The following is a 144179-nucleotide window of genomic DNA, read 5'->3' as shown; positions in this document are numbered from 1 at the left end:
CTGCAGACGGCTGGTGAGTGAACACTAAGCACTCTCTCACAAACCCAACCTATTCTTAACTCTCTCCAGCAGGACCTGCAGACGGCTGGCGAGTGAACACTAAGCACTCTCTCACAAACCCAACCTATTCTGAACTCTCTCCAGCAGGACCTGCAGGTGGCTGGCGAGTGAACACTAAGCAATCTCTCACAAACCCAACCTATTCTGAACTCTCTCCAGTAGGACCTGCAGACGGCTGGCGAGTGAACACTAAGCACTCTCTCACAAACCCAACCTATTCTAGACTCTCTCTAGCAGGACCTGCAGACGGCTGGCGAGTGAAAACTAAGCACTCTCTCACAAACCCAACCTATTTTAGACTCTCTCCATCAGGACCTGCAGACGGCTGGCGAGTGAACACTAAGCACTCTCTCACAAACCCAACCTATTCTGAACTCTCTCCAGCAGGACCTGCAGATGGCTGGCGAGTGAACACTAAGCACTCTCTCACAAACCCAACCTATTCTGAACTCTCTCCAGCAGGACCTGTAGACGGCTGGCGGGTGAACACTAAGCACTCTCTCACAAACCTAACCTATTCTAGACTCTCTCCAGCAGGACCTGCAGACGACTGGCGAGTGAACACTAAGCACTCTCACAAATGCAACCTATTCTTAACTCTCTCCAGTGGGACCTGCAGATGGCTCGTGAGTGAGTACTAAGCACTCTCTCACAAACCCAACCTATTTTAGACTCTCTCCATCAGGACCTGCAGACGGCTGGCGAGTGAACACTAAGCACTGTCTCACAAACCCAACCTATTCTGAACTCTCTCCAGCAGGACCTGCAGATGGCTGGCGAGTGAACACTAAGCACTCTCTCACAAACCCAACCTATTCTAGACTCTCTCCAGCAGGCCCTGCAGACGGCTGGCGAGTGAACACTAAGCACTCTCACAAACCCAACCTATTCTAGACTCTCTCCAGCAGGACCTGCAGACGGCTGGCGAGTGAACACTAAGCACTCTCCCAAACCCAACCTATTCTAGACTCTCTCCAGCAGGCGTCAGGTGTTTTTGCTGTATAAAATAAAAATACATCCTTGTTAAAGGAATTGGGCTCGGCATTGGTTTCTGCACAAGGAAACTAAGGAGATGATATTGGAGGTCCGCTACCTCGCTGTGAGCCCGACGCTGTCAGAGGCAGGAGAACTCGCAATATTGCTATGACACATTTTAATAAAGTATCCTGCCCGCCACTACGACGTTTGAAATAACACCAGGATTATAAAGGAACCGTGAAGCGCTAACAGCTGTGAGGCGAGTGGCGGAGTTTTCAGGACATCCGTCGATCAGCTGATTCACCGGAGCAGTGAGAGGAGTCCCAAATCCGAACGCAGAGAGGCTGGCGAAATCGGTATGGCTGAACGAGTTCAGCTACAGCCGAATAAAGCGTGTAACATGCTTGTGAATACCAGGAGAGGGTTGTGTTTGGGATAACAAACCCCGAGTTGGAAAATCATTATGGCAGCGAATAGAGATGCAAAGAGCCGATATGCGGCTGAGATGCGGTTTGCGGATACGACCAAGGGTGAGAAGCTAAGTGAGTTCCAAACAAAACAAGCATTTGCAATGCAATAGGTCTCGCATTTACAATAGTTTGAGCTATTGGTATTGTAAATGACAATGTATTTTATTTACTTGTTGATTTTTAAAACATAAATATTGTGCATTGTTATTTACAATGCCAATAGCTTAAACTCTCACAAATGCAAAACCTATTGCATTGCAAATGCTTGTTTTTTGCTGGTATCAAAAAATAGGGCAGTACCATTTTCAGCATTGTTGAGGCCTCTGCATTACAGAATGGAACACACAGTTTTTTTCCTCCACAGGGGAATTTATGTACCAGGCAACAGTGAAACAAGTAAACTGAACAAGCAGAGACTTTAAAACCAAGAAAAGAGTTCCACAATACACATGAATAAAATAAGCAAACTTTATGTACAACTGAACAACCCTAATAAAAACAGAATTAACACAAACAAAAAAATTGTTCTAGTTTTCTGTCCATGCAATGCTGGGAACTTTTCTCTGCCTGTTCTAATGATAATTTCGTATCGTATTTTTGTTATGGGGGAGGAGGGTATAAAAAATGGGAGGGAGGAGGCTGGGAAATAGTATCTCAATTACAATAGGAGTAGTGGAGTGAGCTTATGAAGAAATCTGTGGGGCACTGGTGTTTATTTGTTTACAACTCCGAAGCAGAGGCCTCAATGTACACAAACTTGGAGCCGGCCGTATTTCTGATTTACGCAGCTTAAAATGGAAGTTGATATAATGCGGAAGGGCACAAAACAATGCAGGGCCACATTAAAGCACTCCCCCACGTGGGGCAGCAAGGGCGGCCTATAAAGAACAAGGCACCGCAGCAAAGAGTAACTAACACGGCCTGTCAGACACTCATGCATGTAAAAGCATTTCTAAATCCCAAACAACTCTAATAGTAAACACAACCAACGCATGCGTGCATTCCGTAGCACACAATACGTGCAGGCAGGGGGCAGCTGCTGGTGGATTAAAGAGGCCGGAGGTAGAAGCAAGACCAGACACTTGTTATACGGCGTTCCAACCTTTGATAGCGCGGTCCCTGAGCTTATGAGGAAATTTGTGGGGCACTGGCGTTTATTCTTTTACAAATATAGCAATGTACATGCAACCCCACAAAGAACTCGCACTGCATACAAATACGCATTGTATGCAAACACACCGTACAAAACAGCTGACCTGTGTCACCCAAGCTCAAACCGCCAGTTAACCGGGCCAATATGGAGCATGAAAAAAATGAGGGTCCCGTTAGACACCGGTTTAAATTAAGCCTCTAAATGCTTATATGGGTCCTGCCAGGAATGCTTTTTTTTTCTTTTAACCATTGTAAGGTGACATTTTTTGGTTGTAATATGCTTCTACTTGCATAACAAAAGAGAACGAAAGCAGGCTCCCTGCGACAGTCGTATGTTGCCACCTGAGTTGACCTGTGCCACACAAGTGCAAATCTCCAGCTGGCAGCATCCGTGCACATCTATCAGCTTGAAAGGTGCCAAGCCATATATGATGCCAGCTATGCTTTACCACGCTGGCCTGCGGGCCAGAGCACTGGATGGGGGCTGGAGATATTTCTTCGCAGCAAATGGGAAATAGCGAGGTCCTGAACGGACACAGTGGGAGTTGGGAGTGAACTTTGTGGGCTACTGAGGGAGATGGGGTGGGGGCTCTTGCTACAGAATGGGGCTTGATCCACATTGTGTGCACGTGTAAGGAGATGCGTGGCGGCCCCGCAGCACAACATGATGGGCCCTCTGTCCTCCAACAAAATGTGATGCGGGGAAACTGCGAATGACTCTTGTATCTCACAGATGTTCTAAGGCGTTAGGTTGAATAAGGAGCCTGAAAGGGGGAGGGGGCCTGAGCCAGCCGTCCCTCCCACAATAACATAGCAGCCCCCACAGCTTGCACCATATGGGTGTGTATTAATTTACACAACATTTTTAATATTTCAGTAAGTGGCACTGGAATTATTTCTGGGCATGAATAATTAATCACGCACACACTCTTGCAGAGAAAGCCAAAGATGTCACAAAAAATCGGATTAACAAAGGCACTTAATATTTGGAAGACATTTAGGTGAACGGGTCGCAAGTTACACCTTGACGGAAGCCTCTATTTGTTTAAAAGATTAAACACAGTGCTTAAGCAGAGGCTGTCTCTTTTGGAATATATGATACATTTGGAAATATATCAATATATATATCAATATATATCAATATATATATATATATATATATATATATATATGTTTTTTGATCAAGTATCAAGTTTCATGTGAGGGGCAAGTCAGTACAGCCTCAGATTTTAAAAAGAAGACACACGGGATCCATTAGCATCGTGACACGCTGGGAGAAAAAAAACTTAAAATGTTTCAAAAATAAAGTTGGACGAGACACGCACGACAAAAGAAAAGTCCAAGCTGGGCATGTTGCATAGCAAAAAAAAAGTTCTTTCGTTGCGAGTGAGCGTGTCGTGTCTGCAATAGAAGGTTGGAGAAAGTCTTATAAGAAAATAGTGCTCCAGAATGTAAATAAAACATACAGAGAAGCAACACATGTAAGGGGGCAGTCCCAGTGGGAGGTTACAACATGAGAAAAGGTGAGTCTAAGGAAGTACTAAGCCTATTCATTTATAAATTTTATATAGCGTAAGCTAGACGCAAAGGTATCAGAGCGCTTTACATAAAAAGAAATAGCATAATGTAGCTTTAATAGTAAGCATAAAATGAGAAATAGAATAACATAGTTCTGCGTAGGATGCTATACTACAGATTAACGAGCCAGCATTAACAGAGATAAAGAGAATCAGGCAAAAAAGGTGTGTTTGCAGTGACTAATTAGAAAAGCATAAATTATAGAAGTGAATGACATACTAGACAGCTGAAACAATCAAATAACTAACTACCCCAAACGATTGAGTCATGGAGAGAGTGAGCTATTGGAGCCTAGTTCAGTTGGTGTGTGTGGTAAGGTATTTGTTGAGGAGGAGTTTAAGGTTCCCTTTGAAGCAGGAAAAGGAGTGGTGGCATCGGAGGTCTCTAAGGAGTGCATTCCATATACCATGTGTATTCTATTGACCAATGAAAAGCCACCATTTACAAATTACAGTAACAGGAGACAATTAAAAAGATGGGCAGAAAGTGGGTGGAGCTTCACTCCCATATCCTGAGTACAGCATGTCTCAAAGAGACAGCGCAAGAGCTACCTAATCGAGACCTAAAAAGGCCCCTGAATGGGAATAAAAGCCCTTGTTAGCCTAATGTTATTTAAATAAGGAGGCTAGTTAAATGCAGAAAGCATGTTAAGACTCACTTCCCTGCCGGGATGAGATAAAAACTGTAGATCAATGTTTTGTCCATGGGGCAAGGTAACCTAATTAGGAAAATTAATTAAATTAGGATCGCAATATAAGATCCAGTGCTAAAGTTCATAATGCCATCTTTGATGCAATCTTTCAAGTGCAGGGCAGTAGAAAAACGAATTTGCAAGAAGTTGCGGCACTTCTTTATGATCCCAAAGGGATTCTATAAGGACAGTATCCACTTGTCCTAGCTACAATTTACATTTTGTTACAATCAGTCAGGGAACTTAGAGTCAAAGAACTTAGGGGTCGATTAGGATGGCGGATGGACAAAGTCGGTACCTGTCTGGGGCAGGTACCGCCCGTCACAAGGGCGGAGGAACCGTGCCCCCAATTAGGATGCACCCGCCACAGTGGCGGGTGCATCCCGCATTTTTAACATTGCGGCAGACGGTGCTTAAAGCACCGGCCGCCGCAATGTGAAAAATGCATGTTGTGCGTTTCACAGCACAACATGACAGGCACCACGCGGTGCCTGCCATGTTGTGCTGTGAAACACAGGGGGGTACCAAAGGTACCTCCCATGTGCACCCCCACCCCCTTCACCCTGGAGGCCCGCAACGGGCTCCCAAAGCAGGAACCGTATGCCTTTTTGTGAAAGGCATTCCCTCAGGCCATCCTATTATGGCTGGCGGTGTCTGATAGACACCGCCACCATATCAGGCCTTTTCCGACCGCTGTGGAAAAGCGGCAGGCGGTCTTCCGTCCACCACGATCCCCCGCCATTGTAGTATGGCGGGGGAAAAAAGGTGGCGGACGGGCAAGGATGGCGGACGGATCGCCACCGCCTGCACGGTGCTGGCGATCCGTCTGCCATCCAAATGGACCCTTTAAAGTATAAGTAAAAGAGAGGGATTCACATATTCACTAGAAGTTTCAAAACTCCACATTTGATTTCTGAAGAACTAATAAATCATTGAGGCTTCTCTCTGCGCTTCTGGGTAACAACAAATGGCAGAGAAGACCTACAACATAAGCGGGATGCAGCTGGCAGCCGCAGAGTGTACATGCACGTTTGTGCAGTGTTCAAAGGCCTTGTGTAAGAATGTCAATCAGTCGGGTGGCGGTTTAGCTGCCGCTTGCTATATGGTACAAGTGGGATGATACGAAGTATGCATCTAAGACTAGACAAGGTTACAGTCCTGTTTTTCTATCACAAACTTACCTCAAATGTTTAGTTTGATTTAAGTGATTCCTGTAACTATTACAAACGAAGAGGTAGATCTTGAGAACACAATTTCTCACAAGGGTAGGCTGAGAATTAAGAAAAACAAATCTCCTGGTTTTATAGATTCCATCTTATTTGTTACACAACGTGGATGTCACTGTCTGTGATGGTGGGACCGGGACTTATCAAGGAAATGCCACTGAGTGCGAGCTACCCAGACCTTTAATAGAGAGTTCTCAACCACAATATTTTGGCAAAGAGGTCAAGCCAGGAATAAATGAGCGAGGTTTGTGGCTGCCCAACTCAGTAAACTAAACACCTTGCTGGGGGTTCACAAGGATTTTTTAAAGCACTCTGTACTTTAACAGAGCCCGTTACCAAGCACTCAAAGTGTTTACAGATAAGAGACTTAGCTCTTACGGACGTCCAGATCTCCCGAGGCTCTGCCGGGAGCAACAACGCTATCTGGTGTGGCGCAACCCTGTGTGTTTTACCTTCAAGACTGTTTTTAAAAAACTTACTTCCTCTTGCCTTGGGGCCGCGCTACAGACCTCGCGCACCCCTTGCCGCCACTTCTTTACCTTGGCTCCCGCCGTCGGAGCACCTACGCTGATCGTTCCCTCCCCCCTCTGACGGGCAGGTCACTGGGGCGGGGACGGGCGTGGTCACCATCTTGGGCTGCTCGGTGGTTGGCGGGCCAGCTCCTCTGTCCCTCCCCCCCTGGCAATTTCCTTCGGACTCGGTGAGTCCCGCCCCAGCTCTTACGGACGTCCAGATCTCCCGCGGCTCTGCCGGGAGCAACAACGCTACCTGGTGTGGCGCAACTCTGTGTGTTTTACCTTCAAGACTGTTTTTAAAAAACTTACTTCCTCTTGCCTAGGGGCCTCGCTACAGAGCTCGCGCACCCCTTGCCGCCACCTCTTTACCTTGGCTCCCGCCGTTGGAGCACCTATGCTGATCGTTCCCTCCCCCCTCTGACGGGCAGGTCACTGGGGCGGGGACGGGCGTGGTCACCATCTTGGGCTGCTCGGTGGTTGGCGGGCCAGCTCCTCTGTCCCGCCCCCCCTGGCAATTTCCTTCGGACTCGGTGAGTCCCGCCCCAGCTCTTACGGACGTCCAGATCTCCCGAGGCTCTGCCGGGAGCAACAACGCTACCTGGTGTGGCACAACTCTGTGTGTTTTACCTTCAAGACTGTTTTTAAAAAACTTACTTCCTCTTGCCTTGGGGCCGCGCTACAGACCTCGCGCACCCCTTGCCGCCACTTCTTTACCTTGGCTCCCGCCGTCGGAGCACCTACGCTGATCGTTCCCTCCCCCCTCTGACGGGCAGGTCACTGGGGCGGGGACGGGCGTGGTCACCATCTTGGGCTGCTCGGTGGTTGGCGGGCCAGCTCCTCTGTCCCTCCCCCCCTGGCAATTTCCTTCGGACTCGGTGAGTCCCGCCCCAGCTCTTACGGACGTCCAGATCTCCCGAGGCTCTGCCGGGAGCAACAACGCTACCTGGTGTGGCGCAACTCTGTGTGTTTTACCTTCAAGACTGTTTTTAAAAAACTTGCTTCGTCTTGCCTTGGGGCCGCGCTACAGACCTCGCGCACCCCTTGCCGCCACTTCTTTACCTTGGCTCCCGCCGTCGGAGCACCTACACTGATCGTTCCCTCCCCCCTCTAACGGGCAGGTCACTGGGGCGGGGACGGGCGTGGTCACCATCTTGGGCTGCTCGGTGGTTGGCGGGCCAGCTCCTCTGTCCCTCCCCCCCTGGCAATTTCCTTCGGACTCGGTGAGTCCCGCCCCAGCTCTTACGGACGTCCAGATCTCCTGAGGCTCTGCCGGGAGCAACAACGCTACCTGGTGTGGCGCAACTCTGTGTGTTTTACCTTCAAGACTGTTTTTAAAAAACGTACTTCCTCTTGCCTTGGAGCCGCGCTACAGACCTCGCGCACCCCTTGCCGCCACTTCTTTACCTTGGCTCCCGCCGTCGGAGCACCTACGCTGATCGTTCCCTCACCCCTCTGACGGGCAGGTCACTGGGGCGGGGACGGGCGTGGTCACCATCTTGGGCTGCTCGGTGGTTGGCGGGCCAGCTCCTCTGTCACTCCCCCCCTGCCACGCCCCTACAACATCCGGTGGGCTACTTTATGGCACTTCTATCCCGGCCGCGCAGCGGACGAGCGCAGCGGGCGCGACGAAGGTGCGCCGAAGTTGCGCCTAAGTTAAGCCCGTCTGCGCCCGTCCGCGACGGGCCGGGACCAGGGGCCACAGACCCTGCCCCCTCACAGGTATACACATCTGCGCAATTACTCTCTTGCTCTGCTGATGTGCCCATAGATCACTCCCTCACGCAGCACCTCACTTCCTTAGGTATTTACTCTTCCCATCCTAGCCGGCCCACTTCTTTGAGGCCTACCCTTTCCCTGTCCTCCATGGATCCTATGCACCCTACCACTACACTGTCACCTTCTCACATTGCCGCTGCCTGCCTCCTCAATACTCGCTCTGCAGGCAAGCACCAACTGCAATTATTCAATCTCCTTACCTCAGATTCCCCTGATTTTCTGTTTTTAACAGAAACCTGGTTCTCAGAGGCTTCACTCCCTGATATCCTGGCCATCCTCCCCGATTCCTACTATGCCCTCCGGGCTGATCGCCCTGACGGCAGGATCGGAGGGGGTGTAGCCATGATTGCTCGGGCTAGTCTCCAATTCCAGCTTCTCTCTCAACCTTCTATAGCTGGAGTGGATTTTTTGGTTGCCCGTTCCACTAACCTTCCCGCCCCTCTGACAGTGGTCCTTGTGTACCGCCCCCTCCTGAACATGCCTTTGTTTGTGGCCTCCCTGCAGGAACTCCTCGCTACTTTGGTAGTTAACAACTCCTCGGTTCTCCTGCTGGGAGATTTCAATTATTGGCCCGGTGATCCCAGGGAGGATTTGGCGTCCAAGGACTTCACGGCCACCCTCCTGTGCCTTAATCTCCAATCCCATGTTTCTGCTCCCACCCATACTCTTGGCCATACTCTGGACCAAGTCTGGTCATCTCAAGATATTGTTTCTCCCCCTAGCATCCTTCCCTGTACCTGGTCCGATCACTCTTTTATCAATTTCACTATTAATCTCGGTTCCCTGCACAAGCCCTCCCGCCCCAAGAACGTTTCCGCCCGCAGCTGGAACCGCGTGGACCTCCCATCTCTCTCTCTTGCCCTTGCATCTTCCCCCCCTGATCTTAATGGTCTCCCTCTTGATCTCCAGGCCACCGCAGTCAGCAATTGGCTAGCTTCTGGATGCGATCAAGTTGCCCCTCTGAAAATAGTCAAGTCTATTCGTCCACACGAGGCCCATAGATGGTTCAACTCTGAACTTAGGGCCTTTAAATTGGAACTTAGACGCTCTGAGCATCTTTGGCGCCGCAATTACTGTCCCGATCTTAAGGCCAAATACAAACGTCTCCTCAATGACTGTAAAAAAGCCATTCTTGCGTCCAAGACGAAGTATTTTTCGGAGCAGGTAGCATTATCTGCCAATAAATCCAAAGAGATCTTTTCCTTGGTCTCTAACCTGGCTACCTCTGATCGTGCCTGCCCCAAGCTTATACCCTCCCAGGCCCTCTGTTCTTCCCTAAACGACTTCTTTATTGAGAAGATCCGTAAAATCAAATCCAATAATCCAATCACCCCCTTCTCTCCTCCTCACCCTGCCCCTTCTGTGTCCAATTCCTCCTTCTCTTCTTTCCCACCTATATCTTTGGATTCCTTCTTGTCTCTGCTTATTAAAGTCAAGTCTGGCTCCCCCTCTGATTGTGCCCCTGCTCGCGTTCTGAGAACCCTCTTTACCTCTTGCCCTACCACTCCTCTCTCCCTTCTTAATGCTTCTCTTTCTACTGGCTTGGTCCCTTCTTCATTTAAATCTGCGATCGTCTTTCCCATCCTTAAAAAACCTGGTCTTGACTCTTCCCTCCCTTCCAATTTCCGACCTATTTCTCTTCTTCCCTATCTTGCTAAAATTCTTGAAAGTTATGTCACCTCCTGCCTTTCCTCCTACATTGAGCAGAACCACCTCCTTGCTTCCCATCAGGCAGGCTTCTGCTCGGGCCACTCGACTGAGTCAGTGGTGCTTGCGGTTCTCGATGAGTTGAGGGCCAAGGCTGACACTAACTCTCCTCAGGCTTTGGTCCTCCTCGACCTGTCCGCTGCGTTTGACACGGTCGATCATACCATCCTTCTTGACCGTGTCAGCGCAGCGGGCATTCGGGGGCCCGCTCTCTCCTGGATCACGTCCTTTCTCACAGGACGCTCACAAGCTGTTCACCTCCCTGGTTTTTCTGCCCCCCCCCCCTTCCGGTGTCCTGTGGGGTTCCCCAAGGCTCCTCCCTTTCCCCTCTTCTTTTTAATCTTTACATTCGTCCTCTTATTGTCTCTCTTCTCGATCTGGGGGTCTCTGTGTACAACTACGCAGATGACCTCCAGCTCGTCTTCGATCTTTCCTCCTCTTCTCATTCTCTATCTTTTTTTCGCTCTACTCTGGTTTTCATCTCGGGGTGGATGGGCGCCAATCACCTCAAGCTCAATCCAGACAAGACTGAGCTTGTCTTGACCGGCGGCTCATCCAGCCCTTGGTCCTCTGCTTTTTGGCCCCCTATCTTTGGTCCCCCTCCCACCCCTGTCCCCTCTGTCAAAACGCTGGGCATTAAGGTCAGCCATGACCTGTCTATGCACGGCCAGGTCAGTTCTGTAGTGTCTTCTTGTTTTCTTTCCCTCCGTCTTATTCGAAAAATCTCCCGTTTCTTTTCCCTTGATTCTCTTAAAATTATTATTTCGGCCCTCATCACTTCCCGCCTTGATTATGGAAACAGCTTGTTCGTGGGTATCCCTGCCTACGAAACCCGTCGCCTTCAAGCAATCCAAAATCAGGCTGCCCGACTTATTTTTCACCTTCCCAAAACTCACCATATCACCCCTGTTCTCAAATCCCTCCACTGGCTTCCTGTTTTGCAACGTTCCTTGTTTAAACTAGGCTGCCTAGTCTTCCGGGCTGTTGATCGCTCTGCTCCGGCGTTCATCACTTCCCTGATTTCCTCTCACACCCCTGTCCGTACCCTCCGCTCATCTTCTTCGGCCCTCCTCACTGTTCCCCGTTTCCGCAAATCCCGCACTGGTGGAACCAGATTCTCTGTCCTTGCCCCCCGCTTCTGGAATTCCCTCCCTCTCTCCATGCGTTCCATCCCCATCTTTTCACACTTCCGTAAAGCGCTCAAAACATTCTTGTTTGCCCAGGCCTACCCCGCTTAACTTCCTTGGCCCTGTTTGTTCTGTTCAGTAGAGCTCAGCGCCAGGAAGCCGTTTGGCCACCGTGCGCTCTATAAATACTTTATTCATTCATTCATTCATTCATTCATTCATTCATTCTTTCATTCATTCATTCATTCATTCAGGAATAAGGAGATAGTGATGCCTAAGATTGTATTTCATACAAATCAAGGTCCAGTACTGTCTAATCTGTTTTTCTTCTAAACATTAGGGGATTCAACAAACTTTATCCGTTTTATAAAAGAAAAAAACATAAAAGTCATACATAGGAAGCTTTTTTTGCAGCAGGCTGCTGGGGTTCTGGACAAGGAGATTAAATTGGCTATTAGACGATTATCTCGCTCACCCTCCCACCCTTCCCTAGTGGTTCATTCTGTTGCTCCATATTCCGGTTCCTATACTCATCCACAGTCCCCTCAAGAAGGCTTGGTGGACATGCCTCAAGACCAGGCTGGGGGTATCGCCCCCCGTACACCAGTTGTTGTCACATGGGTCGGTGCCCAGTCGCCAATTTTTAGGTCAGCCCCTGACATGACCCGAGGCAATGGGTTGGGCCCAGGAGGCACTAAAAGGAAGCGCCCCTCGGTTGGGGGCCCTAGTAAATGCAGAAAGAACATTGCATCACAGTCATCTTCAGCAGTCCACCCAGTAGTACCTAACCTGGATGATATTTCATTAAAATTGCTCAAAGTGGCCTTGCTGTCAGAACTTGAACTAAATTGGACCCCATCCTACTACAACTTTCTACACTGGAAAGAAACCTGTCTGCACTGATCGCCTCCTTGCAAGGGGACCACGCCCTTCTCTCCACAAGTATCCCTGTACTAAAGAGGTAGGAAATCCAAGAAATTCCAAGTAAAATCCAAGGTTTATTGAACTGCAGCACAGTACTTCCACTCTCCAGGTCACCAGTCCTTTTCTTAACTCCAATACATTTCAGACCATAACAATTCTAAATGGAATCCATCACACAATGTGCATGAGAAGCTATGAAGAGACATTCTATTTAAAAGGGAAATATTTACAGAGATGGAATTTGTATTAAAAGGGAAATATCTACAAACAAGAATACAACACATCTTTCCCCTAAAGAAAACTAAATAACTTCTCAAGCATTTAAAAAAAAATGAATAAATAAATAAATACATTCTTACACATTAAAGAAAACATTTGAGTATAATAGAAAAATTAAGACACACATTTGGATACCCTTCTAACATTCCATCTCTTGCCATCTTGTGTGACAGAGCAATTGTGATAAACTTTCACAACCTTCATAGGTTTGCCAAACTTTGTCTCACCTTCAGTAACATAACCAGGTTTACGAATCCTAACCACATCACCTACCATAAAAGCAGGTTGTTTGACTTTCATCCTAGTATCATAATCACATTTGTATTTGCACTGTTTGAGTTCCACTTTCTCAGCCACATCCTTGACATTCACATCAACCATGCAATAGCCAACACTTTTCTTAAACCACCAAGGACATAAGTTAGATACAGGATCTCTACCCTTTAGTAGACGGAAAGGTGAAACTTCTGTCGTAGCATGAGGCGTTATACGGTACAACCATAACTTTTCCCTCAATTTCTCTTTCCACATTCCCCCAAACTTCCGAGCCCATAAGATATCTTGTTTGAGAACCCTGTTATATCTCTCCACTAGCCCATTTCCTTGTGGTTCATACAGAGCAGTGGTGCAATGTTTTATGCCATAAATACTCAAAAACTCCAACATCTCTGAAGATTTGAACTGTACCCCGTTATCAGATACAATGCTTTCCGGGAATCCTTCTCTTGAAAAAATCTCTCTCAAAAATAAAATAACACTTTCAGTGTTAGGATGAGGTACCAGTTTGACCTCGGGCCACTTGGAGTGATAATCCACAGCAACTATAGCAAATCTGCAATCCTGTGGTAAAAAATTAAATGGACCAGCAATATCGATCCCTAATTTCTGCCACGGATGGTCTGGCCACTTCACAGAAGTCAAAGGTGCCGGATCACATTTGCACGTCTTATCACTTTCAATGCACTCAGGACACTCTCTAACAAACTTATCTACAAACTTATCAACTCCTGGCCACCAGAAATTTGAACTAATTAATCTTTTCATAGACGACATGCCCATGTGACATTCATGACTCATTTGCAAAATAACATTTCTTACTGCAAAAGGTGGAATACACTTTCCAGCTCTGAATAGTAAATTTCCCTCTAAGGCCAACTCATCAGCAACATTGTAAAAAGGTATCACTTCAGCAGGGATCAAATCCTTAGAAGGCCAACCTAAATTCACATAATCTCTCACTTTGCACAAGACATCATCCTCACTCATGCTTCTCATCCATAAATCTTCTGAAATGATACTGAATTTCTCAGACAACAATTCTGAAATGCTAACTACTACTTCTGTATCTTCATCATCTCCGACACTGGGATGTGGTAATCTTGACAAGTAATCTGCAGTCACTGAGATTCCCAGGCACATATTCTATGTCAAAACTGTATTCTTGCAATCGTGACATCAATCTAGCAATGCGAGCAGTTGCATTTAAACCTCCACCGGGTGAAAGAATACCCACCAAAGGCTTATGATCAGTACGTATCAAAAATCTTGCACCCCAAATATAATTCCGGAAATGCTCAACAGCCCAGACACATCCCAACAATTCCTTTTCGATTACAGCATACCGTCTTTCAGTGTGATTTAGAGACCTAGACGCGAATGCAACATTCCAGTTGCGAAAGCACACATCCCAGACCATAAAGGCTAGCATCTACTGTCAAAACGCAAAGCTTGTTCAAACAAAACGGCCTAAGTGTAGGAGCTGACACCATGTCAAGTTTAATACTGTCAAAAGCGTTTTGTTGTTTAGTACCCCACAAAAATTCAACATCTTTCCTGGTTAGTTCTCTTAACGGCTCCATTTTAGTTGCAAAACCAACTATAAACTTACTATAATATTCACAGAGTCCTAAAAATGATAATAATTTATCTTTGCAATCGGGTGCGGGAGCTTTCAGAATAGCATCAACCAACGATTTCTTTGGAGCAACACCATTCCCAGAAATAGTATGCCCTAAATATTCTATCGTCTTTTGAAATAACTTGCACTTTTTACTCTTAATAGTAAGACCAAACTTACTTAACATTTTACACACATTTCCCAAGTGTTCCATATGTACTTCATCACTCTTAGAAAATACCAGGATGTCATCCTGAAAACACTTTACGTAGTCACTCATGTTCTTAAAAATATGATACATCGATCTCTGAAAAACTGAGGCTGCCGATGCCAAACCAAACGGCATCCGTTTGAATTGATACAACCCCTGAGGTGTAATAAATGCTGTGAGATGACGTGATTCCTCTGCTAACACCACCTGATGATACGCAGATCTTAAATCTAAGGTGGAAAAAACCACAGCCTCACCAAGCATGCTCACCACTTCATTGATATTCGGCAGAGGATTACAATCTACCACTATATTTGCATTAAGTGCTCTCAAATCTATGCAAAGTCTCAAAGATTTATCAGGTTTGCATGCCAAAACTACTGGCGAAACCCATTCTGACGATTCTATCTCCTCTATGACATCATTTTCTAACATATCATTTAGTGTATCACTTAACTCCTCTCTAACATTGAGTGGTACAGGTCTAAGTTTTTGCACAACTGGTTCAGCTCGTTGTTTGAGCTTGATGACATGAGTGAAACCACTTAGCTTACCTAACTTGTCTGAAAAAACTCCAGGAAACTCACATGAAAGCAACTTCCAAGCATTACTCTCTTCTACAAACATAACTCTTTCACCTAAAACATCTCTATCCTGTAACACCATGACTGGATCTTTGCTGCGTGGATTCAACGTAATGTTAAGTTTGAATTGATCGCGCCAACCCAGAACATTCACTCCCTTTACCACAACATAAAGTTTGATGTACGCAGATTGATCTTTAAAATAAATGGTGGAAGCAATGTAACCAATGAAATCAATGTTTGAACCATTGAACCCCTTTGCCATTACATCAGGAGGGCACAAATCACTCTTAGTAATTTTAGATTCATACATTTCATCAAAATATTCTTCCGTTATGATGGTCCAAGGAGACCCAGAATCAGCCATTAGCTCTAGTTCAACATCCATAAATCTAACTACACACTTAGGAGAGTCTAACACATCCTCCTCAAGCGACCCTAAACTCACTAATGACACAATCATTCCTCTTTCTTTAAGGGATTCATCAGACACAACATACTCACATCTAGATAAATTTGATCAAAAATCCGTGTCATCTCTTACACAAGAGACTTCCCCTTTTTTAAAATAATTACTTTTGTCCCCCATTTTCTTTTTGTCTTCCCTACAGGACTTGGAAAAATGACCAACTCTACCACATTTGTTGCACTCTTTTCCCAAGGCAGGACAAAACTTGAAGGAAGCTACATGATTGTAACTCCCACATCTAAAACACACAATACGGTTACGCAATACATTCCTATAGTTTTGAAAACCTTTTGTCACATTGTTCATCGCACATACTTCTTCACTTATTTTATCATTCTTGCTACCTCTAGTGCTCGTCTCTTCGATAGTTTTCATCCATTTGTTAGACTGTTCAAAAGCTTTAGCAGTGGAAATGCTTTCTAATAAAGTAGGATTACCTAAAATCCACAACTGTTCTTGTGTTTTCTTGCATTTAACATTAATAATTATCTGATCTCTAATCATTTCATCTGTCATTGCACCAAAATTACATGAAACAACCAAAGCTCTCAAACCCGTTAAAAAATCATCAAAAGATTCATTTTCTTTCTGTGCCCTCGTATAAAACTTGTAGCGATTCAGAGCAATACTAGTTGTGGGTTTGAAACGAGTTTCTACACGAAGCATTGCTTCATCAAACACACCAGAGTCACCAGGAACAGGTGGTAAATTTCTAAAAATAGCTTGCCCTTCAGATCCTAAACAATGAAGAAAAATATTCTTTTTCCTTTCATTTCCCATCCTTTCCCCGTCAATAGCCTTTAAATAAGTTAAAAACTCCTCTTTGCATCTGTTCCAGGGAATAGGAGGATCACCCTTACACTGTAAAAATTTTGAAGGAGGGTCAAATTACATGGTGTGAAATGAGGAATTGCACAAATTAAATAGTGAACAAAATGAAGCAATTTGATATTATCACAGCTGAAAGAAACTAAAATTCAAAGTAAATAAACACAACTTCGAAATCAAATCCTTGAGTACATCCAGCAGTGTATATCAGCGATGTTATCTTTGAGTTTATGTCTAGAAGTGCCACTTCCCCACTAGACACATAGATGCCGCAAACATCATCACGCAGCATTCAATCTCACGAGTTCGCACATACCAAACTCGGGCCTGCACTCCCCACACATCAGGAACTAACATGGACTCACACATTCCCCATGCATTCCTACGGGAGGGCAGGCCAGCCTCACTACACGCACGCACTTTTACTCTGGGACAGAGGGAAAAGTGTGCAGAGACCCAAAAATCACTACCACGAATTCACAAGTTCAAGCAAAAAGTTTAGGGGTGAACCCGCCAGAAGGGCCAAGTCCAACACTACCCCTGAGCACATATGTAAGAGGGACCTTTCTCTGGTCAAAGAGTGTTTTTTAAGAATGAGCTGCTGTGATAGAGAGGGAAATGAGCTGTGGAAGCCTAGTGTGAGTAAGTACATTGTGTTAAACACTGTACCAACCACGGAACCTTATCTTCTAGGGCTTAAAAACATCCATGATTGTTTTCTATTGACCCAGTTTCGGCTCAACCTCTTCCATTACCTCCTGGCACACCCTGTGGCTCCCACAGAGGTCTTGTGCCTCATGCCTTGTGGCTGCAAAGGTGGTTCTCCTCAGGACATGATGCACTTTTTTTTAATGTTTTGTAGTTTTTATGCTATCCCTAGAAAGTTATTTATTATTCCCATTCTCAAAAAAGCTGGTTTTAGGAGGGTGAGACCAGCTCTTATCTTTTAACAACTGCTCTCTAATGACACTGTTTTGCATATGCTTAACATTTTACGAGTCGCTGTTAGACTCAGGTCAAGCTGCTATTAACTTCTGTACTGTAATTCATGAATTTTTACCTTGTGTTCTGATTAACTTGGACATATTATATTTGTCAATCTGTACCTTGGAAGATGTTTTTCTTTTATAAAACCAAATAAAGTTTGTTGACAATAATCACTAGGGGATTCATTTACAGGGTAGCATGGTATCCCTCACAATAACTCCAGGAGTCAGTCCACACAATGTACATGCTTTGTTCCCCCTCCTTCCAACCTTACCTGTACCCTAATCACCTGCCCAAACCTCTCTCTGCAGATGCCAATGTGGTCCTCCGTCATCCCACAGACCATATTTTTGGCTCCTTTGAAACTGCCCATACAATAAAAATGCTGCAGTTGTAAATACATATCAACTACCATTTGTTGTGTTTGAAACATTTTATTGAATAATAAAACCTTATAAACATAAGCTGATTATTAAAGCAAAACCAAACATCAGTTGCCATACACTTAAGAGACAAAAGTAGTACATAAAAATCAACGTACTGTAACACAGCAAAGTTATGTAGAGCACAATTCCTAATTTTGGGCAATCTTTAAAGTTCAACAATCGAAACGATCATAAAGAACAGGAATGGAAATAAAGAAGGTGGGTTACAGTGATTTCATTAATGTAATGCTTCCTACATATAGAAAAACAAATACTAATTATTTTCCTTAAGCAATACATTCCTCACATTAAAATATTAAGAGACATATATTGAACAATTAACATTTCATATGTATTTAGAATTCAATTTGAATATTTTAACCTCCTCAGCATTATTTGACTCATGATTACAACCTGAATGCTTTCTGGAAAGGAACCACCTCATGGGGTTCAAAATCATATCTTTTCCAATAATTGGATTCAAATGATAAACTTGAATTTCAATTCAATTTATTGATTTAGGCCATTTTGGAGATCAATAATTTAAAATATATACAAAATCCATACACTTTTGTAAAATTGTCGCCTAAACTTGAATTCAATCCACTTTTTGATTAAACAATTCCCATTCCAGCAAGCATCACAGGACCACTTGTTGTTATCTTCCTAATTAGTGATAATGTTTCAGTTTGCAACAATAATACATTTTAGCTCCGAAAGCAAAAAACATGCCATTTCTGAAACATGGTGCACAATAAAATGTAGGAACAGAAGGGCATCTTTTGGTGTAGCATTCATTAAGGTTTGACCAGGCTTGGAACTAGAATTCCTGAACTTTTGGACATTTAAATGCCATATTTTAAAAGAGTCAAACAGACCCAGCACGTGCTCCGTGAAAAATAGAAGATGAGTGAATTGTACTTAGAGAAAATGTGCTGATAAGTTATCTATTGATGTAAAATACAGTGGTCAGGAAATGCTTGTGGATCTAATCTATTCAGATTTTAACTCCATAGTTTGTTCAATAAATTGGCTGAGCATAATACTTGAAGGTCCATCTCTCAGATCAGTTCTATTACAGTTTTAGTTGCGATAACACTAATAGAGATCATTGATAAATAGATTTTAAAAGCCATAGGTGGAATTGATCCTTGGTCTAAATCAAGATTATTGTCCGCAATAGAAACCAGTACAAACAGATCAAATCTAAAAGTATTGAATATGTTTATAATAGTGGTTTAGAGTAAACCCAGGAGACACACATTGTTCCTGAAACTTAGAAAATGTATCTAAATATTATGATTATATCCTATTTCATGTCCAGAGACCGCTATAGATGCTTTCCTGTTTAAGTGACAACATTTGCAAATATATTTACCAACACATTAAAGATGGATGTTAGACATTCTGTCTTTAAGTATTGTGTAAGAGTTGTGTGATGGTTTTTATTTGATCTGAAGCACCACTAACACTAAATAGGTATGTGCACAGGTTATCATTCAACTAACATTATTAGCAAAGTTAATATGGAGGGAATTGAGAATCATGGCCTCGTACACCAAAGGTTTTATTGTTCAAAAATCCACTGGTTCAGTATTTCACAGAGTTTGCAAATGCTAAACCCCTTTTTGAAATGTACTAAGACCATTTAACAATTCAGATTTCGAAAGTGGAATGTTAATAGTGTCCCTTCTCAATATTTAATGCATCGTTACAGTATGTATTGAGCTTTGAAACCATATGTCGGCTGAAAAACCGTAACAGGAGGTAGTAACTCAAGGGGACATTTGTGAATCTAAAAGTAAAATGGGGTGCATTAAAAAAGGCCTTTACTTAAAAGCAATCACAGATAAAGTAGTGTGCTGACTCTACAAGCAACCACTTTTTACCAAATGGATTATTAGTACATGAACCTCAGTATTTCCTATATTGCTAAAATGTAGTCTCTAATATTTTTGTAATGTCATGTAAATATTTGTTCCTGTTATTTCCCATTACAATATTGTCTTGAAATGCACCTATTCTTTTTGTCAAACATATTGAAATATCTTTATCATTGGGGCATTCTAAAAAGTGTTTTCACTCTTTAACTTGAAGCTTCCTAAGAAAAATACTGACGCCAGTTCCTGGTTTCTCCTAGATCATTTAGCTTTCTCACTAAAACAAGCACAATATTGATTTGAGAGAGGTGGTTATTGTAGTCATACGCACTGGGGTTAGTTTAGAAAGGATCAATATAAAACTTCCTTAATCTCTAGAAATAATACTTCCAAAGTTTATGCTCAATAATTTCAGATAATTTACTGATAAAGATATCAGATAAAGATCCCCTAATTTCTTATACCTTGTGGTATCAAAAATCTACTAGAATTAACAGACTTCTCTTCTAGATAAATCCAGGTTTGAGAAGGTATTAACTGCGATTATCAACTTTCCGTTATTTTAATATATTTTCTCAGTGCACCGAGTAGTTTTCCTACATTGAACACAACATTTCAAGCAATGGTCTGTGCTTGAACGTACAAAGAAGGGGTACAAATTTATTTCTGCCACAATCAAGAAACCCTTGGGTCTCTGAGGATAACTGTTGCAAATGGAGACCTAGCTAAGATGAAATATCCCATTAAAAGGACGATTTCCCTCACCCACCATAGTTGGCATGCTTCCTTATTGGGAATCTCCTTGCACCGTGATACAACCCCCTCACTGAGAGGGAGGAGTTCAGGCATGTTTTGTTATGGAGAAAGGTATACTAAATACCACAATAATGAGCTCAGGGTATTGGGGCAGCAGAGTGAAAGTTCAAACGTGCTAAAGGGTATGTGGTTTCCATTATTTGTATGCCCCTGGGCCAGGATTAAAATTTAAAAACAGGGCACCGTGGGAGAAATATATATGCACCGTTAGAGTAAATAAGAGGTCAATGTGAGAAGTTGGCCTGATATATAATGCTCACTAATTCTAGTGATCACTTTGTATCAGTCCAAACAACCCTTATGGTGATTGGTTGTAAGTCAACCTTATAGACCAGCTATCCTAGTAGCGTGGACAAGAGCAGTCTTTAGGCTAAACTCGGAATGGCATGTGAAGCCAGCTGTTTTACCATATATAACCTTTGAATACCAAATGAAAAGACACCACACAAGTTGTTATGAAAATAAACTATTTATTTATAACAAATACCTCTGAACTCTTTATGAGGTCAGGGGCCTAAGCACATGACAATTGCTAAAAAGAAATAAGAGTATCCACAATATTTACACAAGTGCCCTAGGGGCACGACAAACCATATACTCAATAAATGGAGTGCGGGAAGAAAGAAGAACAGTGAGAGGATCCAGAGGCTAGAGGATCGCTGGGACTACGCTACCAACTGAAGAAGTAAGGAGCAGGAGGCCCACGGGACCCACTTGCAGAGTGGAAACTCAGACGCGGGATGCGTACCAATGTCTATGGATCGTACTGTTTGTTAAGTTACGGATTCCGGACGAACCCAACTAGTTAAGGGAAAAACAACAGTGGATCTGGACACTAGGATAGTGGACATAGACTTCAGCACCGAGATGCCTTAGTTACCTAACCCATGGGCTGCGGGTGCATAGGGCTGAAAGTGTGTCGGGTTTCTGTGTTGATCCCAATGGAGCCTGAAGTAAGAGTTGCTGGCCGGTGACCAGATGGAGGTGTCCGGAGTGATCCAAGGATGGATCGAGGAAGAAGAAGTCCTGAAAAAGAAGGGCACAGAGTCTCAGTCACTAGCCAGTGACCGGGCCGGAACCAGGAGGGAACCAAATGCTGTCGTCGCGATCAGGATGAAGAGTGGACGCTTGACTCTGCAGCTGCGCGGACCAGGAGGTGTTCTCGACGACCAGGCTGGAGGCACGAGCTGTCCCACGAAGACTTCTGCTGTTAGCTGTGTTGGATCGTCGATCTGGACAACAGGCCTTGGCAAAGGCAAGCCCACGCGGTGGAGCAAAGATGGCGTCTGGTGCGGACCAGGAGGGTCCGGGGTTCTTCTCCTTTGCAGCGAAGTAAGGGCCAGTCTGGGGGACCAGACCAGCGGTGTTGATTTCTTCGGGTCGTCGTCTTAGAGGTCACTAGCCAGCCGGCAAGTGACCAGACAACCGGGTCAGCAGCAACCAGGCATAAGGGCCCCACGCAGATCTCGTGGATGCTGGGGGGCTGGTCTTTGGTGCAGGTGCTGCTTAGGTGTAGGGCTTCTCAAACCCCGATGCACTCACTCGAGGATCCCTCGGCGGTCGTGCTGGAAGCGCAATGTAGGCTTGTGAAGATGGCCGGCTTCAAGTGTCTTGTCGCATCCACGGGTCCCAGCTGTGCTGTGGAGGCAGGTTGAGGTCAGAGAGGTCTGAAGATCCAGGTCTCGTCGAGCTGGGCAGTCTTCTTCCTGGAAGAAGGACGTTACAGCAACCCGCAAAGATGCTTGATGGTGCCTGCGGAGCAGGATGGTCACTCCCTGACCATAGGGGAGATTCTTCCGTCTTCTGAGGAGCAGAACGTCAAAGGGTCAAGAGTTTCTTCTTCTGAAGTTGTCAAGAGTAATCTAATTTCTAAGAGACCAGCTCCTACCTTTATCCGTCTAAAGGGGGCTGCAATATGACTAGGTCCCTCCCCTGGGTGGGACCAGGAAGGGGGTGGTTACACCCCCTTTCCTTTGTCAGGTTTCGCGCCAGAGCTGGGGCTGGAGTGCCCCAGCCGCTGGTTTGAACCGGTGTATGCAAGGGACACCTTGTGTGCCCCAGGCATGTCTCATTCTATTCAGCCTGGTCCTCCCTAATACACAAAGTCCTGTCTGGGGTGGTGCTGGCACCCCCCCAGGCAGGAAACCCTTTGTCCAAGCCTCCCTCGCTGGAAGGACTTCCAGCAGCAGGAGGTCAGACATGTGTCTGTGGTGGCAGCATCCATTTTGTGATGCTGAGGCTCTGGTTAAGTTTAACGGGGGTTCTGGTTCTGTACATGTCGTGACCCTCTAGAAGGGTGGAATGCTACCCCCGTCGCCAAAACTGGCAAGGGGGTAGTATTCCAATTCGTATGACACCTTACTCGACATGTTTTGATAATGCTATACCTAAGTTGGCAAATAACCGCAAGGATTATAATGCACTTAAGAGTATATGGTATAGCGTTATCATGGAAACAGCCTAAGGACATGGTTCCGAAAGCTGCAGACAGGCTCAGCTCATGCTAGAGCACCATCTCACATATTTCCAAGCACTCTGCCTCCAGGATTGATGAGGCCTACCATAGGAGTGACTTATAGGAATCTATGTGTCCATTTTAGGTTAGATATAGGTATACTATATCTATAGCAAAGGGTGATTACACCACCTTGCCCCAGCTGTACTACCAGCCAGTTGTGTCAGTTTTGGATGGCCAGCCAGGGGTGGCATAATACATGCTGCAGCCCCTGGTAGGCCCTGGGTACACCTATGCCCTGGGTACCTAAGTTACACTGTACAGGGGCTGATAAGGTGACCCAGCATCCAATCAAATATGTACCTAGGGTACATGGAGTCCATTTTAACAGAGAGAGCAGGAAGCCTGGGGCCCTGAATAGCAGGATCCGAGGCCAACTATGTCGAAAACCAGCTAAACACTAGGCAAAAAGTTGGGGGCAACCATAGTCAGGTATCCACCTTCCTACAGTCAACATGTTTCAGCCTATTAACCCTCCAAAGAGGTGTGTGCGGCATTCTTCAGGACTTAATCAAATGTTCTGCTGCTCAATGTACTCCATCAATAACAAGCATTGGCATAGCCAATAGGTCTCGCCTTTGGGACCTTATAGGTGTTTAGTCATGCAGATCCAGTAACAACGTGAAATAATTTATAAAAAAGAAGACTATAAACTAACTAAGCTAGCCGTGACTTTATAACTGGTTAATCAAACGTTTCTGGAGGTTTAATATATACAAAGAACTCCTTTTTTCTATGGTGTGTCACATAAAATTGGTGCTCTAAATTTTGGTAAGAGTACACAATGTCAAAAAATTCAATACTGCCTTTATAACAATTTACTTTTGAAAGCTTGAAGTGAAAGACAAATGGCATTTGCTTATGAGTAGGCGCTAATGACTATTGCCAGATGACAATGCAATTAGCATTTTTTTGTATAAGATGAGTTAAAAGTATGGGTAGGGAAAATGGCTATTTTGGCCAAAGGCTCCCCTTTCTATATGCATGCTAATTTTAATTTGTAAACAGAAACACAATTTTGTATGTGGTACACTGTAATGTTAGATGAATTTTACCCTTCTGATAAGCAAGGGATGACAATGAACCATTTTTTCGTCCCTGGTTTTAAATGGATTCAGGTTGGACCAGACAAGGTGTTGGTTGACTTTGCCTCAGAAAATGGTTGTTTCCCGCTTGCTGCTTTCATGCGACTTAAATCCCTTCACTGGAAGAGGCGGCTGCATGCCTGCATATATGGCCAGATCAGTACTTGGCTGTTTCGGTTCTCCAGTGAGCTAGAATAGAAGCTGTTAATGGCAGGGGCTTAGCTTCACATTGGTGCGGCAGGTGGAGTGGCACCAGGTCCCAGATGCCTTAAAGGCCCACTGAACCCTGATAACTGCTGTTTGTCACAGTTCAAACAGAGGCCTGAAGGGCCCACAGAACAATGATTATTGCTGTTTTCCACAGTCCAAACAGAGGGCAGGGGTCACATTTCCTTTCTTGCCTTGGGGCCCAGGGCACACTGGCGAGGCCACCGGTTAAGGATGCAGTGGGGAAGAGGTGGGGAGACAGGTGGATTATATAAACAGCTGGACGATGACTTCATGCCTGGGTATTAAAGTATTCATTGTAATTAAGGACTGAAGCAGGAATAGATCTCATAATATAGGAAGGCCTATGTACTAATGCAGCTCGATTAGCGGCTGCCTTTTACCTTTTCACTTATCACCTCTCCTAATTTACAGTTTTATTTTAGATACAGACTTAAATCGTGACCTATGAATATGTTTATCTATCTTTAGGTTCCAAATAACCCATCTTTTCCATATGTAAGTATCAGACAGGTCGGGAACACCTAATGGCTTTGAACTTGATAAAGCCACATTAATCACTGTCTTGAAATGCAAATGGAAGCATTAGGCACACAGGGGTGTAATCTACGTAATCTCATTATGTTCAGGGTACAGGAGGGTGTTGAGGGCATAAAGCACTTTGACAAAAACATTTCCGCCACCTTAGAAATTCAATCTTCCTTGTCCTCCCCTAGTATACAAGTAGTACCCCATTCTTTGTATACCTGAATTAAATAGGCACCCAGAATAGTAACGTATTTAAAGGCCCAGTTCAGAATTACAGGGAAGGTGCACTGTCCCAGACTACACAACGGTTGTGCAAGTGAAGTGAATTGCTACAATGGCAATGTCTTCAGTGGGTGCTGTCATCCCACACAGGGATCGAGGGAAAGAGTCTTCAGAAATGGTAAAATGAATGCATCTGGGAAAAATCAGGACTTGAGCACCATTGTAATAACAAAGTGAGATGAGTAGAAATGGTAGCTGAAACTGAATGGAGGGCTCCAAATTTCATAGTGTTGATAAGATAAGAGTTACCGTTACCAGGAAATGGTAAGTTAGTTTATTCACCGTACGTTACTCCACTGTATCTGTCCCTAAAGATTATCTGGTGTTATCTTAAATTCCAGGAATATTTTATTTACTTTGGAAAAAAGAATTTGGCTAGTTCATTACAGCTTTTCGGCTGGGAGTTGCTACATTTTTATAATCAAAGGATGAAAGTGATTTAACTTTGTTGAACAATAGGCTGTAAGTTTTCGTCCCAAATTGTTATTGGTGCCTACATTTTCTTTTACATTTCTTGGGATCATAGGAGTCCCATGGCGCGGGAGGCCCAGACAGATCATTAGACTTCAATCTAAAAGGCCCTACTTGACAAACTGACTGGAAACAATGTGCGAGATGATTAGCCTTAAGTGGCTCAAGATATTCACTGATCAGAAGTGGCTCTCACTACAGAAAAGGTTGAAGACCCCTGTTGTAAACACTTAATATCCCCCAAATCAAATAATTTGAAAAATGCACACAAAAAAACACCCTACCCCACAGCACTGCCACCAACCCCACCACAGTAACCTTGAAACCAATAGCCCCTTTCCCCAAAACACTGCCATCATCCGCTCCCACATGACACTGGCCCTTTCTGCTTGCCCTACACCTACTGCTCCACACTGCCACCTACACTCTAAACACTAAATGGCTGTCTGCTTCTGCCATAACACTGCCCTCTATCCTGCCACCCCCACCCAAACTGACCCCTACCCTACCATTGTCCCTATTGCCAAACACTACCCTCACCACTCACCATTGTACCCTGAAAACACTGGACCCCCAGCACCAAAACACTAGTGAGGGAAAGCTGGATGAGAAGGGGTGAGTGGGAGCCACCAAAGAAAGGCCAGAGGGCTCAACCAGTTGTTTTTTTTTCTTCAAGCAGTGGACGGGCCACTGGCACGTTTGGTGGGACCCTTTAGAAAAATATTGTCCCACTGGGCCCGGTGTTCCACTGCATTTAAATCTTGCCTCGTCCAAGGTCCCACCACATCCCCCATGGGAGCTGGACCCCTGCATTAATATACTGCCCCCTCTCAGGGGCCACCATGCTGGTTTTCCCATGCCCCCTTCCATTTCCTTGCCTAGGGCACCCACAGCCCCGGGCGAGGATAATGAAGAACGAGCAAGCTGTAGGAGTGGAGGCGACAGATGGATACTGCTTCAGCATGCCAGTATAACCTACCTGATCTTTTCTTCGTTGCCCCGTTCTCCAACGTACAGTCTGTTCTCTCTTCTGGCTGCAGAAGAGTCCAAGCTGTAGCCAGGAAGGTCCGGCGGCAGGTGGTGGAGTCCAAAGCCCTCCACATCATTGCAAAACAGCAGGCAGGCCGGTGAGGAGTAAATAAACAAAGAACACATCACATGCCTGCTGCTAAGATTCCTCCTTTTATTGGCCCATTGGCAAGCGCTGGATCAATGCAAGGACGAGGTAGCATTCACTGGCATTTTTATGAAAAGTGCAGACTTGTTACAAAACTGGCAATTTTGTTTTGTACATCGCTATATCCAGGAGGGTCTGAATGGCAATGCTCCCCAATATAATCATGCCCTGTGGGATACAGTGTGAGTGTTTGATTGGTTCAGATGCTTGGGCTAAAGAACGGTGATGGATTAAACCCAGATCTCTTGACTGGGTGTGAGTGTTTGATTGGTTCAGATGCTCCGTCCATCACCACCCCCTTTTTTACCACTTTTTGGCCGCCATAAGTGTATGCTCAGACGTGAATCCCTTGCTCACTTTGCCACTGGATTCAAGCAAGCCGGGGCGAAGACGGTGAAATGCCAGAAACCGGTCCCCGGAAGCTTGTTTCTGGTCCAGGGAAGGCATAGCTTGGCAGTTCGGGCTGGACTGTTCCCATGAGGCACAGGGTCAGACTGATTTGCATGTGGCCATGTCTGAACTGGGGTGGCAGAGTGGGCTCAAGAACGGTGATGGATTAAACCCAGATCTCTTGACTGGGTGTGAGTGTTTGATTGGTTCAGATGCTCCGTCCATCACCACCCCCTTTTTTACCACTTTTTGGCCGCCATAAGTGTATGCTCAGACGTGAATCCCTTGCTCACTTTGCCACTGGATTCAAGCAAGCCGGGCCGAAGACGGTGAAATGCCAGAAACCGGTCCCCGGAAGCTTGTTTCTGGTCCAGGGAAGGCATAGCTTGGCAGTTCGGGCTGGACTGTTCCCATGAGGCACAGGGTCAGACTGATTTGCATGTGGCTATGTCTGAACTGGGGTGGCAGAGTGGGCTAAAGAACGGTGATGGATTAAACCCAGATCAGTTGACTGGGTGTGAGTGTTTGATTGGTTCAGATGCTCCGTCCTTCACAATCCCCTTTTGTACCACTGTGGGATACAGTGGCCCAAACTCTGCCGGGGAACACAAGCTATTCAGGATAGATGTGTTGCAGCAGTCAGTACTATGTTGTGACTTGGACATAGCCTATTGCTTGGGTCAGGCAATTGGCATGAGTGTGGAACTTCGGTGCATTGCCTGGATTAGGTCTATATGCTTCTCTAAAGATACCCAAGCATCGTTAATGGACAAGCTGTTCAATGGCTCTCACCTCTTAAGCAAGAAAGCGGACTGGGCCCCAGACAGATTCCTTGGGTCTGTCTGCCTCCGCCACGCAATTTCATCACAAATCTCATCCCCTTTTGGCTACAGTAGGGTTTTTCAACACTGCCAGCACCAGACCCTGCTGCAAACCCAACAGGTCTCCAAGTTCTTTCATGGCCATGGCACACAAAGGCAACGTCCAGGACATCATGCCACTGAGTGACCTGCTGCTACAGCTGGCACAGCTGCAAAACCTCTTTGTGTCCTGCCAGACACTGAGTCACTCAATTATAGGCAGTATCCAACATTTTCTCCAGTGAATTAGATTGTGCCAGTGGCATACCCCTCTCCCTATTCCACCCAGACTTAACAGTGGCGACGGATGTATCACGTCTGAGATGGGAAGGCCATATGGGAGACAGAGACTAGGAATTCCTTGTCACCGGCAGAGACACAACTCCACATCAAGCTGTTGGAGTTGCGAGCATTTCACTTGGCGGTGAAGGTCTTCCGGCCCACCATCACAGGATGGCTGGTGCAACTTCTCATAGACAAGACAGTCAATGACGATGGTCTCATCAGGAAGAGTCACACTTGAACTTGTTTGACAGTGAGCCGAGGATTCACTGGCTGCAGTTGTTTGGTCCGATGAACAGGCGCTGGAACTGCTTAGTTGAATTTGACTTCTTCCCAGGTACGCTGCCCCGAGATACTCGGTTGTATTGAATATAGTGTGAGAAGCATATGGGAGAGGTGGCGATCTACCATCCTGTTGAGACCATGGTAATTAACTGGAACGGTCGAAACATTGACTATACAGTAAATGTAAATGTATTGCGATTTATATAGCGCACGTATCACCCGAAGGCATCAAGGCGCTTGCCTTGGGAACCCGTCCTGGTATTCCCCTGTGAGATAACCCCAGCAGGGTATCCACAAGGTGAAAGCCAGGCATCCCGCCGCGAGGGGCCGTAGTGGAGATTAAGCAAGCTATTGCCCAGAGTTGCAGAGTGTGAACCCGTTAGTCGAGTAGGCACCGGAACGAGAATTATCGAGTCCGTGGAATTTTTGAGCCCAAGACCCGCCGAGGCGGGGAATTGAACCCTGGTCCAGGACCAATCTCAGCTTCCGGGTCTGCCGCCTCTAACCCCTGAGCCACAAGGAACTATTTCATAAGAATGATGTTTTCCAACAATCGCCTTTGCTTAACGTGTATTCGACAAAAAGATATTTACAGCCCGGTTTCTGTGTACAAAATGTGGATCCGACTGTTTTATCATCATATCACTTTCATCTTGAGCACTGTGCAGTCATCACTACATGATTTATATATACACGTGCTGCTGAGAGTACAATTAGAATTTTTGGAAATTAAAAGGCCTCATCTGAATTCTAATCATGATAAAAATGGAGAATCCATATCTGCCCAGGGCCTGCATATGTGATACAGACCTGTGAGATAATGAACTTATAGACCCTGTGTTTGTTCACAGTGCGCTTGAGAAGTGCTTATATGGGTCTCCACTTTTCACTTCTGGAGCAGAATGACGTCGACACTGAGCTTCACAATGTCTCCTGCTGCGTGCAGCAGGACTTTTTAAAGTTTGAGGATCCAGTCTGACGTGTAGGGAATATTCACAAGGTGAGAAATCAGCAGGTAAAGGAGTATCCACCAGAAAGAGCGTTACTGAAGGCAAGTAACTGGTTTGTTAGGTTTTCCTGCTGTTGTATAATATCTAATTTTCGGTGGTGAACTCTGCTCACTAAGTTTTCCGTACTCCGTGGTGCTTTCAGAGTTCCTAAAAACCCTGCTCCGTGGAGCATAGCGAGGTTTTTTCCTCGTGCTCTTTAACGTCAAGCCCACCTCCTGAGGAGATTTTTCCCTGCTCTAACTAGCCATGGTCCAGTTGGCGAGCAAAATCATCTTCCTGGCGAGATTTCTCAAAGCGGGTCATCGGATTTCTCATGCGAGTGGTCGCGGCAGGTCACAAGCGGGTGGTTGGACTTCCCAATGTGAGTGGTCGTGGCAGGTCACGGCCAATTGCATTAAGAAACCGTCCGTTCGAATTGACAAAGCTGCAGATCGAGTAGAAGCAGCTGCAACCTCAGGCGCTGCACATGGTGCCATTCGCGATTATTTTTGCAGGGCGGGACAAACACCCGGAGATCAAAATCACCACAAACGGCATGACCCTTACGCACTCCGCTGCTCGCGGAACTCTGCGCACAAAGCCGGAGTGTTTTTGTCACTTCGCGGAGTTCCTCATTGAGGAACTCCGCATAGGCTTAATCTTATGATGAAAATATAGATACCAGTCATATGTTAAGAAACAAGGGTGAGTAGAAACCTTTTGGGTAGAGTACATTTAAGACATTAATATTGTGATTTTTTTGGGCAATTAGTTGTTTTTTGCAAGCACTAACACTTCTCTGTGTCAAGTAAAGACCTTGAGAGTTTTGTAACGTTCAGATACTCAAATTGTGGATTTTGTTGCAATAAAAAAATGTTAATGCTTGAAATTGCTTTGGGGGTTGCATGCGGGCAGCCTCAGTTATCCTGCAAGAGTTTCTCGATTAAACCTATTGCAACTACAATATGTGCTCTCTCATGTAAAGTCAGGTTGTTAGAAGCTTTTCTGCAACTCAAGCTACGCCTTACTTTTCACCTGGTGTGGATGCATTTCTCATGTGTAGTGAGATCTCCTTTCTCAGTAAAATGTTTCTGGCTTTCCCCTCCTGTATAAGGCTTTAGTCCAGTGTGAATTCCCTCATGTGAAATGACATTGTATTTGTGATTAAACCTTATCTGACATTCAGAACACACATAAGGCTTTTTTCCTCGGTGTGAGTTTGCTCATGACAAGTGAGAAGTAATTTGTAACCAAAACTTTGCTTGCATTTCGAGCACTCATAAGGTTTTTCCCCAGAGTGGGAACTCTCATGAAGCATAACACTGTCTTTCAGATTCATGCTTTTATGGCATAAGGATTTTCTCCAGTGTGGAGTTTCTCATGGTGAGATAGCGTTTTTCTCTGCAGCTTTTCTGGAATTCAGAGCACTCATAAGGATTTTCATCAGTATGGAGTCGCTTATGCTTAGTGAGGCTGTGCCAATCAAATAGGAATTCATGGCATTCACAGCATAGGTAATGTTTTTCCCCTGTCTGCGTTTGCTCATGTAGAGTGAGATTGCGTTTAAAATTTATGCTTTTCTGGCACTTGGAGCACTGAATTATTTTGATAGTGTGTTTTCTTATGGCGCTTGTAACCATCTCTACCTCTGAATCTTTTCTGACATTTAGAGCACTGATAATTTTTTTTCTCTAGTGTGGATTCTCACATGTTCAGTGAGATTAGATTTAAGGCGGAAACATTTTTGGCATTCGGAGCACTGATAAGGCTTTTCTCCAGTGTGGATTCTTATATGGTTAGTGAGATTGCCTTTTTCACTGAAACATTTCAGGCATTCAGAGCACTGATAAGGTTTTTCCTGAGTATGGATTCTTATATGCTGAGTGAGACTGATTTTTCCACTGAAACATTTGTGGCATTCAGAGCACTGATAAGGTTTTTCCCCAGTGTGGGTTCTAATATGCTGAGTGAGATTGCTTGTTAGGCTGAAACATTTCTGGCATTCAGAGCACTGATAAGGTTTTTCCCCAGTGTGGGTTCTTATATGTTTAGTGAGATCGAATTTGTTTATGAAACATTTCTGACATTCAGAGCACTGATAAGGTTGTTCGCCTGTGTGGGTCCTTGTATGTTGAGTGAGTATTATTTTGTCACTGAAACATTTCTGGCATTCAGAGCAATGATAAGGTTTTTCCCCAGTGTGGAATCTCACATGTGCAGTTAGATGTGATTTACGTCTGAAATCTTTTGGGCATTCAGAGCACTGATAAGGTCTTTCCCCAGTGTGGGTCTGTATATGCTGAGTGAGACTGAATTTGTTTATGAAACATTTCTGACATTCAGAGCACTGATAAGGTTGTTCGCCTGTGTGGGTTTTTATATGCACTGTGAGAAAGTGTTTTTCACTGAAACATTTGTGGCATTCAGAGCACTGATAACGGTTTTCCCCAGTGTGGATTCTTATGTGCTGTGTGAGACTACTTTTTGTCCTGAAACATTTCTGGCATTCAGAGCACTGATAAGGTTTTTCCCCAGTGTGGAATCTCAAATGTGCAGTTAGAATTGATTTACGGTTGAAATGTTTTGGGCATTCAGAGCACTGATAAGGTTTTTCCCCAGTGTGGAATCTCAAATGTACAGTTAGAAGTGATTTAAATTTGAAATGTTTTGGGCATTCAGAACACTGATAAGGTTTTTCCCCAGTGTGGATTCTTGTATGTTCAGTGAGTTTGCTTTTGTAACTAAAACATTTCTGGCATTCAGAGCACTGAAAAGGTTTATTATACCCAGTGTGGGTTCTTATATGCTGAGTGAGACTGCTTCGGTTACTGAAACATTTCTGGCATTCAGAGCACTGATAAGGTTTTTCCACAGAGTGGGTTAATGCATGTCGAGATAGGCTCGGTTTGTTACAAAACCTTTTCTGGCATTCAGAGCACTGATAAGGTTTTCCCCCAGTGTGGTTCTTTGTATGTAGAGTGAGTCCTCTTTTTTCACTGAAACATTTCTGGCATTCAGCGCACTGATAAGGTTTTTCGCCAGAGTGGAATCTCATATGTTCAGTGAGTTTAGATTTACGGCAGAAACTTTTTTGGCATTCAGCGCACTGGTAAGGTTTTTCCCCAGAGTGGGTTAATGCATGTTCATATAGACTCGCTTTGACTCTAAAGCTTTTCTGGCACTCAGAGCACTGATAAGGTTTTTCCCCAGTGTGGATTCTCATATGCTCAGTGAGATAAGATTTACGCCTGAAACTTTTTTGGCATACTTTGCACGGAGAGTGGTTTTCCCCAGTGTGGATTCTCATATGCTCAGTGAGATAAGATTTACACCTGAAACTTTTTTGGCATACTTTGCACTGAGAGTGGATTCCCCCAGTGTGCATTCTGTCAACTTCTGTGAGATAATATTTATGGCTGTGTCTTTTTAGGCACATGTAACTTTTTCCCCCAAATTAGGTTATTTTGCCTTCATTGAGGTGGTTTTGAACACTGAATTTGTTCTAACAGTCCGTGTTTTTATAAGGTGTATACCTACAGTTAATATCTCTACGATTCGTTTTCTCTTGCTTATAGGCCACGGTAAGAGGGAACCCGATTTTAGAGTCAGGCTTGTTTAGATAATGTTCAGCATTTATCTCTAAAAGAAATTGTTTGTAATCTTCTTAACACTTGAATTGAGCAAACTATGTCTGGAGGCAGCCCTGTAACACATCTGTCGAAATGTTTCTAGCAGATAATAGTCTTTAGGTTATAGCCTATCCGGCAGCAACTTATTTTGTGACTGAAGATTTTCTCAAATCTATTTGTATAGGTTCTTAACAATGCAGTGATAAGGGGTTAGTCTGATAATTAATAATTAAACTGATAAGTACCTTTTTGCACTGACATAATGGCAGTAACTGAGGGTGTTAGAACGTGCACAGTACTATTGTGGATCACCAGTTGCAGAACATCGGTTCCTTTTACCCTTTCTTTGTTTGGTGTAAGGTTAAGATTTGTAGTTCTAAAGACGAGGATGTATTTACATTGCCTATAGCGCAACTGTGCTCATTTGATCCATTTTTATCTTTAACTGTTTTACATATCACTCACGCACAGCAGATAATGTTGAGGCGATTTACATAGAATTACAGAATAGTACACAATAAAAAGGAAACAATCTGAGATGGTCATTAACACAATAAAGTGGTGAATTTTTAAGGTTTTCGCAAGAGTGAGCAGAGTGGGTCGTGGTTTTCTACCCAGAGGCAGATAGTCTCAAACTTGCGTAACTGGTTAAAAACGGTTGTTGAACAAAGGTGATTTTCCAATCTTTCGGTTGTTAACGTGTCAGCTTCGGAGTCTTCTCTCAGCGTCTTTTCTTTGATGGTCTGCAGAAGAAACCTTTTGTTATAACTTTACTTTTATGCAATGTGTGCTTCCTCTCTGGAATTACATGATTTTTTAGATGAACGTTATTCTGTGCACAGATATGGCTTTGCTCTGGGTTAATGAAATACTAAATTAGAGACTTCACTTACAGTATAGTACTTTCCTCAGCTCCCACTTCCTCGCCACACCTAGATTTTGGAAATTGTTTAAACGTAGAAGGCTGGATGTCCTTCAGTTTTTCAAAATAATCCTTCTTATGGCACTGACTTCAGTTGCCTGGTGCTAAATCTTGCTTTCTTCGTCAGTAATTTCAATCACCTATAGTATTAAAATTAAATAGTTAATACATGAACATTTCCCAAAATATAATTTACAAGCCAAATCAATGCAGAGTTGCAGAATTTTGAAAATGTTGAGCTGTTTTTCAGACAGAGAAGAGTGTAGAATGGTAGCCTGAGAGTGCTTGGATGTAGGAGTGAGGATTTATAGAATTTTCTAAATTTTATTAAGCTCACAAAGGATACATGCACCCTATGGACTTGTAACATTGAATCCCAAAGGCAGAAATTAAAGTCATATGCACTGGCACCAAACAGATATTTAAACAAGCATTTGCAATGCAATAGGTCTCGCATTAGGAAAGTTTGAGGTATTGGTATTGTAAATGACAATTTTTTTATTTATGTGTTGGTTTTGAAAATAGTGAAATTAATAGCTTTGTCATTTACAATGCCAATAGTTTTCACTTTCGCAAACGTGACACCTATAGCATTTGTAAGAGAGAGAGAGCCTGCTCGGCTCTATCCTTCCCTTTAATTCTCTGGCTTGCCCACCTTTACCCGATACACCGTGCTAGGAAGAAGGGGCATATGGTGTACAATCATGCAGACTGCGGTTTGCTAAAATGCTTCTATTTTGAAACACATAGGCGCATCTTGCTATAGGAGTCCTGGTGTGTGTACCCCAGGCACGCTTGTGATGCGAAGATGTTGGTTGTAATGATGTGTGTTGAGCAGAGTGCTTAGACAGGAGTGCTGTAATAAATGACAAACAAATTACAGTGCGAAGGATCATAAGTGGGCTAAACATGTCCAGTAAAGGCTACATAAATGCAATTGCAATCCAGTGTTTCTGAGGCAGACTGTGCTGTGGTAGTAGTTGTATATATACAATGTTCTCATGCACTCTGTGCTCGGGGAGGGGTGCGGGGTGTTCTCACGAGATCTCCTCCCCAGCAGTTGCTGTCAGTGCCCGGCTCTGTAGTACCATGGCGGCGCTAGCTGTGCGGAGGCTGCTATGGGTGCAGCGACTGAGCTGTCCCGGCTCAAGGGGCTACGAGATCCGCCTGGTGCACAGCGGCGGCGCCGGTGCCGCCTCCCTCTGGTCGGTGCGGCGGATGGCCAAACTCGGTGTCGCTTCGGGGGCTGTGTGCTGCGCCATCTACTACCTATACCGGACCCGTTATATTCCCACGGAGTCTCTCCGCGCCTCCGCCGAAAACCGAGGTACCCGACAGCGTCTGCAGAGCGGCGCCGGTCTCAGGCGGGAGCAGGCAGCCCGCCTCCCCCCGCGGCTCTCCCTCCTGCCGGTAGCAGCGGCGGCCAGTGAAATGGTAGGAGGCTCCTCAGCATCACGAACACCAGCCCAGAGGGTCGGTGGCAGTGGAGGGTTATCAGGGCGCTATCCCTGTCAGCGTCTGTGCTGGGGCCTGGTCCATGTAAGCGCCTGCACCCAGCTGATGTGATGACAAGAGCAGAGGGAGCCACCCCACCTCTCAGGGTAGCGGGGAGTTCTCCTCCCCGTCCACATACAGTGGGCCTGCTCTCTCACAGATAATCTTCCTCCCATGTCTTCTTCCCCTTAACCCGGTTCTTCGACCTTTCAGAAATGCACATAGAGGAACACCCCCGTTTACCATTTTCCACTCCTCCAGCGCCCCTCCATCCCAGCACAAGATATCGCCTCTCGTCCGTAGACTGTCCTCCAACCCTTACGTACCCTCTAGTATAGAAGTGCTTGCTCGATGTGCTTGCTGACGTGTATTCACTTCTTTCCAAATGATTTAATATTTACAAAGATGACTTGGTTGCCACTGTTTTATTTGGAAAAACCTGTTTTAAAAATATATTTAAAATAATATGTATTCGGCTGCGCACTGGGTGAATTCGTCTGCGTTTGTTTACATCTTGGTATGTTATCATGTAATAAGAAAGCCTGGTATAAATTGTGAAACATTCATAGTCTGCAACGGGACCCGTGAGCACGAGTGGCAGTGAACTACTCTTCCTCTGCTCATACGACCCTCCGCTAATAGTGTGAGTACAGCGGCGTGAGTCTGTGTCCCCGTTTCAGCCTTTGTGATGAGCTGGGAGAGGCAAGGAGACCTGCAAGGGAAGCAGCATGTACCGCTGGCAGCAGGTGCAACGTCAGGGATGTGTCAGGAGGGCAACGCCCCTGCCGTCGTCATAGGCCCCTACAGTAAAGCTAATGGTGGAAGACGTTGAATTTTCAGTATGGTGAAGTGGGTAAAACTCTTAAGTGGTACCTCGTGATGAGTGTGGGACTCCTGATAGAGATAGGTTGGGGGGGGGGAGGAGGCTGGCTTTTGTTGTCAAGATTGGAAACCCTTGTGTTATGTAATTATTAAACTGTCATTAGTGGAACCGTGAGACTAAGATTGTTCTCCATTAACCAAAACTGTCTGGTCCTGGTCACAGCACGTTATTTCCACGTGCGTCAGTACTTTCTCGCAGAACTGAGGGACTTTGTTTGTTAAACTTCTTTGTTGTGACTTAATCATCCGTATGCAGGAAACAGCTTAAGAACTGGGTTTATTAACTTTAGGCACATAGACGTCGCAACGTCCCTTTCTCTTCAGCCAGCAGCAACTGCCACTCGAGGAATGCTGCTTCGCAGAAGAACTTCGGTACAGCAAGATTCCACGGAGGCACGCGGCCACCGACACAAGTGGAATCATAACACTCTTCTTTAAAAGTGGATTGTTGCAACTGAGCTGTTCCTTTTGCCCCCAGGGCTGAGAGGATGAGGTATATGTTGTCGAGTGGGTTGACCGCTGGTTCCTGCAGAATGTCCCCACAGACTTCGACAGGGAGCTGACTCAGGCTTCTGCGACCAGCCTGGCAGGTTCCAGAGATCAGATTTCTGCAAGCCTTAGCTCAAATGCTGACAGCGTGTGGACAAGTCACCCGGCTCAGAGCATTTTTGTGTATACTGGCATGCTTCCCCAGTGAAATCTATTGAAAACCAGCTTTCGAAATAATGCTAACAGCGAGCATGTTATTTAAAAGGCAGCCTTGAAAAAACGAAAATAATAAAAGCGAAACAAATAATAATTAAAAGCCAGCTTTAGAAATAATGCTCACAGCAAGCGTGTTCATTCAAAGGCAGCCTTGGGAAAACAAAACTGATGAAAGCGAAACTGACACTGCACACACAGCAAGCAGCCAGCAGCGCGCTCCCGTGGTCAAAACTGACAATGAACAGGCGCGCGTCTGACTCGTGTCTACATTCCCAAATACGGCTGACAATAGTTGTCTACGCAGACAGCAATCAATGCTTCGCATTGAATGCAGGTCTGCTCGACCTAAAAAGGATACTATTAAATAATTTTTAATCTAGATTTGTGGGACGGGAATTTCCCCTCCATGGACAACAGGCATTTTTCCCCTGCCCTGAGTTACCACCTACTTGTATCTGGTATCCTGACTTTTGAGTTTGGCCTCTGCCGCACACAAATCTATTGAGTATTGCGAGGACTATGCCTAGACATATCCTCAACTATGGTCCAGAGTATGAATCGAGGGCAATGAAATTAAGGCGTACTTTCATGTGTTCATTTTATTCCACTTGATTAACCTTTGCTAGGTTTTTCTGCACCAGGATGTACAGTGTGCAGAAAAACAGGACACCATTTTTGTCCAGACAGGAAAATTAGACTGAAAAGACGCATAAGACTCTGGGTGCAGCAGAAGCAGCCAAGACTTATGCTGTTTTTTTACTAACTAGGGGAAACTCACAATTCTTCCCTTAGTTAGACATTTCTTTATCCTTCCCTCCCCTGCTTCACCCATCGCCCCCCAACCAACCACATGCATATATCTACCACCTGCTTAAATCAAGTGGTAAATAAAAGCCCAAAAACATTATGAAATAGTGAATGGCATGCGGTTTAACAGGCAGAAGAATATGTTCCTTGTGGCAACTCCACAGTCAATGGCGTCAAACTGGTAATTGCACAATACTGGGATAAATCTACCACAAAACAATTACATGAGATTTTGCTGCCACCCCAGTATTGTGCAACTTCTAACAAGGGACTATGAGAGGTCTTGGACCGGTCCTGTGACCTGGAGGGTCACACCAAGTGTGCCCTTATTTAAGGCAGAGGACAGTCATTTAACAGCTAGAGCGGTGGTGGCAATACACCCTGTTGTAAGGATCAAAAGCCTGATGAGATCTTTGCATCATGGTCAGTGGAGTGGCTTCCTACTGACACACCCATGTAATGCTCCATTTCTATGCCTATGCCCAGACTTTGCGCTAACATCAAGTGTGTGTTTAGGGTGTTGGTGTGCGTAGCATAAATGCAATGTGAGAGTCCCACAGAGTAAACAGCATCTCCTGCCTGCCAGCTGTGTATGCAAGTGGGACCATCTATCCCTTTTTTATACCCTAGTTCAAAGTCCCCTGTTACCAAGGAATAAAGTGCTCTACAAAGTACTCAGGTGTCTGCTGTGACACCAGGGATAGTGTCAGCCTATCTAAGTTGAGGGGACATCACCTGCAGGCTGAATTACTTAATGGAGAAGCTGTGTACCTGTCCTGAAGAGCCTAGAAGTCTGCCTAGAAGCCTGCCTGTCTGGTAAGAAAGGGAAGGGAAGACAAGTCTGTCCTGGAAGAAGCAAGGTCCGACACATCCTCGTTATCTGTAGGGCGGGCCGGAAAGCTATCCAGCAGGACCAGCTAGTATGAGGGACTTCCTGCCCCGCCAAGACGCTCCCAACAGTTCAAGGTAGAAATTAAAACTCTACGACAAAGTGATTGTTGAGGCCCAGTTGGACGATTGTGTGCTGCCAACGGCGTGTTCAAGGTTGCATTTGCCAAATTCCTAACACAACAGGGTCTGAATCTACTGGCTTCCTGGAGAGCATGTGTTGGGCTTTTAGCTGCTGAATTTCTGACTACTTTGTGTCAGAGGCCCATGAGGGACTACAACTACTCCAGTGTAGAACACCCTGTCTGAGCTTACGCCTGTGGTCCAGCCGGCCACAATGTGGGCTCAATTGCTGACAGTCGGGCCTCCAGAGGGGCTGCACTTACCGACAGGCCAGGTGTGACTGCTACCTTGGGACTGCTGATCTTCAGGCAAAGGCAAATAAAAGACAGAATGGGTGCCCTACTGTATGCAGCCCTACATCCAGCGCTCAACAAAAGCCTGCTGGTGGGTCACCGCTCTCTCGAGTGTTCGGGCGTGCCATTCAAGTGCCGGGAAACAGGAAAGAGATCCAAACAAGACTGACTCATCCGGTGGAAGGACAAGACGCTTACGACAGAGCATATACACATTGGGGTGACTGGAGTGACAGAACTGCACCTATACTATATTCATGATACTCCTAAATGCCCCTAGAGGGGAAGAGGGTATCAGAACCGGATGCACCTGTCTACAGCACTTGGTAGTCTGGCATGCCTGCACCATCCTTTCACCCAGACTGTCCATAAAGTTGATTTTAGAGCTGCTACGCACATAGCAGGGGGAATCTCAGACCATTCGCTGGAGGAGGTGCAACTCGATGGTCCGGTTGTGGACTTCATCCTACCCCCAAGGGTTGATCCGTGATATTTAAAAGACAAGACGTTCAAAGCTCGTATGAGAGATAGAGCAGAATTCTATTTTAAGGAGAACAGGCGGCCTGTTGAATCAGCTTGCATGCTATAGGGTGAATTTAAGGCAGTGATTTGCGTCCAGACACAAGCCTTGATTGGGAGAATGTCGACGGAACGTAAATTGAAGTGCGAGGCTCAGGACAAGGAATGTGCTTTCCTGGAGGTTCGGTTGGCAAGTGGGGAATCAGTTTCTCTCCCATTACACCATCAACTGAAGCAGCACACATTAAGAGCACTAATGGAAATTAGCGTGCACTCATGCGCTGGCTACCCAGCATTGTCTCTATGATGTTGGTGATAAAGCCAATGAGTTGCTTACATGGTTAGAGAGACAACACAAAGGACGGAACTGGATCCTTGAGGACACTGACAAAAAGGGGACGGAAATACTGGGAGAGACTTCCTCAAAGACCTGACCCTGTCAATGCTAACGAATGAGGACCGAGACTCACTAGACCAATTTTGAGAATCTGGCCCTTTGCGAGCGCTATTTTTGCATTTGGGATTAATTATCCCAAATGCAAAAATCGCAATTCTAGAAATCGCTAAATTGAGATTAATTGCATTTAAGGAATCTCAATTTGAGATTCCTTAAATGCAATTCATGAACCATTTTAAAATTGCGAATTCGCAATCTGGGGCCGCTATTTACTGCGAAGTCTAACTACGTGGTATATAGCAAAACCTTTGAAAAATGCACTAAAGTGCATTTTTCAAAGTTTCATGTTGCGCACACACATGCCCTTAGGGCATGTGTGTGCGCAACATATGAGCACACATCAATTTCAGGGGTGCAACAGGGTGTCCTTTGGACACCCCTGCACCCTTGAAATCGCAATCTCAGTTTACGAATCGCTAATTGCGATTAGCAAATTGAGATTATCTTCCCATTCATTCCTATTCATTCCTATGGGCCTCTAGGCCCATAGGAATGAATCGGGAGATATTCCTTAATTGCAACTCGCAATTTGCGAGTCACTATTAAGGAATTATTAGAAATCGCTATTTTTTAAGTGATTTCTTGATGAATAGCATTTTGCTATTCCTTAATAGCGAATCGGTATTTTTCGCTATTAAGGAATAGCAAAATGTGTTCTTGATGAATCTGGGGGTTGGAACCTTGCAAACAGGGCAAGCGATGGGGCCTGATGAGCTGCCGTTAGAATTATATAAAAGCATGATGGCTAAAATCAGGGAGTACCTCCAGAGTAGGTTTCAGACTGCCTGAAAATAAGTGTGTCTCCCGGAGGACGTCTGAGGTGGTGGTCATCCCAAAAAGGACGAACCAGTGTGGGTCTTATAGACCTTTCTCCCCGCTTAATATTGAGACTAAGGTCCTTGCGAACGCCCTGCCGATCTGCCTGCAGACAGTAATTGCAACAGTGGTTCATCCTGATCAATCGGGCTTTATGCCACACTTGCGGGCGCTCCCACTCTCCTTACTGGGCTGGGTGGCCCTATTTAAAGTGATGACCCTCCAGGGTCTCCTGTACATTGTGCAAAAAATGTCCTTTAAGATCCTTCCAGACATTTTTTTTCAAAAGGTAGTCTGAGAACTTCGGCTCCTGTTGTGGGATGGTGGCACGTAACGCTGAGTACGTTGCAGAGGGAAGTTTATTAAGATGGACTGGCGGTCCGGAGCATTCACAAGTATTACTGGGCCACGCAGCAGGTGGCAGTCAACAACTGGGTTTTTGCAGACTGTGAGGGTCCTGCTTACTGGGTAGATAGATTGGCCATGAATGAGCAAGAGAGGTTACCCCACCCCGGTGCTGTATCAAACAAAGTATGAGTGCACCCTACCAACTCATACCCAAACATTGGTAAAGGTGTGGAAAGAGGCTACCAAGTATTTCGGCTGGGAAGGTAAGCTGACTGAAATTACTCCACTGTATGATGGTGATCTCTTAAGTGCAGCGGGAGTATTGCAGGGCTTCACAAAATGGGGATTGATTAGCTTAGAGCGGCCGGGCGATGTGTGGGGGGCCAGGCGCTTGTATCCTTCATGATCCTACAACAAAAGTATAAATTAGGTGACTAAAAACAGTTCTGACATTTGCAGGTGGCCACGCTCTCCAAAGTCACATCCGGGAAGGGGGGCAGTTGCCTGATGCATCCCTACTGGAGGACCATCTGCTAACTAATCCCCTGACCGAAAAAGCAATCTCAACCATGTATAGGAAGTTGATCTACAATTCTCTGGATCCCTTGGGGATGTTTTCAGGCGGCCATTCACCAACTTTTGTGTTTTTATGATACACCGTTACGACCAGTACTATAAATGCTTGAGGTCCCGCAGGTAAACCTAACAGTGCTTCAAAGGCTTAGGGGCCCTACAGGTAAACCTTTCCTAACCCAGTGCTACAAATGCTATGTGCTCACTGCAGCAAGACTGGGCGCTCTAGGGGCGCAATTAGGTTGCTTGGCATTCATCTACCCTTAGCTAAGCCACGTGATGAAGGCAGTAGATCAGAAGTAGCTCTCACTATTGAAAAGGAGAAGACCCTGGTGTAACACAAACGCAGACATGCGGTTAGGCTCTACCAGGACAATTAGTAAACTATTAATTTATGTATATGTAGGATCAGATTGCATTGCAAGTTAATTCTTATTTCACTATTTTCCGCACACAACATACAACATAGATTCCTCACGTGCTCCCCATGATGAAGGGTGAACCCCAAAATGAATTGGGCAGACTACATTTGAATTTACTTGAGGAACAGTGGATTTTGAAAGTGATTCTATGAGAATAAATATGCTTAAACTGAGGGGGTGCTAGGTGGCGCTGGACCAAGATGGCCGCTCGTGAATGAGGCTCCAGCCCTACCGAGCAGCATATCATCCTCTAATGCCTTCTTAACGCATATTTTCCCGAAATACTCCCCACCGATGGAAGCGCAGTGCCGAGTGGTTCCCGCCAATATCTGATATGCCCCCTAACTCGACGCTGTGAGTGCCTGAACAGCGCCAGCATCTTACTGCGACCTGCTGCCTGACCTCCACGAACCTGACACCCGGCACCCGTAACTACGAGAAGCCGGAGGCTGGAGGCTTACAGAAACGTGGCGGCCAGGAACCGAGGTGACACTACTCGCAGGCCAACTTGGTGAGCGGCGCTGCCTGCGGTGAGTGACTCAGGACTGGCTGTGGAGGCGGGGGGGGTGCCGACCTACACCTGGTACTGTTCGTGGTGCTGCCTGCTACGAATAAACGGGGGCGCGTGTGGGCCCCCCCACCTCCCCCTCCCACGTAAAACTGCACACCCGGCGGGGGAAAAACAAAGAGCCCCTGCGCTATTCCATTATGAACGGCTGTGCGATGCGGGACTGCTGACGGCAGGTATCAACCCCCGAGTGCCTTATGGCGGGCTCTGGGCGCTACTGAAGCCTTACACTGTGGCGTGGGAAAAGATTGAGATCGGAACGGTGCGTATTGCTGGGCATGATGGTGGACCTTGCCGTCTTGTAGTGGAGCTGTGGTTCGTACACTCAGGGCCGGTCTTGGGGCGGAGAGGGTCGGATGTGAGAGCTGCAAAGAAGTTGGAGGGAGAAGACAATATAGTCACTGCCGCCATTTTGTATTGGCCTCTATGGACTGCGCCACTGACTAAGCTCATTGTAGACAGGCGCCTTGCTGGTGGAGGAACCTACACGCTGTCGACGCACCTCATACGAGCTGGGTGTTATTGCTGCCTTCTACCCCATTACTCCGCCTGACCCGCCCTATCAGTGCCGCCACCTGGTGAATGTTGTCTACGGGGGGACACCCCTGACTGCCTGCTAAGGACACCTAGATTTGGTGGGACTTACTGATGATTCATGAGTGGCCGGCTGGGTGATCCGCGTGGCTCCCCACCCCTCCCGCCCATAAGTACAGCAGCAATATTTACCTATTAGTGCCAACCATGTGTGACGTGTTAACACTCACTGAGCAGTATTATCCAACCTAGACACTGGACTACCACGATGATACCTTATGTGACCATTCTCCGCTTGGACTCTCCCTCCGCACAGTACACGGAACGGTCCGACATACTGCTTCGGCCCTTGCCGCCAGGTGCTCCCTAGTGCGGACATTGCGCTCTGCAACCTGCCTACCTATCCGTCATATGCTGTGAGCCTCCCTCTGAACTGCTACACTACTGCTGCAAAATGGGGCGCAATGAAGCTAGGCAGTCCAAAATTCCATTCGAGACCCGAAAAAACCCCGGGTCTCAAGCGGCGGACCACACGGAGCCCACGACTGATGCCCCGCCAGAAGAAGACTGGAAAGCGCTCTTGCTAGGGATGAAACAAAGCCTTACATCAATTGACTCTAAAATTGATGCACTAAATATGTGAATGGACACTGTAGTCACTAATCTGAGCCAACACGATACCCGCTTGAAAGAGGCTGAAAGTAGGATTTCGGACCTGGAAGACAGTGCAGCAACCAATGGCCGCCATGTCAAGCAGATGGATAAGTTGCTCAAGATAATAGCAGATAAAAATGAAGATTTGGAAGCCAGGTCCCGAAGAAATAATGTATGCATCTTAGGCCTGGCGGAATCCACCAACACGGGCAGCATGGAGGACTTCATTGAAAAACTAGTTGTAGATCTCTTTGACAGCGAATCCTTTTTACCACATCTCACTGTGGAAAGGGCGCACAGATCTTTGGCTGCCCGCCCCCGCCCCCCCAGAGCATCGCCGAGACCCATCATAGCTCGCTTCCTTAACTATCGAGACCGAGATGCGGCTCTCCGACTAGCCCGTGAAAAACAACATGTTCCTTATGAAAACACGACACTGGCAGATTTTACGCCAGCTGTGCAGGAAGCAAGACGATGCAAGTTCGCTGGAGTAAAAAAGAAGCTTCAAACTCAGGAAATCCCCTACGCCATGCTTTATCCTGCCAAACTAAAAATCACGCATCGTGGGAAACAACTTTTTTTTAACACCCTGCAGCAGGCTGAGGACTACATCAAACGTCATAAGAGAGCATTCTCCAGAGAAGAAGCCACCCGGAATCGCTCCAGATCACATTCTCCGCTATCCCAGCAGGACTGATACACAATAAAGGCGGTGACCCCGGCAGAGCGACCTGACACTTCTTCCCAATGGGGTGAACTGATCTTTATTGGCGAAGTATTTGAATGACAATACCCTGCTCGGCTAACCACCTCCGTCCCACATTCGGCTGCACGGCTGCGAAGCTAAGGAGCGAGTGGGTGAAAGGTATGGAATCTGACACAGGCGGAAGGTGTAGCCTGCTATGGGGGCGACTGTACTCTCATGAAGTACAATTTGCCGGTTACTATGGCCCTAACACTGATAATCCCAATGCACTGCTGTTACTGTGGGGAAAGATTCAAACACTTGGCATCACATATGTCATTCTGTGGGGGAGATTACAATACTGCCTTACAGCCTCCGATGGATAGGTCCCGAACACTACCATCACACTACACTAACACACAGCGGGCCCTATGCAATATTGTAGACACTAACTGCCTGATAGACGCTTAGAGATACATGCATCCTGCACTCAGGGAGGGCACCCACTACTCGGCAGTTCACTCCACCTGGACTCGACTAGATTATGTGTTTGTAGTGACAGGGATGGCGCATTGGCTGACCCAGGCAACTCATTTGCCCCGCACTTTCTCAGACCACTCCCCAGTCACTGTGGAACTTCGAATTCCCCTGGACTGCTCCCCATATTTGAGCTGGCGTCTTAACCCCTCTCACCTCTGCGACACTGTGTTTAACCCGTTCCGTCCCGTTCCTCCCCAGTGCTGCCGTCGGCCAATGGCCGACGCGGCCCCGCCCGTTTTGCGGAAGTGCCGCACTTCCGCAAAATTGCGGCCGCCGTTAAGGTGTTAAGGCTGAATTAGAGCAAGACATCCAGGAGTTTTTTGACCACAACTTGACTTCCGTATCTAGTATTACAACGGTATGGGAGACGTTTAAGGTTACTGTAAGGGGGTGGTGCATTGCCAAGGGGGGTGGAATTCTCAAATCCCTGCGTGGTGATCTCCTCAAGTTGGAAACTGAACTGCGAGAGTTAGAACACACACTTACTCATGGTTCGAATGATGAAGTGACCAAGGCCCACATGCGGGACAAACTCACTGAATAGACCAATTCACACTTTTCGCGATTACTATAAGACACTATACTCCTCACACAGAGTTGCGCCACTTGACTTAACTACTTATTTTGACGACGTCGCGCTCGCCTGGTTAGGAGATACCCAACAAAAGTTCCTGGACCTGGAATTGGAGCTAGATGAGATTACGGAGGCCATTATGAAGATGAATTCTGTCCGGGCCCCAGGCTCAGATGGCCTCCCGATTGAATTCTATAAAGCCTATGCTCCCCTGCTAGCTCCCATATTAAAAAGAGTTTTTTATGCTGCATTGGATGAAGGACGTCTCCCCTGCACTGTGCGGGAAGCCCTGATAACCTCACTGCTTAAGTCTGGTAAAACTCCTACGCAGTGTGATTCTTACAGCCCTTTGTCCTTACTAAACTCCGACACTAAAATATTGACGAAAGTCTTGGCCACCCGTCTCAATCTCTTGATGGAGCGCCTGGTTCTCCCGGACCAGGCCGGGTTTGTTCCAAATCGTGCAACGTCACATAACTTGCACACCCTTTATGCAGTACTGCAGGATATTGACCCAAACTGCGAAGCAGTGGCGGTATTTCTTGACGCCACAAAGGCATTTGATTTGCTGGAGTGGGACTATTTGCTGGGCACGCTAGAACGTATAGGCATGCCTTTCAGTTTCCTAAATTGGGTACAGTTATTATATAGCCAACTGACAGCTACGGTATTACTGAATGGATCCAGGTCTTCCCCATTTAATATTCATAGGGGCACACGCCAAGGATGCCCACTATCCCCCATCCTTTTTGCGATAGCTATTGAGCCTTTTGTGGCGAAGATACGGCAACATCATAATCACCGAGCACTCATCTACCCTGCCCGACAGTTACTCATTTCACTCTACGCTGACGACATGACACTATACATTCAGAAACCCCAAGAAAATCTCAATCCCGTACTGTGTGAAATCACAAAATTTGGAGGCATCGCTGGGGTACAGATTAATTGGGCCAAATCTGCAGTCTTCCCCCTTACAGATAAAACGCAACCGCACCAGTTAGACTACCCCCCTTGTATGGGAACTAGATGAACTGAAATACCTGGGCATACGAATTACACGCAGAGGGAAGCTTTGATGAGAGCTAACTATGGGACAACAATAGAGAAAATTACAAACAATATCATCAAATGGATACGTCTCCCACTTTCCATGGCAGGCCGCATCTCCCTCATTAAGATGGTGCTATTGCCGAAATTATTGTACCTCTTTACCAATATCCCATACAACCCTGGAAGATTCTTCTTCCGCACACTTAAGACCCAATTAACGCGACTTATTTGGGGTAGGAAACAGGCACGGCTTAGTCTTAGTACAATGATGCTGCCATACCACCAGGGGGTTTTGAGGTCCCCAACTTCGACCGTTATTATAATTGTGCGCAGGCCCATTTCACCACGTATTGGTTTCACCCACCACCCTATATGGCACACTTGGCGGTGGAAGATGGCCACATGACCCCTATGAACATATCTAGTTATATATTCACATGTGTGGGAGTAAGGGAGCGTGATCCGTCGACGGTGGACTGTACAGCTGCGGCATGGAAACGCATTGCTCAGGCTATGGGGAGTCCACTCCTATACTCACCTCGGCTGCCCTTGCTCAACGATTCCCGGCTGCAGGTCACTTGTGAAGCGATTTGCCGTAAGGTGTTACCAGGTCTCGCATACCGCACATGGGGGGACTTGTATGTACATGGGCAGTTCCGTACCATGGACCAATTCTTTGGGGAGCTTTCGCCTTCAACATTGGACACCTTCTTATACACCCAGCTTCGGCAAAGTGTCCGTGCTTTCACCCCCTCCTTTCCAGACGAGCCCGACACCCTCGCGCCCCTACATGCACTGCTACAGACAGAGGCCCCGCATCATGTAATATCATTACTCTATAAACATGTGCAAAACACACCACAGACGACCTCCTTACGTGCTCGGCTTGAATGGGATAAAGACCTCAAAATACCATTAACGAACAAGCAATAGGAAGCTAGCTGCACACAAACAAACGCCATCACAAGCAATAATAGGTTGCGCCTCATACATTTCAAATTCTTGCATCGCCTCTACCATACCCCTGTTAGATTACATAGGTTCCACCTGCGAGAAACCGATCGCCGTGCCTGGTGTGGCACAGGAGGAGCGGATTTCGCACACCTGGCGTGGACATGCCCCAAGGTTGCAGAGTACTGGACGCTAGGACTCTCTGATATGTTAGGAATTACAATAGTTCCATGTCCACTCCTGACCCTGCTGGGTCTGACGCAGAGCACTGTAACTGTACATAAAAAGTTTTTCGTAATGAGTTTATTATTGGCTAAACGACAAGTGGCATGCAGGTGGGGGAGGGGGCGTGCCCCCAAGTCCAAAGCCTGGATCTTGACCATGTCCACATGGAGGGACCAGCTACATTCCTATGCGGAGCTACTGCCACTCAGATCACGCCCGAAAAACATATGGAGCCGGCTAACGTCCTATCTCCTCCGGCAACAAGCAAACAAGGAGGAGGAACTGGAAGGTGTAGGGAGTACTGACGGCGGGAACCCCCAGATAATGACTTAATGCTGCGACATTACGACTAAACGTACGCAAGCATATATCGCAGGTGACCTGATTATACTAAACATGCTAAAGATGTCCCCCTCTGAATCTATAGACCTGAGATAAGGCTGGACGTTATAGCCACTGAGTTGTAATATGAATCTCCAAAATGTTATTGTAACCGCATATATTCTGGCTTATGCGTGCTCTACATGGTGAAGAGACTATGTTATAACAAACTTATTTTTATTTCTCTATTGACATCTGATGTCTTCAATTACCTTCAGCACTGTGCGCACATTTGTTTATGGGAAGGGAGGGAGGGAGTTAGGGAGTTCTTTAACAGGTTAATTCCTAACTGACGAATTGCTTGTTGATATGCACTGGAAGGTGCTGTATATGTGCATAATAATTTGACATTGTATTGGTCGATTTCATTGTGCTTCTATACAATAAAGGTTTTTGAAAAATCAAAAAAAAATGCTTAAACTGGAATACAGGTGGATTTGCTTCCAAGAGAAGGAGACATTGATGCACTTTTACGGGTACAAGCTGTGGAGCAGGAGACACAGACCTGATCTAGTCTGGCGCTATATAAACATCTGTAGCCAAATACATCTCCCTTCTGGCACGCGATGAGTGGATTACATAAATACTACAATAATGAATGAAAAATACACAGCATGCATAGACAAGGTTTGCTATGTAACCTCTGGACTCCTGTAAACCTAAACAGACACCAGTAATCAGACACTAGGGACATCACCTGAAGCTCCTAAGATTCTCCTTTTGTTTGGTATCTTGTTTTTGGAAGGTGGGTTTTTAGGATAAGCTATTTTTAGGTGTGTCTTCTTTTATTCCAGGATGGGAATTAGTTTTAGCATTGTCAGCTTTTATACTCTGCATACCAAGGCAGTACGTAAAATACAGCCTGCATACCACAATCCATGGCTGTATCCCATAAAACATCCTTACCTTTTAACAAAAAGGACCCATGGCCTTCTGAACTTTATTCAGTTAACCAGACGCATCTCCCAGTCGATTGACATTAGTTATAGGACTCAGCGTTAAGGAACAATTGGTGAAATGCCTCACAGTAGCCAACAATCTAGCACCTAAAAAAAGAGCGCAATAAAGGTGCCTGGTCTCTGTCGCAAGGGTTGGTCGTTAATGCCACTCTAGATTTTTACATAGTGACTTTTCCGGGCTCAGCTCTGTAGGATACCAAAGGGCGTGAGCCCTGTGTTTATTATTAGAATGTGTTCTAAAAGGAGCGTCGTTATCAAAGGCAGAATTTAAAGCCTTATGCTAAGGTGTGGGTTATGTCTTGTTCCTTTGAGGTTACAGAGAAATCCAAATTTTCAGCGATAGGAGTAATGCGCTGCCATTGACAAGAGACTCTTTTGCTCATGTCTTGTTTCTCAGGCAACCCAGCTTTAGGTATTTGAAAGAAGATTAATGAGTGGTCAGTCCACATCAAAGGCATGGGGTTCACAAGTCAGTGCAGTAGAGGTGGTGAAGATTAATGAGTGGTCAGTCCACGTCAAAGGCATGGGCTTCACAAGTCAGTGCAGTAGAAGTGGTGAAGATTAAGTCCAAGATTGAAGCCCGCCGAGTGAGTAGGGCCTGAAATCTTTTGTTGCAGTCCTCAAGTCTTTTTTTTTTTTTTATTTCAAAAGTTTTTTATTGGTTGTTTCAGCATAGACAAATAAAAAGCAAATCCATTAGCATAATATGAGTCATAAATTTACGAATCAGAATTACTGTACGCTACAATATATCACAGTAAATGTCAGTACAAAAGTACATGGCTGGCATCTAGCCTAGAACAGTAGAGCACGTATCTCATACCCAATAACAATCTAGTAACAGACATTGTATTTCAACAGCATTTCACTCATTCATTAAGGACAATTTTCTACGGTAGTCAATAGTGCAATGAAGGCAGTCGGGGAGCATATGTTGGTGGGTCGTGGACGGCGTGTGGGACAATCTAAGGTGGTTTATGTGACGTGAAGTAGTTATCAAGAGTCGGCCATAGTTTTCTCGTGGGAGGGCGCCACGGTGTCTGAAGGAGTGTAATATTGTCTGCTCCACGTAAGCTGATTATCCAATTCAGCCACCCTGCGTAATTGGCCTTGCTGGTATCCTTCCAGTTGCTGAGGACTGTCTTAACCGCCGCCGAGAGGAGGAGGTCAAGTAATGCTCTATCATCTGCATCAAGGGATGGGTCTTGGGTGAACCCGAAAACTAGGTAAGGGAGCTCTTTTACCGGTGATATGTGGAATAGCTTTGAGATCAAGTCGAATATCTTCCCCCAGAATTGCCCCACGCAGTCGCATTCTAGGATGATGTGTGACAAGTCACCCTCAGCGCGTTTGCAATTCCAGCAAAAGGCATCTGGGGTGAGGTTGTGTGCAAATAATTGCGCTGGGGTCCAAAAGGCCTTATGTAAGAGCCAGTATTTTGTCTGTGATAGTGTAGGGCTGATTTTGTGTCTCGTGCAAGATATCCATGCGTTGGTCCAGTCTGAGTCTGTGATTGGCCTGGAAGAAAGGTTGTTCCAGAATTGTGTAATTGGGGCAGTAAGGCCAGATTGTTGGGGACGGCTGAGTCTATAGAGAAAGGAAACCTGGTGTCCTAGTCTGTTTAGTCTGGCAAGGTATGGTGGGAGTGAGGGTGGTGACGGGGAAAGTTTGGTTTTGGACAAAGCCGTTTTTACGTTTAGGAAGGTATAGAATTCAATTGGTGCAAGATCGTATTTGATTTGTAGGTCACTGAAGGGAATAGGGTATGCCCCCGCGTACAGCTGGTGAGGAAACAGTATGCCTTTTTTGATCCATGTCTCGTTGTGCATGGGTTTACCCTTGTACATAATGTTACGGTTGTCCCAAAGGGATTCCCATCGTGAGCCCCGGATGTTGTTTTCTAGGATTCTATCAAACTTCAGGAGAGCAGATTTTGTGTTATGAAATATTGATTTAGAGTGGGTCAGCTTGTTCAGGTTAGATGAGAGGGCCGCGCTAGGGGAGATACCGTCTAGAATTTCCTCCTCAATTTCTAGCCATACTGGGGTATAGTCAGGTGAGGGAGCGAGCCAGTGGGCTCCTTGTTTGGCTAGGAATGCGGTCTCGTACCTTTTAAAGTCTGGCAAATTGACCCCACCCGCGGTTTTGTCTAAGCGAAGTTTTTTTATGCTGATTCTTGCCCTTTTCCCTTTCCATAGGAAATTAGAGATGGCCATATCTAATTTGTGATAGAAGTCAGATGTGAGGGTTAGTGGGAGCATAGATATGAGGTAATTAACTAGAGGTGAAATCATCATCTTGATGGTTTCCACCCTACCCCACCAAGTAATGAAACGGGGGGACCACCCCTCTAGTTGTGTCTTGATTTTATTTAAAGTGATTTTTTCATTTCGATGGAGGGTCTCCATGAGGGAGTCACTGAACTCGATACCTAGGTATTTCACAAACTCTGGTTGCCAACATAGCCCTGAGACTCCCAGCACCTCTTTGGTGGTCAAAATGTTGAGTGGTTTGACCTCAGATTTATCCCGGTTGAGTTTGTATCCTGAATGGGAAGAGTACTCATCTATGGTGGTCATTAGTGCAGTAATGGAAGATTCCGGTGATTCCGTTACAATCAGGATATCGTCCGCATAGGCGGCAAGTTTGACGCACTTATCTCCGAATTTCACACCTTTGATGTTTTCATTTTTTTTTATATGTGCAATTAGGGGTTCCATTGCCAGGAGGAAAAGTGAGGGGGAGAGGGGGCAGCTCTGTCTTGTCCCTTGTTCTAAGGGAAAGGGGTCCGACAATGAACCATTTATAGCAATGCGTGCGGAAGGTGAACGGTATAGGGCCATAACCAAATCAGTGAATGGTTCTCCTAGGTTAAAGGCGGACATGCAGCTCTTGAGGAAATACCAGGAGACTCTGTCGAACGCCTTCTCTGCGTCGAGGGTAATGGCTACGGCCGGGGCTGCAAACATTCTGGCTTTTTCAATGACGTGACAGAGGATCCTAGTGTTATCGTTAGACATGCGCTGTTTCATGAAGCCTACTTGTGATGTACTAATTAGCTTTGGGAGTTGTAAATTTAGACGTGTGGCGAGGATCTTTGCGTAAATTTTGCAATCTAAATTAATTAGGGAGATTGGCCTGTAATTATTAGTTAGCAGAGGGTCCTTACCTTCTTTAGGTATGACTATGATGGTAGCTTCACTCATCGAATTGGTAATACCCTTAGTTACGCTAAAGGATTGAAATAGTTTTAGGAGAGTTGGGCTCAGGGAGTTCGTGAGTTCTTTATAGAAGCTGGCTGAGAACCCGTCAGGACCCGGTGCTTTCTTACATTTAAGCGTTTTAATGGACGCTGATACTTCCTGTATGGTAATCGGAGAGTTCAGTGTGTCCTTGTCAGTATCGTTGAGTTTAGGAAGACCCAGTGAGGTTAGGTATCTGTTACACTCTTCCGAGTCAAAGTCTAGGTTATTTTTGTACAAGTCTTGGTAAAATGATTTAAATGTATTAAGAATTAGGTTCTGCTTTGTTTGGATGCCGTTGTTGCTATCTTTAACTGAGGCAATGTTGAATTGCTTATTTTTATGTTTTAGATATGACGCTAAGATCTTCCCAGCTTTGTTGCCCTCACATGTTCTTAGAGCCTTAAACTTATTGACCCAGACCCCCGCCCTTCTACTGAGTATCGAGTTGTATTCATATTTGAGTTTGGTGAGGTCGTTTAAAATCATCGAGTTTTGGAGATCTGCCATATGGGCGGTTTCAAGCTTTTTGATGTTCCCTTCCAGAGTGGACAAGTCTTTGTTTAATTTTTTGTTAGCTTGGGCTCGAATGCCTATTATTACTCCTCTCAGAGTGGCTTTGAGTGCCTCCCAAACATTCGCTATGTCTGAGTCGGGGGTGTCATTAAATTTGAGGTAGTCTAGGATGGCATCCTCGATCTTTCGTTTGTTTTCCGGCTCGGAAAATATTTCGTCATTGAATCTCCATCTTTTAGGGGGGAGAATGGAACTGGAACCCACTAGTTTGGTCTGTATGCTTGAGTGGTCGGAAATCAGTTTGGGGGCAATACTGGTTTCTTCGATGAGATGAGTGAAGGGGCTATTAATGAGGATATAATCTATCCTCGAGTAGGAATTGTGAGGAGGCGAGTAGAAGGTGTAATCACGGCTGTCAGGGTGTTGGAGTCTCCATGAGTCGTGTAAGTTGAATCTGGAGCATAGGCGGTGTAAACTAGTATGTGAGCGAGTGGGGTGGTAGGCGCAATTGGAGTGTCGATCGGTGATTGGGTCTAGTGGCAGGTTGAAATCACCCTCCATAATTAGTAGTTCTCCCTGGGGGATACAATCTAGGGTCGGGGCTAGCGAATCCCAAGACTCTGGATCGTCATTGTTGGGGCCATATACGTTCAAGACATGGATATGATCTTCGTTTCTCTGAAGGTGTGCCATGACGAAGCGGCCGTTATCATTGTGAGTATGTGAAACTACGGAGATGTTGGATTTCTTAGCTATTAGTGTGAGAACCCCCCTTTTTTTGCTAACCGCTGGAGAGCAAAGATTGTGAGATATCCAATGTTGGTTTATAAAGTCAGCGTCATCTTTTGACAGTTTAGTCTCCTGCAGGAGTAGGATGTCACCCTTGGATTTGGCCAGATACTCCAGAACTTTTCTCCTCTTGACCGGATGATTAAGACCTTTGACATTGAGGGAAACAATGTTAAGGCCCTCCGAGATAGATGTATTACGAGTCATTGGCTACTATTGTGTCGCTCTTGTTCAGGCGTTATATTGTTGAAGAGTATGTTAGAGGGTGGTGGGTGTGTGATGGGTATAAGTGAGTAAGCTGTTTCATTGGTTCTGTACTGTCTCGCGTGTATTGCTGTTACAATAGTGCTGATTGAGCAGACGCATTTCGGGTTTGTGGCGAACATGGTACTGTAGGCTATTACTGTGGGCAGGCTAGTAGCACGAAGGGTTAGATCTCGGTGTGTGCTTTGCGGGAGCCCCCATGAACTAACGGAAAGCAGTCCTTTTGCTGACATATAGTTGAGAAAGAGCATTAACCTCAAATAAAAAAAGCATGCTGAAACAAACCAGATTTTTAACGGAAAGCAGTCCTTTTGCTGACATATAGCAGTCCTCAAGTCTTTAAGTCTGATAACAGTTTTGCTACTTCCATGTCTAAAAAATCTTCTCCATGATAATTAAAATCCCCAAGCAGGAGAAATGTTTATGATGACAACACATAAGGCGCTAATATTCAGTCGGGCTCGGACTAAAATCTCTTTTTGGGCCAGGAGACCTATAAATCAGGGCATCTTTCCAACAATCTTTAGAATTAAATTCCAATGTTAAACAACAGATTCCTATCCATCGAACACTCAAGTTTATAATAGAGGCCTTGATTGATTCTTGAAAGACGATAGCAATGTCTCCCCTGACTTTACCCAATATGTCTACTTTCAGCAGTCCATATTTTTCGAGGAGAGGCAATGTTATGGCTGGTAATAAGGTAGGACATAGCCAAGCTTCTGTTATAAAGCCTATTTCTGGTAGGAGAGAACCAAAAAGATCCCATCACTCCATTGAATGTTTATGTAGGGATATAATATTACATTAAAAACTATTAAATAAGTGTCTGCTTTGGAAGGGCATCCGCACTATGGTTACTTGAAACCAAGACTATAGTGGGGGCACACACCTTAGTTCTTAACACATCATTCCCTTTAACATCTTTACAATAGTCAACTATACAATTGAATTTGCAGTTTATACAGCTTACAGGGCCCATCAAAACTTTTGGAAAGCTATGTATACAACATTGCTTCAGGGACGAAGAGCAATGGCGCTGCTCGTAAATGTTGTAAAGAGCTGCGGAAGATTATGCGAGTACAATACAACTTACATCTGGTGGAGTCTGAGCAGGGCTCTTGGCGTCTGGCGACGGTCAGGTACGGACAGGCACAGAGAAGGTTGCCTTAGGTGCGCCCACTGCGCATCTGTGCAGGCATCTGTTTAAATAGTCAGGTTCCAGGGGCGTGGCCAAGGTAGCGGCGGAGTAGGACGTGCCTTTTAGTACCCGCGGCGCCACGTTTGCTATAGCTTTGTATATCGCCCTAAAAAGGCACCCATCCTTGCAAGAATCAAAGGTGTCCTGTGCCCTGGAGCTGTCGGGCAGTGGTTAGCGACCTGATTTTACAAATCGGAGCTGGAAAGCGGAGGCGCGGCACGGTGCGGCCCAGGCGAGCGGTGAGCCAGGAGCGCCTCGTGGCCAGTGGAGCGTGGCGGCCTGAAAGCCCCGGAGCGGACTGCCTTCCAGAGGCGGTGCGGCCGGAGAGGACGTTGCTGGCTGCTGGGGACAGCATCTAGGCGTCCCTAGCCCAGAGTTGAGAGGGCGACTGTCGCAGGCAGAGTGCGGAGGAGCCCCGCTGGGACCCCGCGATGGAGGTGGCAGCGGTGACCGGGACTGCTGAGAAGCGAGCACGGGCGCCGGAGCTGGCTGGCACCCGTCTGAGGCGCTGATTCCCTCTTCCTCACACCAGTACGGCCTTCAGAGGTGAGGAGTGGGAGAGGGGCTCCTCGAGTCGCCTGAGATTCGGTCCGCAGACCAGCGGGCGGCACCGGAGGTCGGCAGGCGGCCAGCATTGGAGGGCGGAGCGGTGTCCCTGGCCCGGAGGGGGGCTGTGCGGCCGAGACTGGCGCGTGATCCCTCGACTGCAGCCCGGGGATTTCAGTGGGCCCGCGGCTCGGGGAGCATGGAGGAAGCCTAGAGTTGGAGGCAGGGCCATTTCTCTACCCCTAGCACTGATCACAGCGGCGTGCAGCGCGCGGCGCCCGGAGGAGAGACGGTGGGCCCTCAGTAATCTCACTGCTTCCCGCCTAGATAGCAGTCTTTTCCCGCTTGGGGTGCAGAGGCGATTGTGCTGGACTTTTCTCACTGGGGCCTAGTGACTCAGCAGTGGAGAGCGCTTTGGGCCACCCCTCGCTGTCTTGAGCAACCATCTGAGAGACAGTGGGGCTGCTGACGGAGGGTGCCTCTTGTCCCCGTCTGGACTTAGTGAGGTGGGGGCCACGGGAGTCCGTTGGTCCCTGGCTGGCCCCTTGAAGCGCGAGGAAGTTTGCGGGCTGCTGTCTGAGGCCTACCACCTGTGCACCTGGGACGAGACAACCTGGCCCTCTCTGGCTCCTGAGTGAGTGGATCTTAAGTGGCGGTGGGTCTGAACGTGGGGACTGGACTTTGGCTGGCGCTCCCCCCATAGCTTTTGCACCTTACTTGTGGGCCCCCTCAGGAGACGAAATGGTGGCGGCCAGGCTCAAGAAGGACAAACCCTTGAAAGACGGAACCCAGAAAGTAGCTCTACAGCCTGCCTCGCCGACTGCTGACAAGTCCCCGCGGCGGGATGACAACGATGCGCCAGCAACCAAGACCTACATGCTACAGTTGTTTTCTGCTATTAAGGAGGACATTACGGAGCTGCGTTCCCAGCTAGCGTTGGATTTGAGAGAGGCGCGGCGGGACGTGGACGGTGTGGGAGAGCGAGTTGCGATGCTGGAGGAGCATGATGTGGGGACGGCAGAGGACATACATCGGCTTCAGCAAGACGCGATACGCCTAACGGAGCAGAACTTACAAGCCCATGCTGAAGATTTGGAGAACAGATCTAGGCGAAATAACATTCGGATTTGGGCAGTCCCGTGGAAAGGTGACTTGTCAGTAAGCTTGCTGGAAAGGGGAGCTGCAGTTGCATCTGTGGCTCTGGTGACGGACGCTTCAGCTGGCACATGAGGCACGGATCTTTAGTTAGGCCTTGCCAGGGCCCGTAGCTGGCGCCGGAGGAGACTGTTCACAGAAAGTGGATGAGTAGCATTTCTGTGTCCTTGTCTGGGGAGGAGTCCTGTATCAGGAAATGGGTAAAGGGTTGGTTGGTGCCATGTTCCCCTGCTTTTGGGGCCTGTTTAACGGACTATTGTTTACTCCCTTTTCCTGTATTGTTGGGTCCTGTGTTTTTGGGGTTTTCCTTGCCTGGGGGAGGGGGGGAATGAGGGTGGGGGAGTTGGGGGTGGTTTTGGGGGCTCCGCATCAGCTAGGGGGGTCATGGTAGGGGTCTTGGGGGTTCCGCATCAGTTCCCAGGGGTGCTGGGGGAGATTCCCGGAAGTTTGGCTTGATCCTGTTGTGCTTTGTTGGAGAATGTGGATGGTGATGTGTGCCTCTTACAAGAAACGCATTTCCTTTCTAAAGATGTCCGGCGCATGACGGACAAGCGCTTTCCACTGCAGCTTTGGTCCTCGGGCCCGAATAAGAAGCATGGGGTTGCGCTGCTGTTTAGTGCCCGTATGCATTGTAAAGTGCTCTCCCAGGTAGTGGACATCAGAGGGAGGTTCCTGGCTGTGCGGGTTCAATGGGGCGAGTCGCTATTCATGATAGGGTCTATTTATGCCCCCCAATGTACAGCAGGAATCTTTTCTGCGTGCAGCCCTTGCGCAGGTTCTGGCGTCTCCATATGCACTGATTCTGGTGGGTGGGGATCTCAATCTTGTGATGGAGGGATAGATAGGTCGGAGCAGCGGTCAAACCAAACTGGCGCATGGTCGCAAGGGGGGGAAACAGTGGCTTGCAGAGGGTGGGTTGCATGATGTGTGGCACGTCCAGCACCCCAAGAGCGCTATTACACCTACTATTCAGCTGCTCACAAGACGTATGTGCGCCTCGATCACTTCCTGGCCTCATCCTCCTTTCTGCCTCACTTTTCTGCTGCGGACATCACGCCGCACTCCCTTTCTGATCATGCACTCATATCTGTAGTTGTTTCGTTCAGTGGTGCCCGGCCACCTCCGGCTGGTTGGCGCCTTCGAGACTTCATGCTGCACTCCGACTCTGTGGTGGCGAAGATTCGGGACACTATCACTCATTACCTAGCAGACAATATGGTGGAGGACACTCCGCTGACCTCGATCTGGGAAGCTCTGAAGTTAGTTTTAAGGGGAGATTTTATAGCGCTCGCTGCAACGTATTCTAGGCTGCGCAGAGAGAAATGTGCGGAGTTGGAGGGGGATGTGCGGGGCTTGGAGGCGATCCACAAGAGAACGGGAGCTCCAAGTGTGTGGAGAGAACTGGAGACGAAGAGGCGTCTGCTCAAGCACCTTGGCCTCGATAGAGCGGCACATGCCTTACTGCGCTTGCGACACAAATTCTACCTATGCGGGGATAAAGGGGGTAGGATGCTGGCGCACTGGCTGCGCGCGCGTATGCAGTTACACACTATTCAAGCTATCAAGGATCCGCAGGTGCCGGTCCACACCATTGACGCTGCCATTGTGGCACCTTTCGCCACTTCTATCAATCGCTCTATAGGAAGGAGGAGACGGCGCCTGAGAGCATAAGGGAGTATCTTGCGTCGTCTGGTATCACACCCCTCTATCGGGAATCGGCGGAAGCGCTGGACTCGGAGATACGAGTAGAAGAGGTTATATCGGCCTTCGCGCGGCTGAAGTTAGCTAAATCACCTGGACCAGACGGGTTTTCGGCTATCTTTTATAAAACATATTCTAAGGAGCTGGCTCCCCTTTGAAACTTGCTTTTTTAATTCCTTCCTCGACACTGGTGTGGTGACTCCCTCTATGACTGAAGCAGCCATAACGGTCATTCTCAAACCAGGGAAGGACCCTATGGAATGTGGCTCTTATAGGCCGATCTCACTCCTCAACATTGATGCTAAGTTATTTGCGGGAGTGTTGGCGGCGAGGCTTAGCCCTCTAATGGACGGAGTGACCGACCCTGATCAAGCAGCGTGTTAGGATTCCAATGAGCGCCTCAGGATATCACCATCCTTCTGTGTGTCATCAAGGAGGTGGAACAACTACATGTCCCAGAATGCTTAGAGCATACTTGATGGGCGGTTCTATATAGGAGGAAACTTCCTGTACCTCTTGTCGGATATTTTGAATCACTATCGACCTGGTGACAGCGCTCTTGGTTTCTGCCGAGTTTGCATGTCCATTCCTAAGAAGAAGGTGTGAGAAGTTGGCCTGATATGCAGTGCTCACTATTCTAGTGATCACTATGTATCAGTCCAAACAACCCTTATTGATGATTGGTTGTAAGTCAACCTTATAGACCAGCTATCCTAGTAGCGTGGATACGAGCAGTCTTCAGGCTAAGCTCTAGAGGGCGTGTTAAGCCAGCTGTTATACCATCACATATACCCCTTGAACACCAAGTGAAAGGACACCACACAAGTTGTTATGAAAAATAAAAGTATATTTATTTAGAACACAACAACCCTGGACTCTTTATGAGGACAGGGTGCTAAGCACAATACAAAGCTCTTACGAAAATACTTAAGTCCGCACAATTTACACAAATGCACGAGGGGCACGAAAAACCATATACTACAAAAGTGGAATGCGAAATTACTAGCAGGTAAGTACTACTCTCATAGGCTGTAGGATCGCTAGGACTGTACTACTGAAGCTTCAGATTACTAGCAGGAGGCTTAGGGGGATCGGGTGCAGAGTGTGCACTCTCACGCGGGATGCGGGACAAAGTCTATGGATGCTAGATTTCGTAAAGTTAGTGTTACCGGACGAATCCGACTAGGTAGAGCTGAAACGAAAAAGGATCTGGACCCTTGGATAGTTAAGCTATGCTGGAGCACCGGAATGCTCAGGTTACCTAGCCCAGGGGCTGCGGCTGCATAGGTCTCAAAAGACGTCGGGAATCCTCGTTGCAGTCTATGGAGCCTGAAAGAAGAAGTTGCTGGCAGGCGACCAGTGATGAAGTTCGATGGGATCCAAGCCTGGATCGGTGAAGGAGGATACCTGTAAGCAGAGGGGACCAAGTTCTGAATCACTAGCCAGTGATTAGATGGGCACCAGGATGGCACCGGACGAAGTCACCTCGACCAGGTGAGTGGGCTCTGCAGTCTCTCGGACCAGGAGGCGTTGTCGGCGACCAGGATGGAGGTGCGAGCTGTCCCACGAAGGTCTCTGTTGTCGACGCCGCTGGACCCAGGATTGGGGCAACAACTCTTGGCAAATGCAAGCCCACGCGGTGGACTCAAAATGGCGTCTGGAGTGGACCAGGAGGGTCCGGGGTGCTCCTCTGTTGGAGGGGAGTAAGGGCCAGTCTGGAGCAACCAGATGAGCAGTGTTGTCGTCGTGGTTCGTCGTCAGGAGGGCCACAAGCCAACGGGCAAGTGACCTGGTCAACGCGGTGAGCAGCAAAGAGCAGAAGGGCCCCACGCAGATCTCGTGGACGCTGGGGGGCTGGTCTTCGGTGCTGGAGCTGCTCAGGGTCGGGGCTTCTCAAACCCCAAAGCACTCACTCGAGGATCCCTCGGCAGTCGTGCTGGATAAGCGTCGTGCAGTCTTGAGGATGGCCGGTCCCTCGAGGTCTCGTCACACCCACGAATCTCAGCTGGGCTGATGATGTAGGTAGAGGTCAAAGGTGCCAGGGAAGCCGGGTCTCGTCGAGCTGGGCAGTCTTGATCCGAAGGAGAGACTTGCAGCAAACCGCAATGCGCTTAGATGGTGCCCGGTGGTGCAGGGTGGCTACTCCTTAGCCACAAGGGAGAGTCTTCAGAAGTAGTTCAAGAGTTCTTTCATGGAAAGTAGTTAAGATTCAGAATTATCTAATTTGGGAAGGGGGCCCGCTCCTATCTTTATACTAAGGAAAGGGGCTGGCACGCGACTAGGTCCTGCCCATGGGTGGGACCAGGAAGGGGGGTGGTTACACCCCTCTCCCCTGCCGGACTTTCCCCAGCTCAGGGGCTAGTGTGCCCCTGGAACTGTTTCAAGCCGGCCTATGCATAGTGAGCACCGGGGTGCCACTTGCAGTCACCTTCCTGTAAAGCCCTGCCTACCCAGGATACACAAAACCCTGTCTGGGATGGTGCTAGCACCGCCCCTGACAGGAAACCCTTTGTCCAAGCACCCCTCGCTGGAAGGACTCCCAGCTGCAGGGGGTCAGACTTGTGTCTGTGGTGGCAGCATACATTTTGTGATGCTGAGGCTCGAGTTGACTTTAACCGGGGTTCACAGTTACATACATGTCGTGTCCCTCTAGAAGGGTGGAATGCTAACCCCGTCGCCAGAATTGGGGAGGGGTTAGTATTCCAATTCGTATGACACCTTACTCGACATGTTTTGATAAAGCGATACCAGAGTTGGCAAATAACCGCGAGGATTATAATGCACTTAAGAGTATATGGTACACATTATCATAGAACAGCTATTGGGACTTGGTTCCGCAAGCTGCAGACGAGCTCAGCTCATGCCAGAGCACCATCTCACATAATTCCAAGCACTCTGCCTTCAGGATTGTTAAGGCCTGCCATAGGAGTGACTGATAGGAGTATATGTGTCTATTTTATGGTTAGATATAGGTATACTATATCTAAAGCAAAGGGTGTTTACACCACCTTGCCCCAGCTGTCGTGCAGCCAGTTGTGTCAGATTTAGATGGCCAGCCAGGGATGGCATAATACATGCTGCCGCCCCTGGTAGGCCCTGGGTACCCCTATGCCCTGAGTTACAGGGTCTGATAAGGTGTCCCAGTACCAATTGGTAAATGCACCTAAGGTACACGTGTAGCATCCAGGGGGTCAATTTGATTATTTGTGCAATAAATTGCTAATCTTTTCCATTTAGCATCGTAACACGCTCTAGTAGTGGGTTTCCTGGCTTCTTTAATAATGTCCATACAGTCTGGTGGTAGGTTTAAATAACCAAACTCTAAGACTTCAGGAGCCAGATCGCTAGATTTAGTTAGTGCGGGTCTGGGTGCCTGATTTCACCATGGTTCTGTGTTAACAGAGATGGAGTGAGCCGCAACTTTTGGTGTGGAACTAGAGAGAGTTCCAGCAGCGTGGTGAACCACGGTTGGCGTGCCCACGTGGGAGCTACAAGGATTAGTTTGAGAGACTGTTGTTTGAGCTTGCGCACCACTAATGAAATTAGTGGGAGAGGCGGAAAAGCGTACGCAAATCTGCCTAACCAGTTCATCCATATCGCATTGCCTTCGGACAGTGGGTGTGGAAACCTGGCGGCGAAGGCTGGGCATTTTGCATTTTCGTGGGTGGCAAACAGGTCTATGTGTGGATGACCCCACTGTTGGAAGAATGGCTGAAAAACTTGTGGATGCAATTCCCATTTGTGAATCTGTTGTGACTGCCGACTCATCAGATCTGCTATCTGATTGTGAAGTCCTGGAAGGTGTTCCGCTAACCGATGTATGTTTTGAGGAATGTCCCATCTTCAAATGTCTTGTGCAAGCTGGGACAGTTTCAGAGAGTGTGTCCCTCCCTGTTTTTGAATATAGTACATGGCTGTCATATTGTTCGTCCGGATGAGGACAGCCTTGCTTTGCACGTGAAGTTGGAAGGACTTGAGTGCTAGGAATATTGCTAGCAGCTCGAGATGGTTGATATGGAGTAGCCGCTGTTGAGCGGTCCATTGACCCTGAGTGGTATGATGTAGGAGATGGGCTCCCCATCCTGTGAGGGATGCGTCTGTTGTGAGCACTACTTGTGGAACTGGCTCTAGGAATGGCCGCCCCTTTGGTTTTTGGTGTTCCACCACTGCAGAGAGCGATGTGTGCGGCTGTCCAACAACACCAGGTCTGTTAGTTGACCGTGAGCTTGGTTCCACTGTTGTGCTAGACACTCTTGTAACGGACGCATTTGCAATCTTGCGTGTGGAACTATGAAGATGCAAGATGCCATCATGCCTATGAGTTTCATGAACACTCTGGCTGGGAGAGACTGTTGGTGTTGAAAAACAGAAACTAAGTTTTGAATGCTCTGTATCCTGGCTGGAATGGGATAAGCTAGAGCTGTAGGCGTGTCTATTGTAGCCCCTAGATTCTGATGTACGTGCGAAGGCTCTAGCTGCAACTTAGTGTAGTTTATTGTAAACCCTAAGTTGTGCAACGTTTGGATCATCTGATGTGTGTGTGTAACACACTGACTGGCCGATTTGGCTTTTATGAGCCAATCGTCTAGATAAGGGAAGACATGGATCTGTTGTCTTCGCAGATGTGCTGCTACGACTGCTAGGCACTTCGTGAATACTGTTGGTGCCGTTGTCACTCCAAATGGAAGGACCGTGAACTGATAGTGTTGTCTTTCCAATACAAACCTTAGATATTTCCTGTGAGCAGGATGTATAGGGATGTGAAAGTAGGCGTCTTTCAGATCTAGTGTAGCAAGGAAGTCTCCCTGTTGCAGCAGTGGAAGCACTTGTTGCAGAGTGATCATATGAAAATGATCTGATTGTATGTAATGGTTGAGGGGCCTGAGGTCTAGAATCGGTCTCAGGGTCCCGTCTTTCTTGGGAATTAGAAAGTACAGCGAGTAAACCCCCGTCCCTTGTTCCTGTAAAGAAACTAACTGAATCGCACCCTTCTGTAGAAGGGACAGGACCGCTTGCTGAAGCAGAGCTAGATGATCTGTAGACATTGGACGCTGTCTGGGAGGTATGTGTGGAGGGGTTGCTGTAAGTTCTAGGCAGTAGCCATGTTGGATAATCTGTCTTACCCACTTGTCTGTTGTAATGGAGTTCCAGACAGGCAGGAACTGTGTTAGTCTGCCCCCTACAGGAGTGGAATGCTGCGGCGGGAGCGTAGGGAAGTCATTGCTTAGGGGCGGAAGAGGCTCGAGTGTTGTTATTACCTCTACCTCTGCCTTTGGTATTATTGCCTCTGTATCCTCCTCTATAGTAACTCTTGTTGGAAGAGGTTTGTGTCTTGAAAGACGTGTTAATGTCTGTTCCAATTTGTTTGGAGCCGCCTCTGTAAAAGGAGTGACGAAAGGAACCTCGAGCAGGGGTAGACTGTTAAGCCCCCATAGACTTGGCAGTGTCTGTGTCTTTTTTCATTTTTTCAAGGGTAGTGTCTACCTCTGGGCTGAATATTTGGTTTTGATTAAAAGGCTGGTTCAAAATGGTGGTTTGTACTTCTTGTTTGAACCCTGAGATGCGTAGCCAAGCATGTCTCCTAATAACGACACTGGTATTAATAGCCCTAGATGCTGTATCTGTGGCATCTAGTGCGCATTTGATGGAAGCGTTAGATATTAACTTGCCTTCCTGTATGAGGTCAGTAGCTTGATTTTTGTACTGATCTGGGAGGTGCTCAAGCAATTTCTCCAATTGGTCGTAGTGAGCCTGATCATAATGAGAGAGGAGGGCTTGCGTATTAGCTATGCGCCATATATTGGAAGCCTGCGCAGCTATTCTCTTGCCTGACGCATCAATATTTTTGGATTCTTTGTCAGGCGGGGGTGCTTCACCAGAAGTCTGAGAATTGGCCCTTTTACGTGCGTTGGACTAAGGAGTCTAGTGGTAGGTGTCCTTTAATATAGACTGGGTCTGAGGGTGCAGGTCTATATTTCTTTTCAATCCTGGGGTATAAAATTCTGGTACGCACAGGATCTTTAAAGACCTCAGTAGCATGTTTAACCACTCCTTTGATCATGGGAAGGATTTGAGCGGATCTCTGAGACTGCTCAAAAGTAGTTAAGAGAAAATCTTCCTCAATGGCCTCAGAATGCATGGAGACGCCATGGTATGTAGCAGCTCTGTTTATCAGCTGTCCAAAACCAATAGTATCCTCAGGAGAAGAAGGTTTAGATGGGTATGAGGGTGTCTCAGGGACATCAGGTTCATTTGCAGGATATGGAAAGCCCCACCCAGACGCAGGTTTTGTGTATGGAAATTCCACGTGCCCTCGCCTACAGGGTATGCAGTGTCTCCTTCCCCGTCCCCTCCACCCAAATCATATTCATCATCATTCTGTGGAGAATGTGGTGACAATGGAGACTGTATAGGAGAGGTTTGAGGTGAAATATAGGGAGGAGCGGGAGAAGGAGGAGAGACAGGAAAGGAAAAGTTCAGAGGAGAGGTTGCACAGTCCTCCTTTTTGGCAGGAACCACAGGTGTAGGTGGTGTAGCTGCAGGTCTCTTCTTAAGGGGTGTGGCACCAACATGACCGGTTTTCGGGTCGATAAAGATCTTTTTCTGTTGAGGATCTGGTTGAAAAAGGTCCTCTTGAGGCACAACCTTCTTGGGCGTTGATTTTTTTGGAGCCGGCGTGGGTTGTCTAGTGTCCTTAGCCTTGGAAGGTATTAGAGCATTCTGTGGCTTAGGTTTCGGCGCTGAAGGCGTTGTTTTTGGCTTGGAAGGCATGTTCGAGGGCTTGGATGCCTCAGAATCAGGCTGTGTGTCTTTTGGCACCGTGTGCGGCTTCGGAGCAGGTACGTCTTTTGGTTTCGGTATCGGGACCGAAACAGGTTTCGGTTTCGGTTTCGGCACTTCTTTCGGTGTCGGAGCCGAAGGGTGTTTTGGCTTCGGTGCCGACGGAGTCTTGCTCGGTGACGAGGCACCAGAAGGCGGAGGAAATTTTTTCGGAGCCGACGGAAGACTCTTGGTCGGTGTCGAGGGACCGGAAGGCGTGGAAGATTTCTTCGGAGTCGAGTCTGAAGGCGGGACTTTTGAAGTAGATGATTGGTCTCGACTGGGCCCAGCGGGCGGAGTGCTGACCTTTGCCTTATGTTTGGGCGTATGTGTGGCCGGGGCAGTAGTACTCACGCGCTGACCCGATGGAATGGAGTCGTCAGAGTCATCTGCCTCGGAGACAATCAGGAGATCCGGTGAGTCTTCTTTGGGAACGAGTAGAACCTCGTCGTCGAAGATGTCTTCCGGTGCTGGAGCTGTCCTCCTCATCTCGTGTCGACGGGCACTCCGGTCTAGGATGGTTTTCTTCGAGCGGAAGGAAGCACAGGCTGTGCAGGTCGACTCGTTGTGGTCCGGCGACAGGCAGAGGTTACAAACCTTGTGGTGGTCGCTATGTGGGAACTTTGCTTGACATTTAGGGCATTTTCGGAATGGTCCTTTCCACATGGTGCAGGCCGCACGGCGTCGATAGGCCCAAGGGCCCACTTGGATGACCGGAATGGAAAGTTCGTTGTCGAAAGGTGCCGCAGTCTATGTCAAAGGCAAGTAGTATATGTTTTATGAAGGTCTGCGCGTCGAAGTTGCAGAAAAACAGTTTCTGGCCGGAGCGGAGAAACTTTCATCCAAACCCAGTGGCGGAAAAAAAACAATCTGAGGATGTAGCTGATGCCCATGCGCAGTATTGCCCAAGGGAGGAGTCACCTATCGGGACTAACAAAGACTTCTTCCAAGAAGACAACAACCTGCAATCATCCGAGCCCAACACCAGGTGGCGATCTAATGCACAGTGTACTATCATATACCTCGAACCATGAGTTTCTGGTAAACTATCAAGCACCCTATCCGAATCAGCCGCTCTTCACACCCAGGAATTATTCAGTCTTTGGAGGGTGAATTGCACGTGGTATAAGAGGAACACTACATGACTCAAAGCTCACTTCTCAGGGATGTACTGAAATGCCAGCCTCATGGCACACTTAGCCAGCTCTTCACCTCCTCCTCCTCAAACTGTTGACCAGCTATCAGGGCAAATGAGCCTGTAGCAAAGCATCGCTGGCTTGGTTCCAAACCGGATCAGGCAAGGCGGCCAACTCCAAACTCCTCCAAGTCAGCAAGCACTCTGGTCGAGCCAGTCCTAACCCCATATGAATGTTCCCCATCACAACTATTTTAATGGTACTAGGTTATGTTTCTGCTAAATGTAGGAGTCAAAAAGTGAAAGATTTTACTAGGAAATGCTGAAAGAGAAATCATGACGTTTTTCAATATTTCGGAGTCTGCCACAGTACACAGGAACATTATTTCTCTACAGCAGCAAATCGTGTATGTGCCCTGTAGAAAGCACGTTTGAATGAAACATGGAATGCATTGCAGCCAACAATCTATGCAACATCATAGCAGAGTGCAAGATAACTTGGGTTAATATTCCAGCAGAACGAAATGCCATTCCTAATGTGTACGTCATTTTAAAGACGGTGCCACGAAATGTATGTCAGTGTTGTGCTTCTGCCAGTAGGGGTATCTCTGTTATAGTCATAATCTAGTGAATAGTCCCGCCCATGTGCATGGACCCCGGAGCAATCAAAAATAATCTCTTAAATCATCAAAAATGCAGACCTGCACCGACACTTAAGAGAGAATTTAAAGACAGATAATGCAGCCTATATCCACAGGCTACACTGTCCAGTACTTCAACTAGAAATTCCACCAAAAACCCACAAACAGCACAGCCTGTCCAGTTTTTTCCACAGAGAAAAACTTTCCTTTACCAGCAAAAGCCTCTGGAATGATAGAGAGGAAGGAGTGGACAGACAAGCCCCATAACATTATGTGGCTCAGAACAGGATACTGTGCCTTTAAGAGAACTTTCCAGAACCCTCTCAGTATCCCAGAATGCACAGCAGGTCACTTTTACTTTCAGTTCTTTTTGAAGGCGTAACACCCCAGACCTGTAGCATTCCTTACATGAATATCTTTCTCCACCGGGGAGGAGGGAGGGCGCTTATGACTATAACAGAGATACCCCTACTACAGAACTGGAGTTACAGGACAGAAACTACTCCTTCTGTAGTAGGGGATCTCTGTGTATAGTCATAATCTAGTGAATAGAATGGCAAGCCCATCCCCACACCAAAGCAGCGGTGGAGAGAAGAGAAATAACACCACTACTGTGCGAACAGCTTTCGCAGCGAAGCCTGCCCAACCTGAGCGTCTGTCCTGGCATCAGTGTCCAGACAGTAATGCTTAGCAAAGCTATGGACCGACTTCCAAGTGGCCGCCTTGCAGATTTCTGCAATTGGAACATTACGTAGCAAAGCAGTTGTGGCAGCTTTGCCCCTGGTGGAATGAGCCTTAGGTTTACCCCCTAAGGTCTTATTAGCCTTCTGGTAACACAATTGTATACAGGACACAATCCACCTCAAGATGGACTGTTTTGAGGTAGCAAGACCGGTCCTGATGGATCCATAATTGACAAACAATTGGTCTGACCTACGAATATCTTTGGTCTTATCCAGATAAACTTTCAATACCCTCCTAACATCCAGGGAATGCAGAGACTTTTCCGCTGGAGATGAAGGATTCTGAAAAAACGTAGGTAAAGTTAAGGTCTAGTTAACATGGAAATCAGAGATAACCATTGGAAGAAATTTAGGGTGTGTTCGCAAAACAACCTTAGCAGCATGAAATACAGTATAAGGTTCTTGGCAACAGAACGCCTGAATTTCACCGATGTGATGGCCACGAGGAACGCCGCCTTCCAGGACAGGTGCTGCAACAAAGCCTTATGAATAGGTTCAAAAGGCTCCTTCATCAATCTGGACAGCACCACATTCAGGGGGGAACACTTTCTTCAAGCCTTCCAAAAAATCCTTGATCACAGGGATCTGGAAGAAGGACGTCTGTGAAGGGCATTTCCTGTAGGCAGTCAGCGCAGCGAGATGAACCTTAATGGAATGAAAATTAAGGCCAGACTGCGCCAAATGCAGAAGATACGGAAGGATGTATTCTTCCTTACATGTCGTTGGATCATAGTTCTTAGACTTGCATCAGATGCAGAATCTCTTCCACTTGTAAGCATATGAAGTCCTAGTGGAAGGTCGCTTAGCCTCCTTCAGTATGTCCATACAATCTTCTGGTAGATTCAAATGGCCATATTGCACTATCTCAGGAGCCATGCCGCCAACCTCAAACACGAGAGGTTGGGGTGCACCATCTGCCCCCCGAACTTCGCGATAAGGTCCGGCCGGCACGGCAGCCTAATGTGAGGAAGGAGAGACCGGTGAAGCAGGTCCGTGAACCACCACTGCCTGGGCAATTCCGGGGCAATCAGGATCATCCGCGCCCTGGACTGGGACAGCTTGATGAGCACCGCCGAAATCAGGGGAATGGGTGGAAAAGCGTACAGAAAGCTGTTCGACCAGTTGATCCACAGCGCATTCCCCAGTGTCCCCTGCTGGTAGTACCTGGAGGCGAAGTCTCGGCATTTGCTGTTTTCGGCATTGGCGAACAGATCTACGTCTGCAAAGACTTCTCCTAGTACTTCGTCGTTTACGACCCATTCGTGGTTTTCCTGAATCAGTCTGCTCAGTGCGTCCACCTGAACATTCTGCACACCTGGCAGATGGGTAGCCGTTATCGTCAGTCCTCTGGCTAGAAGCCAGCGCCAGATCGCCTGCGCCTCCTGCGACAGAGTGCGTGATCTCGAGCCCCACTGCTTGTTGAGGTAATACATCGTGGTCGTATTGTCCGTCTGTACAAGCAGAGAGTTGGTCTAGAAGGACGGGTGAAAGGCCTTCAGTGCCAAGTGAACAGATCTGAGTTCCAGGAAATTGACGTGATACGTGGACTCCATCGGGGACCACGTTCCTTGTATCTGTAAATCTCCGGAGTGCGCCCCCCAGCCGTGGAGAGACGCTTCCGTCACGATCGTCTGTGTAGGAATGTCCTTGTGGAAGGGAACCCCTCTGAGGAGTTTCTCCGCTGAACACCACCACTTCAGAGACTGAAGAGCATGCAGAGACAGTCGTATCTTGTCGTCCCAAGACCCTCTCCTCTGATCTCACTGATCCTCCAAGCACTCCTGCAATGGTCTCATGTGCAGCCGTGCGTGTGGCGTGAGGAAGATACAAGAGGCCATCGACCCCAGTAGAGAAGACACCGTCCTCACTGTTGTAGATGGAGCGGTCATAAGAGCCTGAGCCTTCCGAAGGAGTGATAATCGTCTCTCCTCCGAAGGAGACACGCTTACTGATAGCGTATTGATGGAGGCTCCCAAGTACTGTGTGCACTGGACCGGAATCGGGACAGACTTGGACATGTTGATGTGCAACCCCAGCTTGTTCAAGAGAACGCAGCCTTCTGGAAGTGCTCTTGAGCTTCCGAGAAGGAGGAGGCCTTGATCAACCAGTCGTCCAGGTACGGGTAGACCAATACCTGGTTCTTCCTCAGGTGTGCCGCTACCACTGCCATGCACTTCGAGAATGTTCTGGGCGCAGACTTCAGCCCGAATGGAAGTACATCGCCTGGTTCCAATCTGGTTCCACGGTAGTCACTGGCTAGTGACTTTGAACATTGTCCCCTCAGCTTTCAGGTCTTCACCACTTCAGATCAACCCTTGGATCCACCGGAACTCTTCACATCGAGCCGCCTGCAGCATCTTCAGCTCCAAGCACCATCAACCTGCGTGACGAAACCCGACACTACTTCGCACCTGTGCACCCGCTTCCTGTGGGTGAGGTAACTCAACAACGCCGGTGTTCCTACACTGGTACACACCTCTAGTGCTTGCGTCTAAAGTTTCATCCTTATAGGTCACTCAGAAGGTTCCTAAAACACTAACTTTGTAACTTTTACGCACCATAGACAATGCATTGGTGAACGCGTGCACTTTAAGCACTGCACCCGAGTCCCGGGGGCCTTTCCCGACTTAGTCACTGCTAGTCCTGATCAGCTCCAGCGATTCCCAAGGCCCTAGGCCTACTTCCTTTTCGATTGGTATCTCTTATACCACTTTCTTAATATATGGTTTGAGTGGCCACCCGCCCTCATCCATATTGTACAACTTTTGTGTATTTAAACTGTGTTTTGTTTTAACGCTTGTGCTTCTGTGCTCATAAAGAGTATTGGGGACATTTGTAGTTAATAAATATATATATATATTTTCAATATATATCTGTGTGGTGTCCTTTCATTTGGTATTCAAGGGGATTGTGTATGGTAAAATAGCTTGCTTCACATGCCTTTCAGAGTTTAGCCTAAGACTGCTTTGTCCACGTTACCACTAGGATAACTGGTCTATAAGGTTGACTTACAACCGATCATCATAAGGGTTGCTTGGCATGGTACAAGGTGATCACTAGAACTAGTGAGCATCATATACCAGGCCAACTTCTCACAAACTTCAGTACAGATCTCACAGTATGCCACTAATGTTGTTAATCGTACTCCGAAGCACTTTACCATTAGGGTAACCTTTATTATGACAACTCAAGAAAGACGCAGCTTGGCTGTTCTGATTGATTCTGGGGCTACCGGCAATTTTTTTAATTTGGAATTAGCCAGTACATTAGGAATAACTCGAGCTGCAAAATCTGAACCAGAATCAGTCAGAGCTGTAGACGGCTCAGCTTTAGCCTCTGGATCAATTAAGTTTCATATCAAACCTTTGACCATAGTTGGAGAAAATGGGCACACTGAAGAAACTGTTTTGATCAAATTGATACACCCACTTTTGGTGTCATACTGGGAGTTCCTTGGTTAGAACTACATAAACCGAAAATAGATTGGATTAAAAGAACTGTCACTTTAGACTCCTCCTATTGCAGAAATCATTGTTATTCGGAAACTCAAGATCCCATAACTCCATTATTTTGTTCTGCCTTACAACAAGATTCTCCACAGTTACCCAGCGAATATCAAGACTATGCTGATGTCTTTGATCCTGTCTGAGCAACTATAAGGGTAGACTTGATCCCTGGTGCAGTCTTACCCTGTAGTAAGATATACGCCTTAACTGAGCCTGAAAACCAATATTTTAGAACATACTTAAACAAACTGTTAGAGATTGATTTTATTAGACACTCTACGTCACCAGTCTCTTCGCCACTTTTCTTTGGAGCTAAAAAATCGGGCGATCTGAGGGGGTGCATAGGTTACCGTGCAGTTAACAAGGCAACAATTAAAAATCGTTATCCATTACCTCTTAGCTCAGTCTTGCTAAATCAAATCAAAGGATCAAGTATTTATACTAAATTGGGTTTACGTAGTGCGTATCACCTTGTTCGTATTAAGGAGGGAGACGAATGGAAGACCACCTTTCGCACGAAATATGGTCTATTCGAATATACAGTAATGCCATTCGGACTCTGTAACGCCCCGGCAGCATTTCAGTATTTCATCAATGAAGTCCTACATGATTTACTTGATATCTGTGTCATCGTATATATTGATGACATACTGGCCTTCTCCAAGACTGACGAAGAGCATACTACACATGTTCGCTCAGTTCTACAAAGATTAAGAGACAATTCTTTGTATGTAGAACTTGAAAAGTGTGTATTTAACACAAATAAGGTCAAATTTTTAGGTTATTGGCTTTCTCTCGAAGGAATAATCATGGACCCAAAAAAGGTTGAAGCAATTTTAAACTGGCCCACTCCCTCTTCTGTAAAAGACACGCAGCGAGTACTAGGTTTTGCCAATTCTGATAGGAGCTTCATATCTAAATTTTCTGAGATAGTGACACCTATCACTCAATTACTATTATTCGAAAGGGTGAGAAATTTCAATGGAACCCAGACGCTGAAAAAGCTTTTTTTAAATTGAAGCAAGCTTTTACATCAGTACCTTTTTTGATTCACCCAGACCCTGATAAATTTTCTGAGATAGTGACACCTATCCCTCAATTACTATTATTCGAAAGGGTGAGAAATTTCAATGGAACCCAGATGCTGAAAAAGCTTTTTTTAAATTGAAGCAAGCTTTTACATCAGTACCTTTTTTGATTCACCCAGACCCTGATAAATCATTCTTTGTTGAGGCTGACGCTTCCCAAACTGCATTGGGAGGCGTGTTAATGCAAAACGATGCTGCAACTGGACATTTACACCCAATTGCCTTCTACTCGCGCTAACTGTTACCAGCTGAACAGAATTATACCATTGCAGAACGCAAGTTGTTGCCAATTAAAGCAGTCTTTCTTGAATAGACACCATTTATTGGGTGCAAAGCATACAATTACCATATTTTCAGACCATAAAAATCTCCAGTTTTTTACCACAGTTAAGGCACTCACTCCCAGACAGATGCGCTGGTTACTTTTTTTTGTGAATTCGCTTTTATCATAACATACTGCCCTGGACAAAAGCAACTCCTGTCTGACACTTTGTCTAGATTAGTTTTTGAAAAGGATGTTAGCGAAACAAAGAATTCATAAAGTATAATTCCTTCTGAAAAAATAGTGGCAGTCACACAAGCGGACACCTTTTTAGGCCAAGTTAAATTGAGTGTTCAGACGTTAAATGAACAGCAATGGCTAGCTCAAAAACAAAACACCATATTTGACGGTTACTTCTTCCACAAGGATAAACTGTTTATACCTCAAGAAAACTTGCGACAACAGATATTATAATGGACTCATGATGTTAGTACAGCAGGACATCCAGGGGTCGACAAAACTTTAGAGTTATGTCAGCGGCATTTCTGGTGGAAAAACACCAGACAGGACGTCCAACAATATATAAAAGCCTGCCCAGTGTGCGCACGACAAAAGTCCTCCCATTCACCCACTAAAGGTCTTCTACAACCATTGCCCATACCTCTGCTTCCCTGGCATACTATCAGTTTGGACTTCATCACAGATTTGCCTAAATCCCATAACTTCACTGCAATTTTAGTAGTTGTGGATCTTTTGTCTAAAATGGGGCACTTTATTCCATTACAAAAACTACCAACAGCTACAGAATTTAGTGAACTGTTCTGAAACCATATTGTAAAACTACATGGCCTTCCCAGTAAAATAATGTCCGACAGGGGCCCTCAATTCGTTTCAAAATTCTGGAGTCAGTTGTGCAAACATTTAGGAATTGAAATAGCATTATCCTCCGCTTTTCACCCAGAGACTGACGGCCAGACAGAAAAAGTTAATCAATACCTTGAACAAAGTCTACGGTGCCTAACCTCCATTATATCGGCTCATTGGGATGAGGTCCTACCATTGGCAGAGTTTTCATACAACAATAGCTATCATGCAGCTTTAGGCTGTTCCCCTTTTTTTTTATAACTGGCTTACATCCACGATCTATTCCTGCCATCCTTCCAGATTTATGCCTGCTGTGACCGAAACATTAACAGAATTGCGGGAATTTCAAGAACAGGCCAAGCGTAGTTTAGCCAAAAATAAACTAAAAGGTCAAATTATCAGTCGATAAACACAAAACACCAGCACCACCCTATAAAGTAGGGGATCTCGTCCGGTTATCAACCAGAAATATCCAGATTGAAAGCCCCAAGAAACTAAAACCCTTGTTCATTGGCCCCTTTCCCATAAATAACATTTTGAATCCAGTTTCAATGAGATTAACTTTGCCCTCGGAATATGCCATCCACCCAGTTTTTCATGTATCTTTGCTCAAACCACATGATCCGTTGAAGTGACTGAGGTATTGGTGCTTTTTTGGCTCGGTTATGACCGTTGACCACCACCATCTCAGTATATGCTGCTGTCAATCGAACATGTATGGTGTTTTGTCCATTCCCGACCTTTATTTCACCTAGTTGGCAGGGCTTGCCTATAGACTTTGACAGCTTTATGTCCCCTTATATGCTGTTTTTTGCTCTTTTTCGGGCCTAAAGGCCTATGCTCGAGCGATGCCATGTTCTTTTCTGACACCATCCTGCTAAGCCTCTTTAGGTGAAGGGCAATGTTTTAGTTTATCGGAGAAATGTGCTCTCTTCGCGCTGGAGCCATAACAAACGCTTGGCCAGCTGCTGTTGTGTGCCAGGTACAGGAATCTCATGAGAACAGTAGGCGGGTTCTTCTAGAAGCTTTGAGAGAGAGCTACATTCTATATTAGTGAAAGCGGGTCCAAGTGAGGGTGAGATGATTGTCTGGTGGTTTTGGCGGTCTGGTGAAGCATCACGGTGCAGACGTGCAGTCGTGTTTGTGGAACAGAGAGTCCTGACCCAACCGAAGAGGGAAAGAGAGACAGACCTCTCTTCAGAGTGCAGATGTCTAATAATATGGTGAGGTCTTCCATGTATGACTAATTTTATCTAATTATTCCTTTATTTTCAGGTTCTATATGTGTGTATGTATATTAATAAGTCATTTCTTTCTATGTCCTTTCATCATTGTGTAATAAAAGACCTCAATTTGCATTCATTCCATTTGTTTGTTGTCACTAAGAGGGAGTGTGAGTTCTTCTTAACCAGGTGCTGTCGTATAGAAGGATGTGTGATTCCCTTCTTACAGGTAACTGATGATGGGAAGGTGCGCTGCTCATGATTAGGGATGACTACATGGGAGAATATATAATTTGTCCTTATTCTCTGTGGAGGAAGGTCGGGCCCCTTTTTTACGAAGTGCTTACAGAGGGATGTGCTAGTTCCCCTCTAATGAGTAATTGTAGATTCGGAAGGGAAATCGGCTCCTAAGCAGGAATACCTAAATTGCTGGTAGACCAACCCAACGTAGCGTAAGAGGTACGTACGGATTTTCACCGGGAGGTGTTGGTGATTCGCACCAGGGTGCGTTGCTCGCGTAAGTGCGCGTTGAACGTCGGAAGACGTTGCTGACTTGATTTGATATTTCATTCGTCGGAAGACGTTGCTGATTTGATATTGATTCGTCGGAAGACGTTGCTGATTTGATATTGATTCACACCAGGGTGCGTTGCTCGCGTAAGTGCGCGTTGATTGTCGGAAGACGTTGCTCACCTGATTTGATATTTGATTCTGATTCGTCGGAGGACGTTGCTATACATACCCTCTGAGCTATGATCTATAGTATCTTTAGTTATTTATGTTATTCCTTTCTCAGATAGGTAGTCTGAATGTGGTGTTTTCTTGTTAGGCCTTCTGGGAAGGGACTGTGATGAGTAATTACTTTATAGCTAACTAGCTGAAACACCAGAAAAGTAGGAAAATATCAGTCATTACATCATTCCTCACGAAAAGACAACCCTCCTCCACCTGTTGTAGTTGGAGACAATATTGCATATGAAGAAAATCGCATTATAGATGCAAAACGTATACATGGTAGATTACAGTATTTAATTGACTGGAAGGGTTATGACGCGTCAGAAAGATCCTGGAAACAGAAACACATGTACATACTCCAAGATTGGTCAGATCTTTCCATGCCTTGCGTCGGGAAAAACCCTGTCACATACGAAGACCTTTGGGGGGGGGGGGGGGGGGGCAGGAGGCATTTCCTGCATGTGTAAACGGTCTTGGCATGTACACGTGAAATACTTTTTTTTTTTTTTGGAAGACCTTTATTGAAGTCACGTAATCAATACACAGCTTCGACGCCTACAACCTGAGGAAGCAGGCCGGCAGCTGTAGTATGTAGTTTCATCATACCTCATAACCATATGATAGAAGTAATAAGTTAACACAGCATGCTGCCTACAACCCATCTGGGCCGGCCGCGATATAAAGCTTATAAAGCTGTAAAAGGAGGTGTAATTCCACAGGCAACTAACCAGGTAATGTCAATTCTTAAACACTTGAGGTCTCATTTTCTCTTTTTTGTTGAACTCCAAACTTTACTATAACGAACTACGAGAACCAAGGCTGTCAGTCCCCTTTCCCTGTATGATCTCCAGTCGAGGGATGTGGTGAATAGGATCTTTTAGCGCAGAGTAAGGTGCGATGCTTCCTCCAGCACGGGTCTAGGTGTGCTAGAGGTGTGCGTACTCTGTGTCTTAAGGGACCGACGTGAATGTCCCGTGGGGGGGGGGGTGTGTGTGTGTAACCTGTGCCCGTTTCTGTGTACTGGTGAGATAGTCCATTGTGAAATGCCATGTTGTGCGCAAAGCTCCGGGGGGGGGGGGGAGAGAGGGGCGTAGAGCGCTGATGCAGAGAGGGTCAGATGCCCGTCTTACGGTCAGTCAGGGAGAAGGTGGAGTGCGCTATTATACATTTGCATGAAGGCGCCTGGGACCGCAGGTGAAGTTGTATTGGTATCAATATCTCCTACCCCGTAGTGCACCTAGAGGGTGGGGAGGGGAGGAACAGCAGCATCAGTCGGCAGTGTAGAGGACGCATCTAGAAGCTCGGAGGGTTGCACAGCTTGTCCTGCATCTTCCTGATCATCAAGTCCAGCTTCAGCATTAGTTTGGGCCCGAAGCAGATAGGCAGAGAGTGGGCCCCATAGGTCTTTGGGGCGCAATTTATGGGGCAGTAAGTCAGCGGAATTATGGAGTTGATCCTGCCAAGTTGACATAGTAGTCAGCCACAATTTGAATTTGGGGGCACGACAACGGCCCCATCTACATGCCACATGGCGTTTCGCAAGCAGGAAACCCAGTGCGAAGAATTTCCTGTGATTTTTATTCGCCGGGATGGAGTGGCCTAGTAGGGCAATTTTGGGACACATTTCGACCTCCGTCCCTATCATTGCAGACATGGGCTCGAACACCCGCTCCCAGTATAGGGCCACAGCTGGGCACGACCATGCCAAGTGAATAAAGTCTGCCCCTGTCCGTTTGCATCTGAGGCATCGATCATTGTCACTCAGTCCGAAGCGGCACAGCTTGGCGGGGGTGTAATAGAGGCGGTGCAAAAACTTATAGTGGACCAGTCGGAGGCGGGCATTTCCTGTCACTGAAGTCGTGTGTGAGCAGCTGTCTTCCCATTGTTCGTCTGAGAGAGGGGAATCTAGGTCTGCATCCCAATCACGTCTCGCTCGTAGATCTGGGGGTGTGGAGGTCGCATACACGTGTTTGTAGAGCAAGGAGACTACGTGTTTCGGGGTGTCATTTTGAAGCAGTGCATGCAAGGGCGCTAAGACTTCCGGCTCGTCCGGAAACCCGGGTGTAACGGTTTTGATATTCTGTCGTAATCGCGTGTAAAGAAACGTGTCCATAACAGAGGGTGCGTGCTCCCCAAAAAATTGGTCCGCTGTACGAAACTGTCCCTGTACGTACAAATCTCCCCATGTATGAAGGGCTAGTTTGGAGAGCAGTTTGCGTCCTATTTCTTCGCGTGTGATACTTAATCTAGGGTCATACGCTAGGGTCATGCGTGGGGAATACAAAAGGGCCACACCCATACGCTCCGCAATCCTAAGCCAGGCACGTACTGTGCAATCCACCGTGGAGGGGTCTCGGTCAGTCATACTGGCTTCCGTGTAAAGATAGCCCGAGTTCCTCTATATATCTCAAAGGGGGCCGAACGGGACCCGTTCAGTAGGACCGAAGCGTGTGGTTTAGTGTACAATAGCTTGATCCAATCTAGAAAGCTAAATGGAGTTCCCATCCGTTCTAGCAACGACAGTAGGTATGTACACGTGAAATACTTGGGAAAGATCTAAGGCCCAAATCACCTTCACATGCACATGTGAGAAAACCGGAGACCCTAAACACTCACCTGACTCCGGACCTTGGTGGCAGATCATCCGAAGCTCTTTAGCGCTCCACCCTGCTTCCTTCCCTGTCTTCACTCAGTGTCTTCGGCTGTGTTCTTGCTCCCCGGAGCACATTTCAGACGTTCCTTCCTGTTTCTGAATTTCCGGCTCCAAATCCTCTCCCGGCACGGTTTCCGATTTCCTGCAAAAGAGAAAAGAAAAGAGAATCAACAAAGGGTTGCCAAGCAACACCTCGCTCTGAATGGTAAAGCGTTAGCATGCTTGAACACATACCAGTAAGAATTTAAACTTTATGAAAACTGTGGCAGACCTCTTGACCTTATATAAATCAAGAGAACGTTTTGAAACTCTTCCTGAAATAATCCAAGGACTTTAAGGACATTGAGTAAGTGAAGAATGTTAAAGTAAAACGGACATTTGTGTAAATACCTTGAGTCTGATTAGAAGACTGAAAGGAAACAGAGAGCTCGATTGTTGTTATTTATATATATTTAATGTGAAATTACGGAGCAAATATTGTAAAGGAAATCAGTAACTCTTGAGATAATTTGAGCAATCACAGATTATTAGTGCACCTGTAGTGCTCCCTCCCGGACATTTTAGCGGCGATATTACCGAAGGGTTTCCCCAAAGATATCCAACGCGCATCGACCACTAGTTGGGCATGGGAGAAATTACGTTGCATAACACACACACCATTGCTTTATTCTTCTGATCTCCCACTCCCGAACCCTAAATGGATACCTATAACTAGCAAAAAGCTCATACAGAAGACATGCGCTAAATTTGACATTGCTAAGATAGGCGATCTATTTCCAGATGGACATATTTTTGATCCCGATGATGAGTCCTTGTTCCCTGGTGCCACATTCATGAACAGATAAGTCCTTCTACGAATCTGTTCTGCCCTGCGAGCTATTTTACCGGACTACCCTCTGGAACCTCCTTCCTTCCCCCCATTCACGACAGTGATAAGTAGCGAGAGAGCGGTACATCTAATATCCCAGCTCTATAAGGCATGCGCTGCAATCGTAGACAGAGTACGCACTGCCTGGGAGACCGACTTGGGTAATCCGATCACAGGCCAACAGTGGGCTCCCTGCTGTGCAGTTACGAAAAATGTCTCCCTTAATAGCCGACACAAACTAATACACTTTAAGTTTCTTCGTAGGATATACATTACCCCCTCCAGACTCCACAGGATAGACCCTGCCAGACTGCACCATTGTGCAAGATGCAACGCTCCAAATGCAGACTTCGCCCACCTCGCCTGGACCTGTCCACGCAAACACTCATACTGGGTAGGAATACATAAGATAGTGAGTGGCTTGGTTAAGGTACCAATGACCCCCTTGCCCGAGATTGCCCTGTTGAGATACCTAAAGGATTTCCCACCGGCAATTCGCAGGTTCGTTGCCATCAGCTTACTACTGGCCAAAAGGGAGGTATCCATTTATTGGGGTGGCAGAACAGCACCCTCGGTGAAGGGATAGCTGAAGAGCATGGCGTCCTGTTCCACAAACAGCGACCTATACACAATAACGGTCCCCCCCACCTCCAGGCCCAGAGATATCTGGGGAACTTTCAGAACATACCTAGAGGCGCAGCGACAAGACCCCCCCTACCTGGAAAAAACAGGGCATAGTCCCAACAGGGGTGGTTTAGACTGTCCCGAGATACATGTCAATAATCAACTACACCGGATGCTAAACTCCTTTTTTGATGTTGGTACAGTTGATGCATTCCCATGCCATGATTGTAAACACTGTTTATGTGAATCAGAGTCAAGAACGATTGTAACAGAAAATATGTTAGCAGCCGAGGGACTTGCTTTATGTAACATGTGATCACTCTGCGGCATTGATTGAGCCCTTGACAGTGTGTACTATGTCTACCTGTACTTGCCAAAGGATTTTACTTGTCCTAGTGTACTTCTTTACTCATACCTAAACGCAAAATAAAGTTTAAAAAAAAATAAGGGGTAAGAGCTCACTGAAGCCTACCCTACGCCCACACAGGAGCAGCAATCATTAGTGAAGCAGGTGCAAGGAAGCTCACCAAGGAGCAATTTCTGTAATCAGATATAGGATAGATATATAGCCAATCACCGTTGCATGCAAGACCGTCTGTCTATCAGATCGGATAGATGGCTTTGCATACCCAACGAGACTACATGCTAGGACTTATCAAAGGCAATAATCCTATCATGATTTTATCAAGACTGGATGCGATGGTGATTACCAGCTTATTGATATTGCATCTCTTAATAAGAATAAGCGACTTGGTGTTCTCCAATAAAACTATTTCAATATGGATCGAAGGAATTAAATCAATCATGAATGATACGGTGATTGCCTATATATCTATACTACATCTGATTACAGAAATAGCACCTTGGTGAGCTTCTATAAAAGACTATTTCAACCCTGATGAAGTCCATGTTGGACGAAACACGTTGGCTGGGCTGATGCATTTGAGTACAAATAAAGAATATATTGAAAAAAAGAAATCTCAAGACTCTGCGCTGTATTTTCTGATTTGGTGGATCTTATAATATTTTGTATAGTTTGCAAAGGAAATGAGATTTAATTACATGCTTGAGCATAATTGATGAAAGAATCTAGTAATAACTGTATGCTCCTTTTCAGAATTTGACAATCCTAGTCAGGATAAGGCACACGCAAACCCCAAATTAAACTGTGGTCAACCCCCTGGTAGCTTGGCACAGAGCAGTCAGGCTTAATTTAGAGGCAATGTATAAATATTTGTGCAACACTTCAAACAGTAAAACAGCGTAAACAGCACACAAAATCAACACCAGGTTAGAAAAATAGAGCTCAGTTTAATCAACAAATCGAAACCCAAAAGACAAAAATCCAATCAGTATAACCGGAGATATGAATTTTTAAAGTATAAACTTCTTTATAGCACCTAAAAACATAATGAGTCAACCGAGGCAATCTGGTCATGCTGGACTAGGTTAAAGTCAAAAATTCACGCTGATCACGATGGAGCGCGAATTAGATAGAGCCCCAGATTAGTTCAGCTGAAGGTTTACCTTCTCAAGTTTTGAGCCAAGAGCCCCGTTCCCATTGGAGAGGGTTGCAGGGAGTAAGGAGAGAGTTGATGGCGGTGGTGGATATGGCACAAAGAGCAGACCAGGTGTCGCAGAAGGTCGGGCTGGAGCTTTACGTTGTTGGTCTTCCAGATCGATTGATGCTTTCCGTGCAAGGAGATAGGCGGCAGGGGCTTGTGCTGAAGTTCCGTGCGAGCAGTGGGATTTCGGTGCGAATGGGCTCATTTCCACTCATGAAGAGTTCAAAAGCTTGATATAGGAGCCCACCGAACCACAGCAAGGGTCTAGGGCCTGAGAAGCACCTTTTGGGAGCAAGGAACGCGCTGAAGACTGGTCCAGGCACTTTCACAAAATGAATGGGAGGTCAGGAACAGCACCAGCCCTCACTGCACAAGCTTCTGTTGATTGTAAATACAAGAGCATGGCTTTAACCCGTTTATTGCAGCGGCAATTCCGCTGCGGTGTGGGAGTTCGAATGCGCAGGCGGGGCAGTGTCGGCTAACGGACGTGCGCAGCACTACTGAGGTAGTGCTTGCGACGGCTGTTGGCCAACGCACGCATCCAAGGGTTAAAAAAAATATTTGCTGCAAACCCCAGATCAGCCAAATTAAAAGATGCTCATGTGGACACACTTGTGTCATAAACTTATTTTATAGATGCGGTCAGCAAGTGGGTAAAGTCTGTGGTTGCGGTGGCTCAGGAGAAAGGTAAGAATGTGCAGCTTGAGATTCGCGGACTACGGAGGCATTCAGAATCATGCCTGAAGCCTCCAAAAGCAGCCCGCCGGAGCCTGAAGAATTGCCAGTTCTGAGTTGCAAGCTGCAACAGTCTTTAGTCTACAGACCTGAGGACGTGTGACTGGGAGCCCAAATGCCGCGACGAGCCTCCAACAGCCTGGTCGCAGGGCATTGGATTTATTTAGGCATTTTTTATAGCGCATACCTTACCCAGCGGAGTCAGAGCGCTTTACAATAGAGCGAAGTTTATAGGATTAGATATTATGGTAACATCTTTACAGAGTATAAATCCACCAAAAATTACACGATACAAACTAAAGTTGGAGCGATTAGGGTTCCAAAAAAACACATTCCAGAGTTGAAGCGTAAGGACAAACTAGTCTCCAGTGAGGAACACGAAACAGTCAATGCCTCCAGGCTGTGTAGGTGTATTGTTTTGACCCCGCCCCCACAGCCACTGACCACGCCCATGTGCCCTGCCCCCAACTCACAGACCCCGCCCCCACTGCCACAGGCCCCGCCCCCACAGACACCACACCCACAAGCCCCGCCCCCACATTCACTGCCCCCGCCCGAGTAGGAGCATTCACACCCAAAGGCCCTGCCCCACACAGGCCCCGCCCCCACATTCACTGACCCCGCCCTGGGCAGAGGAGGAGCATCAACACCCACAGGCCCCGCCCCCACTGCCACAGGCCCCGCCTTGACACCCACAGGCCCCGCCCCCTCTCAGGAATCATAAGTTAATGCTCTTCCACCACTGCCTCGAGTCCTTGTCTCCCCTTACCTCTCTTGTGGTTTCGAGGGGGCAGTGTCGGCCTGGTGGAGGGGACACACCGAGGGCCCTACATGACAACAAAGCGTGCGCTGGACAAGGGCCGCCATGATGATCTGTAGCTGCGCATGCGCAGGACACTCAGTTTGTCACAAGTGCGCATGCACAGGATGTCTGCTTGTTGTGGCCGCGCATGCGCTGAGAATAGCGGAGCCCATGAAACATAAAGAGTGTGTAATTGAGCAGCCCACGGGGAAGCACGGCCTGGAGAGTCCAACCGAGAGGGGACGCAACTGGGAACGTCCACACTGTCTTCCATTCAGAAAAACTGAAAACCCAGGACTTAACTAAGAGCGCGGGTTAAAGAGGTCTTGATGGGTTAACAACTGCGCATGCGCTGGGGATAGGCACTGCGTCCCGCAGCGGAGCGCGAGCTAAGAAGGGCCTTGGATTAACAACTGCGCATGCGCTGAGGACAGACACCTTCAAGAGGGCCTTGTATTAACAGCTGCGCATGCGCTGAGGACAGACACTGCTCCCGAGCCTTGGATTCTCACTGCCATGCCAGGGACACTGCAGCAGCAGCTCCAAGCAGCAGGTAGAGGGAGCACAGAGGTGTGAGACTCTGAGACACACATGCAAACAATCAATCAATAAAATCTGTATTTGATCTCTTAAATACAGATCATAAAAGCACAATTTAAATCAGTGATCAGCAACCAGCCCCAGTTCATAGCAAGTTAAAACCCTAGAGCAAGTAGAATTATCTAAAAAGAACATCAAATACTTTTTACAGGACATTTTATCCCATAAAGTGCATCATGTGCCTCATAGACCGAATCCAGTTAGTTTACATTAAATTACTCATTTCTGCATATAATTGTTAGTTAAAACCAACCTCGCGCCTTTCTCCTTTTCATATAGGCCCACAAAAAGGTGGCTACCACAGACAAAGGGATCAGGCAGAGATTTAAAGAAGTAACGTGCCACCTGGCATTGTTTAAAATTGTGGCGCCTTAAAATCGAAAGGATAAAGTCTTCTCTTCCTGTATTATAAAACACACAGAGCAAGACTAGGTGCAGGTCAGATTGGGGGGAATGGTTGTGGGTGGGCACCGGCCTCCAGCAACAAAGCGCTCCCAGCGCTAGAGGTAAAATAAAGTGCTCCCAGCGCTATAACCAGAAAATAAAGTGCGTCCAGGCGCAAATAAAGTGCTCCCAAGCGCTAGGAGGCAATTCCAGCACTCCAAGCGCTAGAGGACAGCACAAGTCCAGAGAAAGTCCATGGAATGCAGCAAGATGGGGGGCCAAGGCTGGGCCAGGGGCCAGCTCACTGGGCCCTCCAGGCAGGAAGGCAGTCCCAAGTGGTGGTTCCTTCTGGCGCCAGCAGCAGCAGCAGCCCCCCTCAGTAAGATCAGGAAAGAACAACATGCAAGGGGACACAGACCCTTTTTATACTAATAAATCCTTTGTCTGTGTGCAGAGTGGGGGACGAACAAGTCCCAGCTGGTCTGGGAGCACCCTTGATGTGCTCAGCCCCTCACTCTATTCACTAGGCAGGCTAGGGTCATTAGACGCAACACAGGGGGCGGAGCCAGCATTGTGTGGGGAAAGCCCAGCCCTATTCTGGACCCAGGCGCACTCCTCCCCAGCCATCAGCATGCTAATCTCCACACTCACCCCCGGGCAGACCCATCATGACTCATGGAGCCTGGCATCCCAGCCAGCTCCAGCCAATCAAACTCCAGCACCTTTACAGCACACACACAGCCATGTCTAGAAGTGGCACTTCCACACTAGACACATACACGCCGCTTACATCATTTCGCAGCATTCAATCACACGAGTCCACACATACCAGACTCGAGCCTGTACACCCCACGCATCAGGAACTACCAGGGACACATACATTCCCCATGCATTCCTATGGGAGGGCAAGCCAACCTTACTCCACGCACTCAGAGTGCGCACACACTTTCCACTGGGACACAGTGAAAGTGCGCAGAACCCCAAAATCACCATCACTAGGTCACCATTAAAAGCAAAAAGTTTAGGGGTGAACCTGCCAGAAGGGCCAAGTCCAACACTAACCATGAAGAAAATGCTAACCACCGAAGGGAAAGAATGGGACATGTTGTTGCCACTCGCCCTCTTTGTTATCTGAAGCCAGGTTCAGAGAAGCTTGGGTTGTTCTCCCTTTGAACTTCTTTACGGGAGACAGCCACAAACCTTGCTAGAAATGACAAGAGAAGCGTGGGAACAAGAGAAACAAGAAGAGACACAACACCATCTAGAATACACCCAAAGCCTAAGAAACTGCATACAGAAATTGCGAGATTTTGCTCACAAAAACCTAGAAAAAGCTCAAAGAAGCCAGCAGATGTCTTACAATAAAGGAAAGAGGTGACAACAGTTACAGGTCCATGACTGGGTGCTCCTATTCCTACCTTCCTCTATACGCCAAAAACGGGCAGAATGGAAGGGACCATATGAAGGTGCTGAAAGGATAGGCCTCACTTCTTACCGGTTACGCCTTTCCTCAACCAAAACCCAGATATACCACATAAATCTACTAAAGAAATGGTTGGGACCCCTCCCCAAAGACACCCATTACGTTTTGTCTGACTCAAAACCCATTCCTTCAACATTGAATAAATTGCCCATAAACAAACATCTAACAGAGGAACAAATAGTGTCTCTGCAGACCCTCTTAGAGTCATTCTCCTCCATCTTTTCCGACCTCCTGGGAAAATCAACAATACTCGAGCATGCCATTGTTACCCCACAAAATAACGTAATAAAACAACGCCCATACAGAATATCAGGCGTTAGGCGGGACGCAGTTCCTGCCGAAATAGAGAGCATGTTACAACTAGGAGTCATAAAACCTTCCAGCAGTAACTGGTCTCCCGCATTGTCATAGTTCTGAAACCTGATGGTTCCATCCGTTTTTGTATAAACGTCCGAGCAGTCAATGCCATCTCGAAATTTCACTTATACCCATTACCAAGAGTCGATGAATCGAGAAATTAGCCTTAGCCCAATATATAACCACATTCGATCTTACAAAAGACTATTAGCAGGTACCACTTAAACAGGAAGACCAAGAAAAAAACGCCTTTAGCACCTCTAATGGGCTATATGAGTTTACTGCACTGCCTTTTGGGTTACACAGAGCACCAGCGACGTTCCAAAGACTTATGAACAAAGTTTGCTCCCAACATCAAGAGTACTCCGTAGCCTTCATAGACGATATCATAATATTTAGCCCTAACTGGGAACTACATCTCGTTCATTGTGGGAAGATATTCAAAGCACTTAGGACTGCAGGGCTCCACGTGAACTCCAAAAAGACCAGGATAAACTTTACCAAAGTCAAATATTTGGGCTATTTATGGCTCTGCAACAAGAGAAATTGAGAGCAGTCTTAGACACCCCCTTCCCTACCACCAAAAAAGGCATTAGATCCTTTTCGGGCTTACAAGGCTACTACTGCCGGTTTAAACCCAATTATTCTGAAATAGCAGCACCACTAACCGACCTACTGAAGAAAGAGAAAAGGAACTAAAACTTGGTAAATCCTCCCCAAGCCGCCAGAAAGGCATTCCACGAGCTCAAGTGAGCCATAACCTAAGGCGGAGAAACCAGCAGGGAACGGAGAACACCGAACAGCCTTCCGAGAGAGAGAACTGGAGCCTTGGGGAGGTCACAGCTTGTTGGCGAGGGAAAGTCGAAACAGAACGAGACCAGACCTCACTGAAGGACGTGGAGTCACCACGCCACGGCCCCGGAGTGACGTGACTCTAAAAGGTGCGTGGGCGTCTATGGGGCTTTTGGAAAGGGGCTGAGTCAGAGAGGGATGGGAGGGGAGGCGGAGGGGTGAAAGGGACCCAGGGAAAAGGAAATAAGTGAGACGGAAAAGAAAGACAAGAGCAGAAATCATCGGCTACTCTTTTTCTTTTGGTTGCTCCAACCTCTACCCCTCCCTTCACATTTATTCATAGTTATTATTTATCCCTCACATCCTCCCTTGACTAAACCATAAAGCAAAAACACTTACCTGAGTCTTTTCCTTCTGTCCGAGGGACGACGGAGGCCGAGGCTCACCTAAGGGACTGAAGAGGAAGACCCTGTGGGAAAGAAGAATATAACAGAGACAATCAATCATTGTGATTTCCTGTAATACTAATAAAAAGTGCATACCAAGAAATTATTCAATTCAGTGTGCTCCTTCTTGACCGACTCTTCTACAACGGGGAGCTACATACTCTCCCTACAGGGAATGGGAGACAGACACACAGAGACCAACAGACACACAGACACACACACACGGGAAAGCAAAGTAGGAAAACGCTACATACAGTTGTTCTATGCTTGCATATGTACACTGTTTTATAAAGATGGTGGAACTATTCATTGTGAATGCACTTTCTTTTCTTAAGTCACAAATGTATGAAACAGTTCAGAGTCTGGAAAGCACTGCACAGCCCCTGCCCTGAATGTTGCCTCTCAGTGTCCTGAAGATGCCCCCGTGCTCGAGAGTCACCCTGGGGTCAGAGGCCACCCTCACCTCTGCTTGAGCCCCGCTCAGTGGGGGCTGCAGGGTCTGCGGGGAGGGAGGCACCGGGGGCCCGGCTGCCTGGGAGGAGTGGGGCCCGGTGTGTTATTCCCCCTCCGAGTCACGCGCGAGCTCAACAAATCAAAACAAAGCGTCTCACTGCTGGGCACGCGCAGGACCGCGCGTCACAGCGGCGCACGTGCGGAGCGAAGACACTACGTCCTACGCCGAGTTAGGACCTTGCATGGGGTACGGACTGTGAACTGCCGTGGACTGAGGACGCTCAGCCTCACTGCGCATGCGCAGAGGAAAGACACCTCCCTCAGAGGAGCGGACCGAGGAGCTTTGCATATAAATACTTCTCACCCTGTGCTGTGGCGCGAGGCGCCTCGCGCTCCGCGGCGGCAGGCGGTTGTATATCATTCATTGTGTCCCTGCGCGGACACTGTTATTCTTGTGCTTCTTTGTGTCTCTGCTCGGACCCCGTCCCACCTGTGCTGGCTCTGAGCTGTAGTCCTTTACTGCGCTCCGTGCTGTCGGGGCCTGTGCTGTGAACTACATGAAGAAATCTTTCTTGCACCGACTTCTGCAATTGGATTGTAGTAACATCGATGTCTGTCCTCAGCCCATGCGCAGTTGGTCATCCATCAGGCCCTCGCTCCGCAGAAGGAGTCAGTGTCTGTTCTCAGCGCATGCGTACTTAATCCAATGCCTCTTTAGCCCGCGCTGTGGGAAGCGCTGTCTGTCCCCAGCACATGCGCAGTTTTTCATCCACAGGTCCTCTTTTAACCCGACCCACAACAGAGAGCACAGCACCCTCATTAAACCCCAGGTGAGGTAATTTATTTAATGCATTCTTATAAAGCGCGGACTTTACCCGAAGGTGTCAGAGCACCCTACAATAGACCCAATAGAACCAGTTACGTTACATGAGAGAACTGTTACAGGATGGAACAAATAAAAATAGCAGGCCATAGAATGTATGTATTGGCATTTATATAGCGCACTACTTACCCGTAGGGTCCCAAGGCGCTTCGACCGCTGCGAAACCCTTCCTGGCTTCCCTGAGAGATGGTCCCTTAATGGGTATCTCCTGGGTGAGACCAGGCATCCCCGGCGGTCTGGTGGGGCCGTTAGTGAAGATGAGGCAAGCTAATGCCCAGAGTTGCCGAGTGTGATCGCTGATCAGAGTGGGCACCGAGGCGAGAGAATTATCAAGTCCGCTGACCCTGGTCCAGAAACCTGCCGCGCCGGGAATCGAACCCTGGTCCGGGCCGTCCTCTGCTCTCGGGTCTGCCGCCTCTAACCAGTGAGCCACACTACTTCGCAGGCAAAAGGAACACAATCTCAATCACAGCAAGCACAGACTTTATTTATTTATTTATTTGTGCGTTTTTATATAGCGCGGACTTTACCCGAAGGCGTCAGAGCGCTTCACAATAGGAACAGAACTGATACATGAGAACATTACAAGTGAACAAAATACAAAAGCAAACGTTACATTAAATGAAGCAAAAATGACAATCGTGAGCCAACAAAATACAAGAGGAAGCAAGTGGTGCATCACATGAGGAAAAAGTGACGTGTGCAGGGTACAAAAGCGTAGGAAGTACAAGTAGAGGTATAATACTGCGATATACGGAGGACACTCAAGCACAAGAACAAACGTTATGTAGGCAATGTGGCACTTGTGCAGGTATCGAAAATAAACAAATGTAATAGGTAGAAGACAGTGTGTTACAAGAGAAAGTGACGGGTGCATGTTACACACGAGTACAAAACACAGATAGAAAGAAAATACTGCAATAAATGGCAGACTCTCAAACCACAAGAACACACTGGGAAGACACTTCCATATATATAATTACATTTATTAAGCGCGCAGCTACCCGGAGGTTTCCCGGCGCTAGGGCAAACTAAACGATGAGAGGGAGGGAGGAGCATCAGATCATAATGTTAGTTGTTGAAGAGCCAAGTTTTTATTCCCTTACGGAATTTCAGAAAGCACAATTCCGTGCGCAGAGATTGAGGAAGGGAATTCCATAAGGATGGAGCCAGCAGGGAAAACGAGCGTCCTCCCATCTTGGCTCTGTTGGTGCGCGGAATCTTAAATTTATTCTGCGTCGAGGACCTGAGTGTACGGGGGGGGAATATATTGCTGCACCAGAGCAGAGAGATAGCGAGGGGCTCTACCAGTCATGATTTTGTGCATGTAGCAGAGTGCTTTGAAGTTGACTCTGCTTTCAATCCGCAACCAGTGCAGATTCCGCATATGGTGAGCGACCGAGGATCTGGCAGGAAGGTGACAGATCAGGCGGACAGCCATATTCTGTACCACCTGGTACTTCTTAATTACCTCTTTAGCGGCACCTAGGAGCAGGATGTTTCCATAGTCCAGGCGTGAGATGACAAGAGCCTGGACTACAGTCCTCAAGGTGTCCGCAGGCAGCATCCAGGTGATCTTTCTCAGCCATCTGATGATGGTGGTACAGGTGGCTGAGACTTTCACAGCATGTTGTTTGAAAGTAAGTTGGTTGTCGAAGATCACACCAAGATTGCGGGCAGACACAGATGGAATGGGTAGAGGACCCATCTCCGGAGGCCAATGGTGTGGGCCCCAGAGAGAGGTGTCTGGGCCAAACAGGACAAACCAAAGTATTATTCGAAACAGTTCGGAGTTTAATGTTTCACTCCATTAAAACTCAATAATTGAATATATATACATTTTTATATACAATTCGGACTAACGGTAAAAAGAAGAGCAATCAGCTTCTAAAAGAGGTGCAGAAAAAAGAGAAAGAAATAGTGATTGTGATGAGAAGGGTGCAAGCCTCAAAAGAAAAATAGTGACAAGTGAAATAGAAATTCGGATTTGTTTATGCTGTACTCAGAATCCAGCTAGTTATTTTCTGAATAGGCCACAGATAGTTGTTATTATCTCCACTCATTTATACAGCCACAAGTGACATGTATAATGGTTTCCAGCGTGGTCCTATTTGTATAGCTTAAAGAAAGGCGTTTCAGTTTGTGCTTCAGCATCCAGTCCGAGATATGTTTCAGCCCAACTTGGAGAGAGGAAGATGGGAGGTTTTTATTGGTGGAAAGAGAGTAGATGACTTGGGTGTCATCAGCATAGGAATAAATTGTGAGGCCAGCCTGTTCCGCCAGGAAAGCAAGAGGCCTCACATACAGGTTAAAGAAAAGGGGACTAAGGATAGACCCCTGGGGGACACCGTGAGAGGAAGGGAGAGTAGATGAAACAGATGTGGAAGAAAAGACTTGAAACATGCGATCAGACAGAAAATTAGCGATCCAGGCCAGAGCGGTACCGCCGACACCGAGTGCCTCCAGGGTGGACAATAAGATGGAATGGGAGACGGTGTCAAAAGCGGCACTCAAGTCAAGCAGAATGAGTGCCACCGTCTCACCATTATCCACTTGGCGTCTGATGGTTTCTGACACGCCAAGGAGAGTTGTTTCCGTGGAGAAGCCAGCCCTGAACCTGGATTGAGAACCATGAAGAAAATTGGTGGATTCAACAAAGGAGTTAAGCAAAGAATTAACATGTTTCTCCAGAATCTTGGAAAAGCAAGAGAGCAAAGAGATAGGGCGGAAATTGGAAGGATTATTGGGGTCTGCGTTGGCCTTTTTTAATAATGGTACCACCATTGCGTGCTTCCATTCATTAGGGACAATCGCTTCTGTTAGGGAAGCGTCCATAGTCATGTAAAGTAGATTTTTCTATAATGGAAGGGCTTCCTTCAGATAATAGAGAGGGCATGGATTACATTTGAAAGTGTCTTTGAAGGAGGATAACTTTGAGGTTAGTTTTGAAGGCCTGGGAGGAGGTGGTGGTCCGGAGCTGCGGCGGAAGGGAGTTCCAGATTCTCACCGCGTTGCCTGAAAAGGATTGTGCCATCGTTCTTTCCTTCTTGAAAGTGGTAGGTTCAAGCAGAAGATTTTCCGCATTACCTGATGGTCTAGAGCCTCCAGAGAGTTTCAGTTTATTCATCAGGTAGCGAGGAGAGGAGAAGTGCAAGGCTTTGTGGGTGATACAAGCAGTCTTGTAGATAGCTCTAGCCTCGATTGGAAGCCAGCGGAGGGTGGATAGCATCGGTGTGATGTGGTCGCTTCTTTTGGCCCCATAAATGAAACGAGCTGCTGAATGGAAAACAGATTTAAGGGGGGACAAGTGGGATTTGGGGAGGCCAGTAAGAAGAGAATTGCAGTAGTCAAGTCTGGAGAGGACCAGCGTTTGCACCAGGGTTATAAGGTCCTGCTCCGGGAAGAAGCGACGGATTCCCCAAAGAAGGCGCAGATGGTATCGAGCAGACTTTGCAACGGAATTGATGTTGGGGGTTAGATTGAGTTTTTTGTCAAGAATGACACCCAGGGATTTTGCGCTGTCGGCAATGATGGGTTTAGTGTTAAGTAGATTCAACTGATCCATCCATGATTGCACCGGGGGAGGAGAGATTGAAGAGGAGAAGAGGAGGAATTCGGTTTTGGAGGGATTCAGAATCAGTTGATGAGTAAACATCCAGTTATGAATGGAGTCGAGAGTAGAGCTTAGGATAGAGAGATTGTGAGTGGAGGCAACCTTGAGGTAGATTTGAGTGTCATCAGCATAGAGATGATAGTGGATCCCGGTTTTACTTAGGAGATTTCCTAGTGGTTCTAAATAGAGGTTGAACAATGTGGGTGCAAGTATAGAGCCTTGAGGAACACCTTGACCTACCGCCACAGGAGATGAAAGACTGTTTGCTATTTTGATCATTTGGGATCTATCAGAGAGGAAGGAGGCAAACCATTTAAGCACAGTGCCCTCCATGCCCATTCTCTGTTTAAGAATGTTGAGGAGGGTGTTGTGATTGACAGTGTCAAAGGCTGCAGAAAGGTCGAGGAGAATTAGAAGACAGGACCCCCCGAGTCGAGGATCCTCATCGCGTCATCAACCACTTGCAGTAGGGCTGTTTCAGTGCTGCAGTTTTGAATGAAGCCAGACTGGAAATTGTCAAGAAGATCATTGTCCTTGATATGACGAGAGAGTTGTTTCGCTACACATCTTTCTGTAATCTTCGCAAGAAAGGGTAAGTTAGTGATGGGGCGGAAGTTGTTGTGGTCAGACGCATCAGCAGTTGGTTTTTTAAGAAGCAGGGTGACCTGCCCAGTTTTGAAGGAGACAGGAAGGGAGCCTTGATAGAGGGAGAGGTTGACCAGAGTGGTCCAGTAGGAGAGGGAAAGGGTATAAAAGTCAATGGCAATGGCACTGGGGATGGGGTCCAGATGCTGTTTGGAGGGCTTTGTTTCACGGATGCACTTGAGAAGGGCATCTTCAGATAGGGGGTCAAAGTTTTGCTGAATGGCTAAGGATTTGCACTCCTCTGGAGGGGTAGGATGAGCGACCTGATCCACAAGTGATTTCACTTTTTCGTTGAAGAATATAGCAAAATCCGCTGCTCTCTTTGCAGAATCCTCCTACTTGGAGGATGGGGGAGAGCAGTCAGGAATCTTGATGAGATCGAATAGTTTTTTGGGTCTATTTTTGGCTGAGTCAAGGAGGGTTTTGAAGTGCGCCGCTTTCCCAAGGAAGATGTGTTTGTGGTACTTGGATCTTGCGGAGCGAAGCGTGGACAAGTTATCGGTGGAGGGCACTTGCCTCCATTGTTTCTCCAGGAATCTTAGCTGCTTCCTTTCTTCATAGAGGGATTTGTTGTACCAAGATGCTGAGGGGGTGGGCCTTAACCTTTTGCTTTTGAGTGGAGCAACGTTATTGATTTCATCTGCAAGAACTGTGAGGCATTGGGAGGTGAGATCGTCAACATCTAGGTTCGGGTCTAGCATTGGAAGTGATAACAAAGCTGATTCACAGAGGGGACCAACATCGATATTTTTAACATCACAGAACCAGGAGCTAGCCCTCTTGGGTTGGCCAACTGTTATAGAGTGTGATAGTTGAATAGAGAATGGGATGAGGAGGTGGCCAGACCAGTCTACATGAATAGGGGTAGTGATGGGAAGCATGCCTGCTTTAGAAATAACTAGGTCCAAGATTTAGCCCTTAGAGTCCGTTGGGCAGGAATATGGGTGTCAGGAGATATAATGATATGTTACGCATTTTAAAAACAGATAACACCCAGCTTACTGTATTTGGAGTTTCTAGATTTTTATTGGATATCAACTATATAAGAATGAAGAAGGGTTTGAAATTTTAACTAGGATTCTGCAATAGAGGATAAAAGAACATTAATTGAGTATTGCAGGTCTGAATCGCCGAAACGTTTTATTGTATATAGTATTTAATATTTTATAATGTATTTTGTTTGTAGTAGTTCTTATTATTTCCTTTTTTAATTGTTACTGTGATAAACATATAAGGGGCACAAGTACCTTTGGGAATACAACTATGATACATATGATCTGTACTTTACTATTTTAATTGTCTTTTGCACCAAGTTCAAGTTCAAGTTCAGGGATTTGTATAGCGCACTACTCACCCAGAGGGTCTTAAGGCGCTTGGGGGAGGGGGTGCATTATTTATCGAAAAGCCAGGTTTTAAGTTCCTTTCTGAAGGAAATGTGGTTTTGCGTAAGGCGGAGGTGAGTGGGGAGAGAATTCCAGGTCTTGGCCGCCAAGTAGGAGAAGGATCTTCCTCCCATGGTGGATCTGTGGATGCGCGGAACTGCGGCGAGGGCTTGATTGGAGGATCTTAGTTGGCGGGTGGGTGTGTAGAAGGACAGTCGTGTGTTGAGGCATTCGGGTCCTAGTTTGTAAAGGGCCTTGTGTGCGTGGGTGAGGAGACGGAACGTTATTCTCTTGTTGACGGGAAGCCAGTGGAGGTCTTTCAGGTGACCGGTAATGTGAGCTTGGCGAGGGATGTCCAATATGAGTCTGGCTGAAGCGTTTTGGATGCGTTGGAGTTTTTTCTGTAATTTGGCTGTGGTTCCGGCGTAGAGGGTGTTTCATAGTCCAGTTGGCTAGTGACCAGTGCGTGAGAGACAGTCTTTCTTGTTTCGGTGGGGATCCAACTGAAGATTTTCTTGAGCATACGAAGTGCGTTGAAGCAAGAGGATGAGACTGCGTTGACTTGTCTGGTAATCGAGAGGGAGGAGTCTAGGATGAAGCCTAGGTTACGTGCGTGGTCTGTGGGTATGGGTGCCGTGCCCAGGGCCGATGGCCACCATGAGTCGTCCCAGGCAGAGGGGGATGATCCTAGAATGAGGACTTCCGTTTTGTCTGAGTTAAGTTTTAGGCGGCTGTTTTTCATCCATTTGGCTACTTCGTGAAGATTGGTTTTGGCGGTGTTAGGGTCTTTGGTGAGGGAAAGGATCAGCTGGGTGTCGTCAGCGTAAGAGATGATGTTAAGGTTGTGTTGTCGTGCGATGGATGCGAGGGGACTCATGTAAACGTTGAAGAGGGTGGGACTGAGTGATGATCGGTGGCCTCTGATTTGAATGGGGGGAGTCGGACTCTCTGGGTTCTCCCGGCGAGGAACGAGATGATCCAGTCCAAGGCTTTTCCTTGTATGCCGATGTTGCTGAGGCGTTGTATGAGGGTGCTATGGCAGACTGTGTTGAAGGCGGCGGAGAGGTCAAGTAGGATGAGGGCAGCTGTTTCTCCGTTGTCCAGAAGCGTTCTGATGTCGTCTGTCGCTGCAATGAGGGCGGTTTCGGTGATGTGTTTGGCTCGGAAGCCGGACTGTGAGGTGTCGAGTGAGTTGTTGGATTCAAGGAAGGCGGCGAGCTGGCTGTTGACGGCTTTCTCAATGACTTTGGCAGGGAATGGGAGGAGGGAGATGGGGCGGTAGTTCTTAAGTGCAGAGGGGTCTGCTGTGGGTTTCTTCAGGAGGGCGCTGAGTTCGGCGTGTTTCCAGCTTTCTGGGAAGAAAGCGGTGTTGAAGGAGCAGTTGATGACATCACGGAGATGGGGTGCGATGATGGAGTCTGCTTTGTTGAAGATGTGGTGGGGACAGGGGTCGGTTGGCGAACCTGAATGGATGGAGTTCATTAGGCGGATGGTGTCTTCAGTGTTGATTGGGTTCCAGGCGCTAAGGTTATTAGAGGGCGGTTTGGGTTCGGAGGTGGGTGGAGTGGATTGTTCATTGGAAATGTTCTCAAAGCTGTTATGTATGTTGGCTATTTTGTTGTAGAAGAAAGAGGATAAGGAATCGCAGAGGTCTTGGGAGGGAGTAATGTCGTTTGAGGCTGCGGTGGGGTTGCTAAATTCTTTGACGATGTTGAATAGTTCCTTGCTGTTATGGGCGTTGTTGTCGAGTTGATCCTTGAATGCTGATTTCTTGGTGGATCGGATCAATTGGTGGTGTTTGCGGGTGGCTGTCTTGAAGGTGGTCAGGTTGTCAGTGGTTGAGTTTTTTTCTCCATGTTTTCTCGAGAGTACGGCATAGTTTCTTGGATTTCTTAAGGTCATCGTTTGCTACCCTGTTTGGTTCGGTGGTTTTTCAAGGGTGCTAATTCGTCAACGCTGTGAGTGATCCATTGTTTGAATTTGGTGGCAGCTTAGTTTGGGTCCGATGAGAGGGCGGGAGGGTTTTGTTTGAGCGATGTGAGGAGTTGGTCGGTGGAGATTCTGTTCCAGTTTCTTCGCGGAATAGGTTGTGGGGGGTTGTGGGTCGAGGTAGTTTTGTAGCTGAAGCGAACACAGCTGTGGTCCGTCCAATGGAGAGCTGTGGTGTGATCGAAGGAGATGTGCTTGCTGGAGGTGAAGATTGGGTCGAGCGTATGTCCGGCTACATTTTTTTCCTGACACATTAATGGAGATTGTCTTTTAACAGGCAGAAGAACAACACTGACCATACATTTTTCTGGGTTTGTCTTTAAAATGACGTACACATTAGGAATGGCACTTTGTTCTGCTGGAAGAATAACAGTTATCTTGCACTCTAAGTTGTTGCACAGATTTTTGGCTGCAATGCATTCCATGTTTCATTCAAATGTGCTTTCTACAGGGCACATACATGATTTGCTGCTGTAGAGAAATAATGCTCCTGTGTACTTTGGCAGACTCAGAAATATTGATAAACTTCATGATTTTTCTTTCAGCACTTCAAAGTAAACCCTTTCACTTTTTGAGTCATACATTTGGCAGAAACATAACTTAGTACCATTAAAATTGTTGTGATGGGGAACATTCATGTGGGGATAGGACTGGCTCGACCAGAGTGCTTGCTGACTTGGAGGAGTATTGAGTTGACCACCTTGCCTGGTCCGGTGTGGAACCAAGCCAGCGATGCTTTGCTGCAGGCTCATTTGCCCTGATAGCTGGTCAACAGTTTGAGGAGGAGGTGAAGAGCTGGCTAAGTGTGCCCTGCGGCTGGCATTTCAGTACATCCCTGAGAAGTGAGCTTTGAGTCATGTAGTGTTCCTCTTATACCACGTGCAATTCACCCTCTCCAAAACCTCAAGAATTCCTGGGTGTGAAGGGCGGCTGATTCTGATTGGGTGCTTGATAGTTTTCCAGAAACTCATGTTCTTATTTGTTCATGTTTGTCAGTAGTTAACCGCATGCGCGCTAGCGGTTTTCCCGCTGTGCGCTGAGTTTTTCAAAAACCCGCGTTACATGACGAGCTCAGCTCGTCATGAACGTACGACAGGCGTAACTCATGACGAGCTGAGCTCCTCATGAGCGTCGAAGGGGTTAATGAAACACGCCCAGGGGTTTTATCTCTTCAGTTGACTCAAGCTGCAATAAAGGTTTCTTTGTCATTGCAAAAAAATAAGAACGGCCGACGAGCCTCTGTAGGTCAAAGAATGGAAGGGCTGGGGAACTGTCATTCATCTCACTGCTAAGCAGAGCAGTGTCATGCTTCACCTTCACTCAGGCCTCTAATTTTAACCAACATTGCTTAGAACACTGGGACTTTAGAGCCCATCCTTTTAACGAGAAAAACAAAACTACAAGTCCTATAAGTAATAGTGGTGGAAGGTGTCACGCATGACCTGGGACAACATCCGATTCAGCACATCCAGTTCAATTTTTTAAGTATTTGACACAATATTGAATTTATAACCTTTGTTTTTTATGGTCATGAGTCACCAGAATACTAAAAATGTGTCTTTTATTTTCCAGGTCAATTAAGTAATGGTCACCAGCTTGGAAGCTCTGTTAATTCTTCAGTATTTGTCATTGATCTCCATGTGTAGCTGGTTTGGGTCAGCCCCCTGCATCGTTCGCGATAACTCGCACAGGTAAGGAGCTTGTAGCAGCAACATGATAACCCCATACTCGTCTGTAAGAAGTGCGCTCTGAGGCAGGTATCCAATCATTTTTGTGAAACAAGGAAGGGCCAATATCTGCTATGTACATTTGTTAAAATATAACAGTCAAATCACAGTATACTGTTCCGGAGGTTCAGTCCCATTGACATTATCTGTAACTGAACGCAGACACCCTAGGAAGCATGTGCTTTTAAGACAAGTTGCGTTCACTCACCTAAAGGTGACATGCTTCATCATTGGGCTATACTCCTCACCAGGCCGGCGCTACAATGCCTGGCGGGCACCACAAGAGGACACTTTGTTGCAGATCTTTAATTAAGTATGCCGGATGAGCATAGTAGGACAGAGGATGTTGTGTCATAAGATGTGAGATTGGTGAAGGCTGAATATAAGATCAACTATCGACCAGTTGCCGCAATATAGTTAATGTGATCTTCCTGGTCCATGTTGAGATTAAAAACAGTGGCAGAGAAATTGAGGAACTAATGGCGCCTATCACTGTGTGAAAGTGTCGATTACCTATGGACCTGCTGGTAAGCTGGGGTCTGTACTTCAGGTCAACTTTTTTTATGCCTTGTGTAGTCATGGAGCAATCTGTTGGCATTTCATCAGGAATGGGTAAATGTGACCTAATCTTCTCCACAGCGTGAGGAGCTCTGTAACTCAAAGCCCTGCACCGTGCATAGGTGATAAGGTGCCTATTAACATCTTACTGCCACTGGTGAGCGCTGTCTAACAGGGTGCACTAGATACGGTAACCCTCATAAAATTCAGGACAAACTGACTTATCCAATAGCGAGGACGCCGCATCAGAGGGCAACTGGTTTGAAAAGCACATGCTTCCTAGGGTGCCTGCGTTCAGTTAGAGATAATGTCTGTGGGCTGAACCTCCAGAACAGTATACTGTGAGTTGATTTATATGAAGAATGTGTATACTGGACTGTCATTTTCCTCAGCATCTCTTGTGCTATGTAGAATAAAACACAACACACCGAGAGACCAACAAATCTATCATACATTTAATGCAAAAATAGCAAAAGCCCAAGCAAACTAACAAGTGACAATTGTCTTTGCAATGGACGAGAGCATCCACCCTAAAGTAAGTTGGAGTATATAATGCTAATGCTACACAATGTATTTTTATACACTTTTCTCCTAATACAAGTCAATGAAACATGAACAGATGATAGAAACAGTTACTGAAACGACACTAATGAGTAGGAGGCAGGATCGTCTCTCGAGAGGAATGTGAGGAGTCCGTGAGGAGCAGATAAAAGATACACCGACAAGCTGCAGAATTCACTGTTTCTGAAAATAACACTTCTGTTTGTCAATATTCAATTTACTACAAGGTGCAGGGCTTAACCACATCACTTACCGGTGCAGCAGAGGCTCCCTGTTGTTGTTTTCTCGTGCTTGCTGGTCCCTTGACGCCGCGCCACACTCGCCAGTCTCCCCCCGCCTCCGTTGCCTTTGTGATCTCGGCACAGCCGCAGAGAGGGGGGGGGACTACACCGCCCAGCATTCCTAGCGTTAGGAAGACACCTACGCCAGTTCCGCACCCGGAGGCGCATAAGAACCACCGAGAGCCTCGGTGGAGCGGGGCTTAACCACATCACTTACCGGTGCAGCAGGGGAGGCACTGGAGGCTCCCTGTTTTTGTTTTCTCGTGCTTGCTGGTCCCTTGACGCTGCGCCATACTCGCCAGTCTCCCCCCGCCGCCATTGCCTTTGTGATCGTGGCACGGCCGCAGAGAGGGGGGACTACACCGCCCAGCATTCCTAGCATCAGGAAGAAGCCTACGCCAGTTCCGCGTCCAGAGGCGCATAAGAACCACCGAGAGCCCCCGCATCGCGGGACATGCGCGGGCGGGCGCCGGGCTAAGCCCGGGCAAAGGGCAGGCCGTCTGTGGCCGTCCAGGGCTGGCCAAGGCTGGGCTGGGCTACCCCTCTTGGTTCTGCTGCTCTGATCATCCTGGACTTGTACTGTGAGGTGAAGTTAAGGTACATTACACTATTGACATTGTGAATACGTTCGCTATTTCTGAACTATGGGTAAGAATACTCCTGTGACCACTCGATCTAGCACCAGACAGAAAAAAGGTACTACTACCCCCCTGCCAAGTTTGACTGCAATAGACAGGATGTTGCAGAAAACAATAAGGGTTGTTGTAACTGCAATCGGGAGTACTGAGAGACGCCTCTCGCTTCCCCCTAATATGTGTTTACCTTTACTACAATCTAACACAACTGTAACACAAGCCAACTCTTTTGATTCCATGCTCATGGATTCTTATGCAGAGTTCCCAAGGAAAGAGGGCAACCACACTTTTCCACCATTGCAAAATCCACCCATTGTACCTTCCCCCTCGATAAGCCGACTCTCACTAACACCTACTCTGCTACAATCACACTCAATCGCGGAGTTTTCCATTTCGAAAAATTATTTAATTAATATAGAGGGCTAGGATGCCTCCTCTGTGATTGATCTTAACCTATCAGGCAGTCCAAATAACGAGAGCCTCCCTCATAGAACAAGAGGGCAAAAAGCTAAACGTAAAGAAACCCATGGTAGGAAAGAACAGCATAAAAATAATCATAGGGGGAAAGGTAAAAGTAGTCGCATACAGCGAAAAACCGTACCCACTGCACAGGGACAAGGTAGAGAAAAATCCGAGGGTCAGCCAACCACTCCTGAGGTACATCATAGTATAGAGAGGGTTGATCAGGAAATTTTACCACCAAATCCTGTGGGTTTCATGGTACATTTAGAGCAGATGCTGAGATTCCTAATTCTACCTTTGTTGGAAAGAATAAAAGTTCTAACAGACAAAATAGGGAATCTGGAAAAGTCGGTCTCAAGCAATTCGGATTTACTGAAACATCTTCAAATAAATGGTTTAAATGGGGATAAACCTAGCCCGGGTGTAATCATAACCACAGATAGTAGTGTCCATAAGCCATCACAAGTGACACCTACGCTAGTGAGGGAGGGTAACAATCGCACTGGTCAGCATTCTCTACCTTCGGGGAATAGAGTGCAGGCTACGAAAAACACTGCAAGAAAGAGGGTGGAAAGGGCGACTATAACAGACAAACCAGGGGAAGAATGAAACGTGGATAATACTGATAGAGGATCAGGAAAGAACAGTATTGATACACAGAAGGTCAGATGTTCACGCATAGATTTGCCACCAGAGTCTATGCCTTATACTGTGGTATTGACAGGGGTCCTGGAACAGAAAAACGACAGAGGGGAATCTTACTCAGATTTGAGAAATAAGGTTGTCTTCTGGTTGAACACTCACAGGCCTCTTCCAGGACATGTTCAAGCAGAAATTATACATGTTCGTAGAGTGGGCTGGGTTGGACACACACAAAAACACCTGGGGAATACATAATAGTTAACTTTAGAGATAGACGCGCTGTTAGATACAGTATGACTAGTGGGATTCAAACCCTGGACTTGTCTAATTTTTACCCATTGAAGCTCTCTAATGTGTTCACAGCAAATCCCTATCAACAAGGGGAGCTGTGGAATAGGAATGGGGTCAGGTACAATATACCAACATTCAACCACTTTGCCACATTGCAGGGAATGGAGGACATCGATTGACTTCCCACAGACGCATCTTTTGTAAGTCCCAGAATATCTACGACTTCATGTAAATGTGACAAAGGAATTGGATGGGGAAGGGCCTACAGATCCCATGAAAAAGGAGCAGGTCCTATGGAACCACCGCATCCCAGTTGAAGATCCATCCCTAGGGGTACATTTGGACCCTAAGTGTACTGTGGACACTTTGGCTAGTATTAAGAATAAGGACACATGGTCATTCGTGAGTTGGAATATCGCTGGTCTGAGGTCAAAATTGGGAAATGAGAATTGGATAAAACTTGTGAATAATCAAGATGTTGTTAGTCTCCAAGAAACCTGGACCACGGCCCCAGACCATGTCAATGGTTTTAGGACTTACTTTTCCCCAGCAATCAGTTCGGCCCATGGAAGGGCAAAAGGGGTTTTAAGCACATACGTGTCTAACATGATGTTATGTACTAAAATTGAACTTGTATAAAGACACTAGTCTGTCCCACTTTGAACATACTAAGTGTGGGGACCATTTAAACGAGGTCATTTTCGGGTGTGATATGGGCTTTGCAAATAGATTGGTTAGCCCAGTATGTCCATTTCTCCCCACTTATTGTGGCAGAGGGGCAACCTCAACAATTGATTTTATAATTGTGACTGTAAGGCATGGGGGCTTGATTAAGGCATTTAATACTCTTGAGAATTCACTGCGTGATCATTTTCCCCTTAGTTTAGTACTTCAAAGTAGATTTAGTGCATTACGCGATAGAGGTACGCCTAATGTACTAGTAGATAACATTTCTCTGGCCAGGAAAAATGGTTACTCATTAAAATGGACTAAAATAGTCCTTGAAGATCTTCTCAAAGAATTAGTAAGGAGTACCTTGCCCCAGTTTCAGGCCTTTTAAATCACGTAAATCAATTGTATCCTGAATTATGATGAACTGACCGCGGTGTTTATGATGTTTTTGTTAATGACTGTGATTTTATTTGATCTTTTATGGTTATTGTGTTTTAATAACGGAATAAAGAATTTTGACTTGACTACAAGGTGCAGGAAAGTGTTCCGATGGACATCACTAAATAAAATGGTTCTGGCCCTACAAGAATCATGTAACTTAGCAGGCACATTAAGGCGAACAGTCACATCAAATTAATATAAGAATATTGTAATTTGGTAATGTAATATATCAATGCAAGTTGTGGCATTGATGTGTAACCAATTATCGGTATTAAAGAAACCACTATATCCAGTTATGTTTTCTCAATTCCTTCTTCCTAGAGGCCATCACTGCTGCTATCCGGCTGTATTCAGCAGTGCCACCTGTGACCTGAAATCCTGCATTTAATCAATACCAAACATTGTCAATGCTTCTATCCAACTCCGGTCACTGGTGCCACTCGCACCCCCACCACCCATGGACTTGTTATTCTTTTAGCCGGCTCCAGTCAGTAGTGGCCCCTTGGACCTGTATGTAAGCCTACTAGCCAGCTCCTGTTAGTACTGGCCCCTCGGACCTGTTATCATTCTAGCCAACTTGAGTCATTAGTAGCACCTTGGGACTAGTGATTATACTAACCAGCTTCAGTCAGTATTGGCTCCCTGAGACCTATTATCCTGCTAAGTAACTCCAGTCAGTAGTGACCCCTGTACCTTAAATCCTGCAAATATTCAAAACCAGAGGTCAACTCTACTGCCAACCAGTTCTAGTCAATATTGACATGTATTGTTACCCTGCTTGTAATGAATAACAGAGGCCAGCGTTGTTGCTAGCCAGCTCCAGTCACCAGTGGCCCGTCACATATTATCCTCAATAGGATCAATGCCCAAGGCCTGTGCAGCTGCTAACCTCCTCTAGTCAGTAGTGACCTCTCAGACCTGTTATTCTGCATATAATCAGCAAGTCTTTGGCCCTAATAACACTCACCCCACATCCTTATGGTATATTAGCAATGTAATTTATTTATTTACATCATGCGGTAGGTACCGCGCTATTTCACACGATCCCAAAAACAAAGAAAATCAAAATTTGTCTAACTGTTCAGCACTCCACCTTGTCAAAAATGACCAATTCACACCAAGCACTATAGCCCGCCACATCACATGGCACACTCAAACACAACATGACAAGATACCACAGCAGGGATTTGGGGCCATTAATCCTCTGTTCTAGGCATGTATGCTGTAGATGCACATGCTTTCCATACTCCTGCCATCTTGTGTAGGGTCCGGATGTTTGCAAGTTGTTTTTCTTTGAAGAAGTCTTTCCAATCACGAGGTAAGTTGACTTCACCTTTCGGTGATAGTGCGCATTGGCATCAACTCCATTGTTAGTTTTTTACCCCAAACGGGTTCGGATGTGTATTGCTGCGCTCTGAAACCGCTCTTTGGGTTCCCCGCAGTCCACTCTACCCTCAACGGTATTGTTTCAGTACCCGTTTCACTGTTCACCGCGTTTCAAATAGATCGACAAACTCTCCATTTTCGATAGAAAACCTTGTGGGCAACCGTCGGGCCTTGCTGTGTAGGGCCAGACACCTGCAAATGGAATGGACTCCATTCTGTTTCTGTCCTGGGTGCCACGCCAAGTACCCTCGCACTGACCTACATCAAGTTTGTAACTTGTGCCTCTCTCCAGCGCACAAGGAGGAAGACTGCGTGCTTGTAAGTCGTTTCGGTCCAAGAGGAATCTACCCGATCATCCGGCTCGATGACGAGAGAGGCAGCGTCAAAGCATTCAACACACTCTGGATATCTTCTGGGAAGAATCTGACCAACACGAGATAGAAGCGTCCACCGTAGGAGAAGAGGCCCATCTCTATGCCAGAGCGCAATCGTTGGGGCATGCTGGGGCAGCCATGTGATTGCAATTCTACGTCATGCCAGTTCCATAGGCGACTGACCAAATGTATAGGTTATCTAGCGCCCTTCTGGCATCTAAAGAGGCCTAATAAACAGCATTTGGGTCTCAGCTCAATACTTAGTTGTGTGGCATGCACCATTTCTTCGACAGCTAGTTGCCAGAAGGAGTGTATTTCATCGCAGGACCATGGTTAATGTAAGAAATCAGACCCCACAGTGTTGCAGCGCAAGCATATATCTGGGCAAGACCTGACCATTCGATGAAGATGTTGTGGCGTTAAGTAGGTTCTTTGCAGAAAATGATAATGTATCAGTCGAAAATGGGCATTAGTAGAAACCATGCGTATTAGTTTGTAGCCCGCTGCCAGTCTTGATCTTCCATTGGAATGTCGGGCCCGTGTGTAGTGCCTACTGTATCTGATCGCATTGTTCTGTAAAGATGCATACTTTGAGGTGCCGGGTTTTTAGGAACCCGGTGGTGCCAGGGGATAACACCTGAGGACCTCTGAGTTCTCCCTGTTCCGGACCACAGAAACCAAGAGTCTTCTAGGTGAAGTCAGAGATCGAGTTTTATTGGCTGCAACCAAGTAACATGTGTCCTAGAAGTACAACAGCACTCTGTGTATATTCTCAGGAGACTGTTCGTTTTTACAGAACCAGCCTTCTCCTTATATACAGAAATAACAGCTGCAGGCAAGAATTCTTCAGTTTATGATACGGCTATGTTCGAGGCATGTGGGCTGCTGAATTCATATCTGTGCATAGATCGCCGCCTAGTGTTGGGTCCGGATGATTGCACATTGTTGTCCTGGAAGAGTCTTCGAAGTATCACGAGATAGGTGGCTCCTCCCCTGGACTACAGTGCGCATGGGCATCGCCTCCATCCCCAGATTGTTTTTTCTGCCATTGGGTTCGGATGTGTTTCGGTTCCCTCTGTCGGAACCGCTAGTAGTTTTGCGATTCGACTTGAGACCAAAAGGTCTTTAGGCTGGGCGTCGGTATTGTTTCGTTCGGGTTATCTTCTTGTCAGATCTGAACGCTTCCTGCCCCTCCGCGTGCTCTCGGCGCGGACGGGCCTACTCGACGCTCAAAAGTTCCTGAACATGGAACGGACTCCATTCAAGAGGTGCCCGGTGTGCACCTCCAAGTATTCACACCTCGACGTGCACCCTGTGTGCAACAAGTGTTTATCACCGGACCATGACGAGACCAGGTGTATGGCCTGCTCGAAGTTCCGGTGCAAGAAGACCCTGAAGCATCGTCGGGCCGCTCGGCTCCAGGCCCAGTTGGCGGCACCCCCTGCGCCCTTGCCGGACAACATCTTTGAAGGATTTGAAGACGACGAAAATGTCTTTCAGGTTTCGGACTCTAACCCTGCGTCGGAGGGAGAGGACTACGACGCAGAAGATGAGGAGTTTGATGAAGCCGGCGACGAGGTAGGGGACGACGATGGGGCCATTGCCACTGTGGGGGATAGCTCAGAGGAGGAGCACCCCCAGACTGATTCGAGGGTCAATCCCCAACATACGGCCCAGTTCGAGGGATCGCCTTCGGGCCTTACCCAAGACCTTACTAATAGTCCAACTGCCCCGCCTCTCGGCCCGGCCGCGGACATTTCTGAAGAGCCACTCCCGTTGAAGAAAACGAAAGTGAAGCCATCGGGATCTACACCATCGGTTTCGAAACCGAAAGTGAAAGCTCCACTGGTGGGGCAGAAGGCTCTAGAGGCGTCAACACCTAAAAAAGTCAAAATGGCCGACTTGAAAGGCCACGCCAAGATGGCCGACCCCAAGGCCTCGGGGTCGACGCCGAAGACGAAGGTGGCCGACGCGGCTACGTCGGCGCCGAAGACGGTCGAGGTCGACGACCCGAAAAAGGCTCCAAAGAAGCACCAAAGCGACTCCAAGGCTCCGGCGGTGCCGGCTCCTACTGGGGGAGCCAAGGAGGGCAAGGTGTCGACTCCAAAGACGCTGCCCCCGGCAGACTCGACTCCCGACTCAGGGAAATCGCTCGAACCAGTCAAGCCCTCTCCGGCCTTTACGAAGAAGGTTGTCGAATCCCTCCAACGGATCCGAAACGCTGAGGTCCCTGTATCTGAGGGAGTGAAGCCGAAGCCCGCATCGAAGCCGGCGAAGGCTCAAACGCCTATCCGCTACACCCTGCCGCCAAAGTCGGCGCCGAAAGCCTTCGCTCCGAAGCAGGGGACGGATGTGCCTTCGAAGGAGGTGTCGACGCCCAAAGCATCGCTGGGGGGGTCGAAGCCTCGGCTCCAGCCACTCGCTGAGGAAGAGCGCCGTGAGGTCTTCATCGACGCCAATACGGGGAAATTGTCCCTCCTCAAACGAAAAATCACCACGGAACCAGTGCTGGAACATTTTCGGATTCCTCTAAAGAACAAGAAGGACTCGGCGGGCGCTTCGGCCCCTTTGGGACCTTCGTCTCCCAAACAAGTGGAACGTTCTCCTACGCGTTCCAACACGGGGGAAGGTGACGATGAGGAGGAGGTCGAGTACAACTATCCGGCGTACTCGGATCCGGAGGAGGAACATGAACCTTGGTCGGCCGGAGCCGACCCAGATGACCCGCAATCGGGTCAGGAACCGCAGCTCTTTGCGGCAAAGACCTCGCCAACGGAGGACTCTGCAGCCTTCAACGCCTTGATTGAAAGGGCCGCAGCTAACCACGATGTTGAGCTCCACTCGGATCCTGTGGATGTGGACTTTTTGTTTGACACTTTCTCGGTGGCTGAGAAGTCGGTCAAAACTTTGCCAATGCTCAAGGGAGTGCTAAAGCACGCGCAGGAGGTCTTCAAGGAGCCCACTCGGGCGCGTGTAATTAACCCTCGAATAGATAAAAAATATAAGGCAGCACCCTCGGATCCAACATATATCAAGGGACACCTGCCACTGGACTCTTTGGTTGTATCCAACGCTCGGAAGAGGGCGAATTCACAGACAACTGGTGACGCTCCTCCCCCGGACAAAGAGTCAAAAATATTCGAGGTCTCAGGGAAAAGGATTGCTGCACAGGCAGCTAACATCTGGCGTATTTCTAACACGCAGGCCCTACTTGCACGCTACGATAGGGCTCACTATGACACCCTGGAGACACTGCTGCAGCACTTGCCTGACCAGTACAAGGAGGCGGGGGAGATGCTAATTCAGGAGGGCAAGCTAATCACTAACGCTTCCATTAAATGTGCGCTAGATGTGGCTGATACTGCCTCCAGGGCAATCAACACTAGTGTGTTGCTGAGAAGACATGCATGGCTTCGCATATCAGGCTTTAAACCAGATATCCAAACCACCATACTCAACCAAACAGTTAGTCCTGACCACCTGTTTGGCCCCGAGGTGGATGCGACACTGGAAAAGATGAAAAAAGACACGGACACTGCTAAATCTATGGGGGCCCTCCAGTCTCAGCAGTTTCGGGGTGGTTCCTTTCGCCGCTCCAATTCCAGAGGCACCTCCAGGGGTCAAGCATCGCAGTCCACCCAGTATTATAAAGGCAATACCCAGACCTCATACACAAACAAGGGTAGAGGTGGCTACAGAGGCAACAATGTCAAGGGCAGGGGACGTGGAAACAATATCTCCAGGTCCACCACCGCCAACAAGCAGTGACGTCTTGTCACTGCCCCCCGACCACTCAACACCGGTCGGGGGGAGACTCCAGCAGTTCCTGCCCGCGTGGAAATCCATCACCACGGACAGGTGGGTGAGATCTCTTATCCAGTACGGTTACTGTCTGGAACTTACTTCCACTCCACCAAACATTCCTCCAAGGAGCCGTCCTATGTCCGGCGAGCACTTGCACTTGTTGCAGCAGGAGGTCGCAGTCATGCTGCAAAAAGGGGCAATCGAGCTCGTTCCACTGCAAGAAAGGGGAACAGGGGTTTACTCCCTGTACTTTTTGATCCCCAAAAAGGACGGATCCCTCAGGCCCATCCTGAACCTCAGGCCCCTCAACTGGTATATCCTCTCGGAGCACTTCCATATGCTCACGTTGCAGCAGGTTCTCCCTCTGCTTCAACAGGGGGACTTCCTGGCCACACTGGACCTAAAGGATGCGTACTTTCATATTCCCCTGCATCCTTCACACAGGAAGTATCTCAGATTCACAATCCTAGACCAGCATTACCAGTTCAGGGTTCTGCCGTTCGGGGTCACCACAGCGCCAAGAGTCTTTACGAAGTGCCTGGCTACTGTGGCGGCGCATCTGCGACGCCAAAACGTCCACGTTTATCCTTACCTGGACGACTGGCTCATTCAGGCAAGGACAGAACAGCAGTGCGCAGACCACGTGTCCCGCACTATTCATCTCCTGCACGATCTGGGATTCTCGCTGAACTATCCAAAATCTCATCTCCAGCCCGCCCATGTACGGCAGTATCTGGGCGCGACGATAGACACGCTGGCAGCCACTGCGCAGCCAAATTCAGTGAGAATCGCCAGCATCCAAACTCTGATCCAACGATTCAGACCTCACCACTCGCTTCCAGCGAAGGTGTTCATGCAGTTGATAGGCATGATGGCCTCCTGCATCTCCATCGTCCCGCACGCGAGACTACATATGCGTCCGCTTCAGGAGTGCTTGGCACGTCAGTGGACTCAGGCTCATGGGCAACTGACAGACCTAGTGTTGGTGAGCGGTCGGGCGTACAACTCTCTGCATTGGTGGAATCCACTGAACCTTTGCAAGGGCCGACCGTTCCAGGAGCCTGTGCCACAGATTGTCCTGACGACGGACGCTTCTCTCCAGGGATGGGGAGCGCATGTACTCCATTACACGGTGCAGGGACTATGGACACTACAGCAGAGAAAGATGCACATCAACGTTCTGGAACTGATGGCAATCTTCATGGCTTTAAAGGCATTCAAAGTACATCTGTCCAACAAGGTTGTGTTGATCCGGACGGACAACATGACGGCCATGTACTACATCCAGAAGCAGGGAGGCACACACTCTCCGCAGCTGTCTCATCTGGCTCAGAGCATGTGGAAGTGGGCCATTCAGAGGAACATCTTCCTCATGGCGGAGCATCTCCCGGGCAAAGACAACCAGATGGCGGACCTGCTGAGCAGGCACAGCCACCAGATGCACGAGTGGGAGATACATCCATCAGTACTCCAACCGTACTTCCAAAGGTGGGGTCATCCAGAGATAGACCTGTTCGCCACAAAGGAGAACGCAAAATGCCAAAGCTTCGCCGCCAGGTTCCCACACCCGCAGTCACAGGGCAATGCGATGTGGATGAACTGGTCAGGCAGATTTGCGTACGCTTTTCCCCCAGCACCTCTGATACCGCTGGTGGCACGCAAACTCAGGCAGCACTCGATGACTCTCATCCTGGTTGCTCCAACGTGGGCTCGCCAACCATGGTACACCACGTTTCTGGAACTCTCCGTGGTACCGCATCAAAGGCTTCATCTCACCCCCAGCCTTCTGACGCAGAGCCATGGCGACATTCAGCACCCAGATCCGCAACAGCTCAACCTGGCGATCTGGCTCCTGAAGTCCTAGAGTTTGGTTACCTCAAACTTCCCCCCGATTGTATGGACATCATTCGGGAGGCAAGGAAGCCCACTACTCGAGCTTGTTACGCAGCCAAGTGGAAGCGTTTTGTCATGTACTGTGTAAACCACAATATTGACCCACTGGACGCTTCCATACAGAACATTATTGGCTACCTGTTCCACCTGTACCAATGCAATCTGGCGTACTCTTCCATCCGCATTCATTTGTCTGCGATGGCAGCATACCTTCAGAATAGGCAACACCTATCCCTTTTTAAGGTCCCTGCTATCAAGGCTTTTCTGGAAGGCCTCAAAAGGGTCATTCCACCGCGGACACCACCAGCTCCAGAATGGAACCTCAATGTGGTTCTTACAAGGCTGATGGGTCCTCCCTTTGAGCCACTGCACTCTTGTGAGCTTCAGTTTCTAACTTGGAAGGTTGCTTTCTTAGTAGCAATTACATCGCTACGGAGGGTTAGTGAGTTGCAGGCGCTCACCATCCAGGAACCATTCTTCCAAGTACACGCTAACAGGGTGGTGCTCCGCACCAACCCTAAATTCTTACCCAAGGTGGTATCTCAATTCCACATGAACCAAACAATTGAGTTGCCAGTGTTTTTTCAAAACCCAGAGTCACTGGCGGAGCGGATGCTCCACACCCTTGATGTTAAAAGAGCCTTGATGTACTACGTGGACAGAACTAAAGATTTTCGTAAGACCAAGCAACTCTTTGTTGCTTTTGCCTCACACCACAAGGGAAATGCTATCTCCAAAGCTGGGATCGCTAGGTGGATAGTGAAATGCATTCAGATCTGTTACGCTAAAGCTAAACGCACTCTCACAATTCCACCAAGAGCCCACTCCACCAGAAAGATGGGGGCCTCTATGGCTTTCCTAGGTAACATTCCCTTAGAAGATATTTGTAGAGCAGCTACATGGTCTACCACACATACCTTCACTAAGCATTACTGTGTAGATGTGCACTCTAAACAGCAGGCAGCTGTTGGCCAGGCTGTTCTCAAAACGCTTTTTCAAACGACTGCAGCTGGCACGGGCGGCCGCCGCTAATGGAGGGACTGCTATGTATTCTATGCACAGATATGAATTCAGCAGCCCACATGCCTCGAACTGCAAATGCTACTTACCAGTATGCATCTGTTCTTGGCATGTAGGGCTGCTGACATTCATATCGCCCGCCCTCCTCCCCGGCGCCTGTAGCAGCTGCAGTATTTTCTTTACACATATTTTCATACTCTTAGCATAGGGCATCACTCACATATGTCACTCCATCTCTGCCAATGGCTAAAAACAATCTGGGGATGGAGGCGATGCCCATGCGCACTGTAGTCCAGGGGAGGAGCCACCTATCTCGTGATACTTCGAAGACTCTTCCAGGACAACAATGTGCAATCATCCGGACCCAACACTAGGCGGCGATCTATGCACAGATATGAATGTCAGCAGCCCTACATGCCAAGAACAGATGCATACTGGTAAGTAGCATTTGCAACACATATTTCTAAAACAAGGCAAAGAGCGAAGTCATGCCGGCCAACCCATATTTTAGATGTCCAGTTTGTGATAGACGGCCCAGCCAGGCCCAGAACTCCCATCAGATATCGATGAATCCCCAATAAAACAGGGCACCTCCTCGTCGTAAAACTGGCCATAAACAAGGAACATGGACAGGTGTATGTGTGTAGAAAACATGGTCGGTATGTAGTGAATGCGTTATGGCATGTTATGCATTGATGCTATCTTATTCGGCCACTGGGCGAGGAGCTGCCCAAACAGGTTTGGCTGGGGGCAGTGGAGTTAGTTTGGCCGGGTCATGGAGGAGTCAGCTAAGGTGGACGTGTCCTTTCAGATCAAGCTCGGCCTTAATCAATTGACTTATATGAGGGCAAGCCATAAGATGGATGCCGTTCACAAAATGGAGTCCAAGGGTTCAGAACGGAAACCATGATTTAAGGATGTTAGCATCGCTCAATCATGACGCAAATGCATAGGGGTAATGTCCTAATCATTACCGGTCTGCTGATACCAAATTCGTCATGGTATGCTGTTATTTTGTGACACGAGTGTTGGACCTCGGTACCGGTATTACAGCAGGGTCCAGAATTTCGGAACCACAGACCCTCCTTTTGCCCTCATATTAGGCAATAAATTCATGCTAATCTGAGTCCAAATCTGTGTTAATGAATTCATGGAGATGCTGCTGTAGCATCATTCTGTTGCTCAATTCGTTCCTTGACACAGGCTTCCTTACACATGAAGTAGCGCAGAGGCCACATATTGCAGGAGCGCACTGTACAAACAGGCAGAACATAAACAGAACGGCTAAGATCATCCCGATGAAGATCAGAGTTTTCCATCCCCAGGGAGAGATCAGTTCCCAGAACCACCCTAGCAAGGACCAATCCCCTTTCTCCACGTGAAGGGAATCAGAGATTTTGTGTAGTTGGGAGATGGCCTGGTACACTGTCGGTGCATTATCAGGGATGAAAATGCAGCAACTGGATTGGATCACTCTACATACACCACCACGGTCTGCAAGTATGACATCTAGGGCAACCCTGTTCTGAAGGGTCATAAGTCGATCCGATCCATAACTGTCGAATGTTCCTGCTGTTCACCATAGGCCCCCAAAATGGCAGAAAACCCTTTGCGAAGTCCCCAAATTCTTGACCCGTAGTGTCGTCTTGACTCACGACACCCCTAATTGGCCTTGTCCAATGGTAATCTGCCCCGGCCGTGTAGGTGGGAGGCAGCAGAAACGAGATAAAACACGTGCCCGAGAAGTCAGGGGGCAACCATGTGTATGCCTTGTCGTGGCAAACGAAGTAGGTACCCGTAGCCGCTGAGAATGGAGGGGAAGTTCGAGATGCAAACACATACGTTTCCGTGCATATGCTCTTCCCCAACTGTGCTTTGGGATCCCTGCCAATACCTTGCAGACATAGGTGACCTCGATGGGGTACTACCCAAACTGGGGAGGATTTCTTTGCTCTCTGGCTTTTACTCAAAGAGATCCCATATTTAGTTACGTTCCAACGACTGTATGGAGTGAGTTCATCTTTAGGGATTGTTCGATACGTGTCAATATCCCTGCTCATATTTTTTATTCCTGCCACTAGTGCCTTGTTGCTGGAATCGCTCTCTGTGGAACGGGGCGGGTATGGTTCTAGGGCGAACAGGAACATGGTCTGGAAAGCCCACAGAGAACCATAGTAACTAAATGGCAGAACAAAGTAAGGGATGCCCTTATCTGTTGTGTGTGGCATGAGTCCACATATCCAACAATTCGATGTGTTCATTATAGATTGGTGCTGGTGTAGGAGCTGGTTGAATGAGTTATTTACAGATTCTAGTCTTCTGGCAGACTCGTGTTCAGGTAGAGGGTGAAAAGAATGTGGAGAGACAGTGGGAGGAGGTGTGGGCTGAGTGTTGTGTACAAAGGTGACTCGAAAGATGAACAGAGCGTAGCCAATCAAAAACATCGTTATGCTACATAACATTAAAATACATATGACTAAGAATTGTCTCCTTGCCATTATAGCACATAGTCTCTTTTCAAAGTTCGCAGATCTAGTAGGTCTCTCTACCCTCGGAAACTCCATCCTCTGGTTGCTGCCCGCGGTGGGAGGTTGCTTCTGCCAGGGAGTGCTTTCTGTTCGGTCCGGGGTAATTCCCTCAAACCGCCCAGAACCGTTGACCTAAACGTCCCCAGCTGTACTCCCCAGACTTCAACCGCGGCCCTAGCAGCAGAACCGGATGGCGGTTCGAAAATCAAAAATGAGCTAGTTCCCTGGGCGAGAGAGCTGTAAAATCAAAAATAGTTCATGGGAAAAGGGAAAATTGTATCAATATATGTTTATTTAGTTCTTTCGTCTGGACCTCAGATTATATTGCTGTTTCCCAGGTACGGTGTGGTCTTCAAACAATGTTTCAGGTTCTGTAGTGTCCAACTGCATTGACGGTGGCACAAATCCTTGCAAAATACGATCACTCTCCTTGTCGGTAGCAGTTCCTTTTAATCGTGCATCGCTGAAGGGGACAAAGCATTGTACGAATTCAGTCTCGGGGTCAGCGATTCCCTCCTGGACCCACCGGTCATATGGAAGAGGCAGAGGGACCCGTTTACAATGGGTCCCGTGGATCCAGTTCTTCTTTCCTTCCACCCGGACGGCTGATCTAGTGGAAAGAAGGACAAGGTATGGCCCGGTCCACCTGGGCTGCTCGTTGTTCGTGCGTTGAAAATTCCGCACCAGAACCCAGGTGCCGGGTCCAATGGAGTGACCTGGATCATCGGAGGCTGGCGGAGAGGAACTGTGAACCTGTTGGTGTAAAACACGCAATTTAGTTGTCAATTCGTGTAAATAGTCAAGCAGTACAGGGTGCTCTATCTCACTGAGCTTCCTGGGCCTCGGTAAACCCCATATATTTGCTGGGCGCCCGAACACGATTTCGTGGGGGCTAAGTCCCAGTCTAGAATGGACAATCATTCTGGTAGATAGGAGTGCTAAAGGCAAGGCGTCAGGCCACTTAAGACCTGTGCTGGCTTGGATCTTGGCCAATTTTAACTTTAACGTGCCGTTGTAGCACTCTACTAATCCTGCCGATTGGGGGTGATTTGCAGCATGGAACTTTTGGTGTATGCCTAGACATTCGCACACTCTCTTCATCACTCGTCCCACGAATTCACTTCCATTATCACTCCAGACAATTCTAGGCATACCGAATCTAGGGAAGAACTCCTTGACAAGGGCTTTGGCAGTTGACAAGGCAGTGTTGTTCTTAAGGGGATATGCTTCCACCCACCTGGAGAAAGCGCAAACAACAACAAGCACGTATTTCAAATTGTTGCACCTTTCCATGTGGATGAAATCGAGCTGCAAAACCTCGAACGGATATGTTGGAGGCGCAAAATGACCAGCTGGAGTTGGGGTTCCCCTACCGGGATTGTACTTCAAACACACCATACAGTTCCTGACCAAATTCTCCGCGCATTTTGGGATACCTCTATTCTGCCATACTGGGGCCAACAGTTTACAGATTCCTTTCACATTGACGTGCGCCATTCCATGGGCCATTGTCACCACTGCAAGCACATATGCGTCAGGTAACAGCCATCGCTGATGTTCTGACAGTTCGACCCAACAACCATTCGCGTCTAATCTACCCTTGCTTTCTCTCCATTCATTCACCTCTTTCTCAGTGGCATCAGCTTGTATAGATTTCACACTTTCAATGGTGTCCTCACACATACCCACATCAGTAATCCATCTAGCAGGACCTACAACATACATCCGACTCATTGTGTTCCTTGCAGTCTCTTTCGCAACCTCGTCGGCAAATGCATTCCCCCGACCAACATCATCTTGAATCTTTCTGTGTGCACTGCATTTCACAATTGCGACTTGTAGGGGCAAGGTCAGTGACTCGAGAAGGTCGTGCACTAGCTGACCATGTTGAATTCTTGCACCATGTGACGTCAGGAACCCACGTTCACGCCACAATCTTCCAAAACTGTGGGCCACGCCGAAGGCGTATTGGCTATCGGTATACACATTCACTCGCTTTCCTTTCGCCAACACACACGCTCTTGTAAGTGCGACTAACTCTGCTGCTTGCGCAGAATTGTGGGGGATGCGAGCTGTCTCTACAATCGTGTGTAATGTTGTCACAGCATATGCTGCAGTCGCATCACCATTTGGCAACTTGAAACATGAACCATCAACCCATAAAGTGTCATTACATTCAGGAAGGGGAGTGTCCTGTAAGTCTACTCTCCCTTTTGTCTCTTCTTCTGTCCTAAAGCAGCAATCATGTTTTTCAACCTCATCTGTCTCTGCCGGAATGGGTAATAACATAGCGGGGTTGAGTGTATCACACCTCTTTATGTGTATGTGACTCGCTAACAGTGTCAGCTCATAGCTGGACAGTCGAGCGCTAGTTAAATGCTGTGTTTTCGTTCTGTTTAGTAAAATGTCTACTGCATGTGGGACCATAACGATCAGGGTATTATTCATGACTAACCCAGCAGACTGTCGAATACAGACAGCTGCTGCAGCAGTGGCCCTCAAGCAACTTGGTAATGCCTTAGCTACAGGATCTAGAGTCGCTGAGAAATACGCGCATGGGCGCTGTTTGTCCCCAAGGTATTGGGTCAGGACTGATAATGCGCAACCTTCCTTCTCATGGACATATAATGTAAAAGGCTTACTGTAGTCGGGGTTTCCCAACACAGGAGCCGAACATAATGCATCACGCAACTCGTGGAAACTTGTCTGGCAATCTTCAGACCAGGGTATAGGATCGGGTGTGTCTTTACTATCGTCACTATTGGCTAAACAAAGGTTTAGCCAATAGTGAGAAATTCGGTATCCACTGTCTGCAGTACGACGTAATGCCCAAGAAGGCCCGAACCTCTCTCTGTGTCCTTGGGGCACTCAATCTTGCGATTGCCTGTATTCTTTCTGGGGTCAGTCTCCTTCCCTCCTTCGATAAGATGTGACCTAAGTAGGTTACTTCTTGTCGACAAAATTGTAGTTTTGAAAGAGAGACTTTGTGTCTCATGTCACATAAATGACGCAATAATGACAATGTAGCTCCCTTGCAAATTTCTTCAGTGTCTGCAGCGATCAGCAGATCGTCCACATACTGAATTAGAGTTGCACCATCCTGCAGAACAATCGTGTCTAGTTGTGTTTTCAGAGCCTGACTGAATATAGACGGACTTTCGCAGTAGCCCTGAGGAGCGCGTTTGAAGCGGAAGCTTCGTCCTCCTAAATTGAAGCCAAAAATATCTCTGCTCTCCTCGGCAATCGGGATGCTGAAGAAAGCGTTCTTCAGGTCAATCACCGAAAACCCAGTGGCTGAAGCTGGAACCATTGTCAATAAGGCAGTAATGTCGGGGACAACCGGAAACTGTGGTACAACGATCTTATTCACTTCTCTGAGATCAATCACAAATCTGTACACAGGGGGCTGTGAAGGATCGGTACGCTTCAAGACAGGCAAAATAGGACTGTTACAAATGTTGCCTGTTGTCTCTTCAATTACATCTTTCTCGATCAGATCGTAAATGATCGCTAACAGAGCCTTTTCACATTCGCTAGAGATCTTGTATTGGGCAATACGTGGCAACCTAACATTGTCTTTCAATGTTATGACATAGGGTGCTATCTCTAAACGACCTACATCATTAGAACCAGTAGCCCAAAGTATATCCGGAAGAGATGACAATTCATTTGGAATATTTTCCTTTGACAAATACATTGGAAAAACCACTTTCTTACCAAGGGTAAGTTGTACTCCCGAAGGAGAACAGTACAAAGTTGCATATAATCTTTTTAATAAATCCAGACCTAACAAATTTTCGCGCAACCTGTTGTAAGAATGAGGGGTGCTTCTAATTCGCATGGGCCAACAGAAAGGGGCATAGGACTAGAGATCGGGTTCATAACAGGGGCGCCAGAAAAACCTACTGAAACATTCATTTCGCCAGACAAAGGTGCGCCAGGAAGTTTTGAGTGCATGATCGAACTTTTTGTAGCACCAGTATCCAGCAGAAATGGCTCTGACACTCCTGATGTAATCACCTCAATATAAGGTCCATTCTGATCTACTAGAACTGAAACAACTCCCTCTCTTTGTCCATGGCTGTCCTAGCAATTATTACCCTCATTCTCGTTTTCAGCGTAATAGTCATCAGCATAGTACTGAGCTGACCTGGAAGACGCATTATTCTGTTGGTCAAAGCTATTCATAGAATTCTGAGGCGGAAAGGAAGTGGTATTCTGGGGGAAATTTCCACGGCCCCTGCCTTTAGGAGCCTGCTGGACACCTCTACCTCTTGAACTGGAAACACCATTTAGAAGTCGCGCCAAAGCTGGACAATTATTTTTGAAATGACCCTCTTCTTTGCAATATGCACATTGATTCGGGCCATACGGCAAACGCTGACAGGAAAACTTGTTTCCTTGCGCGTTTCTCGAATACTGCTGTGGTTGTTGATAATTGGGCTGACTAGGCGTGCGAGGCGGATAGGCTTGCTGGAGAAGAGCTTTAGTTTTTAAATCTTTAGTCTTTTTGTCTGCCTTATCTAGCTCATCTTTGCGCCTATTTTTGTAGTACTGGGCTGTGGCTAAAATCTGCGCTGACGTGGAAACAGCCCACGCACTCTCTGAATCTTTCAATTTATTGCACAGCTCAGGAAGCAGGTTATGTACAAACTTGTCTACAAACAATCTCTGGCCACCCTCGGTAGCCATATCCTGACCACTATGATCGACGAAAGTCTCCTCAAATCTCGTGAAAAAGTCAGACACATTCTCATCTTTCTTCTGCTTGCACGCAGATAGCTTGTCCCAATTTACGCGCAATTCAGGCATTAAGGTTTTCATGTACGCGATAATTCTACCAGGAAGTTCTGCTACTAAAGGCTCAGGTTTAGAACCACCAACTTGTCTAGCATCTGTAGCAGTAATATTAGCCCATGTGTCACCTAGTTCTTGATCATGATCCGTATGACGAATTTTACTCCATAAAGGCTGCAGAACAACGTTCCCAAACAACATGTCGACATCTGCTAAATTCATTATACATGAGCTGGCAGTCTGTGATAACTCCTTATAATACCCTGTTGGATTTTTACGTGGATCAGGTAGTGTCTGCTTGAGTGCTAAAACTTCAGATCTTTTCCAGGGGACATGTACCCATACACGCTGGAAATGTGGCAGAATTGGTGGATTTACATTCGCATCACCTTCCCTCCAAACTGGAGGAACCTCTCTCATTGGGTACTGTCGCGCCTTTTTCCTACCTGACACGTCATCTTCGTACAATGATCTAGAGACGTTTCCCTTACTCCTATAAGATAACAATAAATCTATTGCTTTTTCAACATCGGCACCTACAATCATACCTTCATAGAATTTAAAATGCATACGGAATAATTCCTTCATTTTGCGTTTTGGATCGTTTGTCTCCAAATCTTCGCAAAGATATACACACATCTCTTCGAATACATATCTCTGAGTGGGTGCATCCCATTGACCGAAAACTTCCATAACAGACTGAACATCATACTTTGCAGTATCAGTAACCCATTTACGTGCTAACTCATTCAGCACTTCTCTTTCCTCATAATCAGGCAGTTGACTACGCAACTGTCTACGTCCTGTTTTAGGGGTCGTTTTTGGCGACTCAAAGAAAGGTGAGAACAGACCAGTGACAGTACTTGCCACTCTCTGTCGAACAGAAGGAGAAGCTTGCGGAGAGGCAGATGCGCCAGAAAAGACAGGCTGATGTAAAGAGGAAGTCCAGGCGATAGCAGAGGAAGTCAAGGCAGTAGCAGAAGTAGTATCATAGTAAACAGTTGGAGCGGTAGGCAAAGTTGTAGAAGAAGTAGATGGAGTATGTAGCAAAGGCGGCGGCCCTTGAGAAGGCTGCGCGGGAGAAGTAGGAACCAGCTGAAGAGGAGCTGGTGCTTGTGCAAGAGCTATATTTCGTGCGCCGGGGCGCGGTATAACAAAACGCTTCGGGGGTCCAGTAATACTTGATGTATACGGGGGTGGTGAATTCAATAAATGGGACATTAATGGATCTTTCTCGGGTGTTCCCTTCGAACCTTGTCCCTCATGTGGTAACATGGGGTAGCATTTATCTACCGCTAGTTTCTTGCTTCTGAGCACTTGTTCACTTTCCTGCTCTTCCTCATTATCCCTGTATGCGATGGCAGCTTGCACCATCGACATACTTCTTTTGTTTTTCTTTGCTAATTTTATTTCTTTCTGTTTGGCTTCTTTGCGCCATAAGCGAAAAGAATCAAACATCGCTGGTCGGGCTTTTTTCTTGAACAATTTGACCTCGAGGTTATCTAAAATGTCTGAGTCAAAACTACCATATTGGGGCCATTTTAAAACACCATCCTTGCGGGTGTATTTTATCCACACTTCATTATACGTGATAGGACCTACTCCGTGCTTTATATATAACTCATATGTTGGAGTTCCAATCGGAGGAACCGGACAAGAATCCTCTAATCGGGAGTCCTTACTACAACCAAGACAAAACAAGTTTCCAAGTCTGCTAAGACCAGGCATCTTCGCTCACTAGTCTAGCTTCAAACTTCAAGGGATTATCTAATTATGATATTTTCGTGAATACACGAATCCCTCGGTTTTGGCGCTTGCAAGTACCAAACAAACCGTATCTCAAGGATACCAAAACTAAGAACCAAACTAAGGACTGGGAGACGCTCCACTTATACTTAACTGAAGTATTTGAAGATCGATGAAGTCACTAGAAAACTCGTCTTATCGTTTCAAGAATACTGTGCAAGGGGTTTTTAGAAAAGTAGGACTCCGAGGGCGCGCTGCCTAGGTTAGAACGTTACAGTGTGTACAAGGAACATGAAATATCAATGTGTAGTGCGTGAAGAGCAGACGGCAAACACCCTTAACCATCCAAACAAGTCAAGAGACAAGGCAAATTAACAAAACTAGGCTCTCGCAACTACATGTGTGTTATCAAAACAAGGTACAATGACCAAACGGCAAAAGATGCGCAGAAGCAGGTTCTTTGATGTAAATCTTCTTGTCACAGCAAGATGTTTATTTTCTCCAGACTTGAGAATAATGACAATCGCCGACACGTGTTTCATCGTGTACGGTTGAGTCAACACGACTCTTCAGGGCTTCCACTCCAAATCCAATGTATGGTCGGAGTAAGTCTGTAAGTCTGGGTCTTTAAAGCTCAATTCTGGCGCTGGGTATTCTGTATGACTATGATATAGTCGATACTGTTGAGAGAGTAATCGGTAGGAATATATGGTTAAGTCTCTCGTCTGATTATAGATCGTTTCCCACTGGTAATGATGATTTATAAGTATTGCGCTGGGTTTCTCTATGGTGTCGACCGCCGGGAAACTACAGAGGAGGGATTGCCTGCAGCGGCACACCGCCATAGAGGTGACGCACCCGTTTCCTCGTTTGGCACATCATTAGAATCCCCTCCCGGCTTTCCGCCTTACACCATAGAGAAACCCAGCGCAATACTTATAAATCATCATTACCAGTGGGAAACGATCTATAATCAGACGAGAGACTTAACCATATATTTCTACCGATTACTCTCTCAACAGTATCGACTATATCATAGTCATACAGAATACCCAGCGCCAGAATTGAGCTTTAAAGACCCAGACTTACTCCGACCATACATTGGATTTGGAGTGGAAGCCCTGAAGAGTCGTGTTGACTCAACCGTACACGACGAAACACGTGTCGGCGATTGTCATTATTCTCAAGTCTGGAGAAAATAAACATCTTGCTGTGACAAGAAGATTTACATCAAAGAACCTGCTTCTGCGCATCTTTTGCCGTTTGGTCATTGTACCTTGATTTGATAACACACATGTAGTTGCGAGAGCCTAGTTTTGTTAATTCGTCTTATCGTTTCGCTCTACCAAGGATCACTGGGTCCAAAACAGGGCGATAGTCAGGGCAGCAGTCCTTCGTAGCCGTCGGGACGCGGGGAACCTCGCAGCTAAGACCTTTGGAACCACGTCAACATACAGGGGTCGCTGAAGTGGCTGGCCGTCCTCTGGAATTTTCACACGAAGCTCCTCACGAACATCTGGCTTGGACCGATACCGCTTGATACCGCCCCGAGTTGGGCGCCAACTGAGGTGCCGGGTTTTTAGGAACCCGGTGGTGCCAGGGAATAACACCCGAGGACCTCTGAGTTCTCCCTGTTCCGGACCACAGAAACCAAGAGTCTTCTAGGTGAAGTCAGAGATCGAGTTTTATTGGCTGCAACCAAGTAACATGTGTCCTAGAAGTACAACAGCACTCTGTGTATATTCTCAGGAGACTGTTCGTTTTTACAGAACCAGCCTTCTCCTTATATACAGAAATAACAGCTGCAGGCAAGAATTCTTCAGTTTATGATACGGCTATACACATATTTCTAAAACAAGGCAAAGAGCGAAGTCATGCCGGCCAACCCATATTTTAAATGTCCAGTTTGTGATAGACGGCCCAGCCAGGCCCAGAACTCCCATCAGATATAGATGAATCCCCAATAAAACAGGGCACCTCCTCGTCGTAAAACTGGCCATAAACAAGGAACATGGACAGGTGTATGTGTGTAGAAAACATGGTCGGTATGTAGTGAATGGTTTATGGCATGTTATGCTTTGATGCTATCTTATTCGGCCACTGGGCGAGGAGCTGCCCAAACAGGTTTGGCTGGGGGCAGTGGAGTTAGTTCGGCCGGGTCATGGAGGAGTCAGCTAAGGTGGACGTGTCCTTTCAGATCAAGCTCGGCCTTAATCAATTGACTTATATGAGGGCAAGCCATAAGATGGATGCCGTTCACAAAATGGAGTCCAAGGGTTCAGAACGGAAACCATGATTTAAGGGTGTTAGCATCGCTCAATCATGACGCAAATGCATAGGGATAATGTCCTAATCATTACCGGTCTGCTGATACCACATTCGTCATGGTATGCTTATATTTTGTGACACGAGTGTTGGACCTCGGTACCTGTATTACAGCAGGGTCCAGAATTTCGGAACCACAACTTAGGTGTCTACACGCTCCATACGTTAGCAGTATCGCAAGGGTTTGAGTATGCTGCAGAGCTGTCGGATAGCATGGCCAGTTGTGCTTAGTTGTGTCCGCCAAGCCCGCATGTTGTAAAAATTGCCCCTGGCTTAGACCAAACTCTTTGCTGGCATGTTTGAAGGCGATAAGTCTCATCTGGGTATAATTCACCCTCTTGTTCGCATCCCCCTCCATGCCTGGAAGGACATACTGAGTGCTATCTGCCTGATTTTTATATCCAGATTGGGAGCTCCCTATGGAATGGTGCGCGCTTAAGTCCTCTCACTACAAACCATTGCCATACTCTGGCCGCCTGTCGCACAATATATGGAGTGTCTCTCGGTGTACCTGATTCCTCCATTAACAGCTCTAGAAGACAACCAGCATCCACCATTCCCTCCGCAATCCCCAACTAGGGACTGTGTTGAGCCATCGAGCTGCGTGTTGCAATTGAACGGCATATTATTAGGGGTCCAAATGTGGGACCTCCAATCCCCCGTCCTGGTCAGTGTGGCCAAAACCACTCTGCTATGTGTAATGGCCTTGGTGAAAGATTTAACAAGACCATGAAGGGCATGATCGTTGGACTTCCTGAAAAACTCAAAAGAAGATTGGATGTCTTACTTCCATGCCCGCCTTTTGCCTATTGGGAAGGGCCACAGAAAGGGAGTGGGGTCCTCCTTATTTTAGCTTCTGTTTGGGTTTCCTGTCGGGACCACTGTGCCTTGTGAAGGAGGGATTGGAGAAACCTCTTGTTGAACCTTAGCAAGATATAGTGGACTGTGTGCTTGGCTTTTGCTCCAGTATGTATGAGTACGTGGAAAAAGCAAGCAAAAACGTTGCGGCCAGCCTAGAGCTCCAGAAGCTTTGGTAATGCCAAAAGGCTGCTATGGTTGAGTTCCAGCCTGGGCAGATGGTGTGGGGTTTGGGGCCTTTGGCTCCTAGGGCTCTGCAAGGTAAGTAAAGTGGACCCTACCCTATCCTAGAAAGAAAAGGGGCGGTCACCTACCTGGTAGACCCTGGCTCTGACAGGAATCATAAGATGTCAACCGCCTTACACCCTACTATGACATGGCAGATGTGACCTTGCTCATGGTTCCAGATGAGGATCGGGAAGCAAAGTGTGAACCTGTCCCTGACCTGTCCAACAATCCAAAAGGTGAAGGTGTGGTCTTGTCAGACACCTTAGCTGCCCATCAGGAGACTGATTGCAGGTAAGTCCTAAATCACTTTGCTGAGCTCTTCTTTGACCTCTCGCCAGACTAGCTGGTGTATCCAGGATGTAGACGCTGATGAAAGACTACCTGTCGAGAATAAAGCATACAGGCAGACTGAACATGTGAAAGAGAGCATCAAAGCAGAAGTAAGCATGATGCTGGAATTGGGAGTTCTAAAGCCTTCTGAGATCCCCTGGTCCCTCCCAGTTGTCTTAATCCCCAAGCCTCATAACCAGGATGGTAAGAAAGAAATGAGGTTTTGTGTGGACTATTGGGGCGTGAATGCTGTGACCAAAAGAGATGCATACCAAACTCCATGGGCAGATGAACTTATTGACAGGTTGGGAGCAGCCAAGTATCTTTGATCTCACATCAGTGTACTGGCTGATAGGTCTGATGACTGCAGGAGCAAAATAAATATCTGCATTTTCAACCCCAGATGGCTATTATCAGTTCACTGTAATGCCCTTTGGTTTGAAAAATGCATCTGCCACTTTTCAAAGGTTGGTGAACTAAGCCCTTGCTGGATTGGAATCCTTGAGTGTAGCCTTTCAACACAACATTGCTGTCTTTAGCTCCACCTGGCAGGATCACCTGATCCACCTTAGGAAAGTACTGGAGGCTCTGAGAAGTGCAGGCCTCGTTATCAAGGCATGCAAGTGCCAGATAGGGCAGGGAAAGGTTGCATACTTGGGTCACCTTGTGAGTGGAGACCAGGTTCAACCCTTACAACCCAAGATCTAGACCATTCTGGACTGGGTGGCTCCAACTACCCAGACTCAAGTGAGGGCCTTCCTTGGTTTCCCTTCGACCATAGGAGGTTTGTGAGGGATTATGGCACCATTGTGGCACCCCTCACAGAACTGAATTCCAAACGAATGCCACAAATAGTGAACTTGACTGTGAGCTGTCTAAAGGCTCTTGAAACGCTGAAGGAAGCGATGTGCTCTGCAGCTGTTCTGAAAGCTGCAGATTATGTCAAGCAATTCATTGTGCAGACTGATGCCTCGGAACATGGTCAAGATCAGCCAGTGGCTTTCATCAGTAGAAGGCTAATCCCCAGGGAGCGGCATTGAACTGCCATTTAGATGGACCCCTTTGCTGTGGTTTAGTCCCTTGAGAAGTTTAGGTCAAACATCTTTGGCTCTCACTTCCTAGTTCAAACCGACCACAGGCCTCTCCGATGGTTAATGCAAATGAAAGGTGAAAATCCCAAATGGCTAAAGTATTCCATCTCCCTACAGGGAATAGACTTTGAGGTGAAACAGAGACCTGGGACTGCCAATGAGGATGAACTTTCCAGCTTGTCCCATTTAGACAATGTTAAATGTTATGTTATGTTAAAAATACTTATAAAGCGCGCGCGCACCACAAAGTTTCATGGCGCTGTGGACAAGGGAGTCCTGCCGCTAAGTGATTCATTCATAAGCCTGGCGAAAGAGCCAGGTCTTTAAGAGTTTCCAAAATTGAGAATATGATATCATCGATCTAATGTCCTGAGGGAGAGAATTCCAAAATTGAGGGGCCAGGACTGCAAATCTTAGTTCCCCCAATTTCTAGCGTTTAAAGGACGGAGTAGCTAGGGGATTCAAATGGGAAGACCTAAGATCCCGAGTGTGGATATATCTCTGGACCCGAGTAGATACAGACACTGGGCAGTTGGCATGTAGTGCTTTAAAGAGGAGGCATCCCATCTTGAATGCACTGCGTTCGACTACCAGAAGCCAATGTAACTTTTTCATAAGAGGGGTGACATACTGCATTCTTGGCTGGCGATAGATTAATCTAACAGCCTGGTTTGGCACTAGTTACAGTCTTTTAGATTGATATGCCGGAATGCCAAAGTAAAGAGTTAGTGTAGTCAATGTGAGAGATGGCTAAGTCTAAAGCAACTTGGGTAAGAGCTTTTCTCAAGTAATGGGGTATCTTTCATAGATTCACATGCTTGAATCATTCCCCGTCGTCGAAGTGGGAGTCCCATGGTACATAGAATAGCAATAGCATAGCGAAAGCATAGCTAAAAGAGCAATAGGAAGTATTGCAACATGGACATTAATAGGAAAACACTTGTCACTTTAATAACTTGTCCAAGTTACTAGATATGGTCCAAACTCCAGCCAATCAGGCTACAGCACCCTCTGGAACCTTCTCCTCTGAGGCTCAGGGTCTCAGATTTTCTACCGCATGTCGTGTGAAGGGAGCCTCCCTGAGCTCTGCTCAGGACCTCAACCTTTTCTCTTCAGAAACTCTTCAGAATATCTTCACTGCTTTGTCTACTACAAAGAGGTCACTCATCAGACACTGTGAGTCTTGTGGGAAACTCCGGCTGCATTCCGAAGACCCCCACAAAAAGTGTATCTATTGCCTCCACCCTGAACATCCGGTGAGAGATTGTAAAATCTGCAGGACTTTACCTCAGAAGACTTTAAGAGACAGAGAGGGACGTCTACCTCTGTGGTTACAGAAACTCACGATCAAGGATAATCCCTTATCACATGTTGAGAGTGATTCCTCCCTCAGGACTGTGTTCTCTAAGAAGAGGGCTTGTGAGGCGGAGACGGTATCTGCTAAGGTGCTCAAGAAAGACCACACCTCTACTCATGAAGGCCAGACTTCTTCCTCAAAAAGGGCTCCTGCTCCTTCTAAGGGACTACTTATGCCCTCTACGCCTCTGAGATCTGCCTCTAAGTCTCAGGCGTCTAAAGTCTCTTCCTGAGACAAATTTGCCTAAAAAAATGGGTTCCTCGTCGACGAAGACTTCCGTCGCAACTGCTAGAACGACGACTTCCACCTCCACCTTCTCTTCTCCTCAACCTACAATGATTATGTCATTGGCGTCCTCTCCGTCGATGTTTGTCATGGTGTCGGTGAAGCCTCGCTTGTCTGCTACCTCCCTCACTTCGGCGTCGATGAAAAAGAGGACTGTCTCCGGTCGGTCATCGACGGATGCCTCCTCGCCGACAAGACGGTTGATGGCTCTCAAGGCTCTACCTTCTTCGCCGACAGATGCCTCGTCGTTGATGGGTGCCTCGTCGACGGTTGCCTCATCGACAGCACAGAAGCCTTTCCTTACAGAACTTCAACCATGCTCTTCGTCGTTGACCTCTGAGTCGTCAGTGGCATCCTTGGTTACACCTTCAGCTTTGATGTCTCTAGACCCCTTGAAATCTTCAGCAACACTTTTGCCGCCTTCAGGAACGACGGATGTTTCCCTACTTCAACGTAGGATCTCTTCTTTGGATCTATTGCTAATTCAACCATCTCCAAATCTTTCTGTGGAGCTTTTTGACTATGGGGCTAATGAGGAGGATTCGGAAGAGGATGACCGGTTCCATGCTGCTCGTAATCCTTCCGAGCTTCTCATCAAATGACAAGATATTGATGATGACCAAGGATATGATTATTACCCTGAGCCTAATACTCAACCAACACTTGAGAATCCAACTGCGCAGATGCTCATGTCTCTCATTTCTAATTTGTAACCTGTGCTTGATGACTACTTCCGCCGATTTCCTCCCTTGGAGTCGGCCTCATCTGTCCCACAGACGCCTCTTCCTCTGCCTTCATCAATCATCGGGCCGCCCCCTTCGGTGGCATCGATGTCTCATCACCCGGAGGACGGACACACAACTGACGACGACAGAGAAGAAGGGGAGTGGGTGATAGATCCCTCCTTACAGAGTAGAAGGGGAGTGGGACAATTATTAAATTCAGACTCCATTGCCTACTAACAAATCTGAAAAGACGACCTGATCTCAGGCAGTGAGTTAAAGTTCGCAGATTGATATATTGCAGCTCATCACCAGCGAGGGTTTACAGACGCTGTCTATGGGCACCGGGAGATACAGTGATTTGCCCAGAATCACAGGATGTTGCACTGAAGCAGAGACTTGAACCCAGATCCCCAGTTCCAGAGTCGGCAGCTCTGGATGCTGCACCACATCCTCACACCCCTGTTAGGGCTTATCTGCATGAAATGCCCCTGATGCCCCTGCTATATCCTAGTCGATTCTTGGATATTGTCAGTGACCAGGGAAGTCATAGTAAGTACATAGGCTGGACACTCGTCATTATGAGTTCGCAGCTCCATGATGGCATCACTGAAATATGTGATGTTTGGCACCAAGCATTTCAACATAATAAACCTGCACTGATTCCAGTGTAGATTTTATTAAAAATTGCACACAGAGGGCCCCTTAGAGGGTTCCCCTGAAAACTACCAATCCTTAGTGCAGTCATTGACTGGCCCGAGCCAGCCTGCTACCACCAGAGTGTGTTCTGACCTCAGGGGAGAGTGCTTGCGCACTCTGAGGCTGAGAACAAGGCCTTTCCTGGGTGGAGGTGTTCACGTCTCCCCCTGGACAGGAAGAGCCATCCGTGGTGGGGAGCTTCAGAGGTCTTGCCTCCTTTGTAATGCAACCCCAGCCTCTCCTGTTCGAAGGAGCTGGCCTCCATCCTGTCCTCACCCCCTTTTTGGCGGCAGGACAGGTGGGAAACCTTTGATAGAAGAGGAGATGTGCCCCCCTCTGCCAACTCCAGCCCTCGGGTGCTAGAGGCTAGGCCAGGTACACTTTTCAGTGCCCACCATCTTGAAGATGATGGGACTTATCCATTTAGGGCTAGGACTGTGTCCTCCTCTCACAGAAGGTGGGCATGGTAGACGGCCTAGACACCCCAGGCAAAGGGCCTATTGGACACTACCTGTCACTCCCTTGTAACACCTTAAATCTAGTTTTTAGGTGGCATCCCCAGTCTCTGATCTTCAGTTCCTGATGACCTAAGAAGAGCCGGGCTCTACCGATCTGCACCAGCAGAGAAGATTGCAGAGAACTACTGTACACAGGTGTACCAGGACCTTTTGTCTAAAGTAAAATCTGGATCCCCTACAGACTGCTGCCCACCACACATCCTAAAAGAAGCCTTCACCGTCTCCCGGGTCCAGCCCGCTCTCTTCTGAATGAGTCCCTATTCCAGGGCTGTGTCCCTAAGGCCTTTAAAGAGGCAACTGTGGTTCCCCTTCTGAAGAAATCAGGGGCAGGCTCCCAGATCCTGTTGAATTACCGCCCAATCTCTTTGCTCCTGTACCTGGCAAAGGTACTGGAGGCTCATGTGGTGAAGTGCCTGTCCAATTTTATTGAACAGTCCAACTATCTCGACTCACACCAAGCTGGTTTTCGGCCTGCCCACTCAATGGAGACCGTAATTCTGGCGTTATTGGACTCCCTGCGAGAGAAGGCTGACAGGGGTACTCCTCAGGCCCTGGTGCTGTTGGATCTCTCGGCCACCTTTGACACGGTCAACCATGGTATCTCGGTGGATCGTGTCAAATAGGCTGGAATTCAGGGCTCATCCCTTAGCTGGATTAGCTCCTTTCTAGAGGATCGCTCCCAGTCAGTCTAGAGCGAGAGTCCACCATGAGCTGACCTCTTATGGACTTCACGTCGTTACCTGCAGCCTCTGCAAGGAGACCCCCTCAACCTTGACGTGCTCTGGTATGCCTTTTCTGACACCAAAAGGCACCCTTGCAACCATCCGTCCTGGGCTTCGGTGAAGAGGACAAAGGGTGTTGCTATGTCCCCGAGAATTGAAACTTACCATGACAGCTTTTGGTTTCTGAAGAATGGTCTTGTAAGGAGATGTTCCCTGTATGTATGTTGAATGTTTTCTTCACCCCATAGGTTAACATTACAAAGTCTGGAAAATGCACAAATTGTCCACTTTTTATATTGAACAGTATTTCTATTGCAAAAAGTATTTACTCTAGATGAAATTCTGTGGTTCCGCAAAATAAATCAAACCAAGTGTCATTTTATAAATTGGTCTCAGATTTATTCAATGAGTGTGTGTCATTTATTACCACTGTGTGTACAACAGTGTGTGTCATTTATTGCCACTGTGTGTACAACAAATGCTTAACACTACCCTCGAATAGGTCTAACTCCTCCCCCACACTACCACAAAAGAGCATTAGTATTATCTACTTTAGCCTCTGCAAAATCTCTGGGGATCCACTGGACTCTGCACACTATGGTATTGTATATTGAGAGCCGGCCTCCTACAATCAAGTACTCACACTCAGCCATAGACAGACAGACACACACACTCTCTCTCTCACACACATTCTCACACATACCCACCCTACCTCACATCAGAAACCTATATTTAACTTCTAAATGACACCTTCAACTAGGACCATTAGTAAACAGGTTCATGCAGAATTCAAAAGATCCTACTTGTAAGGACATCTGTGCAGCCATCCCCATGACAGGAAAAAAGAAATGCAAATGAATGAATAAAATGCTGAGCACTCTTAAATTAAGGAATGAAAGAAAGATAAACCAGGAATAGAGAGAAACAGACAAAGCAATAAGAAAGAGAAAAAAAGAGTAAGATAAAGATAGTCGGCATGCCTGGCTTCGGGACGGTGTGTTCCCTGAAAATGTTCGGGATCGGCTGGTTGATCTTCCATTCAATAGCACTCTGTTATTCCATGCCCCGGCAGACTCTGCCATCCAGAGGTTCTAGGCAGGGCTCAGTCCTCCTCCTCCTCCTTCTCCTCCTCCTCCTTCTCCCCCTCAGTGACTGCTGAGTTGATCTGGTTCTTGGACCTTCTTTTGGGCAGGTTGCCCTGGCTGTGAGGTGTGTTTTATGGCCACTCGAGTCCCCCTTGCTGAGACTGTGGCATTGTTGGCTGCTGGACGGCCCTTTGACAAGCCTTCTGCATCTTTTTTCCCCCTGTGGCTCTTTTGTTTTTTCCTCTGCTGCGGAAGTGTCTTCCAAAGAGAGTTCCCTTGTCTTCGGACTTAACGTACCCTATGTGGGGTAGTAGTAGCTGTTATATAGCTTGCGCTCTGCTAAGGAGTTCTGGTCGCCTTCGGGTCTCTGCTCTCAATGGCGTTTAGGTATGTTGCTGACCCCTCGTAGTAGTGTGTCCGGGCATTTCCTCGCCTTCATGCTCCTGTCCTGGAGGCTGGGTTGGTTCTGTGTTTCTCCCTTTGTGAGGCATAGCCTGCCCGGTCTTCCTGGCGACCCGGGCTGTTCTTCCTGCTTCCGGTGGCTCATTACTGCCGGCGCCACTCTGTCCGGTCTGTTGCCTTCCGTCTATGGTGGGTTTGCCTTCTTTTTCCTCATTTCATTGGGCCCTCTAGGCTTTTCTTCTTCCTCTTCCTTGCCCTGGCATTGGATGGAAGCTCTGTTGCCTTGTAGGGGCATGGGGTGCTTCGGCCTCCCTGACCTTTCCCTTGGTTCCTCTATTGAGAGTGAACATGCTTTCTAATTATTCTTCTTCCCACACCCCTCTTGGGGTCGGTGGTTTTCTGCTTGTGGGGGTCCCCCCCTTTGCATGGGAGGATGGGGCTCTGCACCCGGTCCATTGGACTAGTCCCCTGTGGGACCCTCTTTTATGTCCAGGCTGGTGGGGTCCTTCCGCAGACCCTTCCTCCCCGTGGGTATGGCTAGGGTATCTATTCTACGTTAAGGAATCTGCGGCTAGTAGTCTCTATCAGATGTACTAGTTAATTACCTTCGGTAACTATGTATCAGGTAGAGACGATTCTATCCGCAGATTCCTTCACGGCCCGCCCATTCCTCCCCGTTCTGCAAGGACCCTTTGGCTTGTCCTTCTGCACTCGCCTCCCGGTGGATGGCTATGATGAGTGAGAGCATTCTTTCGCTCTCTCGCCAAGACGTTGTCTTGCTTTGTTCCTTCCTCTTCCTTGGCAATGTAGAGGCTGGGTCTATATGTACTCCTGTGCCCCTCTGCTCTGGTTGCTCCAGGATTGAGGCTGGCGTTCCTTCATCCCTCTTGTTCCTGAGGGTCCTGGCCCCTCTGCTACCCTCTGGGTTTGGGTCAGTTGGCCGTGCCCTGCCCTGGCTCCCTTAGGGAGGTTGTCGCACTCTGTTCTGGGGTTGCCTTGGAGGTCTGTCGTTCCCTGTTTGTCTTGAAACTGGCTCCCCTTGATGGTTCTTCGTCGGGGTTGTAGTCCTGCTGCATGTTGTCATGACATTTTGCATATTTATTCTTGTCTTAAGGGGGTGCTGTTTTCATACTGGCAGGGTGGCTGCTCAGGGCTATGCTCTGTTCTTTCTTCTTTCCCTGTTTTGGGTACTGCAGTGTTGGCACTGCTCCTTATGGTGTTCTTCGTCACCATTCCTTCTTTTTATTTTTCTGCTGACTCGAACACTGTTCCCATGCTCCCACAGTTTCTCTGCTGGCTACGCGTTGTGGCGCGGAAAAGTTCTCCGAACAAAACTGACGTAGGCGCGCCTTGGTGGGACTTATGAAACCTCGCTGACGTCATGTACGCAGACGACACCTGGGCGGAGTCGCATGATGCGGTCCCACCGGCGCGCACGGATGCTGTGGCAAAAAGTTTTCCGGATCCAGTCTCACACCTGGGGATAATTCTACATTAAGGAATCCCCGGCTAGAATCGTCACTACCAGATACATCGTTACCGAAGGTAAGTAACTCGTACAACAGGTACATCATAGAAAGACTGATGAACATAATGAAGCGGACCTAGAGATATATCCATAACACAGAAAATATAAAGGTCTTGATTTAGAGTTTGGTGAGCAGGGTACTCCTTCACAAGCGTGGTGGAGTATCCTGTCCAACAAACGGATGGTCTGCCTGACCTAGTGCAAGTCAGGTGGATTGTCATGTGTCCAGCCTTGCTTGAGTGGCATCGGTGTAAATACATCGGACGGCCCTTCCTCTCTAGATCAGGCTGTCGGATGTATTTTTCTCTTATTCTGGACCACCAGGGAATGTTTGGCAGTCGTGAGGAGAATTTCTTTTGAAATGAACCCCACTTCCTGGGAGTAAATTAATCAGGGAGAAAGTTCCAAGGGTGTGAGGGTGATTAGTTATTGGTTTTTAAAAACAAACTCCAGCTTTGGAAGCTTGTTTTTGAAAAACACAAAAGTTGGTGAATGGCTGAAACATGGCAGCCGCTCACCACCCCTGCAGTGCCTTCGGAGGAGCCACCATGGCTGCTGCTCCTCTGAAGAGACAGAGAGCGCCACAGGGCCAGCAGGGATCTCTAACAAGTCGGGTGACCCTTTGGAATTTAAATCAAACCCATAGTCTTGATAATTGACAAATAGAGGAGAGGAGAAAAGAGAGAGTTAATTAGAATGTTGCCTATATGTGATTTCTTGTATATGAATAAGTAAATGACAAGACGCTGCTGTGTTCCATACCTTAACGCAGCCTTTTTTTAAAACCTGCCATATATGTCACATTGGTTTATCTCTGCAATGTCAGCTGAGCAAGTTACTGGTTATGTTAAATTATGTCATGCTGGATTGCGGTCTATAAAACATACAAGGACCAAACGCTTCAGCTTGACAAAGCAAGGGAGTTTCAGTCCCGCCTCTATGTTCGGTCCAGTTCCAGGGCCGCGGGATATATACGGCTACTGGGTTGAGGTCACTTTCCTTTGATGTCATGTGACTCTCAAGGTAGCGAGGGCGAGCAGTCACAATATTCGCAGCTTTGTAATGTCGACCAGCTTGAACTCAAAGCTCAACAATAGATCATCAGACTCGATTTAATAAATGTCCAGCACACTGCTTATCTTGCCAAGACACGGGTACTTTTAAAAACTCTTTTTATTGAACTTGTGCTGAATCGATGGTGTTGACAACGAAAGTACGGTGCACATTAGTGAGAGTGATTAGACCAAAAGGGCAAAGTCTGCAAATATGGAGTGAGTAACACAGCTTGGCTTGTCCTGACACTCCCTGGCCAAATCCCACTACGCGCCGGACCTGCGCCGGAGTCGTGCCAGAGTCCTGCCCGTCTGCGCTCGTCCGCATCTCGGAAGCGGACGACGCGGCGGGGGGTGTTGGCTCTAGGCTCACATATACCGCAGCTGATCTGCTGTCTCACAGGAAAAGTATAGACATGTGTTGGCCTGTCTTCCCTGGGCGGTATAAAGGTAAATGTTGTTGTCCTGGCTGTGGGTGGCACCCAAATACTTTTTCGGTGCCCGAGGCAACTCGTCCTCTCCCCGCTGTCAACTATAAGTGCCTGCTACTCAATACCCACTCCTTGCGTAGACATGCTATGGACATTTTTGAGCTGTTAATGACAGAAAAACCATTATGTTTAATGCTCACTGAAACTTGGTTAGGTGAGTCCTCCAATCCGGATATTGCTGTAGCTATCCCACCGGATTATGTACTTTACAGACAGGACAGATCTATAGGTAGGGGTCGCAATAGTGGTTCAAAGATCTGCCACCTGTGTGATCGTACCATCGACATCTATTTCAGGTTGTGAGTCCCTTGTTTTTTCCATTGCTTTGTCCCCCCATTAATCTTTCTCAGGGCTCTTGATATATAGACCTCCTGACCTGCAGGGTCCCTTTTTTGATGAGTTACAGACAGTAATTACAACACTCTGCCTGAAGACAGAACACTGTATAGTGCTAGGGGATTTCAATATACATATGGACGCCGAGAAGGACAGTGATGCAATTAAAATCAATGACATCACCGCCCCTCTAGGTCTTACTCCCTATCTGTCTGGCCCGACCCATGACAAGGGCCACACTCTTGATCAAGTGTTTTCCACCTTTCCTCTTGTCATGGCCTGTCCCGTCCCTGTTCTTTGGTCGGTTCATTTTTTGATCTGTTTTCAAATCCAGGGAACGAGCAAATCACCTTGTGTAAACTCTAATCATCTTAGGCACCCCAGTCGGCCATACCACTGGGTCACCCCTGAAAGTTTGGCTCAAGCCTGCCTGGAACACCCCTGCATTCTATCAGGTGACTTAGATAGCCACTTAGACACACTACAGAAATGGCTGATTGAGCGGTTAGATGAACTTGCTCCACTCTCCACGCCCCGTTCATCTACTAAGCGGAGCTCGGCGCCATGGTTCTCGGAGTCTTTGGCTATATCCCGGCGCAATTGTAAGGTAGCCGAGAGGCTGTGGCGTAAGCTATATGATGCGGAAGCCAAGGTCGCCTATAAGGCCTCTATTAAGTTATATCATGCTGATATTCTTGCTGCAAAAAAGAGCTATTTTTCCACCAGAGTTGAGTCAGCGTCCAACTCTTGTAGGGAAATTTTCACTATTGTCAAGGAGTTTGTCTCCCCCAAGGCTAGCGCAGTTCACCACGAGTTTTCTGAGCCATGGGTTATCTCGTTGGCAAACTTCTTTACAACAAAAATTAAACTGATTCAAGACTCCTTTCCCTCTTCTGGCCTTAGCGTAGTTCCCAACTCTAGTAATCCATCAATTTCTTCAATAGAGTCCAGTCCTGTTTCCACCTATCTTGACCTCCTTCTCAAGATCAAGTCAGGCTCCCCTTTGGACCCTTGTCCTGCTACCCTTTTGGCCAGTACCGCGAAGATTCTGAACCCTCTGATCAATCCTGTTCTCAATCTATCGCTGGCGAGTGACATTGTCCCCCTGGCTTGGAAACAGGCAATGGTTGTTCCACTTCTTAAAAAGCCTGGTCTTGATCCTGAGAATCATGCAAACTATAGGCCAATATCTCTTTTACCGGGTTTGGCAAAGATTGTGGAAAAGCATGTCCACTCTGTGCTCTCCAATTTTCTTGAAAGTCATGGTCTGCTTCATTCTACCCAGTCAGGCTTTCGATCCAATCTGAGCACTGAGACCGCTCTCTTGGAGGTAAATGAAGCCATCAAGGAAGTTCTTGACTCAGGTGGAAGAGCTATGCTGGTGATGTTAGATCTGTCGGCGGTCTTCGACACCGTCCCTCATGAGGGTCTCCTCAGCAGACTCTACGAGATCGGTTTGAGAGGGACGGTGTTGAGCTGGCTCAGATCTTATCTAGCGGGTCGTCGACAGGTGGTCTGGGCCCCCCCGTACTCTGCCGAAGTGCCGCCTTTGGAGGTCGGAGTGCCTCAAGGGTCGGTGCTTAGTCCGACCCTTTTTAACATCTTTATGACTCCCTTGGCAGTGCTGGCGGAGTCTTTTGGGGCCCAGATCATATCATACGCTGATGACACCCAGCTTCTCTTCACCTGTAGAGAGGGTGTCGAGTTCGACGGAGAGAGCATCCGTGGCTGCCTTGGGGCTGTTTTCGACTGGTTTCAGCGAAACAGCCTCAAGTGCAACCCTGACAAATCGGAGGTGCTTTTCTTTGGGTGTCAGGCTGACCCGCCATGGCAGGATTGGTGGCCTGTGAATATTTTCCCTCCCTCATCTTCCTCCTCGGTTGCTAAGAATCTTGGGGTTAAAATTGATAATAGTCTATCCTTGAAGTCCCAGATCATGGGCCTTACTGGCACCTGTTTTGGTCTTCTAAAAATGTTGCGTAAGTTCCTCCCTCTGCTTCCTCTGGTCCATAGGAAGACGACGGTTCAGGCCTTAATTTGTTCCAGGCTCGATTACTCAAATGTTTTATATTTGGGTCTTCCGGACTACCTATTGCAAAAACTTCAAGTGGTCCAAAACTCGGCGGCGAGGGCCATTTTTGGCCTTCCCCGCCATGCTAGAGCCTCGGATTTGTTACTCTCCCTTCACTGGCTTCCTGTCAGAAAGCGGATTATTTTTAAGGCACTTACATTGGCGCACAAGGCACTCCATGCTGTTGGGGCTAAGTACATCCAGAAACAACTTACCTTTTACAAGTCGACAAGATCCCTCAGATCAGAATCCCTTGGTCTAGCAACGGTCCCTATTATTAAGAAAGCTAGGGTAGGGGGACGTTCTTTCAAACACCTCGCTCCCAAGCTGTGGAACACCCCCCCCCCCTGGCACTCCGTTGTACTCCGAACCTGCTGGCCTTTAGAAAAGGTTTGAAAACATGGCTCTACAGTCAATAATAAGTCTGTTTCCTTTCCATTTTTTTCCCCTTCTGTTTCGGCTATGGGTCAGAAAGGGCCGGGACACTCCTTGGAGTAGCCGAGCGCTAGATAAGACACCCATAACATTAACATTAACATTAACATAAAACTAGGTCGCAAGGATGGTACATATTTAACTTTCATTACTTCATGGCCAGTCACATGGCCCGGTAGCTCTACCTTCCCTCCCATATCTTTCCCATTTACAAGGGCAGCCCCTGCTGAGATACACCCTGTGTCCACCCGTTGACACCAATCAAGATCTACTTCCCAATCCTCCACCCTGGGGGGTGAGCTGGCTCCCCAACGCCGTGCAATATTACGCTGCCAACCGCCAAAGCCAGGGCCAGTCAAATTCTGCAAAAACTATGCCATGTCACCTCACTCGTGATATTCAGGAGACGCCATTTGGCCCCCATGGGGATCGCTAGTCCCATGAACTGGGACATTATTCGAATGATCTCTACCCAGTAGCATTAAATTACCTGACAACTCCACATCACATTAAAAAAAGCCCCTCCCTCACATTCCCTTACGCAGAGAGGTGGCCGCCCGCCCGCCCTATTTGGTGCAACAAAGTTCTGGAGTAGTAGGTCCTATGTACGATCTGTAGTTAAATTAGACCAAAACGAGTTCTAATTGCCACCTCCCTGGCACCCTGAATGGCCTCAACCCAATCGCCATCTCCAAACGTTCCTAGATCCCTCTCCCACACAGCTCTCTGCGAACCCAAGGGATCCAGGGAATTGTAGATCAACTTCCTATAGATGGCTGAGATTGCTTTTTCGGTCAGGGGATTAGATTAGTTAGATTAGATTAGTTAGCAGCTGGTCCTCCAGTGGGGTTGCATCAGGCAACAGCTCCCCTTCCCAGATGTGACCTCGCAGAGCGTGATCCACCTGCGAATTTCAGAACCATTTTTAGTCACCTAATTTATACTTTTATTGTAGGATCGTGAAGGACACAAGCACCTGTCCCCTCCACACATCTCCTGGCCGTTCTAAGCTCATCAATCCCCATTTTGTGAAGCCCTGCAATACTCCTGCTGCACTTAGGAGATCACCATCATACAGTGGAGTAATTTCAGTCCACTTACCTTCTCAGCCTAAATACTTGGTAGCCTCTCTTCACACCCTTACCAATGTTTGGGTATGGGTAGGCAGGGTGCACTCATACTTTCTTCAATACTGCACCGGAGTGGGGTAACCTCTCTTGCCCATGGTCAATCTATCTACCCGGTAAGCAGGATCCTCACGGTCCGCAAAAACCCAGTTGTTGACTGCCACCAGCTGCGTGGCCCAGTAATACTTGAGAATGCTCCGGACCGCTGGTCCACCTTAATAAACTTCCCTCTGCAGCTTACTCAGCATGAAGTGCCACCATCCCACAACAGGAGCCGAAGTTCTCAGTCTACCTTTTGAAAGAAAATGTCCAGTAGGATCTTAAAGGACGTTTTTGGCACGATGTACAGGAGACCCTGAAGGGTTATCACTTTAAATAGGGCCACCCGGCCCAGTAAGGAGAGCCAGAGCGCCTGCCATTTTGGGGTATCCCTGCGACACCGGTCTAATTCCGGGAGTGTGTTCCTGCCTGTCGCTCTCTGTAATGAACACGCCCAAATATTTTGTTTGAAATCTATTTTTATTTGGTAGGTAAAGAATAGAACACAGGTCCAGATATACACAGCTTTAAGCCCACAACCCTATTTAGGGCCAGCAGTGTACTGTAAGAGAGTCTCCAAGAGTATGGAGAAGCAGTAGCAAAGTAGCTTGAACACAGCTTGTCGCCTACAACCCTTGTTGGGCCGGCCGCGTGACACATTATGTATAGCAATATTGGTCTAGTGTGGGAAGTCGCAGGACCCTTTAAAAACAACCACACTAAGAACACGGGCAAGAGGCCTATAAGAAGTGAGCAGTGATGAGTGGACAGAAAAGTGTCAGAAAGAGAAGAGGTAGTAGGAAAGACAGATTACGCCCAAATATTTAAAGCCATGTAGTGCCTTCCGAACTGTGCACCTAGAGTGCAGCCGCAGGGTCCCTGCCTCCAACAGGAATATTAAGGACTTCTTCCAATTGATCTTATATCCTGAATGATCTCCAAATATGTGAAGAATTTGTAGGATTCGTTCACTCGAGAAGACTTGTTATGTTTCATATAGCAAAACGTCAGCGTAGAGGGAGATTCTCTCATCCCACTCCTGATCAACTGGAATACCCCATATGAGAGGTCCTGGCGAACCCACGCACCTGAGAAGAGCATAGGAGACAAGGAGCATCCATGTTGGAGGGCAAAGACTCTGGAGACTGTGTTATTGACGCGCATGCGCGCTAGAGGGGCTACATACAAGAGCTCCATTAAGTTGTCGGAGATTTAAGCACATTCCCTGGTGTGGCATAAAGCCCGATTGATCAGGATGATCCACTGTTGCAATTACTGTCCGCAGGCAGATCGCCAGGGCCTACGCAAGGACCTTAGTCTCAAAATTAAGCAGGGAGGTAGGTCCATAAGACCCACACTCAGTTTCTGGTTCGTCCATTTTTGGGATGACCGCCACCTCAGACGTTCTTTGGTCCTCTAGGAGACACCCTTATTTTCAGGCAGTCTGAAACCTACTCTGGAGGTACTCCCTGATTTTATCCTTCATGCTTTTATATAATTCTAAGGGTAGCTCATCAGGCCCCATCGCTTGCCCTGTTTGCAAGGTTCCTACTGTCTTATTTATTTAGTCTACTGTCAGGTCTTGGTCTAGTGCGTCTCGGTCCTCATTCGTTAGCATTGGCAGGGTCAGGTCTTTCAGGAAGTCTCTCCCAGTATTTCCGCCCCCTTGTAGTCAGTGTCCTCAAAGATCACTGGCTTGAATTCATCCTATAACACGCAAGTTGATTCAACAGGCCACCCGTTCTCCTTAAAATAGAAGTCTGCTTCATCTCTCATACGAGCTTTGAACATCTTGTCTAATAAATATCCCAGATCAACCCTTTGGGGTAGCATGAAGTCCACAACCGGACCATCGAGTTGCACCTCTACCAGCGAATGGTCTGAGATTCCCCCTGCTATGTGTGTAGCGCCACTAAAATCAACTTTATGGACAGTCTGGGTCAAAAGATAGTGCAGGCATGCCAGACTACCGTGTGCTGCAGACAGGTGCGGTTCTGATACCCCCTCCCCTCTAGGGGCATTTAGGAGTATCATGAATATAGTATAGGTGCAATTCAGTCACTCCCGTCACCCCACTGCGTGTATGCTCTGTCGTAAGCATCTTACCCTTTCACAGGATGAGTCAGTCTTGTCTGGGTCTCTTTCCTGTTTCCCGACACTTGAATGGCACGTCCGAACACTCGAGAGAGCAGTGACCCACCAGCAGCCTTTTGTGGAGTGCTTTTGTCCTGGATGTAGTGCTGCATTCAGTAGGGCACCCACTCTGTCTTTTCTTTGCAGTTGCCTGAAGATCAACAGTCCCAAGATAGCAGTCACACCTGGCCTGTTGGTAAGTGCAGCTCCTCTGGAGGCCCGACCGTCAGCAATTGAGCCCACACTGTGGCCGGCTGGACCACAGGCGTAAGCTCAGACCGGGTGTTCGACACTGGAGTAAGTGTAGTCCCTCAGGGGCCTCTGACACAGAGTAGTCTGGAATTCAGCCACTAAAAGCCCAACTCAGGCTTTCCAGGGAGCCAGTAGATTCAGACCCTGTTGTGTTAGGAGTTTGGCAAATGCAGCCTTGAACTGGCTGGTTGGCAGCACACAATCGTCCAACTGGTCCTCAACAATCATGTTGTCGTAAAGTATTATTTTCTGCCTTGAACTGTTGGGAGAGTCTTGGGGGTGGAGGAGGGGGTGTCCCTTAGACTAGGAGTTTACTCTGTCGCACTTTCACATTGCATGTATCCTGCGCACACCAACACCCTAAACACGCACTTGATGTTAGCGCGAAGTTTGGGCAGAGGTATAGAAATGGAGCATTACATGTGTGTGTCAGTAGGACACCACTCCACTGACCATGATGCAAAGATCACATCAGGCTATGGATCCTTACAACATGCTCCATTGCCACAACCGCTCTAGCTGTTAAACCCAGGACAGTCCTCTGCCTTAAATAAGGGCACACTTGGTGTGACCCTCCAGGTCACAGGACCGGTCCAAAACCTCTCATAGTCCCTTGTTAGAAGTTGCACAGTACTGGAGTGGCAGAAAAATCTCATGTAATTGTTTTTTTTTTTACTTTGTAGTGGATTTACCCCAGTAACGTCCAGTTACAAGTTTGACGCCATGGACTGGGCAGTTGCCACGAGGAACAGATTCTTCTGCCTGTCAAACCACATGCCATTCACTATTTCAGAGTGTTTTTCTGCTTTTATTTACCACTTGTTTTAAGCAGGTAGTAGATATATGCATGTGGTTGGTTGGGGGGAGATAGGTGAAGCAGGGGAGGGACGGGAAAAGCATTTTCTAACAGAGGGAGTAAGGTACATTTTATTTGCATGATTAACAAAAATCTTACGGTTACTGCATTCTTAAAGGAAACACACCAATTTAAATACAGGCCAATCATTTTAAAATGTCAAAAAATCCAAATTAGTTTTCTTAAATAACATAAACACAATTTATAGGCATTACATCAGATCGTCATCTTTCCAGGACTTAATATAAATTGTGTCAATTAATATTTCTGTAATTTATGTGTGATATAAAAATAGTCCTAAATGTTGTCCTTAATTATCTTAGACTTCCAGATTTCCTGTGGGCAACTCACAAGTATCCAACTTCTTTTTAACAAGTATTAAAAATTTTGTAAAATTGGCGTTCATTTTAATACCCGACGGTCTAAAAAAAACTACCATGTCATGTCTGCAGGTACGAACACCTCTGCCAATGAAGCAGTTTTTCAAATATTGTTTTCTTTCCGCCATCATTACTACACATACACAATCAAAAGGCTAAATACTTTCGTCCTATATGTTGCATAGTCGGCTTAGATGTTCTCAACCAGGGCACTAATTGTTTTAAGTCAGGTAAGTTGCCGAATCGTGCTTTCATAAAGGTGTTTTTGGTTTGTAGAGACCGTGGTATTTCTTTTTTTTTTTTTTTTTTTTTTTTTGAAAACCTTTATTTATAGCAAAAAAAAAAACACAATACACAGCGTCTGCCTACAACCCCGCAGGGCCGGCCGCTATGACATACGGTAAAAGGATAAGAAAGAATCCGATTAGGCAGAACTTCGTTAAAGCAGTCTCTGAACAAAAAATAGCGCGTGGAACCTGGAACCACAGCGCAAGGATAGGAAAGGTTTAATTTTATGATTTTGTTGAGTTCAATTTGAAAAACTACGAAAGGAGTCAAAGCTAATATCTGACCAGGATAGCTATTATCTGTCAAGGAGCACAGAACCCCGTCCCCAAAGAGAAAAGAAGAGGGAGATAAGTAAATAGAAGAAGAGAAGATAAAGAAAGAGGGCCATAGAAACAAAGAAAAACATAAAACACGTCCCATCCCCCCACCCTGCATACCAACGGAAGGCCACGGCCCACCCCCCCCCAATAGGCATGCCTGTCGCCCCTAGAGAACCCCCAAGTGGGAAAGAGAGTAGAGAGAGTGAGAAAAGACCATCCCAGTCTCCAACCCTCAAAAAAGTCGGGAGGAGGTAAATTCAATATACTCCCGGTCTCCACCAGCCCCGTAAACATCCCCCACCCCAGGTATCACCAGCACTACAGAGGAAGCAAGCAAGTCTGTAGGTAGGGAGAGTCATTTCAAAATGCGCACATAAATCAGACTAAAAGCAGTCCCACCCCGGTCCCCGCCCGTCAATGTGTACAGCCCAGTAGAGAAATCGCCCAGCCCGGACCCGATCCTGGGCGGCCCCACGTACCCGCCCCCCATGAGGAGCAGAAAGCGTCAGTGAAAGGAAGATAGCCAGCTCCAGCGAGAACAAAGAGGGAAAATGGCCGCTCCCAAAGATGAAGAAATGCCCAGGGACAAAATGGCCGTTGCTAGTCCAGATCAGGGTAAACACATATCAGGAACCGCATTTTCGATACAGTAAATCGCTGCCCAGCAGATCACCACCCAAACCCGGCAAGTCAAGAAGCATTACCATAAAGAGACTGCCTAACCCTGGCCCGATCTCGGATGGATCTCCGAGCATACCCCTCGATGACCGCCAGCCCCCTCCGTAACAGAGAGACAAAATGGGCGCCAAGAGGGAGGGGGAGACCCACAGAACCAAAGGAAACGATACCAAACATCCAAAAGTTCGTCGGTGTCAGGAAAAAGGGCCTTCGAGTCCTCCTGGCGATACATGTAGAACAGCTGGGAAAGCGGAGGCTTCAATGGAAGAGCCGTTGAGAGGGTCAGGAATCGCGCAGCCGGTAGTCTCGTCGCTGGTAGCGGCAGTGAAGACAAAGTAGCAGTTCCCGGAGGGGGAAACAAAGTATCACAGGCAGAGTAGATAGACGGCCATCCAAATGCGTCCAAATCGTCCCGGGTCTCATCACCGTCGATGGGAGTTGGTAACACAGTAGCGAGCTTAGGCACCAGCAAGGTAGTTTGCAGTTGCTGCTGGGAACAGTCCCTCCGCGTCTGTCCTGAATCGAAAATTATATCCTCTAGCTTTAGGCTGAGCCTGTGGGAGCCATGAGATAGCGCCGATCGCAGATCAGCAAGGGCAGTCAGGATAACGCCATAGGAAGGGGCAAGCTGCGGTCCTCCAGCATCTGGAGCACATGGGGGGATAGTCGATGCGATTCCCAGCCCAACCATGGCGCCGCAGTCCCAGGGCGAGGGTGGGCGATCCTCTCCTCCTCGCAATTCAGCAAATATGTCCGCCATGCTATTAATCCGGTCGCAGGAATATGGGGGATGCATCAGAAAAACAGCAGCTGCCCCCTCCCCGGTCACCATCAGCTGCAGCCAAGCGCCACCAGAAGGACAAATAGTCAGGGCGAAAGGGCAAACCACCGATTCCGGGCAAGCCCCGTAGCGATGTTAGAGCAGCATTCACCAGGCGCCGAACAAAGGGACCGTACTTTCCGTGCGTTATACCCTCCTGGCGTGAGATAGGTGCAGCAGACGGGAATCCAAGGCGATCCGTGCGCAGCGGTCTGCGAGACAATAGTGAGCAGCTCCTCCCGGGCTCCGGGCATCATGCAGGCAGGCCGGCCATCACCGCTCCAGCGAGGCCTGGCATCCAGCGGCGGTATACATCAGGGTCCAAGGCATCGGGGCGATTAGTAGGCTATCTCCGCACTCCGGACGAGCCGAGACTCCGGAGGGACATCGGCGAAGTCAGCAAATATTCCCCGGTCGGATAGCCGGGAAAATAGAGCAGGATTCAGACAGGATAGCAATGCGGGGCTCACGGGCCGGTGGAGCCGGGAGCCTACACGTCCGCTCCGGTCGCCATCTTGGCTCCTCCCCGACCGTGGTATTTCTAAATATGGTTGT

The 144179-nt window shown here is 47.2% G+C and overlaps 1 protein-coding gene and 1 long non-coding RNA gene across 4 annotated transcripts; both read right to left on the bottom strand.

Moving 5' to 3' along the window:
* Positions 1 to 31338: 31338 nt before the first annotated feature.
* Positions 31339 to 33214, bottom strand: LOC147737522 (uncharacterized). Of its 3 annotated transcripts, none has more exons than XM_086934057.1 (2): positions 31803 to 33214; positions 31339 to 31718 (listed from the first exon to the last, which is right to left on the bottom strand). In XM_086934057.1, exons 1-2 carry the CDS (start codon positions 33106 to 33108, stop codon positions 31339 to 31341), a joined length of 1686 nt encoding a protein of 561 aa, XP_086790183.1. In that variant the 5' UTR covers positions 33109 to 33214. The 3 variants fall into 3 exon arrangements, with proteins under 3 accessions (XP_086790183.1, XP_086790269.1, XP_086790351.1); XM_086934143.1 differs by having other exon boundaries at positions 31339 to 31916; positions 32079 to 33214; XM_086934225.1 differs by having other exon boundaries at positions 31339 to 31916; positions 32169 to 33214.
* Positions 33215 to 33885: 671 nt separating this feature from the next.
* LOC147737521 (uncharacterized) lies at positions 33886 to 87438 on the bottom strand. The gene is made up of 4 exons (XR_015299436.1): positions 87367 to 87438; positions 78721 to 78899; positions 34195 to 34363; positions 33886 to 34044 (listed from the first exon to the last, which is right to left on the bottom strand). It is a non-coding gene; the product is annotated as an uncharacterized LOC147737521 (long non-coding RNA).
* Between the last annotated feature and the right edge of the window lie 56741 nt (positions 87439 to 144179).

The sequence above is a fragment of the Lissotriton vulgaris genome, chromosome 1_1, assembly GCF_964263255.1.
Source record: "Lissotriton vulgaris chromosome 1_1, aLisVul1.2, whole genome shotgun sequence".
Classification (NCBI taxonomy): domain Eukaryota; kingdom Metazoa; phylum Chordata; class Amphibia; order Caudata; family Salamandridae; genus Lissotriton; species Lissotriton vulgaris.
The sequence above is the reverse complement of the archived record's forward strand: the minus strand, read 5'-3'. Positions and strand labels throughout refer to the sequence as shown.

Excerpts from the sequence above, each read along its gene's own strand:
- LOC147737522 (XM_086934057.1), bottom strand. The coding sequence starts at position 33,108 with ATGTGCCTAAAAAGACACAGCCATAAATATTATCTCACAGAAGTTGAC. Across the intron at positions 31,719-31,802 it reads CAAAATAATACTCACTCAAC|ATATAAGAACCCACACTGGG; the intron begins ATACAAGGACCC and ends ATCTCACTAAAC.